This window comes from Bos javanicus, chromosome 2 (assembly GCF_032452875.1).
Source record: "Bos javanicus breed banteng chromosome 2, ARS-OSU_banteng_1.0, whole genome shotgun sequence".
Lineage (NCBI taxonomy): Eukaryota > Metazoa > Chordata > Mammalia > Artiodactyla > Bovidae > Bos > Bos javanicus.
The window spans coordinates 103,448,414-103,592,592 of NC_083869.1; the positions used below are offsets into that span (position 1 = coordinate 103,448,414).

Consider the following 144,179-nt stretch of genomic DNA (forward strand, 5'->3'; position numbering starts at 1 on the left):
GTGGCAGCATAACTCAATCCTCTGACTCCATCTTCACCCGGTCATCCCCCTGTGTAGTGTCCGTGTCTCTTTTCCACTGCTTATCATAAGGACACCAGTCATGTTGGACTAGGCCCCTGTCTCATCTTAATTTGATTACATCCACAAAGATTCTCTTTCAAAACAAGGTCATGTTAACATGTACTGGGAGTTAGGTCCTCAAAATTTATTTTAGGGGGACATAGTTCAACCCATAACAATACTTTAAAATGCTTCCTTTCTGCCATGGTCTTGCCAAAAAGAGTGAGTTTAACTAGAACTCCCTTGCTGATACCAGGGCACCGTAGAAATGATGCCTGGACATGAGGAAAAGAAATCGTCTATGACTCTTCCTTCTGCTTAAACAAAGCAAAATGGAAATGCACCATTCTGTTCTCAGTAACACAGTCACTTCAAAGTTTATTCAGTTCCTTCTATATTAAAAGGTACAAAACAAGGGCAGATGGCCCAAGAGTGCCAGGAAAAAGCAGAGTTTGGGAGAAACTATGATAAAGGGACCAATTACCACTCAGTGTAATAAATATAAGGTGATACATACAAAAAAAAGAGCAAGGATCCTGGAAAATTGTTATATTTAGCTAAACATTTCTCTTCCTCTCTACAAAGTGCTTTTGGCCTTGGGAACCAGGTGTGTCTGTGTGTATTAGATTTGATAATTGGAGGCTTCCAAATAAAGAGTGTTATCTCTATTTAGCACTGGAGGAGGGGTGGGTAAGAGGGAAGGGAGAATGGGGGTTAATTTGGAGTGTAGTGCCCATCTTTGACTGTCATGGTGAAGGCCCGGGGGGATTTTCTTGTTTGAATAACTCAAATATTCAGACAAGTCATGCTGTGGAATGTTATGCCTAGAGATTATATGCTAGAGGAAGATCAGACACGTCCTGGTGATTAAGAGAGAGGGTTTCCCAAAGGGGAATTAGAGGGTCACAGAGTACAGGTATGAAGAAGACAGCGGTTGCCAAGAAAAGTGGAACTGAGAGGAGATCAAGGAAGGAGTTGTGTCCACAAAGGCAACCCTTCACAGAGGTTCAAGACTGGGAGCTTTACCCTGGGGAATGGCAATAAGAACAAGCGGCAGACAGTTTAAGATTTTTCTCTACGTCCTAATTTCCCTTTCCTTCCAACACAGTAGGTGAATCAGATTCATTGGCATAGCCTAGTGTGGCAAGGTATGAAATTAAGGAAAGGAGTTATAAGGAGAAGTACAGTTAGTGCTTATCTATCCCTCTGCATCCAATCATAGGAGGTCTATTTTCCAGAATATAAGCACCCCACTCCAGTACTCTTGCCTGGAAAATCCCATGGAAGGAGGAGCCTGGAAGGCTGCAGTCCATGGGGTCGCTGAGGGTCGGACACGACTGAGCGACTTCACTTTCACTTTTCACTTTCACGCATTGGAGAAGGAAAGGGCAACCCACTCCAGTGTTCTTGCCTGGAGAATCCCAGGGACGGGTGGGCCTGGTGAGCTGCCGTCTATGGGGTCACACAGAGTCGGACACGACTGAAGTGACTTAGCCTAGCCTAGCCTAGCACCAAAAAGAGTAGCGATCAGTCCTGCTGCTGCTGCTGCTAAGTCACTTCAGTCGTGTCCGACTCTATGCGACCCCATAAACGGCAGCCCACCAGGCTCCCCTTCCCTGGGATTCTCCAGGCAAGAACACTGGAGTGGTTGCCATTTCCTTCTCCAATGCGTGAAAGTGAAAAGTGAAAGTGAAGTCGCTCAGTCTTGTCCGACTCTTAGCAACCCCATGGACTGCAGCCCACCAGGCTCCTCCATCTATGGGATTTTCCAGGCAAGAGTACTGGAGTGGGGTGCCATTGCCTTCTCCGGTGATCAGTCCTAAGGCAGAACAAAAGGAGATGGAAAGGACAGTAAGCCAAGAAAGGCCAAGAGTTAAGAAGATTGCTTAGGAATTGGTGTAGGATAAAACAAAATTTTCAAAATATTCCAGGAAAAAGTGATTTGGGAAGATGGATAGGGAAAGGTAGTGTGATACTGAATAATCACTGTAAAGCTTGTCCTCAAAACTTCATCATTTACTATCTGCATCATATACTTGCATTTTTATAACTTGTATTTTTAAAAGTTACCAGAAACTTCGAGAAAACATGGTTCTGTTGTCTTTTAACATCACTACTCATTTGGGTTTAAGTTCTATGAAGTCAGATGTTTAATTTATGGAAACAAATCAATTGCAAATGATTTTTGTCCTGAAGAGAAGCTACCCTGAAGTTTACAGTTTATTGCCATGTAGGACATTAGCCAGATTTACATATAATTTAGCAATCTAATTTCATGATTCCTTATTTACTTTTTTACTTAATATATATATATAAATCTCATATTCTTATTTAGCCTTTTTTTAACCTACTAACTAAATAAAAGTTTGATCCATGCTATCTACTTACATACAAATTATATTCATATTTTGAAATTATACATTAAATCTGCATACATTTGCAGAAAATCATATCAGAAGATGAAAGCTTTCAATTCTGAGCTTGGCTGTTTACAGATAAAACAGACAGAAGAGGAAGAAGAGGAAAGAATGTGTCAGACATTTCAGGAAGTATATTTGTAGCTTGTAGAAGTAAACAATATTATAATATTTTATATCTGACCACAGTAAAGAAAGCTTCATGAATGTATTTTGGCTACTGGGAATATGTAAACATAGCAATGATTTTCAAGTGAAGCACGATAATTTTATGTTTATTAAAAAGGGAGTTATGGTTTTGAAAGAAGTAAAAAAAATTCCTTTACAAAATTGTTCAGTATTATAAACTTTATGTCCTGGATGTATGTTATACTATTCCATTTACTATTGTTCTTACTTTTCAATTTTATAAATAAACTAAAATGTACTTGACAGAAATATACTTTAACATTTTATCTTTGCCATCCATATATAAACTGTTGTAAGTTACTGTGGTGTGTGACCAATTCATGCAACTTGTTAGTTATGCTAATGAGGCCAAGGCCTCTGCTAGGGTCCCCAGATGATTGAACAAGTCTTGCAAATTCATGCTGGGTTATTAGTCACAAGAGGGATTTACTGATGAGTAAGAATCTGGATGAAGCAGCATAAATCCATCAACCCTCAAGTAACTCCAGTTGTACACCCCAAATTTCAGTTTGACAGCATTCTTTATCATGATGTGGGACTCAGAAACATATCAAACCTAGAGCCAACTTTAGCCAATGACTTTTTAACTAATAATATTAATCATAAAATATTGATCATCTTTAGTTTTAATAGTTCATTCTCCAAAATATTAATAGGGCTTCTCTTGTATAGAAAAATTGATTTTGCTTTAACTATCAGTTGTTAATACTGGAGCTTTATTGGAGGCTGACTTATCCTCAGCTTACATTTAGCTCACTCTGACTTATTTGGCTTATTCAGGGAATGTGGATTCCCTTTCGCCAAACCAATTCTAACAGTGATAAAAACCCCTACAGATGTTCTTTCTTTGCCAGAGGCTTTTCATGGTTTTTAAAAAAAGAATGGACTCCTGTCTCTATCTAAGGACTCAATTTTCCTTGGTTTCTGTACGTAAAGAAGAAATTAGTTTTTCTGTTCCATATGACAAAACCTGAGAGAGAAAGATGTGGGGAGGGGAGTCCTTTCATGATGTCATGAAATATTCTTACATCTTATCAAGTATTTTTATTGATTGATTTCCTACACCAGGTCCAACAGGATTTCATATCAAAAGTAGCAGTATTTGACACTTGGTTTTTGACAGTCTATCCATTCTAAAAAGTATGATCTAAAAGATCATATTTTTTCAAGCAACATTTTACACAGATTCAAATGAGGAAGGCTTCTCTCAGAGGTTTCTCAGAAGTCAATTTTATTCCATTATTTAATTATGGAAGATACAATATGTTAATAAAATCATCTTATTTATTTGTAAAGTTTATAGTATATTAGATGGTAATAAGACTATGTATACAGAAAATTGAGAGGGAAAGGAAGTATGGAAGGATGTGAAGGGTTTTGCAAATACCTGAGTAGCTGAGCTATTTCAAATCCTAAAAGATGATGCTGTGAAAGTGCTGCACTCAATATGTCAGCAAATTTGGAACACTCAGCAGTGGCCACAGGACTGGAAAAGGTCAGTTTTCATTCCAATCCCAAAGAAAGCCAATGCCAAAGAATGCTCAAACTACAGCACAATTGCACTCCTCTCACACGCTAATAAAGTAATGCTCAAAATTCTCCAAGCCAGGCTTCAGCAATACATGAACCATGAACTTCCAGATGTTCAAGCTGGTTTTTTTTTTTTTTTTGACTGTATAATTCCTTTTATATGAAGTGTCTAGAATAGGCAAATTCATAGGAACACAGTGTGGTTGCCAGAGGTCTGGGAAATGGTCATGTGGAGTGACTGCAAATGGGTAAGGGCTGTCTTCTGGGGGGTGATGGAAGCAGCTGGAGTCAGTGGCAACACCCGTACAATCTTAGGAATACGCTGCTGCTGCTGCATCACTCAGTCGTGTCCAATTCTTTGCGACCCCATGGACTACAGCCCACCAGGCGCCTCTGTCCATGGGATTTCCCAGGCAAGGATACTGGAGTGGGTTGCCATTTCCTTCTCCACAAGGTGGTTTTAGAAAAGCCAGAGGAACCAGAGATCAAACTGCCAACATCTGCTGGATCATTAAAAAAGCAAGAGAGTTCCAGAAAAACATCTATTTCTGCTTTATTGACTATGCCAAAGCCTTTGCCTGTGTGGATCACAATAAACTGTAGAAAATTCTGAAAGAGATGGGAACACCAGACCACCTGACGTGCGTGTTGAGAAACCTGTATGCAGGTCAGGAAGCAACAGTTAGAACTGGACATGGAACAACAGACTGGTTCCAAATAGGAAAAGGAGTACGTCAAGGCTATATATTGTCACCCTGCTTATTTAACTTATATGCAGAGTACATCATGAGAAATGCTGGACTGGAAGAAGCACAAGCTGGAATCAAGATTGCCGGGAGAAATATCAATAACCTCAGATATGCACATGACACCACCCTTATGGCAGAAAGTGAAAAAGAACTAAGGAGCCTGTTGATGGAAGTGAAAGAGGAGAGTGAAAAAGTTGGCTTAAAGCTCAACACTCAGAAAATAAAGATCATGGCATCTGAATGGGAAATAGATGGGGAAACAGTGAAAACAGTAGCTGACTTTATCTTTTAGGGCTCCAAAATCACTGCAGATGGTAACTGCATCCATGAAATTAAAAGACGCTTACTCCTTGGAAGGAAAGTTGTGACCAACCTAGACAGCATATTAAAAAGCAGAGACATTACTTTGTCAACAAAGGTCCGTCTAGTCAAGGCTATGGTTTTTCCAGTGGTCATGTATGGATGTGAGAGTTGGACTGTGAAGAAAGCAGAGCGCCGAAGAATTGATGCTTTTGAACTGTGGTGTTGGAGAGGACTCTTGAGAGTCCCTTGGACTGCAAGGAGATCCAAGCAGTCCATCCTAAAGGAGATTAGTCCTGAGTGTGCATTGGAAGGACTGATGCTAAAGCTGAAACTCCAATACTTTGGCCACCTAACGCATAGAGCTGACACTGAAAAAGCCCCTGATGCTGGGAAAGATTGAGGGCAAGAGGAGAAAGATTGAGGGATGACAGAAGATGAGATGGTGGGATGGCATCACTGACTCAATGGACACGAGTTTGAGTAAACTCCGGGAGTTGGTGATGGACAGGGAGGCCTGGTGTGCTGCAGAGTCGCAGAGTCGGACATGACTGAGTGAATGAACTGAACTGGAGTAGCTTACTCCCTCTTCTCCTTCAAGCCTTTCCTTAAATATCACCTTCTTAGTGAGGCCTGTCTTGATCACTGAAACATGTCATATTTGATCCTCCATAAAGAATTCTACATTTTCTTTCTTTTTTATAAGATTTAAGGCTGAATTTATGTCTTTATTATGTACATTGCTTATTATCTGCAACCTCTTCCTCCATGAAGGCAGGCATTTTTGTCTATTTGAGTCACTACTGTATCCCAAGATTTTAGAACATTGCATGACACAGAATAGGTGCTCAATAAATACATATGGAATGAATGAAAAGTGTAGTCAGAGATGTTTTCTCCGAAAAGTTAACAATGAGGAAAGGTGTGAGACTGGAGAGGGAGTGAACCCTCAAAGTAGATGCCTGCCTGGAATGTTGAAGCAGCAGCAATTCCACTGCAGTTGCAGTGGAACAGACAAGAATGAGAACAGTGGAAGAGGAAGGGAAGTTAAGAGATAAGATTGTATGGTCTGTGGCTCATTATAAATACCTCTGTTTTTACTGTCAGTGAGAGAAGCCTTTGGAAAGATGAGGGCAGAGCTGAATGACAACTGTACATGCTTTTGAAAGGATTTCTCCAGCTGGTCACACTGTTGAGAACAGGCTACAGGGGGAAGGGCAGAAAGTGGGAAAACCAGTTACCAGGATGCTGAAATAGTCCAGGAAGGAGATGACAGTTACCTAGCCAAATAGGTGGTTGTAAAAAGTGGCTGGATTCTGCACACATTTGAAGACAGAGCTGATGGGATTTACTGACAGATTGCATGTCGGGTATGAGAGAAAGAAATTCACAGCAACTTCAAGGTGTTTGACCACAAAAAGTGGTTGGATACACATGCAGTGATGAGATGTAAAGACTATGTGAGGCATTATTGGTTGGGGAGGGGAGGGTGGAAAAAAGTGCTGAAAACCAGTTCTTTTCTGCTAAATACAGATTCTGATGGTCAAAACAATTCAAATTTCTTGCCCTAATTTATTTTCCCAAGTTCCCCGGTAGTTTATGCTGTGGACTTACCTTAAGTCTTCACAGAGACCCTCAATGACTGCTACTTTTGGGGGCTTCCAATATTACTACCCTGGAACCTTTCCAGAACCCCAGACACTTTCTGGGATGTGCATGTGTGCTAAGTTGCTTCAGTAGTATCTGACTCTATGCAACCCTATGGACTGTAACCTGCCAGGCTCCTCTGTCCATGGAATATTCCAGGCAAGAATACTGGGGTGGGTTGCCCATTTCCTACTCTAGGGAATCTTCTCACTCTTGATCCAGGGATCAAATTCACATCTCTTCCTTCTCCTGCACTGGCAGGTGGGTTCTTTACCTCTGTGCCCCCTGGGAAGCCCCATATATGCATATATATAGTTGTTGTTGTTTGTTTTAAATAAAGTTTGTGTTGGAGATATTCACTCAAGCGATGGAGCTCCAATTTGAGAGTGACTTACCCACAGTCCTTTAAGTATGAGACAGTGACCTCAAAGGGTATAGCATGCGCATCGCCTGTGTCTCGCTGTCCGATAGATCGTTAGCAGTCAGCTTTGGATTTCATTTTCCGTTGCCGAAAATTGTTTTAAAAAATTAAAAAAGAAAGAAGACAACTGAAGTAATATAACACCTTTATTTATCACTTCATGAAGCTGATATTCTCCCCTTAGAGAACTGCAAAATGAGGTGAAAGGCGGGCAGCTTTTCTAGGACAAAGAATAAAGAACTAGAAAGAGACAAATAGAGAATACCTGAATGGGGCCACACAGTCTCGCCAGTGTGAGGTGAGAGGGAATGAGGACGTGAGGACAGAGTCCGGTGGTGGCTTGGGCCTGGGGACTGGCTGACCGCCTAGACTGCATTTCCGGTCAAGCCAGGCATTGACAGAGACCTGAAAGTTTGCATTTGCTTCTGTGGCACCGGGGCTGGTGCGCCTCCATCTGTGGCCTAGAAAGTCACTCCCGCTCTGTTACTGGGTAACAAATTACTCCCAAATTGAGCGGCTTCAAACAACATTCATTACCATTTGTGGGTTCACATCTGGCGATGCCTGCCCTGGGTGGTAAGACATTAGGGTCTCAAACGGAGGCCGCAGTTCCCTGAAGGTGCCACCTCAGCTGGAGAAACCCCAGCCTTGGCTCCCAGCCACTCGGCCTCTCCCAGGGCTGCTCGATGCCCTGCAGCCTGCCCCGCCCAGCTTGCCATTCAAGGAAGAAGCCATACAGTCCCAGTTGAAAGTGGCCCCAACACTTCTGCCACGATGTCCGTCACCAGCCCAACCTTGCTAGTGTGAGAGAGGACCCCACAAAGGTGAGACCAGAAGGTGGGCATCTTCTGGGACTACGTGGGAGGCTGACAACAGCAAGCCAGTTTTATCAATTCCCATGTTTTCTGACACAACACTTTGTATACAGTCAAGAGAATGGATAACGCAGTATTTGTTAAACAGTGTTTTGCTATTATGACCAACCCTCAAATAAACGAGGCGAATTGTTTCCAGAAGGCCCACACACCAAAATCTGCGAATGCTCAATCCGATACGCCGTCCTCTGTATACACGTTTTCACATTCACGGATTCAACCCATTGTGGGTGGGAATTTCGAATCTGCGGATACAAATGCCAACGGGAGAACACTGCGGGCTAGCGAGTCCTTGTAGAAGTGGATCCATGCAAATTAAACCCGGGTTGTTCAACGGTCAACTGTATTTTCTTGCATAAGGAAGGTGGGATAAAGAATTTTTTTCAAAGCTACTCACACACATTTTGCATTTAATGTTGACACTGTCTTGATCTTATTATGTGTCTCTGGAAAGTTTTTTGTTTTTTAATTTTCTTTTGTCTGAAAACTGTTTCTTTACCTTAATGCTCCTGGTGCTAATCTAGTACAAGACATATGTGTGCATGCTCAGTCCTGTCTGACTCTTTTTGTAGCCCGCCAGGCTTCTCTGTCCATGGGATTTTCCAGGCAAGAATACTGGAGTGGGTTGCCATATTCTACACCAGGGGATCTTCCCCATTCAAGGATGGAACCCACCTGTCCTGCACCTGCAGGCAGATTCTTTATCACTGAGCCACCTGTGAATCCCTGTATAAGACCCTCAGGGTTTCCATTCTAGCACTGTGACCTTGAGCTTCTAAGGTCTTTATGTCCTGCATCTGAAAAATGGGGGTCAGAACAGAATGCCCCTTAGTGTGTTATAAAGAAAATGAGATACAGGAGCACTTTTTTAACCTGAAAACGTTATGCAAACATAGCTGATTATCCTTGACTTTGAGATTACACGTTTGTTGTTGATGACCCAGAGAACAACCTTTGCTGCTCCCTAGTGGCAGCAATGTTCTCCTGGGAACACTGTTCTAGAAATAAATCATCTTTGCTTTCATCACTCTTTAAGGCATGCTTTCTTTTGACATGCTTAATATTTTGTGCAGACTGCATGAACTCATTACATAAATAATATGTAGAAAATATTCTAAGCAAGCAATGGTTTAATTATTTTGTGATTGCACTTTCTTGGACTTTTCCATTTCTCAGCCCTTGTTAAGCTTAAATGTCCTAAGTGCCCTCCTTGTGGGCTTCCCAGGTGACACGAGTGGTAAAGAACCTGCCTCCAATGCAGGAGACGCAAGAGACTCTGGTTTGATCCCTGGTTTGGGAATATCCCCTAGAGAAGGGCATGGCAACCTACTCTAGGATTCTTGCTTGGAGAATCCCATGGACAGGGGACCTGGCTAGCTATAGACCATGGGGGAGCAAAGAGTTGCACATGACTGAAGCAACTTGGCACAGCATCCCCGCCCTACTTTTATCCATCCATTACAGTCTCCTTGCCCTTAATGTATTAGCAAACATGAGTTTTTAGTGGGGAGAAGCAAACCTATAAAGTGGTTCAGAGAATAAAGAATCTGCCCGCAATGTGGGAGACCTGGTTTCAACTCCTGTGTTGGGAAGATCATCTGGAGAAGGGAATGATAGCCCACTCCAGCAATCTCACACCTGGAGAATCCCATGGACAGAGGAGCCTGGCAAGCTACAGTCCATGGGGTCGCAAAGCATCACACACGACTGAGAAACTAATGACAAAAAAAGTGGTAATAAATTTTTTTGATGTTATGGTGAAGTAATTCTTGTGCTTGGGAGTTGTTTTGACATTCGGGTTCAATAATAAATAGATGCACTGTGGGGTCTCTTCAGCCCCATATTTAATCTTAATCCTGAACTAGATTCTTTGGGGGGGAAATGAGACATATGACAGATGACAATTGTGTTTCATTTATAATTAAGCATATGGAGTCTTGTTCCTACTTGTGAAGGGTTGCACAATTTTTGCTCCAAGAAAAGCATCCAAGTGTTTTATTATGCTCTTATTTTTCCTAGTGATCCAAAATATTTTTTCTTTTGCTATTGATTTTTATATGGAGCTTTTCCAGATGTTAGATTGAAGATTTTAGTTTAACCTTGTAGACTGACCTTTTCTCTTCAAACACAGGATATTGGTTTCAAGTTCTGAAAATATGATGTAATATTAAAGGTTGACTTTTCTGAATAAATTCTGAGAAGGTACACCTGATAAATGAGTTAATCTACACAAAGTGTAGAGAATAGAGTATATTACCAAACTTAGGTTCAGCGTCTTTACTATTCGAAAGCCAATACTCTAGTGTGGTTGGAAAAGAAAATGTTGCTTTATTCAGGAGGTCAGCCACCTGGAAAGAAGGTGAACTCGGGTCCAGAAACCAACTCCGAAGATTTTGCTAATCATGAAAGTTTTTAAAGGGAGAATAATTTGGGTAGGGAGTCAGAGATAATTAAATTCCACTATATCCAGGCACATTCGGAGAAGGCAATGGCACCCCACTCCAGTACTCTTGCCTAGAAAATCCCATGGGTGGAGGAGCCTGGTGGGCTGCAGTCCATGGGGTCGCTAAGAGTCGGACAGGACTGAGCGACTTCACTTTCACTTTTCACTTTCATGCATTGGAGAAGGAAATGGCAACCCACTGCAGTGTTCTTGCCTGGAGAATCTCAGGGACGGGGGGGCCTGGTGGGCTGCTGTCTATGGGGTCGCACAGAGTCGGACACGACTGAAGCGACTCAGCAGCAGCAGCAGCATATCCAGGCACATTACCATTATTAGTCATTTTATAGTTTGTATGTGCATATGTGCTAAGTCCCTTCTGCTGCTGCTGCTGAGTCACTTCAGTCGTGTCCGACTCTGTGTTTAAGGGGTTTTTTTTTTGTTTTTTTTTTTTTAGTTTAAGGGTTTAGAAAGCCAGCTGCAGCCAACGCCTTTTTCCCTTACAGCCCTGAGGCTCCAATTCTGAAAACTGGTTACAGGCGGGTTGGATCACGTGACGGATCAAGTGCTCACTGCGCCCACCCCGCTTCCTTCCGGTAAAAATTCTGGTCGCACCGTCTCCTTCTGCACGTGGTGTTGCCGCTTTTGTCCCCAACTTGTCTGCGGACCCCGGCCGCCTGCAGCCATGGCACCCGGCCAGCTCGGTGAGCTCCTCGGCGCCCTGGTGGAGCCGCGCCATGACCTCCGTGCCCCGCGGCTCCCTCACCCCGGCAATGGCGGCGGCCAGATGGGAGCTGTGGGGCCCTGGCTGGGTGGGGAGGCGGCGCTGCGGTCAGCAAGGCTCGGGCCCGCCGCGCGCTCGAGTGCGGCTCGCTGGCGGCGGACCCGACCCCGGGTCAAAGTCTGAGTAGTGGGGACCCTAAGATTCGCGAATGCCTTCTCCAAACTGCTCCCCCTCCCCTGGACCCCCTGGGCTTTGAAGCACAGAATGTCTTGTACTGAGAGTGATGCAAAATGTCTTTTGTTTCAGCTTTATTTAGTGTCTCTGACAAAAATGGCCTTGTGGAGTTTGCCAGGAACTTAGCTTCTGTTGGTTTGAATCTGATCGCCTCTGGAGGGACTGCAAAAGCCCTCAGAGATGCTGGTTTGGCAGTCAGGTAAGGAACAACTTGCTTTTTAAGTTAAGTCCAATCCAAACGTAGTTTGGTGACGTTGACCAGAAAGTACTGTATTCCATTTACTGCATGAAATAATGTTATTTACTCCTCCCAACAGTGCTGTGAAATTGGTAAGTTAAACCACCTTTTGCAGGAAGCTTAAACTTATTTTCAGGTTTACAGAGTAAGGAGTTGGGACCTCCAGAGCTCTCATTTCAGAGCCCCTCGCCCCTCAGCCAAACCTTATAACACATTAATGTTATAACACAGTGCATATTAGGGGGATTGTTTTTGTGCAAGAAAGGAGTTGTGATTTTCAGGATGCCTATGATCTTCTTTTTTTTTTTTTTAAGAAATGATTTATTTTTGGCTGTGCTGGCTCTTTGTTGCTGCCAGCAAGCTTTCTCTGGTTGCAGTGAGTGGGGGGCTAATCTCTAGTTATACTGCAGGGGCTTCTCATCGCCCTGTCTTTTCTTGGCCTCACAAGAGAAGCCCTGGACTCTAGGGCTCACAGGCTTCACTGAAAGTTGTGGCTCTGGGTCTTATTTGCCCACATGATCTGTTTTGACTGGCTCTTTAGTGAAACTGTTCACATCATTAAAATTCAACTCTTAAGATTCATCCTCTCTTCCCCGAGTATCTGATAACCGTGTACAACATGTTGATGTCTTTTTCTCCAGGGTTTTTATAAGCGTGGTCTTTATTTCATAAGCGTGGTCTTTATTTCATAGCTCATATAGAAGACAGATAGTTTTGCTTCTTGCTTTTTTCCCCACATGTTGTGGGTTTTCAAAAACTTGGCGGGCTTCACTGGTGGTACAGTGGTGAAGAACCCACCTGCCAGTGCAGGGGACACAGGTTCAATCCCTGCTCCAGGAAGATTCCACCTGGCGTGTAGCAGCTGAGCCCCTGTGCCACAACTACTGAAGCCCAGGTGTCCAAGAGCCTGTGGCTCTGCAACATAAGCCATGGGCAGTGAGAAGCTTACCACAAATGGAGAATAGCCTCCACTTGCTGCAACTAGAGAAAGCTGTGAGCAGTGAGGAAAACCCAGCAAAACAGCCAAAAATAAATGAATAAATTTTTAAGAAAAATAAATAAAAATTTGCTTGTAAATTCAGCCAGAGAAAGTGTTCAGGTCAATTTGGGGATATGGATTGATACTTAAATGCTGTCTTTTATTTGACCCTGGGTCATACTTTGTGAATATCTTTTCTAGCTTACATTTTTACCTTATTTTTTTTCTTTTTTCAATGTAAAGGTTTTTAACTTTTATGTAGGTCAATCCAAAAGGCTAAATCCTTGCTATCCCTTTTAATCTATTACTGGGATAAAGATACTAATAATTTTGTTGTATATTGTCAAATTACTTGTGAGTTTAATTTATTTCTTAATATTTCATTAGTATGGCTTATGATTCATTTTCTGAATTCTGAAAATCCAGGCTCTGAAAAAATGTTGGAAGATGCTTTGAAATGATATAAAATGTAAAATGAAAGCCACAGAAACAGTAGCAATATTCTGTCTGTTTTCAGAGATGTCTCTGAGCTAACTGGATTTCCTGAAATGCTAGGGGGGCGTGTAAAAACCTTGCATCCTGCAGTCCATGCTGGTAAGTGGTTGGATATCTTCAATTTTAAATAGTGGTTTTCAATAAACTTTGCAGTGGTTTGGCCACAAAGTTTGTTGGGGTTTTTCCATATCATCTTATGGTTAATAGAATAAGCAGGAATAAGGAAAAAGGCAGATCATAGCTCAACAAAAAAATCTGTGAGGTTACGGTGGTTTTGTCACATCTGCTGCTAAAGTTCATAATACATAAGAATGTTTAAAACACAATCTAGCTTGCTTTGTTACCTGATGGATTCCTCTGGTAGCTGTTAGTCCTGGCCTGATAAATAATTTAGAGTTTGTTATTTCCTGCTGGAGTTAATGAAAATATTTAGGTTTTAGAGTGTGAAAAAAACTCTTGCTGTGATTCAAGCTTGGAATAAAGCGTCACAGGGTAACTGACTTTCAAAGGAATCTTAAAATACTTTACTACTTATGAGAGTATATGCACTGATGGAACTGACAGCAGGTGAAATTCCGTTTACATTTTGTTGCTCGAGGAAAAGGGAATAGGGAACTGATGCGAACAGTTTTGAAGTATACTCACTAATCCTAATTTTACACTGTCTGGTATTCTTAATTAGGCAGTGCTAGGGGCTTTAACATGATTGATGAAGTCATGTTGGAAAGAAGTGTCTTATTGTGACTTATTTTTTGAACCTAATACTTTAACTTTGTTGAATTAGGAATCTTGGCTCGTGATATCCCAGAAGATAGTGCTGACATGGCCAAACTTGATTTCAATCTTATAAGGTAAAAATTTTCAAAGTTCAACTTTTACTACATTAAGGATCAAAGACAAAGAAGCCAAATCTGGTGTCTCTTTTTAAGTATCAAGGTTAACGTTAGGCTTCACTTCCTGATTACTTACTGTAAACATTTATGAGGACCTTGTTTGTGACATTGTATGTGGGTAAGCGTTTTGATTTTGCCAAATTTATGTTACTGAAACACCTAATTATGCTTAAACAGCCTTTGCTTTTTTAAAATCTATGATCTAAATTGTGATATATATAAGTAACTTAGTTATTTGCATAATGATATTCATAGTTTCTTTTTGTTGCATATGTATAATAGTTTTATTCAGATATAATTCACATACCATATAATTCCTCAATTTAAAGTAGATAATTCAGTAGTTTTTAGTATATTTAGAGTTGCACAGTTACCACCACAGTTAATATTAGAATATATTCATCACTGCCCTTCCCTCTGGCACTCTCCCTCCTGCCCCAAACTCTGCCCATTAACTTTAATCTCCATATTCCCCAACAACCTAGACCACCACCAGTCTATTTTCTGTCTCTGTGGATTTATATGAGCACTGCTCATCAGTGGAATTGTATAATACATAGTCCTTTGTGACTAGCTTCTTAGCATGTTTTCAGAGTTCATCCATGTTACAGCATATACCATTGATGCATTTTTTATTGCTGAAAAGTAATCACTTATATAGATATACTCTCATTTATTCATCAGTTGATAGATATTTGGATTGTTTTCCACTTTTGGATATACTGACTAAAGAAACTGGACATTCGTGTACAAGTTTTTGTGTGGACATATATTTTCATTTCTTTTGGGCATATACCTGGGAATGTTAATTTCATGGTAACTCTAACCTTTGCAGGAGCTGCCAGACTTATTTTCCAGGCCTCATCAGTTTACATTCCCACTGGCAGTATACAAAGGTTCTTCTTTCTCTGCATCATCACCAACATTTGTTATCGTTTTTTTTTTTTTTTTTTTTTTTAACATTTTTAGTGGGTATAATATGGGTTTCTTGTAATTATGATCTTTTCATGTGCATACCTTCAGAGAAATGTCTGTTCAGATGCTTTGCCCATTTTTTAAAAATTGAAATATAGTTGCTTTACAGTGTTGTGTTTTTGCTATATTGAGTTATTTATCTTTTTATTATTGAGTTGTAAGAATCCATTTTATCCCATTCTGTAGATTGTTTTCATAATCTTAATGGTATCATTTGACCATCATAAAAGCTTTAAACTATGGTAATATCCAACTTATGCTTGTGCTTTAGATGTTATTTCTAAGAATCCATTTTAAAGTATAATGAAGATTTATGCCTGTATATATATTTTTTTCTTTTTTTTTTTTAATTTTTAGGGCTTGATAATACAGTGGCTTAGCTAAGGTTACCCAGGCAGCAACATTTCATTATGATTTGGTGGGAATAATGTGTATTGAAAGCATTTGCTGACTCTGGCCCCTTCTATTTCCCTGTGCTCTTGCAACCATGAGAGGTCCTGATGTTTCACTGTAACTTATTAGAACTTTAAAATGTCAAACTCAGAGTTCATATTTTAAATCATTAGGGGTTTTGGTCATGTTAGCAGTTCAGTTCAGTCGCTCAGTCATGTCCTACTCTTTGCAACCCCATGAATCACAGCACACCAGGCCTCTCTGTCCATCACCAACTCCTGGAGTTCACCCAAACTCACGTCCATCGAGTTGGTGATGCCGTCCAGCCATCTCATCCTCTGTCGTCCCCTTCTCCTCCTGCCCCTAATCCCTCCCAGCATCAGAGTCTTTTCCAATGAGTCAACTCTTTGCATCAGGTGGCCAAAGTATTGGAGTTTCAGCTTCAGCATCAGTCCTTCCAATGAACACCCAGGGCTGATGTCCTTCAGAATGGACTGGTTGGATCTCCTTGCAGTCCAAGGGACTCTCAAGAGTCTTCTCCAACACCACAGTTCAAAAGCACTAATTCTTCGGTATTCAGCTTTCTTCACAGTCCAACTCTCACATCCATACATGACCACAGGAAAAACCATAGCCTTGACTAGACAGACCTTTGTTGGCAAAGTAATGTCTCTGCTTTTGAATATGCTATCTAGGTTGGTCATAACTTTCCTTCCAAGGGGTAAGCGTCTTTTAATTTCATGGCTGCAGTCACCATCTGCAGTGATTTTGGAGCCCAAAAAATAAAGTCTGACACTGTTTCCACTGTTTCCCCATCTATTTCCCATGAAATGGTGGGACCAGATGCCATGATCTTCATTTTCTGAATGTTGAGCTTTAAGCCAACTTTTTCACTCTCCTCTTTCATCAAGAGGCTTTTGAGTTCCTCTTCACTTTCTGCCATAAGGGTGGTGTCATCTGCATATCTGAGGTTATTGATATTTCTCCCTGCAATCTTGATTCCAGTTTGTGTTTCTTCCAGCCCAGTGTTTCTCATGATGTACTCTGCATATAAGTTAAATAAGCAGGGTGACAATATACAGTCTTGATGTACTCCTTTTCCTATTTGGAACCAGTCTGTTGTTCCATGTCCAGTTCTAACTGTTGCTTCCTGACCTGCATACAGGTTTCGCAAGAGGCCAGTCAGGTGGTCTGGTATTCCCATCTCTTTCAGAATTTTTCACAGTTTATTGTGGTCCACACAGTCAAGGCTTTGGCATAGTCAATAAAGCAGAAATAGATGTTTTTCTGGAACTCTCTTGCTTTTTCTATGATCCAGCGGATGTTGGCAATTTGATCTCTGGTTCCTCTGCCTTTTCTAAAACCAGCTTGAACATCTGGAAGTTCACGGTTCACATACGGCTGAAGCCTGGCATGGAGAATTTTGACCATTACTTTACTAGCGTGTGAGATGAGTGCAATTGTGTGGTAGTTTGAGCATTGTTTGGCATTGCCTTTCTTTGGAATTGGAATAAAAACTGACCTTTTCCAGTCCTGTGTCCACTGCTGAGTTTTCCAAATTGACTGGGGTATTGAGTGCAGCACTTTCACAGCATCATCTTTCAGGATTTGAAATAATAGCTCAAGTGGAATTCATCACCTCCACTAGCTTTGTTCATAGTGATGCTTTCTAAGGCCCACTTGACTTCACATTCCAGTATGTCCGGCTCTAGGTGAGTGATCACACCATCGTGATTATCTGCGTCATGAAGACCTTTTTTGTACAGTTCTTCTGTGTATTCTTGCCACCTCTTCTTAATATCTTCTGCTTCTGTTAGATCCATACCATTTCTGTCCTTTATTGAGCCCATCTTTGCATGAAATGTTCCCTTGGTATCTCTAATTTTCTTGAAGAGATCTCTAGTCTTTCCCATTCTGTTGTTTTCTTCTATTTCTTTGCATTGATCGCTGAGGAAGCTTTCTTATCTCTCCTTGCTATTCTTTGGAACTCTGCATTCAGATGCTTATATCTTTCTTCTTCTCCTTTGCTTTTCGCTTCTCTTATTTTCTCAGCTATTTGTAAGGCCTCCTCAGACAGCCATTTTGCTTTTTTTGCATTTCTTTTTAATGTTTTAATGTTAGCAGTTACTGATGTGTAAATGGTGGAAGTTTCCACTTTTTCATGATAGCTGAATTCCTCTTTGTTTCAGAGTTGTTGTTTGTAATCTGTATCCCTTTGGGAAGACAGTGGCTTCTCCAGGTGTAACTGTTGAAGAGGCTGTTGAACATATTGATATTGGTAAGTTTGGAAAACCATTTTTGCAGACTGTTTGCACTGTAAATGAAATGACTCTACCGTCTGAGCCACCAGGGAGGTCCCAGTGTTCACTGTTGAAGGGGTAGAAGATAGTCTCTGGGACTGTTGTTGTTTAGGCACTAAGTCGTGTTCATCTCTTTTGTGACCCTGTGGACTGTAGCCCACCAGACTCTTCTGTCCATGGGATTCTCCAAGCAAGAATACTGGAGTGGGTTTGCCATTTCCCCCTCGAGGGATCGTCCCGACCCAGGGATGGAACCGTACCTCCTACAACAGCAGGCAGATTCTTTACCACTGCGCCACCTGCGAAGCCCAAAACAATGTGTGGGTGTGCGTGCATGCCCAGTCACGTCCATCTCTTTGCGACCCCGAAGACTATATCCCTGGGATTTCTTAAGCAAGAATACTAGAGTGGGTTGCCATTTCCTCCTCCAGGGGATCTTACCCACCCAGGGATCAAACCAGCGTCTCCTGTGTCTCTTGTGATTAATTCATTGATATTTTCAGAGCTCTTGGTGTAGAGAGCTTATTTTTTGAATATGACTGAGTACACACATATTATTTTTCTTTATTTTGGGGCTTCCCAGGTGGCTCAGTGGTAAAGAATCCGCCTGCCAAGCAGGAGATGCGGGTTCAGTCCTTGCGTTGGACAGATCCCTTGGAGATGGAAATGACAACCCACTCCAGTATTCTTGCCTGGAAAATCCCACAAGCAGAGGAGCCGAGCAGGCTAAAGTCCTTGGGGTCACAAAGAATCAGAAGTGACTGAGCATGTTTTCATGAACGCACAGCATGTACAGTCACTTGATTTGAAAGAGGTTAAACTGATGAAAATGCAAATCATCTTTTGTTCTTCAAAGGAGGAGTGACTCTGCTGAGAGCAGCAGCCAAAAACCACGCTCGAGTGACAGTAGTATGTGAGCCGGAGGACTATGCAGCCGTAGCCTCAGAGATGCAGGATTCTGACAGCAAAGACACATCCTTGGAGACAAGACGCCTGTTAGCCTTGAAGGTGGGAACACGCTTTTATCTGGTGTGGTGTTTGCAAAACCAGCAGTACTCCGTTCTCACCACATCATATCACCTGCCAGGGCTCTGGTTGGAGCCGTTATCCTTTTATTAGAAATGGAGAGACCAACATTCAGAGAGGTCTTCTGTCTAAAAATTGAAAAAGAAGTGGCAGGGAGTAATTCTTTGTGCTGTTTAGTATTAGTTGGTGTCTTTCCTGCATGGATGGGTGTGTGGGCTTGTGGGTGTAGTTGGATATATAGCACTTGGAAACCATTTTTAACCTCACTTTTGGTTTTAATCTCACTTTGGGAAGTACTATGGGTATTTCACAAACCTTAACTCTTTTTTTAGGCTTTTACTCATACAGCACAGTATGATGAAGCAATTTCAGATTACTTCAGGAAAGAGTACAGTAAAGGAGTATCTCAGATGCCCCTGAGGTATGGAATGAACCCTCATCAGACTCCTGCCCAGCTGTATACCCTGAAGCCCAAGCTCCCTATCACAGGTAAAGGCTGAGTATTATGTGACATGGTTTGCCGTGTCTGGGTGTGTATGTGTCTTTCTTTCTATTGTGTCAGACGTGATTCACTTTTTAGAAAATGAATTGCATGGTACCTCTTATAGTTGCCTGAAATTTGAGTTGCCAGTGGGACTTGTAAACAAAAAATACTGTGATAATCCAGGGTTTTGAAGAGAAGTCAAGTTGAAGATACAGGTTGGAGTATCTTTGTGTGGATATTGGTTTTGAAGATGTTGGGACAGGATGAGACGGTCTGGATTTCATAGTAAGATGGTTAGGACCAAACCTTGAAGTGGCAGTAGAGGAACCATTAGAGGAAACAGGGCTGCTGAGAGCAGTGGCTATTTGATTTGAGAATGTTACAGAAAAGTGATTTCCTTGGAATGATGGATTGGTCTGGCAGCCCGTTTGAAATGGGTCAAAATAGTAATGAGAGGTTAGGAACTAAGAATGGTAAAGATAATTCTTTGAAATTAGTCAGGGCTTAAGGATCTGTAGAGTAATAAGAGAGTTTTACAGTTTTTTGGTCTTGTTTTGTTGTGCTTCATCGCTCAGTCATGTCCGACTCTTTGCAACCCCGTGCACTGTAGCCCACCAGGCTCCTCTGTCCATGGGGAATCCTCAGGCAAGAGTACTGGAGTGGGTTGCCATGCCCTCCTCCAGGGGATCTTCCTGACCCAGGGATCGAACCCAGGTCTCCCACATTGCAGGCAGATTCTTTACCATCTGAGCCATCAGAGAAGCCCTGATTTGTTGCTAAGGTGGGTTGTTTAGTGAGCAAGCACATCCTGCTGCCTGGTACAAGGGAAGGGTGGGTCCAGCGGGCAGAGGAGAGAGTTGTAGGTGTAAAGACTTTGGGGGTGAAGTGTTGCGGGGGACAGCTTCTGTTGTTTACTGTTGCCTATTTTGCTTCTTTGGTGCCTCTCCCATGAGCTCCGTGAAAATAGTCTTTTTTTTTGTTTGTTTAAGGGAACTTTATTTCCAGGTAATTTTATTAAAAAGAGCAGGTTTTTTTTTTTTTTTAATTTTATATTTTGCCCATACCACATATCTAACCTTATAAGATCCATAGTTTAGATTCAAAATGTCTTGTACATTCTATGGGTTTGGGCAAACATAATTTACTCATCTTATGAAAATTATCCTGTTGTTCACTTGCTAAATTGTGTCTAACTCTTTTGGGATCCATGGACTGTAGCCTGACAAGCTCCTCTGTCCATGGGATTTCCCAGGCAAAAATACTGGAGTGGGTTGCCATTTCCTTCCTTCTCCAGGGGATCTTCCCGACCCAGGAATTGAGCCCTAAATGTCTCCTGCATTGACAGGCATGTTCTCTACCACTGAGCCACTAGGGAAACCTGATACTATCTTGCATAATAGTTTCACCACCCTAAAAACTCCTCCCCTTCAGCCTTCTAACTAACCACAGGCAGCCACTGATCTTTTCACTGTATACTTTTGCTGTTTCCAGATATCCTAGAGTTGGAAACAAACAGTATGTAGTCTTTTCAGACTGACTTCTTGCACTTAACAATCTGTATTTAAGGTTCCTCCATGTCTTTTGATAGCTCATTTCCTCTTATTATGGAATAATATTTCATTGTGTGTGAATGTACCAGTTTATTCATTCACCTATTGAAAGACATCAAAAACAGAAGGATGCTGTTTGGCAGTTTATGAATAAAACTGTTATAAAGCTTTTTGTACGTGTTTTTGTATAGACCCAAGCCGTCAATTCATTTGGGTAAATAACTAATTTTCTGTTGTATGATTTTATTACACATTTAGTTTCCTTTCTGGCTCTCCTCATAAGCTTCATGATGACAGTAATTTGGGAGGGACTGTTTTATTCACTGATAACATCCCAAGCTCCTAGAACAGTGCCTAACATTGTAGTAGGCACTCAGTAGATACTTGGCAAGGTTTTGCTTGTGAAAGTATCTGCTATTGAAGATAACACAGAGGAAATGAAATTGTTAAGTTTTTCATTGGTGGCCCATTACTTTGTGTGTGTATGCTAAACTTCTTATAAATATTTACTCATAAGATTTTGGCTTTTAAAAATCCTGCCACTGTTAAGAAAATAGGCAGCAAAAAACTTGTAAGCTCCTTTTTAACTGCATTTCAACTTGAAGCCCAGCCTGCTGAGTCCAGTTAAAAGAAGAGGACCTCCTCCCCTGTCCATCAAATGAGTTTTTTCCCTCCATCTCTCCCACCCACTAAACTCCTGCTTTAGTTTATAACATTATTTCTTAAACTGACACGACTTACAACTTTAAAATATTATGCTCAGTTGCTCAGTCGTGTCCAACTCTGCAACCCCATGGACTGTAGCCCCCCAGGCTCCTCTGTCCATGGGATTCTCCATGCGAGAATAGTGGAGTGGGTTGCCATTTCCTTCTCCAGTACTATATTTTAGATACTCTAAATTGTACACTAAAGTCGCACAATTATTTTATCTTAGTTCTGTACTGAAGTGGATCCCTGATGATTGCTAGTCTAGTTGTACTTTTTCCTGTTCCGGAATTCTCTGCTGATTTATTTATGGGTTGGCTGGCTGTGGTCCTCATGGTGTGTGCTCGTATTTATGTTCATGCATTTCTGTGTGTGTGTGTGTGTGTGTGTGTTTGGTAACGTGGGTTCAGACTCTGGTGCTGTATTCACTCATCTCACTGAGTTCTTACATGTTCATATATATCTGTTCGCCTCTTCATTATACTTCTTTTGAAGAATTTTTGTGCAGTCTTTATATGTTTAAAATGGTTTCTAGGAAATGTACACATCTTATTGACCTTGCTTGTTCATGTGTGTTTTTATATGTAGTTCTGAATGGAGCCCCTGGATTTATAAACTTATGTGATGCTTTGAATGCCTGGCAGCTGGTGAAGGAACTCAAAGAAGCTTTAGGCCTTCCAGCTGCTGCGTCTTTCAAACATGTTAGCCCAGCAGGTAAAGCGTTGCACCCTGGGATTCTCTGGAACTGTTCAAAATGAACTTCTTTTTAAAGTTTTTAGAAATTTGACAAGACTCTAAAGTAAATGTGAACAGTCTGGGATGTGTGAAACCACTTTTGATTAATAATGATATTAATGCAGTAACGGGATAAAATCAGATAACAATAACATGCACACGTATTATTTACATAAAAATAATGTGTGACATTGTTATAAGATAGGAAGGTCAGGAAATAGTTTTATTTGTAGTTGCTGCTACTGCTAAGTCACCTCAGTCGTGTCCGACTCTGTGTGACCCCATAGACGGCAGCCCACCAGGCTCCCCCGTCCCTGGGATTCTCCAGCCAAGAACACTGGAGTGGGTTGCCATTTCCTTCTCCAATGCATGAAAGTGAAAAGTCAAAATGAAGTCACTCAGTCGTGTCCGACTCTTAGCGACCCCATGGACTGCAGCCTTCCAGGCTCCTCCTTCCATGGAATTTTCCAGGCAAGAGTACTGGAGTGGGTTGCCATTGCCTTCTCCCATTATCTGTAGTGGAAGCATGTTTTAGAAAATAAAAGTTATGTTGCCTAATGCAATATGACTAAAATTTTTCCACATGGATGAAAATTTAACTGAGCAGACGTCAAGAATTTGTTACAACACTTTTAACTTTCTATGGCCATTGTCTGAGAGACCTTTTTGCTTCTGTGTCTCAGTCAACTTTACAACTTATTTATAACTCCCACTGACAATTCACCACATAATTAGTTCTCAGATACTGTTTGGATGTTCAAACAATGGGAGCAGCAGGAAAATAGTGTGTGATATCAGGCAGGACAGAGAAAGAGTCAGTAATGAAGTAAAGGAGCTCCATACACATGCCTGGTGCTGGCAGACTCGGTGGCTCTATTTCAGAGGCCAGAGAGGAGAGATACCCCCTGCTTCACCCTCCCCTGCAGTTATATTTTGCCATTTATCTGGCCAAGTAGATTTTTGTTTAATTTGGCATAAGCACTAGAAAGTACCCTGCATGGACTAGATGTTTGGAAAAATGTTGTCCTAATGTAGGAACTGACAAGTGGTAACTGAGATTTTTGACTTATAAACGGGTCTCTATACCAGGTGCTGCTGTTGGAATTCCACTCAGTGAAGACGAAGCCAACGTCTGCATGGTCTATGATCTGTACAAAACCCTCACACCCGTAGCCACTGCATACGCAAGAGCAAGAGGTCAGACGAATAATAGCGTGTAGTTTTTTTTTTTCTTTCTTTTTTTTTTTTTAGAGGAAAGGTAATATCTGATCTTAAATATCCTTTTTGGTATAAGATTTCAAATTATGTTAATTCATTTTTTATTAGTACTACAGAATAACTATATGAGAGCCTTGGAATAAATTTGTTTATAAAAATGTGTATTTTAGTATTTTAATGTAATAAAGGGGAACACAATTTCAGATTAGCCTATTGAATGTATTTGTTTTGCTTAAATTATAGTTATTTAAGTACACTGAATTTGGTTAAAGTTAACATTTTATATAATTCACAAATGTCTAACTGATGAGTTTAATAGCCTATGAATATTGTAATAACATTAATGGGAGATTATTGAGATACTTTATCATAGTTTACCTTCTACATCAAGGGTTCGCCAGCTATTACTCAACAGGCTAAGCCAGCCCACCACGCATCTTTTATCGATGTAGTTCAGGTGGAGTAGGGTGATATGGTATTGTCCGTGACTGTTCCAACCTCAAGAGTTGAAACAGGGATCACAAAGCTTAAAAAATATTTACTATCAGGCCCTTTGCTGAATGTTGCTCTAGAAGGTAAAATTAAAGAATATTTCTTACTGATTATTTCAGTTAAACAAGTTACTAATCTATTGTTTAAATCTCAAGTTAGATTTTATGTGATCACTTTGGGGTTTTTTGAATGTTATTTTTTTCTGTATAAGGATAATCTGTGATAAACACTTTGTTTTAATTTTTATTTACAGGGGCTGATAGGATGTCTTCCTTTGGTGACTTTGTTGCATTATCTGATGTTTGTGATGTCCCTACTGCCAAGATTATCTCCAGAGAGGTTAGTGGAATTCTGCATCTTGATCCGTATATAGCTAAGTAGAGCCAAATTTTACGTAGTGTTTATTGAAACCATAATGTATAATATTTGTATTTGGCTGTTGTGATGTAAAGTTTTACATATTTAATTCTTTTAAATTGTCTAGTCAGTATTTTAATGCCAAAATTATTATTTCTGAAGCTGACTATATACCTTCATTAGGTCTGTAATGAAAGAGACTGTTTAGTGGGGGAAATTATAACCTATTCTGAAAAAGTAACCCCATCAATTGAGTATCAAACAAGCATTCCAGAAGGGTGGGAGGGTGGTGTTGGGGATTGGGGAGACAGAAGAAGAATGAAGTTAGCTCAGGTAGCTTGGAAGGAAACAGATAGCATTAAGGCTAACAGGGCCAGTGGCTTGACGATATTTAGTTTCATCGCAGGGCTTCTTACCATCACCCCTACCATCCCCAGCGACAGTGGAGTTGGCATGTCCCATTACAGGTTACATATAGCATGAGGCTTGGGGTGTGAGCTGTGACTTTTGTACTTTTTGTGTCTTTAGCTATACTGTGTGAATCTCTGATTTCCTCTGAACCCCTTCTCTTGCTTTTGAGGAGCCTGCCTTGCCTCGGATCATTTAGCCAGGTTCTAGCAGAGCCAGAACTGGAAGAACATGCTCTGTCTAATTACTGCAGAACAACCCCTGAACAGAATAGTAAAAAAGTCATGTGTCTTCCTAAGATACATGTATCACAGCAAATCATTCATATATTCTTCATTAAAATTGAAACAGACAACCAAAATGACACTAATGAGATAAGATCAGCTGTAAAAAGATGTCTTCTAGCACAGACTTATCGTTTCCAAGTATAGTGTTTGTATTATCTAGTAGAGGTAGAAACCAGAAACTGCTGCTGCATTATTTATGACACATAAGTATGTCTAGATTGTTTAGGTGGTATTCTCTGATTTTTTAAAATAGAAATTAATATCTAATGTTGATACATGTATAGGTATCTGATGGTATTATTGCCCCGGGATATGAAAATGAAGCTTTGAAAATACTTTCCAAAAAGAAAAATGGTAATTACTGTGTTCTTCAGGTTAGTGCAATTCATATTTATAGTAATAATTGCTCTTTTATTTTTCCCCATATTTAATCTTTTCTTTATACTGATAACCATTCTAATTTATCCTTTTTTACTATGATTTCTTTATCCTTAATCCTACAGGTTTTTTCTTCCTGTTAATTTTTTGAGTTTCAGATCAAGATAGCTTTCTCACCCTTTCTTTTAATTTTTTAAAAAATAATTTATTTAAAATGGTTTCCTATTCAAAAGGTATTAAAGGTTATTTGAAATCTTTCCTTTCCTTCTGCCACTCTATTACCTTTTTTTAAAGTAATATTTTCAATTCTTGCTCATCTTGCCTGAAATACATAGTCTGTGCATATTCAGCAAATACTCGATTGATAGTCAGCACCAGACAGTGTCATGTTTCAGGGTGTCAGAAGAGTATCAGGGCTTCCTCAATATTTTGTTTGGGAATTTGGCTAAGTTTGCACCTAGACACGTAATTACAACCGTGAAAAACGTGTTTCCTTTGCCTGACCAGAGGCAAGTTTTTTGACATCAGTTATAGGTGGGCACATCTCAGTTTTAGAAATTTTATAATAGAAAAAAAAAAGGACCATTTTAGAATTCATGAAAATGCAAATTAAGTAGAATTAATATGAGGGCTTGCTTCTGAGTTACAGGTTATCAGTGCTTTCTGTACTGTTGAAGTATAGAAAAATGTCTGGGGAGAGAGTAGTATTATGACATAGGTTATTCCCATGCCCCATCATTTCAGATCAAAATCTGGAAGAGGTCAAGAGAGCCATGAATGACATACTCCTTTCCAAATGACAAAGACACATACTACAAATGCTGTTCTCCATTGAACTTTTTAATCTTGGCTGAGTATTTGTAGTAAATTGTTAGAAAGAAAAGAAAACTAGTGGCTAATTTTTGTGCCACTGCCTGTTTTGTAGCCAGTCTGTTTTATCTACTGTTTTGTTTTGTTTAAAAAAAAAAACAACTATGTGGGCAGTGCTTTCAGTTACTAAAACCAGAAGTTCTCTGTTAGAATTATTGGTTCTATTATGTTGGTGTAAGTTACAAAATCCTGTGAGGTTATAAAGCCTATAAAGTTTTGGAGTAAAATATTGGTGCCTGGCCATTCTATTACAGCCATCCTGAAATGATCTTGTACCTGCTTAAGTCAGAAAAAAAAAAACAAAAAAAACATGCATATAACCTTACTTGTAATAATATACCTTGAACATAAATTAAGTGAATGATTTTGCGAGATGTGGATTTTTTTACTCTTAACTTTTTAAATTTGTGTTTTATTTAGATGGACCAGTCTTATATTCCAGATGAAAATGAAGTTCGAACTCTCTTTGGTCTTCGTTTAAGCCAGAAGAGAAATAATAGTGTTGTCAACAGGTCACTGTTTAGCAACATTGTTACCAAGAATAAAGATGTAAGTCTGAAAAATAACTGAATACTAGTAATTCCGTAGATCAGTTTTTTAACATTTATATGCTTATGCATTTATGAAGGGCCATATTTTAAAACTGATCAATACGCAAAGAGCTAGTCCTTCTTTGATTTGTCAAGTAAGTTTGAGAACTTAAAAAGTGAGCAAAAGACCAACCATGTTAGAAACTTTTGTCCACCTGTGTGTATGTGGTCAGTTATCTTCAGTTCTACATAAATGGGATCATGTCTTTTATCACTTGGCTTTTTTCCGTGCATTAAGCTACAGCTGTGTTTCTGTATCAATAAGCATAGGTGCACATCTTCATCAGAAAGGCCACATGCAGTCTGTGTACTGTGATGGGTATCTAGGTTGTTTCCACGCTCAGTGCTGTGGTCCATGTTTACATGTAGTAATAAATTTGCTTTTGTCCTGTTGTCATATTTTAGAAGGACATGTTCCTAGGATAATACTGGATTGGGTGGTGTTGTTTTTTTAATTTACATGTTTTATATCATTTAATATGCACAGCTGCCTCTGGGTGGAGCGTAACCACTGTCATCTGTATTGTAAAGATCACAAATTGTGACATAGAGGACAGTTAAGAGATTTGGCTACACAGTAAGGAAATGGTTGAGATGGTACTTGTTTTTCTGAGATCTCCTGATTGGGCCTTCAGTTTTCTCCAGATCTGATGTTGGCTATACTTTTTTTTTTTTTCCATTACTTTGGATGTGTAACTAACTTCATTGTTATCTGGTCTTGTCTGCTGGTATGCCTGGCATTTTTGACTGAATGCTGGTCATGAGAATCAGATGAACTAAAAATTCATATTTTTAAGGCAAGACGGGAAAAATTTAAACATAAAACTTACTCTCTGCCCTTTGGCCTCCTGTCTCCCCTTGAGTGTGCAGTGTGCATCTGTATTATGTACTAACCAGGCCTCCCCAATGATAGAACTATCTGCTCAATCATAATTCAGTCTTAGACTTGTGACAGTGTACGGGAAGAAGCAAAAAGAGGGAACCATTTCTTGTACTGTAACAGACAAGACATGTGGCCCAGAGGCTTTTGGTTACTGTTAAAAGGGACCAGTAATAACACATCAGGTGGCCGATCAACAAAATGCTTGCCTGAACTAAGGGAGCATTCCTAGCACCATGGAACAAATTAGTCAAGAAATGCCTCCCAAACCTTGGTTGAAATTAAGACAGAGAGGGAGCGGATCACAAAATTAACTAGCTCACCTACCATCCACTTCTATAAGAATCAAGTCTTCAGCCACAGCAGTCACTGAAAGGAATTCAGGATGAGGTAACTTTGTGCTCTAGAGAAACTTGACAGAACTGGCCCTCAGATAGTTTGGATATTTTCAGGAGATTTTATGAAACCAGTTTCTTGCATCTTAAAAGATCATCCCATACTTAGAAGAGCACTGAAACCGTTAACTAAGGTGGGTCTTCGAGGACAGCAGTGACCTTCTACTGAGATGTGTGCTTGGTTGCATATGCCCCTTCATCAACATCAAGTACATGCTTGCCACACCCTTACCTGTTTGGAACTGTTCTCCAGGCTCTCTGAGAGGCTTTCTCCTGGGTTTATAATCCTTAGGTTGACTCAGAATTTCCATTTCTTTTGTAGGTTGACTGTTGATCAGTTTTTTTGTCCGTAATATGAAAAAGCCATAAAAATACTTTGAGCATCTGGTTAGTGATATTTTCCTTCCATAGAGCTGAGCCTAGGGCTCAGCTCATTTACCTCTTAGTTACCGCCTTGCAACTAGGAGAAGGCTTGGAGGGGAAAACAGAGTCACACCGTTGCTTCCTTTATCACCAGGGTGTTTGCCTCTTGCCTCTCAGTGCTCGATATTTTATGAGCTCTGTGTTCAGTATTTCTGTTTGTTCTTAGAAAAGGATTAGTCTCTTAACAAGTCATTGTGTAACAGAAGTGGACAATGAGTTAACTATTGTTCTCCGGTGTGAGTTCTGAGGCTTTAAGTAGAATGCTGAAAATAGGCTTTAAAATCTTCATCAGGCTAGTTCTGTTAATAAACATATAGTGATTAAGGCATGATCTTTGTTGATTTACTGGGTATTTCATTTGTATTGTTGAAAGTTAATGGTGCCCTAAAATAAAAGAACATTTTAGGAATCATAAGTAAAGATATCTTGCAGGTTTTTGGAATCCACTCCTTTGGTAAAGACCCTCAGGTCCTGGGTTAGCAGTGTTACTTGAAGCAGCTCACAGTAAAATAGGGCTCTGGATTTTTTTTTTTTTTTTTTCCACTTTTTTTTTTTAACCTGGTTGGCTAACGTATTTTTAAAAATACTGAAAGGGCATTGAGCCAAATTCTGTGGTACCCATGCTGACAACCATGCCTATTTATTGAGAATCTTAATTTTTGTAAGTTTTCCTTGTAGGTTTATAGGTATTGGACTGATTAATAATTTAGTGGAACCTGAGAGGTTTTGTGCTTCTGGCTGTGCTATCTTGGATATTTTTACAAGTCTGTGATTTTAATCATTTATCTAAGTTCTTCTCTACTTGTTCACATGTATTTTTAATAGAAATTTGGAAACCTACGGATGAGAATGGTGGATTTATCTTCCTTTATATTCCTCTCCCTTCTTCATGTGTTCATTTTTATATGTATGTCCTTTTTCTTGAAATGTCTCTCCATGTCTTTTGCCAGTTTTCTAATTAGATTTGTGACTGAGTTTTAAGAGGTTTTTACATGTTTTGAATACTACTTCTTTGCTGGATATGTAGTTTGCAAATATTTTCTTACAGTCTGTAGCTTGTCTTTTTATCCTCAATACCTTTCAAAGAGTAGAAGTATTAATTTTGATGAAGTTGTATCAGTTTTTCAGTTAGCTTAATTTATCAATTAGCTGTGCTTATATATTCTGTCCACTTAGCATACCAACATAGATCATTATCCTTCTTTTCAATTTTATTTGCTCTTTATAGTAAAGATAGTGACATTTTTAGTTATCATAGTTGTTTCATTCTATTTGAACCAGTATTTAGTTCATAATACATTTTTTAATGCCTTCTACATAGAATATTCTAGGCAAACCAAAAAATGATCCTAATATGACTTTGCCTGAAGAGCCTTGGATGTGTGTGCATCACAGTTGATTGTAGTATCTGTACAAATTATTCTCAGTGTAGTTTCTGAACAATAGCATCTCCAGTTATTTGTTGATACTGTGATAGAATACTGTTCATCAGTGTTGGAGTGGATATAGTTTTCATGTCTAGTGCAATATGTAAACAGGCTTAAGCCAAAATTCCTGTAAAAATGGTGTCAGTTTGAGTCTGTGATGCATTAGGCATCACACAGAGTTCCATGACAAATATGTTAGACATGATCCTTTCAGTAAAACATGATAGTGTCTCCTATGAACAGTTACAAAGACATAAAGAAAGCTGAGTGCCGAAGAATTGATGCTTTTGAACTGTGGTGTTGGAGAAGACTCTTGAGAGTCCCTTGCACTGCAAGGAGATCAAACCAGTCCATCCTAAAGGAGATCAGTCCTGACTATGCATTGGAAGGACTGATGCTGAAGCTGAAACTCCAGTACTTTGGCCACCTGATGCGAAGAACTGATTCATTTGTAAAGACCCTGATGCTGGGAAAGATTGAAGGCAGGAGAAGAAGGGTACAACAGAGGATGAGATGGTGGGATGGCATCACCGACTCAATGGACATGAGTTTGAGTAAACTGTGGGAGTTGATGGTGGACAGGGAGGCCTGGTGTGCTGCAGTCCATGGGGTCGCAAAGAGTTGGACACAAAGAGCAGCTGAACTGAATGAACAGTTAATTTCATTCCCTCATCTGAAGGATAGAACTGCATTATAGGCCTGTTATAATAAATGAAGCATAGGATGCTAAAAGTCAAACGAAGTTTAAAAGAAACACCAATTTACTATTTTGTCTTTTTTCTAGTTGCCGGAATCTGCGCTCAGGGACCTCATCGTGGCCACCATTGCTGTCAAGTACACCCAGTCGAACTCCGTGTGCTATGCCAAGAATGGGCAGGTAACCAAGCTGTCAGGCTCACCTTGGGGGAAACTGTTGTTTTACAAAGTGATACTCAAAAATCTGTCTGCCTTGGGAACTAGACTGGCTTGAAAAGGAAGATGTTGCCAAGTTTTTCTCCTTGGGTTTGTCAGTATTTACTCGGTGATGACTACAAAGTATTGTTGGAATTAAGTATTAGAATGGTTCTATTGTTCCTTACCTGGAATGAGTTGGCACATTTTGGAGTAGCAGACTGTTAATAGCTCCTACGGAGCTAGTTTATTCGCTCCCCTCCTCCCTGTCAGTAGTATTTCCAGTGAAGAGGGAGGAGAAAGTACTAGCCCGTTATTTTGCAGCTTGAAGGGTATTTTTATTTATATTTCTGTAAGTCATTTTACTAAGAATCTGCAAGCTGGGAGTTAGCATCATCTTTTAAAATCAACTTTATTGAGGTATAAATTTATATACAATAAAATGCACCCTTTTAAAAAAAGTTTAACACTTTGCACAGATTATATGATTGTTTGACCACTACCACAGTCAAGATGTTGAACATCTCTTCTGATCTGATGTTAAGCTAGAGACCTTTCTTAGTGTACCAGCCCACAGAGTATAGAACCAAGGTGGTTCATCACCACAACTCTACTAGCTCTGGGGTGTACCTGGATTTGCCATAATAACTTTAGCACTGTTTCTTCTCATAGTGTCTTGAGCTCCTCTCTAGACATTTGTTAAATTATTTAGCCCATAAGTGGAAGGGGAGAGTGGGCATTAATTGGAATTAATTAATATTAATAACCTGGAAGACCCTTTCAAATATAGCATTTTAGTGATTGCCTACTGTAGCAAAAGAGCTAGACATGACTTAGTGACTAAAAACTGTTGAAAGATTGCTAACCTGTAGTAACAAAAATCTGGAAGATTGTGGCTGCTGGTCTAATAAGTTCCAGTAAGACCATGCTTTACTGCTGATATCTAGAAGTTCTAGAAACTTCTGTCTAATATTAATAGCCATGCCTCAAATGTCACCGAAGAGTAAAACATGAATAGTATTTATAAAACATGTTACCCTACCTTTTAAAACTATTTATACGTCGTTTGGCCTGATTTTTTCCCCCCACATAAAATTGATAGATTTGAGGGGACTATGCACAAAAAATCCATTGAGAAACATGTTGTTGGAGAAGTATTCATTTTAATGCCCATGTTCTTCAGGTTATTGGCATCGGAGCAGGACAGCAGTCTCGTATACACTGCACACGCCTTGCAGGTGATAAGGCAAACTGTTGGTGGCTTAGACATCACCCCCAAGTGCTTTCCATGAAGTTTAAAACTGGCGTGAAGAGAGCGGAAATCTCCAATGCCATCGATCAGTATGTTACTGGAACTATCGGCGAGGTAAAAGGGCTGTTATTGAGTGGGGTTTACCCTTTCCTGTGTAACTGTCGTCATCACTCCAAAGAGAAAAGGTATCAGGTTGGCCAAAAAGTTTGTTTGGGTTTTTCTGTAAGATCTTATGGAAACATTTGAATGAACTTTTTGGCCATCGTATTTTTCTTGAAGCTTTAGATTGTCTAAAATTACTAATGTAAACAACCTCTGTCTCATTTACCTCTCTTTGGCATTCTTTACCCCTTTCTGACACCACAGATCATGTCTTCTTAGATTATAGCCACTGCTTTAGTTTTGTGTACTTGTATCCCCGCTGGTTCTAAGTTTTGATGGCAGGGACTGTTGTTCACCCATCTTGGATATCTGTCACAGTGCCAGGCATGTTGCTTGCTGTGTGATGGATGTGTATTCAACATTGCATACAGGTTACTTGATAGCAGGTAGCAAATGCCCCTGACATTCTCCAGAAACTCCATTAACAACTCAGTGTACTTGTGTTATGTTTCATGTGCTTTAATGTTTTCTACCTTAAAGAAGGTATGAGGGAGCATTAAAATTGCAGGTATTAGGTAGCCTGCTAAAAAAGTAGGACTTAGCCCAGTTTCTGGAAATACAAGTGCTTAATGGGTAATGATTACAAAATAAAAATTAAGTTCTGGTCTTCTGAGGGGGTGAGTCAGCTCCACTAGGTTGTCCAGCCAGGGATAGGAATCCACAATACAATCAACAAGTGTTGTTGGAGAACATGCCTTGTAACCAGGAGGTGTTTCAAACAGTCTTTTTTAAAAATGACGTTAATACTTGATTTTTCTGCTCGATAATTACATAGCAAATTGTGCTCTAAGTCCTGGAAGAGGACTTACATATATGAATAAGAATAAAAGTAGATTGTAGAGTACATCCCAGCATTCTGATTTGTATCAGATAGTACTGAAAATGGTGTAATACTTGTCTTTCCCCCCTGTCCCCACTTACAGGGTGAAGATTTGATCAAGTGGAAGGCACTGTTTGAGGAGGTCCCTGAGTTGTTAACCGAGACAGAAAAAAAGGAATGGATTGACAAACTTAATGAAGTTTCCATCAGCTCTGATGCCTTCTTTCCTTTCCGGGACAATGTAGACAGAGCTAAAAGGGTAAGTATGAAGTTGGTGTGTGTTTGCATAGATTTGGTTATTATGTACTAATTATTTTAGAAATAGTGCTTCTGGTTTTTTCAGTTCTATGAGTTATATGTAAGTTGTGATGATACGATGTATCAGTATAATAGCTAGAGAATTATTTGCTTTATGGATAGCCCAAATTCCATTATTTTGCCTCTTTGACAATGAATCAGTCTGTAATGTGAATTGTTGTTAGCTTACTCTCTTTACTGGGGCTGGCAGTGGTAGTGGTTGATTCTGGCATGTTTTGGCATGAGGTTGTATTTTGAGAGTTGATCTCTGTCTTCCCCTCCCAGAGTGGCGTGGCCTACATCGCTGCCCCTTCCGGTTCTGCCGCTGACAAAGTTGTGATCGAGGCTTGCGATGAGCTGGGAATAATCCTTGCTCACACGAATCTCCGGCTCTTCCATCACTGACTTCATCAATACATTATTTTATACCCTGACTCTGTGTAGGTGAAAAATCACGTACGGAATTTTGAAAATGACCTTTGTTTAAAACTAAAGCATAAAATTTAATAATCTTCAGTCTATACTGTCTTAGTTATAGGCACTGTCTTGATTATTGTAACTTAATAATAAATTGTGAAATTGGGTAGTGTGAGTCCTTCGCAGTAGTGTTTTGGAAAGATTTCTTGGCTATGTCCAGGTCCTTGGCATTTTCATATAAATTTTAGAATCAGCTAGTCTGTTTTTACAGAAAAAAACCTCTTGAGATTTTAATTGGCATTGCATTGAATCTGTAGATCAATTTGTGGAGAACTGATGTACCATCTTCTCTCCCTTTGAAGATTGATGCCCCTCTGGTTCCCACCAGCTTTTGGTTGCTTTACAGGAGCTTCAAATAGACCTTTTAAATATTTTTGGCCAGTGTTCATAATTATCTGCAGGAGGATTAGTCCAAAAATTTACACCAATAAATATAATAACTTCTAATAATTGGTGTAGCTTAAATAGCTTTTATATTTCTAAGTAATTTCTAGCAAAGTATTTTTTTCCTCTCTAGGAATTTGACTGTTTTAAGTTTTCAAAATTGTTAATTAGCATATGGTTGTAAGTAGTTTTCTGAATTTTTAAAAGATCTTTATTACGGATGTTTTGGGATGAACACAAAATAGTAAAATTCTATGTATCTATAATATTTCATGACTGCTTGAGTTTTATCTACTTTTCCCCCACTTGCAATGCCTAAACACTATTTTGAAGCAAAGTCTATATATTTCATTTGTAAATATTTCAATCAGTTAATATAAAAATAAAGTAGAAAATAGTTTTTAAAAGGAATATACTCACACTTTAGAAAATACACGACTACTTCTATCTACTGAGAGCACCAAGAAGTGTGACACCCCAGGGGCAATGAACATTACTAAAACTAAGGTCGTGGTTTCTAACACCACTGTCTAAAAGGAGCCAGGACCCCGTGAAGAAATAGCTTACTGCAGTCTGTGCAGAAAACCCGTAACAAAACATCTGGATCAGTAAACAGTGTACTTAAGTTGGGGGAGCGCCTAGGGCCCAGGAAGAAAAACATCAGGCCTCACTCATTTATGAACCATCCCTGAGGGCAGCTTGTACCACCCTGATACCTCTAGGGGCACCTTCTTACTAAAGCCCGGTCTTTGTCCCTTCCTGAGAGCATGAGTTCCTGCAGGTCTTAAGTTTCCAGTGCTTCCATTCTTGGACACTCTTAAAGCTCATTTTTGCTAAACACAGTGCTAGGCACAAATTTACTTTAAAAAATAAATGTAATAAACCATGCCTGTGTGGAAAGTGCGTTAAACATCTGTAGCTTGAAGCATCTTTGTTTTTCGGCCATGCTGTGTGGCTTGTAAGATCTTAGTGCCCTGGCCAGGAATTGAATATGGGCTCCAGCAGTGAAGGCGAAAAGTTCTCAACTACTGGATCACCAGGGAATTGCCAAGAATCATTTTTAAATAAACACATACATCACCATCAGTGAGGTGAAAAAGAATTTTGCCAGCGGTTCCCCTGCCAGTCCCCCTCCTCACCACACCTGCTCTTGATCACGTTCCTTGCTTTCCTTCTAGGAAACCACCTTTGGGTCGTTTATGATCATCACTACCTGTTTTGATACTCATCAGTTTGGTGATCTTGGGCACTTGCCTTGTGTTAGTTGCTCAGTCATGTCCGAATCTTTGTGATCCCAAGGACTGTGACCCAGCAGACTTCTGTCCATGGGGTTTTTCAGGCAAGAATACTGGAGTGGGTTGCCATTTCCTCCTGCAGGAGATCTTCCCAACCCAGGGGTCAACCCCATGTCTTCTACATTAGCAGGCAGATTCTTTACCACTAAGTCACCAGCCTCTTGGAATTTTGTTTTCTCAGCTATGAAATGGAGATGGATTTGCTCTCAGAGAGGCTGAATAGCTCCTTATTATTAGCACACAATCCAGGGCTAGTTTATCAGGTTCAAGTTCCAGCTTTGTTACTGACAAGCTGTGTGATGTTAGGTGATTCACCTAGACTTCCCCTAACTTTCTACTTGTAAAGTGATGTTGCAGTACACAACTCTTAGGGTTGCCCTAAGGAGTAAATGGAGCAAAATGTTTAAGAGCACTTAGAACACCACCTGGGGTGTGATAAATACTATTCATAAAAAAAGCTACGTATTGCTTTCATTATGCTTTTGTGTGTATGGGGCATAAAAGTTAATGGAAGATGATATTAATGTATGGAGATTGGATTTTGCCTCAGTTTTTGAACTGGTAGCCAGAAAGTTTCTGAGTTCCTTCAGTCTTTCATCTACTCTATTTTCCCAAACCCCACTTCTTACAGCTACCAAATTGGTTGGCTAGACCTGTACCAGGGTCCTAGCCCAGGCCATGACCCCTCGCCTGGGTCAGAGATGTTCTTTCTCTGATGGGATTCATGCAGCGAGTAGCACAAACTGATGCTGAGATTAAAACAGCACAAACTTTATTCAATGGCCAAAGAATGGAGAAGTAGGAACCTAGTGTGCAGATCAACTTCTTGTTCCAGTTCAGGTAGAGACACCAAATATATAGAAGGTTCAAGGTAAAAGGGAGGGAATTGGAAAGAGGGGGAGGAATATTCATGAGTTATCCAAGGACAACACTGGTTTATGGAATTCTGCAGGCCCAAATACTGGGGTGGATAGCCATTCCATTCCCCAGGGGATCCTCCCAACCCAGGGATCAAACCCAGGTCTCCTGCACTGCAGGCAGATTCTTTACCAGCTGAGCCACCTGACCTCCTGACCTGCCTCTTGAGAAATCTGTATGCAGGTCAGGAAGCGAAGGTTAGAACTGGACACAGAACAGACTGGTTCCAAATAGGGAAAGGAGTATGTCAAGGCTGTATATTATCACTCTGCTTATTTAACTTATATGCAGAGTACATCATGAGAAACGCTGGGCTGGATGAAGCACAAGCTGGAATCAAGATTGCTGGGAGAAATATCAGTAACCTCAGATATGCAGATAATACCGCCTTTAGGGCAAAAAGTGAAGAACTAAAGAGCCGCTTGATGAAAGTGAAAGAGGAGAGTGAAAGAGTTGGCTTAAAGCTCAACATTCAGAAAACCAAGATGATGGACCAGAGGTCCCATCACTTCGTGGCAAATAGATGGGGAAACAGTGGCAGACTTTATTTTGGGGGGCTCCAAAATCACTGCAGATGGTGATTGCAGCCATGAAATTAAAAGATGCTTACTCCTTGGAAGAAAAGTTATGACCAACCTAGATAGCATATTAAAAAGCAGAGACATTACTTTGCCAACAAAGGTCTGTCTAGTCAAAGCTATGGTTTTTCTACTAATCATGTATGGATGTGAGAGTTGGACTATAAAGAAAGCTGAGCCCCGAAGAATTGAGGCTTTTGAACTGCAGTGTTGGAGAAGACTCTTGAGAGTCCCTTGAACTACAAGGAGATCCAACCAGTCCATCCTAAAGGAGATCAATCCTGGATATTCATTGGAAAGACTGATGTTGAAGCTGAAACTCCAATACTTTTGCCACCTGATGCAAAGAACTGACTCATTGGAAAAGACCCTGATGCTGGGAATGATTGAAGGCGATGACAGAGGATGAGATGGTTGAATAGCATCACCAACTCAATGGACATGAGGTTGAGTAAACTCTGGGAGTTGATGGTGGACAGGGAGGCCTGGTGTGCTGCAGTCCACAGGGTCACAAAGAGTTGGACACAACTGAGTGACAGAACTGAACTGATTCAAGGACAAGGCTGTGGTTTGGATCTGGAGACCAATGCAACACCTCTTCTCAATCTATATGGGTGCTAGTGGGTGTGTCAGCATATGCTAATATATTACAATGAGCATATTACAAGACTCCTGGGCTAGTGGAAGTCAGCTATGTCAACATGTTGGGCCTAGGTGATTATCTAAACAGTTCTTGTTTCTTCTCTTTGCAGCTTCCTTCTGAAACTTAGATAAAAGTAATCGGTCTCCATTTGAGAGAGGGGCAGGGATGTGGTTTTGGAGTGACAGCCTTACATTACCAGTAAGCAACAGGATATTATGGAGGCTTTCTGTAACTAAAGTGCCATTTTTTCCATGGAAATAAAATGCACATATAAAATTTATCATCTTTTAAAACTGTGCAAATCAGTGATTTTTAGTACATTCATAAAGTTGTAGAGCCATCAACCACTATTTAATTCTAGAACATTTCCATCACCCCAAAAAGAAGGCACATTCTGATTGCCAGCTATTTTCTGTTCTTCTCTCTGGTAACCATTAGTATATTCTCTGTCTCTATTAGTTTGCCTATTCTGGACATTGTGTATAAATGGAGCCATATACATCGTGTGGTCTTTTGTGCCTGACTTCTTTCATTTAGCATGTTTCTAAGGTTCATGACATAGCATGTATGAGTACTTCATTCCTTTTTATGATCAAATAGTATTCCATTATTTGAATATACCACATGTTTATTCATTTATCAGTTGATAGACATTTGAGTTGTTTCCACTGTTTGGAAGAAAAATGGTGAACATTTGTGTACAAGTTTTTATGTGAACACATGTTTTCAGTTCTCTTGGGTATATACATGGGAGTAGAAACACTGGGTCATGTGATAACCCGAAGGTTAGCTTTTTTTTCTAATTAATTAATTTCTTTTTGGCTGGGTCTTTGTTCCTATGTGAGGGCTTCCTCTAGTTATCGTGCATGAGCTTCTCATTGTGGTGGCTTCTCTTGTTGCAGAGCACAGGCTCTAGGGCCTGGTGGCTCAGTGGTCGTGGTGCATGGTTTTTGTTGCCCCACGGCATTTGGAATCTTTCCAGACCAGGGATCACACTCATGTCCCCTGGATTGGCAGGAGGATTCTTAACCACTGGACCATCAGAAAAGTCCGATGATTAGCCTTTTAAGGAACCACCAGACTGTTTTCCACAGCAGCTGCACCATTTTTACTTTTCTACGAGCAGTGTATGTAAGGGTTCCAATTTCTCCACCAAAGTGACATGATCAGCACTTGGCTCCACATATTACAGTTAATGCAGAATTATACAGCACAGCAGGTTTCATTGTAAAATCCTGTCCAGCAGTCTCCTGGCAGAGACAGTGTTTCTTTCTGGAACTAAACGATGACTTCTGAAGTAATGTGATGCAAAGAGCTACCTGGACACATCCTTGGCCTGTGATGTTTTTTGCCTAAGGGCAGCCTGCTGGGATGGTCAGGCTGCAGGATGGGTGATTCCAGCCCATACAGGGTGCTGACAATCACCCTATGCTGGCCATCTCCAAACAAAGTTAATAACTCAGGCCTTTGGAAGCTCCACACAAGAGCCATTTTAGGATAGATTTGGCTCCTAAGATTGCTAAAACTTTTAATCTCTAAAGAGTAAGTAAAGAGGATTCAAGGAAATGTAAAACATGCTTTAATATCTCATACCTAACTTTACTGAGGAATGTTAAAAAATGAATTTCCCATTTGGGGCTTTCAGCTGAAGCATCATTTCTCTTGCTATTTTATTACTTACAGTATTCTCTTCACTTCCTCTGTAATTTATATAGATTTTTGTTTGCAATTTAAATTGAATCTCTTTTATTTTAATGAGGATACGAAATAGGAAGATATGGCAATGATATAACTTCCATCTCCAATATTACTGCCATATATATTCTTTAAAAATAACTTTCTTAGTCTGAAAAATCTAGGGCAAGGTCATTTTTGTGCTGTACCTGCTTTATCAGTCTACATGGTTATCTTTAAATGTCCCCAAACATGAGAAGTCCCAAGAGTGATCTTTTTTTTAATGGTTGAAATGTATCTACTGAAAATGGGTTTTTTTAATTGGAACTTGCCACTTTTCCTACCACAGTAATGGGAGTTTACTGAATGGGAAGCAATTTCAGCACTTAAATGTGCTGATGTTTTGTTTCTTAATCACTTTAATGAGTTTCATACAACTAGAAATGGAATAGAATTTTCAGTGGAAATATAATTAAACGGAAAAGTCATTTCCTGTACTTGTAATTTCCACCTGATCATTTCTGTATTCACCTCCACAGAATATCTGCCTTATAGGCTTATGTCATCAGTGTTAGTCACTCAGTCATATCTGAATCTTTGTGTCCCCATGGATGTAGCCCACCAGGCTCCTCTGTCCGTGCAATTTCCAGGCAAGAATACTGGAATGGGTTGCCATTTCCTTCTCAAGGCGATCTTCCCAATGCAGGGTTTGAACCCAGGTCTCCTGCATTGCAGGCAGATTATTTCTGTCTGAGCCACCAAGGAATGTAGCGATATTTTAATACCCATTAACTTGCATAGTTCACTCAGGTCATGAAAGCTGAAAACAACAAAAATACGTAGTAAGTTTTCTTACAAATCAAGTGCAGCAAGACAAAGTGTAACTTCAAAACCGCAATTTTTCTTTTTTAAGGCTCATATGTATACAACTTTATCTAATTTTGCTTGAATTGCCAATGTCTTACCTATATCCAGATCGGTGTTTTAATTATGCCTTTTCAATCTGGACTGCTTGAGAAGGCAATGGCAACCCACTCCAGTACTCTTGCCTGGCAAATCCCATGGATGGATAAGCCTGGTAGGCTGCAGTCCATGGGGTCGCTAGGAGTCGGACACGACAGAGCGACTTCACTTTCACTTTTCACTTTTCACTTTTCACTTTCATGTGTTGGAGAAGGAAATGGCAAACCATTCCAGTGTTCTTGCCTGGAGAATCCCAGGGACGGGGGAGCCTGGTGGGCTGCTGTCTCTGGGGTCGCACAGAGTTGGACACGACTGAAGTGACTTAGCAACAGCAGCAGCAGCAATCTGGCCTGCTTAAGACTGTTCTCAAAGACAACAGTAACATGAGTCAGTAAAAACTGAAATGCTCATGTTTGAATGATTTTGCTGAGAAGCAGTAAACAAGAAAGTTTTACCATTTTGCATTGTGATATCAACACATAGAAGGCCACTGATTTTGTTTAATTTGTTCTAATTATCTAAATGTAGTTCAGTTCAGTCGCTCAGTCGTGTCCGACTCTTTGCGACCCCATGAATCGCAGCACGCCAGGCCTCCCTGTCCATCACCAACTCCCGGAGTTCACCCAGACTCACGTCCATCGAGTCAGTGATGCCATTCAGCCATCTCATCCTCTGTCGTCCCCTTCTCCTCCTGCCCCCAATCCCTCCCAGCATCAGAGTCGTTTCCAATGAGTCAACTCTTCGCATGGGTGGCCAAAGTACTTGGAGTTTCAGCTTTAGCATCATTCCTTCCAAAGAAATCTCGGGGCTGATCTCTTCAGAATGGACTGGTTGGATCTCCTTGCAGTCCAAGGGACTCTCAAGAGTCTTCTCCAACACCACAGTTCAAAAGCATCAATTCTTCGGCGCTCAGCCTTCTTCACAGTCCAACTCTCACATCCATACATGACCATTGGAAAAACCATAGCCTTGACTAGACAGACCTTTGTTGGCAAAGTAATGTCTCTGCTTTTGAATATGCTATTTAGGTTGGTCATAACTTTCCTTCCAAGGAGTAAGCGTCTTTTAATTTCATGGCTGCAGTCACCATCTGCCGTGATTTTGGAGCCCCCAAAAATAAAGTCTGACACTGTTTCCACTGTTTCCCCATCTATTTCCACTGTTTTCCCATCTATTTCCCCTGAAGTGATGGGACTGGATGCCATGATCTTCATTTTCTGAATGTTGAGCTTTAAACCAACTTTTTCACTCTGCACTTTCACTTTCATCAAGAGGCTTTTGAGTTCCTCTTCACTTTCTGCCGTAAGGGTGGTGTCATCTGCATATCTGAGGTTATTGATATTTCTTCCAGCAGTCTTGATTCCAGCTTGTGTTTCTTCCAGTCCAACGTTTCTCATGATGTACTCTGCACAGAAGTTAAATAAGCAGGGTGACAATACACAGCCTTGACATACTCCTTTTCCTATTTGGAACCAGTCTGTTGTTCCATGTCCAGTTCTAACTCTTGCTTCTTGACCTGCATACAGATTTCTCAAGAGGCAGGTCAGGTGGTCTGGTATTCCCATCTCTTTCAGAATTTTCCACACTTTATTGTGATCCGCACAGTCAAAGGCTTTGGCATAGTCAATAAAGCAGAAATAGATGTTTTTCTTTTCAGAATGGACTATTGAAATAACTTCATTTGTAAGTTTGGTATATTGCTTTTGAGACTCTAGCAGGCATTTTGGAAAGGTGGTACTTTTTTTTAATCTTAAATGTGAAACTTGCAGGTTTTATATTTCAGTGTGCAAGTTGTTGACAGGCTCACTGTGCATTTAATTAATATAGTCCAGTTGGATTTACCTAAATGCACATTGGGGAAAATAGTTTTAGGCTTGTGATTAGATAAGTAATTTAAAGCCAAGTCAGTCTCAACTCGTTCTTTTTTTTTTTTTTTTACCATGCCAAGTGGCATATCAGATCTTAGTTCCCCGGCCAGGGATTGAACCTGCACCTCCTGCAGTGGGAGTGTGGAGCCTTACCCACTGCACAGGTAGGGAAGTCCATCCTTTTTTTTTTTTTTAAGTAATTTATTTATTTGTCTGCACTCAGTCTTTCTAGTTGCAGAGAGTTGGGGGCTACTCTCTAGTTGAGGTGCTTGGGCTTCTCTCTGGGGTGGCTTTCCTTGTGGAGCACGGACTTTAGGGTACATGGGCTTCAGCAGTTGTAGTTCACAGGCTCAGTAGTTGTGGCGTGAGGACTTCCTTGTTCTGCAGTATGTGGGATCTTCCTGGACCAGGGATGGAACCCATGTACCCTGCTTTGCAAGGCAGATTCTCAACCACTGGACTAGGGAACCCTCCTCCTTATGTTTTTAAATGCAAAATTTTTCAACAGGATGGAGCTGAGGTGCAGACTTTCACTAGTGGGCCTCTTCACCTTAAAGATGGAGGCAACAGCCACTTTCTCTTTAGCAAGTCTACAGTAGGGTTTCCCCTTACACAGTGAGTAGATTTGTTCTGGGTCACATCCTCTCTCCATAAGCACTGATGACTCACATTATGTGGGACAGTCATTTAATATCACTGTAATCTGTTCTTCCTAAATGATTTTTCTTATCTTTCACATGTACAGTATAGCTATCTTGGTAACTACTAGCTTGACAAAGCTGTACATTTAGTGATGCTAACAGAAGTGTGGGGTCTGTGTCCTGCTTAGGACTCATCTGAGCTGTAGTCTCTGTAAAATTAGACCATAAGACCTCTCCCAAATGAGATGCTAAATGGCAAGGAACTTTGTAAACTATACTATAAACCTGTTCCAACATGAGGTTTTGGTTTTTTAAACAAATGAACCCTGAGAAAATCTCTTTCTGTATTTAGTCTTAATATTCATTGCCAGGTGTTTCTTGAAATAGTTTCTTTCATTGCACAATGGTGTATTAAAAAGTATTTTCCATGTCTTGTATATTATGAATTACTAATCTTTTACTATTTACTAATTTATTTCCAGTGCTGCTGTTTTACTATTCTAGGTGCTAGATATAATCTCAAAAGTTTTGTGGTTCCTCAAAGTTAAACTGAAAAGAAACAGCCTTTCCAGACCAGGACTATGCAAACTCTTCATCTGGGCACTTCAGGGTCAGGTAGCAGTAATTAAGGCAAGTTGGATTGAGGTTATTACACCACAGTGCTTCCCTAAGATTAGACTCCTCTAGGCCATATGATTTAAGTAGTTTGAACACCTCACTCATCTTTTTCTTTCCCTTATATTCCCTCTTTGAACAGATGTTTATTTAATGAAGGGAAGAAAGGAAGTGGGAAAGAGGAGAGAATTATAATGGTTAGAAAAGAATAGTGAAAAGGTTATTTCGATTATACTTCTGAGGAGCTAACTAGCAAGTTAAATAAGTATTTGAATCCACCTAAATGTGGTAAAGTGGAAAATATAAAATTATCTGGAAGAGATAAAATGACAAGACCGAATCTGGGTTTAGGGACTGACAGACTTAGCAAATCGTGTATTTAAATCACCAGAATCTATGAGACTGACGCACTACCTACTGTGCTAACGAGGTACCTTGCTGCTGCTGCTGCTAAGTCACTTCAGTTGTGTCCGACTCTTAGCGACCCCATGGACTGCAGCCTACCAGGCTCCTCCGCCCATAGGATTTTCCAGGCAAGAGTACTGGAGTGGGGTGCCATTGCCTTCTCTGATGAGGCACCTTGCTTGCTTGCTTGCTAAGTCGCTTCAGTCGTGTCTGACTCTGTGCAACCCCATAGACGGCAGCCCACCAGGCTCCCCCATCCCTGGGATTCTCCAGGCAAGAACATTGCAGTGGGTTGCCATTTCCTTCTCCAACACACGAAAGTGAAAAGTGAAAGTGAAGTCGCTCTGTCGTGTCCGACTCCTAGCGACCCCATGGACTGCAGCCTACCAGGCTCCTCCATCCATGGGATTTTCCAGGCAAGAGTGCTGGAGTGGGGTGCCATCGCCTTCTCTACGAGGCACCTTAGATCACCAAAATTTAGAGCCATGTACATAAGTTTTCAAATGTTTGCTGAGTAACAAAGAAAAAAAAACATTTAGGAGGAATCTTTATCTTCCCCCTGAAGTTCTTTCTTTTCGGCTGCATCGGGTCTTGGTTGCAGCAGCAGGATCTTTTGTTTCGGCACAGGGGCTTAGTTGCCCCGTGGCACGTGGCCTCTTAGTTTCCCACCCAGGGATCAAACCTGTCTCCCGTGCATTGGAAGGCAGATTCTTGGCCACTAGACCACCAGGGAAATCCGGCCCTCCCACCCCACCTCTCGCCAATTTCTTTATGTAAAAAAGAAGACACAATATTCAAGTGATGGAATGTAAATCTTTTATTAAACAGTTGTCTTTCCACAGTAGTAAAGCTTTGGCACATACAGTATAAAAAATAATCACCAACCATAATTAGACCAGATTCCTCTTATCAACTGCATACTAAGTATCTTCAGTACAATTTTTTTTCCATATAAAAATACTGGGAAAAATTGATAAATAACAGGTAAGAAAAAGATATTTCTAGGCAATTACTAGAATCATTTGGAAAAAGTGAGTACTGTGGCTGTTCTGAATACCACAGTACAAAGGACATGCTGTTCCTACAATATTGCGGGCCAGTCAGTTAAGTGGAAGCAGAAGTGTTCAGGTAACTTTCCTACTTAAAATTTTGGTAATATCATTTCAAGACATTTTGTATCTTGGTTGGTGCATGTGCTTCCCTATGGATCCCAATCCAAATCACAAGTTAGAATCACTTCATTTAAAATAGCGGCATGGAATATTTTGAAGAATAGATAACCTACTGCTCCCATGAATGAGAAAAGTCTTAAAACACTCCCAGGGTGATGCTTGGAGAAGCTGTGAGTTGAGCTGAAGCTGGAGAAGTTACTCCAGAGCAAAGGGCTTAAGAAAGGAACACACTAACATGGGGTCTGCGAACACCACTCCAGTTTGGATGGACCTTGGCAGAGATCCACGCTTGTTTCTCTGGGTTGGAAATATTACTCTCGGGAATCTTCTCTGTCAGCCTGTACATCCAAAGGCATGAAGCACTCAATTGGGCAGTTGACATTCTGTGAAAATAGAAGAGAGAAGAAAAATCAACAGCAAATACTGTAAAGCCTACAGAAGAAAAAAGGGGAAGGGTGGCTTCTCTGACAGTTACTTATAGATGGGAGAATACTTCTAGCTTTAATCACTTGAGCTATACACTGGGCAACAGGAGATGCTCAAGAGAACCCACATTATATTACAGGATACAGTATTCTCCTCTTAGGTCATGTAAAAGAGCTTTTAAAAATGTGGTTCATTAAGAAGAAAGGTACCTATGGAAAGAGACTCCCTACTACATGCCTAATTGCCTATTAAGGAGAAACGTGCAGGGCGCCAATGTACTTACAGTGTTTGTTCTCTGATGGTATCTCTGGGAATACTGGTTGTAGGAGTGGGCAGTGGAGCCTTCGTTACCCGGTTCAGCCCCAGGTCTGCGACAGTTGTCACAGCGCCAGCCCTGAGAGCAGAGGCATTTAGAAGAGGTTTAGGATAACACAAGAAGATTGCAATTTAGTGCTTGTGTCGAAGAAGAATTTCAGTGCTCAAGCTGGCAGAATACACGCAATTTATCACAAAGGAAGTGTTGGTGATGATTTCATGCATTTATAACTCAGAGAATACATTCTGGCTAGCTTCTCACGATTGTACAGCTGCCTTTGTTTATGCTTTTCCTTTTTCTTGAAATGTCCTGTAAACTCCCATGTATGCTAGGTCACTTCAGACTCTTTGTGACCCTATGGACTACAGCCACCAGGCTCCTCTGTCCATGGGATTCTCCAGGCAAGAATACCGGTGTAGACTGCCATTTCCTTCTCCAGGGGATCTTCCCAACCCAGAGATCGAATCCATGTCTCTCATGTCTCCTGCATTGGTAGGTGGGTTCTTTACCATTAGCACCACCTGGGAACCATCTGGTAAGGCTCATTCCACTCCTTTCTTAATAAGCTTTCCACACTAGATGAAGGGAGAGGTTTTCCTAGAGTCCTAGGGCTTTTAAACCCACTCCAGTACTCTTGCCTGGAAAATCCCATGGACAGAGGAGCCTGGTGGGCTGCAGTCCATAGGGTCCTGAAGAGTCGGACACGACTGAGTGACTTCACTTTTCACTTTCGTGCATTGGAGAAGGAAATGGCAACCCACTCCAGTGTTCTTGCCTGGAGAATCCCAGGGATGAGGGAGCCTAGTGGGCTGCCATCTATGGGGTCGCACAGAGTCAGACACGACTGAAGCGACTTAGCAGCAGCAGCAGCAGCAGGGCTTTTAAAAAGGACGTAAGATCACTTGGACAGACACCCTTATTTTACAGGTAAGGGTAAAGAGACCCAGATAAATGACTGGCTGTGAGGAGCCTGAAAATCACACAGTGACTTGCCACCCAGCTGGGTGAATACCAGTCATGTTCTTTCACTGGAAGGTCCTGGGACTTTCCAGTCAAGTGAGCTGCCTTTTGCCTAAATTAACCTGAGTTGGGCTTTTTTTCTTATAACCCAAAGAAACCTAAATAATACGATCACTTTCTTTTTTATATTGCCAGTTAAATATTTCAGAAGTATTTTTCCATTTAAAAGCATATTCCCATAATACATTACCAAGACAATTCAGGTAAATACGTATTATAGAATCAATGAATCTTGCTTTCATATAAATGATGTAATAGTACCCAGTCCTGTCTCTAGTGTTTCATTTAGCACTTTGCTTTAGAACAGGTGTCACACATGAAAGATTTTATGTGCATAAATCAAGAGGCAGAGTCTAAAGTGAGACCAAAACTGCACAACAAATTCACTCACCAGCACCCATTTATACAATGAGCACATGACTAGAAATGACTAGGTTCTGTGATCTTTATACATGTTAATAAGAGACTGAAACTTCCCCTCTACCCAACTACAAGTGGTGGGATAAGATCAGAGTAGCTTCCGGGGCTGCCCTCAGCCAGACTCCTGATGACCCTTCCCTGCTGCCAGTTTAATTTTCCTAAAAAAAAAAAAAAAGAAACCCACCTTCCATCACGTTCCCTTTCTTCCTGGACACCTGCAACTGGCTAATACCAAAGGCATCAACTGGTGAGTCCTACCCAGGAGTGTGAGCATGTTCTTGAGGTACCAGAATTTGAAAAAGCTATTGGGGAGGGTATGTTTTCATTGAAAATAAAGCAATGTTATGTTCCATTGCTTTTATGTGAGTTACAAAGGCATTTTATTTTGAGATTTCGAAGATTAGAGGAAATACAGGACTTTGGATTAGAGGAAAGAACAGGACTTTTTTGTTATACTGAAGTAAGACAGATTAGAAATGGTTGAGAAGTACTGGCATAAATAATGGCCTTGCAAGGCCCTCCGTAAGTGGCCCCCATTTCTTCCCATTCAATGTCTTACCACTGACAACAGGCAGAGGGTGATTTCCCCAGAGCCCACCTGTGCCAGCTCCGTGCCATCCCAGGAGGTGTGCTCTCTCTGCTTCCCTGCTGCCTCAACCACAATTTGCTCATCCTAAACCCCAGCCAGTTCATGATTCTCTTGTCCACCAAACCTTGCCTGCTGACATCAGCCTACCTGGGAGTTGGATTTGTCAGACCCACTTAGAACCTGACTTACTCAGCCTGACTTTCAGTGTATGCTAATTTAATTTAATGCCTCCAACTGTGTTGTTAAGATCCGGGACCATCTTTCACTCTTTTTATTTGTCCCATATTCCTGAGCACAACACCTGACCTATGGTAGGCATCTATTTGGGATTAAGGGAGGATATAAAGAAGTGATATTTTCTAAGATCTGGGTATTATTCAGAATATTTAACAGCAGTGTCACAGGGCACCTGCCCATCAGAATGGAGCAGAAGGCCTAGTGCTCCCCAAACATTTAACACTTTAGTTGCTGAAGAACGGAGGCAGTCTGAGAATAGAAGGTGTGGGGGAGAGGCTGAGGTTGCCAAGAAAGGGGAGAACTGGAAAGGGGTATGCGGTAGTCTTATGTGCCAACAGGAAATGGGCACCCATAGGAAGGGTAACTCTTAATCATTAGCACAGAAACCTCCCCCCTCATCTAAATAGCAAGGAGCCTGGACTATCTGGTCTTACCCGCTGGCCTCCAAAGCATGTGCAGGAGCAAATGGCACCAAGATATTCCTTCTGCCACTGTTCTCCCACGTGGTAAGTCTTCCCATCGTCATAGCACGTGGCCTCATCTACACAGACACACAAGTCAGAAGTGTTTACAGACCGATAACAATAATACAGACTTGATCCTTCTATGAGGGTGGGTTCTGTTTTTTTCCTAAGTTTGTATCATCACAGCCCACATCCCACATGTTAATAGGAATCATCCGTACAAGAGGTACTGCTGTACAGATCTTAGGGCAGTATTTCCAAAGACCAGATATAATGAACTAGAAAAAGTTCAATGCCAAGACAGAGAGCATATTTTAAAAGTTGAATCCAAAGACTTATAAAGCTTTCTTGTAACATTTCACTGCAGATTATAGTCAAAATACTCAGGTCGGAGAAGTGCTAAAGCGCCCTACGATAACATTAAATCATGGCTCATTTTTGAAGCCTATCTCTGCTTTGCCAAATCAAAAGATTAACAAACCCACTGTTCACTCCTCAAGAAGATCTAAAGTCAATCATTTCCAGGGATGAGAGTTACAGCTTAGTAATGAAAAGCAGGAGTATTCAATAGGCACTAAAAATGATCTGTGGCAACGTACGAGGATCACACTTGAATTCTCCTTTTCCATTTCCAAGACACGTGCAGCTCATCATCTGGCCATTCTCTCCCTGACGATCCCACTTCTCTCCAATCTTGTAGTTCACTCCATTGTCATGGCACCATTCTGGGAGGTGGGGAAAATCAGAGGCAAGGAGTTACTGGCATTTCTGACTCATACGACACTGAGTGAAAGGGGACATGCCCCCGAATTTTCAAAGCCCTGTATCTGGAAGGAGTAGTAAGGAAAGTTGAAGGTCACGATTCCTCTGACAAGCCACTTTTTTGGTTAGATTTTAAAATATTATCTTTGCAGCTTAACATTTTCTCAGACATCTTAAGAACCAATTTATTCCATCATAATCATTTCACGAGAATAGTCAACGACCTTCATTTGACTTCTCCCTATTAAGATTTAAAATTGGGAAGGCTAAACTAGGATTTGAGTAGGTTTTTAGGAATAGATCATAGATGAAAAGTCACTTTCGCAGAGATCCTGGGTGCAAAGTTCAATTAACCAAAAAACAAAGATCGGTTGGCTTCTTATAAATATGAAAAGTGAAAGAATAAACCTAAATATCAAAATAAAAACAAAAGTAATGATAAATCAATGGTTGTCATTCCTACAAATAAAACTGGTTCCAAGGAATATCTAAAATTCACAGTTATATATTCTTTAACTTCTATACATAAAAGATGACTTTTTAATCTTCAAAGTTTATACTAAAAACAAACTTCAGAAGTTTGTATAACATACACAACTTCTAGTTTATCAACAAGTCAGTCATTCCTAAAACTTTAAAAATGTTATTCAATAATTATGACATCAAGGAAAAAAATATGTAAGTTGAGCCAAAGAATCACATAAATCAGCTTACAGCTCTACTCTCATAACTGTGCCTAAGTACTTACATAGGTAATAAATACATAGACTTAAAAACAATTCAGTTTCAGAAATTAAAAACCACCTAATTGATACCAAGTGTTAAAGCTTCCAACTCCTAAACAGCAGTACGACACTTATACAGCTCTTTCCATTTTCAAACGGTCAAGCATAGTAGTTCTGCATTGAAAAAATTAGTTGTTTTTATATTTCAGTTTGAATTAAACTGTTTCAAATACATAAGTAAAATACTCTGAAAATCTTTAAAGTCTATTATGTTGTATTTTCCAGAATACAATTTTTGTATGTGTATGTAGGAGGCTTGTTATAAGGCATAATGGTTAAAACCTATAAAAATAAACCAGTTTTCAATAATAATCACATCTCCTAAAAACACAGACATAAATGCTAATACTAAATCTCAAAGCATGATAAGCAATTCCTAGGATTATTTTAACTAAAACATATTTTAAAATATTAAAATCTCTTTTAATTAAAAATCAAATATTTTTCAACTGAAGTTGATTCTTGACTATCTACAAATGGATAATCTTTACTCTCTAGATTACTTGGCAAGGTTCAAGCTATCCAATGTGTGTATGTGTATGTATGATATCTGTGTACAGGAGATGTGAAAGAGTTAAGTGTGTGTATATACTATGATATGTGTGTATTTGGTTTGAACTGAAACAGAGTGTTTGTGAGTATAAATGTTCATCTCTTACCATGCTAAACACTAAAGATTCAGAGATTTGAGGTTTCTTTGTGTCTCTGCTACCCTTCATTAGACTTGACTCATTAAGCCTGACTTTATTCATTTATTTTAACAAGAAAACTTAAAAAATCATATTACCATTGCAAATTAATGTTTAATAGTCATATTGAAATACAACCTTTGAGATGAAGCCATATTCAACAAGTAAAATTTCCCATCATTTTTATATGATGCAAAATGTTACTTTGAGTCAAGCAATGTCCCTTCATTTGCTTCATGTTTGGAAGAGGCTTGTCTGCCAAACATGCTTCCTGGCACTCTGTGCGATTGCGTGGAACTGCAAGAGATGGACAAAGCAAGCTACTCACTAGATGAATCGCATCTGAAATGACCACTGCCAAAGCCTAAGCACTGGCACGAGAGTTTAAAGCCAGAATCAGACAATCGCTCCCACTCCTCTCCAATGGCATAATGGGAGACCGTGTAGGGGTCGAAGCAGGAGTCATCTGTGGGCTGACTCAGGCCCTGGTCAACTACAGGAAGAAAGAGAGAAGGAAAAAAGACATTTTATTATAGCTCTGGACCATAAGAAGAAAACCAAATTATCGTATATGATGACTTATTCTAAACCAAAAATCCCAGCAGCATTAAGAAGCACTCATGTGTTCCATCAGTGCATCAGCTGCTCTAATGAACAATGCTTAGATTTTGCTGGTCAACACTTGCCACAGCCTCTTAAAAGGAGTCCATCTTTCATTTTTGCCCTCAGTTCTAAAAAAAAAAAAACTACATAATTTCTGGTAAATATAATTCATAGAACATGGAACAGATTGTGAGGCAATTAAGAACTTCATGGGGTGCAAACGCTGGAAATTCCTCTCCATCAGTATCTGAGTGACCTTAAGCTAGTAATATAATGTTTCTCTGCCTTTTTTCCTTCCTTGGTAATGTGGGGATAATAATAAAAATACTTCCTCCTGCTGAGGATCTTGTGAAGATCACATGCGATCATGAATTCCAGGTGTTGGCCTATTGCCAACACTTAGAACATGCTCACCAAATAAAGAGTAATTATTAGAGGGCGCCTTTTGCTTTTAATGCAAAAGTCATAGCAATTTTATATACCATTAAAATGTAATCACATAAATGTGATAAGTCACTTTCACTGCATGTTTTGCATAATCGTGCAAAAAGCCTAGATTTTGTACATTATTGTCATAATGGTCAGACTGCTTTACTTTTATCAATAAACCCAACTGTTCCAAGTAAAAGGAAGTAGTGGAATATCAGTGACTTATGAATCACTAATGGAATCTCTTCATGTTGTCTAAGATCCAGTCTTTTATGTTTTGTGAAAGCTGATTTTAAAATAATCTATGCAAATAAAGCATGCTTCAATTCAGTCTCTAAAAATTAAATAAACTAACTTCTGTGACTTTGAATACCACTGCGTACATTTCTTTTCACAGTGCAAAAACAAAAAACTCAAAAGCAATAATATTTGAAGTGCCTAATATTTTGAAAGGGATCAAACTGGAAGAAAATAAGAGTTTTGTTAAAACTAAGACATCTGTAATGTCTCAGAGCTGGGAGAACCTGGCTAGAATGCAGAATATTACTGTTGGTAATGAGTCGGAAGGAAAAATGGAAGGAACTTAAACTAAGAGGTTTTCAATAACCCTCCTAAAAATAACCAGAAGTAAAGTTTTGGAGATGGAATCTTTTTAAAAAACGATGAGGAAAAAGCACAAAGTCCTTTGTGCTCTTGAAAATTCCTTTCATGTGGCATTCTACTTGCAAAACCACACGAAGCAAAAGGTGTGCATTAAATGGATATATAATTCAATAAGCATAAAATGATCCACGACCCCCCCCAAAAAAAATTCAACTGCTAATTCAGAGGAGTTTATATGTAAAAGAACACAGTGATCTATCAAATGAGAAAGAAGGCTGAGGTTAAGTATCTGGCCATAGGAATAAAACCTATCACTGGGCAGATAGAATTTAGGGTTAGGAAATAGAGAACTCTCCGGTGGGAAGATTCATGGTTCTGATTATTTCTCTATTTCATGTTTCTGGTGAATCTTTAGCTGTCGAAGTTTGAAAAGCTAGCTGATACACTACTGGTTTAAAAGGACTTTCTAGGGAATTCCCCAGTAGTCCAGTAGTTAGGCCTTGGCACTTCCACTGCCATGGCCTGGGTTCAATCCCTGGTCAGGGAACTAAGATCTTGCAAGCCACAAGGCATGGCCAAAAAACGAAAACAAACAAATATCCAGGTGCTATAAAGAAGAGTCAATGACCATTTAACCTCTATTGCAGGTTTGGGCCTCTATAATCATGAAATATCAGCTAGAATCTGCCTGCCAACACATGAGATGCAGGTTCAATCTATCCCTGAGTCAGAGCCCCTAGTATTCTTGCCTGGGAAATCCCATGGACAGAGGAGCTTGATGGACTACAGTCCATGGGGTCACAAAGAGTCAGAGACAGGTGAGTAACTGAGCATATACACACAATCATGAAATAATGTGGGAATAAGGGAGCTCTTTGGACAGAAATGGGCTATGTTGGTAGCATTTTACATCAGGAACAAAACCCAGCAGGCACTGATATATATATGCAGATAAGGAATTTCCTTTACAGGTAATCACCAGGACTTCCCTGGTAGCTCAGATGGTAAAGAATCTGCCTGCAATATGGGAGACCTGGGTCCCAGGTTCAATCCCTGGGTTGGGAAGATCCCCTGGAGAAGGGAATGGAAACCCACTCCAGTATGCTTGCCTGGAGAATTCCACGGACAGAGGAGCCAGGCAGGCTACAGCCCATGGACTTGCAAAGAGTCAGACATGACTGAAGTGAGTAACACTTTCACTTTCAATCATTTCAGTACTTAAACATTACTCAGGAGCAGCAACCTAGTAAGATGAAGAGGGTCTGGAAATAGAGATCTGGAGACTTGTGTCCTGTGTCACACCCGGTACTTACAGCTGGAACTCAAGAGTGTTGGACTAAACAATATTTGAAGTCCCTTCCAGGCCTATCACCCAATCATGTTTGAGACTCTTTCTTATTTATTTTACAAACATACCAGGATACTTTGAGGGAAAAAGGATGGAATTTAAAGTTGCTCATTTTCTTCATGGAATTATTTCCCAAAGTCAAAAGACAAAAACAGGAAAAGAACAGTCGCTTGAAGAAGCATCACTGGGCTGGTCCACAGTGTGCCCGAATAACCTGGATATTCACATACCAGAATTGCCCACGGTAACCACCTCCTCGCGAACCTTCTGCCTCTGCTGGTCTTTTACTGCCTCCACTATGATGTTGTAGGTGGCCCCTCTGGTGAGGCCCGTCAAGGTGGCACTAGCAGAGGTTCCAGGAACTCGGAACTGCAATGATTAGCACATCCAAAGCGGGGGAGACAGTGTTACAGTGAGGAATTGACACGACTTCCCCTATTCTTTTCTCAATAACCCCTACTGTGTAAACAAGCAAAGGGAGACAAATAAAAATGGAGAGTGCAAAGGTCCCAACCAATCAGGGAGTGAAATGGAACTTAAGTGAGGGGTCGTTTCTATCTGCCATATTTTCCTGCCCCAAATCTACCCTGTGAGCGCCATAGCTACCAGGAACCCTCACTAATTCTAGAGACAGCCTCCTTTTCGCTCTACTTTAGCTGCAAGTCTGGGCAAGCGGAAGCCCGGGCCATCCCCCCTCACATAAAAGGGGGACACTGTGCTATGTGAGGGACATTCATCCCACCAAGTGGCATCTGACTCCAACATGGGGTCCTTCAAACACTTTGTTTGAGGGGCAAATCCTCAAACTCCTATTTCTAAGCTCATAAGTCTTCAGTTTTTAAAATTCTGCCACTTTCTAAAACTAAGAAAACAGTAAAAACTGATATCAGCAAAACAAATTAAAGAAGAGAAATTTCAGTGAGCGAATCAATCACTTATAGGCACTGCTTCAGCCAAGGTCTTTCTCCTTTGACATATGGTAGATAATGGGATTTGATTCTTCAAGGACAAACCATAATGACAGCATTTGAGCCCTTCCTAAACAAAAGTCAATTCAGGCAAGATCTCTCTCTCTCTTCTAAGATCATTTCTTTGTCTATATTACTGTGGAACCTCAAACAATTGAGAGTAACAGAAGTAATTTTATTCTCTCCACTAAATGAAAGCTAATGACACTGTCTGGTACATCTCTTAAAGTAGAGTCATCTTGAGATTAAAAAAAAAAAAAATCAGGACTTTAAGGGATAAATTTATACATATAGCTGATTCACTTTGCTGTACAGCAAAAACTAATACAACACTGTAAAGCAATTAAACTCCAATCAAAAAAATACCAAGACTTAAGCACATCACATTTCTAAGAGGTCCTAGAAGTAGGGTCACTGGACATCAGAGCTTTGGTCATTTCAGTAGCCTAGCTTACTTCTTCCCCAAGTGTCCCAGAAGTAAAAGGAAACAGGAGTTACCTGTAAGGGTTCTTCATCAATGCCAACTGGATGACATGAAATGATATACTCAGAGCTTTCCTGGAATGGGGTCCATGAGATGGTTGTCTGAGAGAGAGCTTCTTGGCCTGTAGAAGCATTTGGATTGAGTCCCACAACGTGAGGGTAGAGATGATGGTCTACGTCTCCCCTGGGGACATGACCAATTTGGATCTCCTCATTTACATTCGGCGGATACGGTCTTGGCCTATGCCTTACGGGGGTGGCCGTGGTGGGCGGTGTGGTTCGCCTAAAACCATGCTCCTCAAAGATCATTTGTTGCCCAAGACTGGGCTGCTGACCAGAAGTGCCGGGAAGCTGAATACCGTTTCCAGTGTCATACCCAGGGTTGGTGATGAAAGGGGTCTTTTGAACTGTGGAGGGAACATCCAAGATCTCTGGTCCATGAAGATTGGGGTGTGGAAGGGTTACCAGCTGGGGGAGCTCATCTAGCCAAGAGAGGTTAGAGCCAAAAAAGCAAAGCGTGTTAAGCTCCCAGAAGTAGCCTCAGGAAGTCATTATCAATTCAGGCAACAACAACTATTTTACAATCTAATCAAAGCTCCTGAAAAATTAGCAGTTTTTAAATCACAAAACACTTTTTTTCCCCAGAAAGAAATCTTTATGATTTTTCTCAAAGTTTTCTTTATAGTTTAGAAGGAAAAAAAGTGTTAGTATGAATTTATCATACAAAGCTTTGAAACGCTAAGCCACATAAAAGCTGCCTCTGCTCGAATTAAGCCTAATGGAACTGAAATATGCAGGCTTTTTTCCCCTCTTTCTCACTTGAGAATCATGTTATAATTACTAGAATCTAGACTAATTATATCAGCATCTGAAGTATGAGAATATCAGAGGTTTGGTGCAGTAGTTTTTCATCATTTGAAATGTTAAGAATAGGTTAAAACACATAACGTAAAATTCATTTAAAAATTCTATCAGCATAAATAAAGCATTTTATTCAAATTAAACTGAAATTGGATAAAAAGTAAGACATTATTTAGTTCAAGCTTCAGAAACCAAATAGTAAATAAAGACAAATGAGAAAGAGTTTTCTCTTCCCTCCCCTCTTTTTATAAAAACACTTTTAACTCCAAAAGAATATACAGACCAACAGCAATGATCGAAACTTGGCTTTTACATTCTAATATCTGGTTTGAACTTTCTAAAGATGAATAAAAGGTCTTTATAGTGACTGGCTAGGAAAAAAATAAAACTGAACTCTGCAGATGGTCAGGCCATTCTTGCTATCAAAAAGCACAACATACATGCTAGGCTGTTAGAGGAAAAAGAGTTCCATGAGAAATACATCAAAACCCGGAGCATTTTTTCACTGCAAGATAAATCGTCTGTAATTAGTTTTGTCATGGCCGGCTCCCCATTACCCAGAAGGTGCTCGTTACCTGTCTTTTTCCTCCCAATCAAAGGCTCACTCTTCTGATTGTTCTTGAGGGCAATGACTTGGATTGTGTACTCTGTTCCTGGTTCCAGACCTGATGGAAGGACAAATCATTACATTACATCTGTGGGCTCAGCTCATCAAATGGAAGTTGATCTTTGAAGCAAGCATCCTCTCTTCAGCTGGTCGCCAGCCTCTTGAAAGGCAATGGAGACTTTGCTTTGCGTCTGTAAACACTCAAATACTCTGTATACAATGGGCACTTAGCAAATTAATTATCTTCCTATCAAATCTGACACCCGAATAAGCACTTTAACTTCTCTGGGGTATTCTTTTAACATGTTGTCTCATCTGCTCTTTGAATTCAATAAAACCTATCAGCATTGTACACTGCCAGCGAAATACACATTTAGGAGCAATCAATGCAGACTGCATACATGAATCTACTTAGTGCCTAGGCCAGACCACTCCCAGTGGCAGGATCAATGAAAAGTCAGACTACAGAACAGTGCTCTGCAGAAAGAATGTTCACTCTTTGTGTGGTCCTGGTAGGAAGTATCCAAATCAACACCTTCCATATCTGATTCTGTTTTCCTAACTCCAAAGTTTCTAAAAAAGCAGTGTTTCCTGGTACCTGTATGTTCTATAGGATATTTTAAGTCAAGATGATATCCTATATACACAGTTTTAATTTCTTGGACAAAAATGATACCAGAGGCCTATGATCTCTTATTCCCCATCCCAAGCACACTCTCCAGTATGAGTGAGAATCAATTTGCCTCAAGAACTATCCTGAGAAACTGGATAATGAAGGCCATGAGAGGTGGCACTCTGGCAAATCTTCTAGCTTATCTTTCTTTAGGTTGCCGAGTAAGAGAACAGTGTCAGCATTTGGTAGTTTGCTTTGAAAAATGTCTTTTTCTAGGAAGAACTGATAGGTGTTTGGCAAACATACAGCAAATAAAAAGATTCCAGAATACCATTATGACAGTACTGAAGTTATTGCATTTTCATGAATTCATGACTTCTGAGATGTATTGCACTTAACAGCTCCTGTGTAGACAATGCCCTCTGAAGTTATCAGAAATGGGCTTCTTGATCTGATGGTAGAGCACCAAAGACACAGCTGTAGTCTGCTAAGCACTTTGTGTGTCCCAAAGAGTAACAAGGAAAATGGTAGCATGGATGCAGCAATACCAGTAATAGTAGCTTCTGTGACACCAGGGCGGGGCCGAGGGACCACTTCTCTAGGAGGGGACCCAGGCTTCTCGTACTTGATGATGTAACCAGTAATCCTGGCACGGGGTGGCTGCCATGATACCAGCAGGGAGTTGGGTGTGGTGGCCAGGAAACGCAGGTTGGATGGTGCATCAATGGCTAAAAGAAAACAAAATTACATTTATGTAAAAATAAACATTTATGCATTTCCCTAGACTTTAAAAATGGACTTGAATCTAAGAATTCTATAAACTGTAAAAATGATTCACTGTGATCTTAATACAGAAGTATCAACCTCATTTTTGTTGCTCAAGTCCACATGACTGATCATACATACATATAAAGGGGCATTTCTTCAGTAGAAAGTGTAGTTACCAGTGGAGGCATCGATGACCACAGGGGAGCTCCGGGCATTGTCATTCAAGGTGTACAAGTGGATCTTGTAGTCAGTACCAGGTTGTAAACCTGAAATTGGTAAAGAGATGATTTTTATCTGATCTCCATTAACTAGGAAAATTTTCAAACTCATCTGTGATTTTCATGATTCCTCCTATCATTGCCTACTTATACAAACCACTAAAGTGGTTCAAACTGAATAAATTAGAGCGTGGTATGGGTGTTAACTGTCCATGAGAAATATATATATATCAAAAGAAAGGCACTGATGCACACAAAGACAATTCCTAAAATAAATTTTAAAATACAAAAATGCTGTGTTAAAAGTGGCCATTTTGGTGATAAATAGGGGTGAGGACCTATTATCTGTGTTTTAATCTGATGGTCACTGGTTGGTAACTGGGATCAGAACTTTAAACCTCAAAAAGTTCTAAACTGACCCAGATATTAAACATTCTCTGACAACAATTTTGATCTCTGTGAAATAGTACTGTTTCCTTTTTAAATTTAATTTTGCTTTACAATCTACATAAATGTTAAAAACTATACATTCTTTCTGAGTTTCTTTTGGATTTCAAGCATTCGTATAATTTTTTTTTTTCATAAGAAAGGGTTCATTGCTGAAAGATCAAATTTGATGAATGGGACTTTCTCTGGCAAACATTAGCAAAACCAGGCATTTACAGGACAAAATTTTTGATCACAGGATGAAAACAGGTTGTAAACAATAGAGCTGGGTTATCATAAAACACTGAAGATAAATTTAATCAGTGTAAGTGGTAGAAAAACTAATAAGCTAATTTATGTTGTGAATTGCAATTAACAAATGTGGTCAGAAGAGTGGGTTCTCAGACCTGTGATGGTGTAACTTCTGACATCTGGCCTGATGGTTCTCTGAATTGGGGTCTGGCCATTTGCTGGGATAGCATCAACTTGGAAGCCGGTGATCGTCTCAGTCTTAGTTCTCCAGCTAATGGTGATGGTGGTCTCAGTAGCATCTGTCACACGGGCCCTTCTTGGAGGGCTGACATCTGCATGGGGTGATAGCCATAGATTAGTATTAGTGCCTGGCTGGCTCATATAGTTAAGGTTTTGATACTAATTTTTTTTATATACCAAATATATCCATTTTTATATATTACTAATAATGTGTAGATTTTCTCCTGTGGCAACCAGAGAGAAAAGCTGCCAGTAATCAGGAAAAAAGAAAATATTCACCTCGTGTATCTGTTTTTTTGAGAAATGAAAAGCTTTAGAGATATGGCCAGTGTTTTCCAAGGCTGGCTTTAGATATCTATAAATACCTCAGCAAGTGTTAAAATTATTGTTATCACAATATAAAATATATGTAGTAACATAAGGAAGGTATATATATTATACATGTGTATATAATATATATATAATAATACATTGCTAGTATTTTGTCATTCTTATAAGGATTCACATTTTTTCTCAACAGGTATGATGCCATCCCTGCTTTGTAGATCAGAAAACTTTGACACTTTATTTGATTTCTGAAAGAGAATAACTGTGGGTTATTGATATTGCAGAAAACAAGAATCTGGGCCACCATTGTCTAATACTCACGACACTGTTAAGATACAACAGAAGCCGGCATGCCGGCATCCCCAACCTTCACTCTATGAAAACAAATTCTAACCAGTAGAACAGAACCTAAGTGTAAGTCCTAGTTCATTGCACTAACACTATCACACCATGATTCTATGTATGTGCCAGTACACCACTTTCTAGAGAGGGCCACAGAAGTAACTCAAAAAGATAGGTAAGCTAATCAATTTCCAAATCGGGAATCAATCCATTGTTAACTTAGTGATCTAGAAAGCATTTGCCATTCTTTAATTTTTGTTTATAAAGAATGTTAATCAACACTAAAAAGTTTGATTACTCACTCTCCAGAGTTGTAACGACTCCCTGAGCCGGTCTGCTTGTCAAAGTGTCCTTAAGAGCATAGACACTCACTTCATATTTGGTGGCAACCTAGAAAGAAGGGCACGGTAAGCTTCAGCAATGAGATATTCTGAAGCCCGGGAATTTTCACTCCAGCATTCAAAAAAATGCAATGGTTAGAAAAGAAAAAGACAAAGCTAGCGAAAACCACAGACATTCTTAGCTTAATCTGCAGATGATCAACAACATATTTAACTACATGACTTTAAAAATGTATTTAGGGTTAAGCCCAAGTAAGCTATAATTCAGTTATTTCCACTCAGCTGACACAAAATGAGGAAAATGCTATTGGCCTGTTTTCTCCTTTGTGACTTGAAAGGTGCAAACCATGAATTTGTCTGATCATAGAGAGAAAGAGAATAGTCTTATCTCTGAACCCTCTTTCTGTAGTTTCTCCTGAAATTGGCCTTATGTTAAGAAGTACACTAGTTTCCTAGGTACCTGGCTAGCTCTTTGCATGTACCTCTAGAGGTTAAAAATGACTTCAGGAAGGTAGTATTAGGCTGTGTTGGTAAAAATTGGAGAGTATTTCTTGCAAGGGTAATAACATTCAGAAAAGCCAAAAATAAGATGGATTTATGCATTCAGCCTATGGCTATATAAATTGCTCCCCCCACCACACACACACACACACACACACACTATTTTAAAATAAACAGAATACATGTAAGAGCTATGCAACATCCAGTGCTCCTCATAAAATCCTGTCATCTGGAAAAGCTTCATTCTACTTGACACAAAATTATGACAAAATTAATCTGACAGCAAAGAACACAGATTTCTTATGACATTTTTTTCCACCACTGTCAACTGTGTAAGAGATGACCTAATACTTTACTCCAGTGAAAAACACACTTCTTACCATGAGTCCTGACACAACCACGGATGAGCTATCAGGAGCAAGGTTGATTTCTTTCATCGGTCCGGTCTTCTCCTTCGGGGTCACCCGCACTCGATACCCAGTGAGCTGAACATTGGGTGCCGTCCACTGGGCAGTCAGGCTGGTTGGTGTCACCTGAGTAAACTTCAGGTTGGTTGGTGCAGGAATGGCTGTTGGGATGGTTATCGGTTAGAGTTGATCTTATATAAATGGGGGAAAGGGGGAAATAAAGTGAATTCCAACGAGTACATAGGTTGTGCTTGTTTGGTTTGGTAGGTACCCCAGTCAAGCAAAGATTCAGTATAGAAAAGTACAAAAGGGGATGCAAAATGAAGAAAATGCTTGCTGAAAAATAAAGTGCTTTTTAATCCAGCAATGCTCAGGATCACTGGAAACATCTGGGTAAATGCCAACAGTCTAAGAGAATTTAGGTTTTAGTAGTTTGGTTTTTTTTTTTCTTCTTTCCCTTAACAAATTAAAAAAAAAAAAGTCACATTGGTTTATTGACCATTAGGATTGATTTTCCATTTCTAAGGGAAGATGAGCAGCAGCCCCTTTCTGACAAAAATTATCTTTGTACAGAAAACCATTTCACAGAGTATTCCATTCCAAAGATAGAATTATGTTTTTATTGTCTTTATTTGGACCCCATCACTGCTAAATCTGAAGTATTCTCCGTGGTGCAGCATAGGAAGAAAATTGGCTCACAAGAGAAGCAGAAAAGAGAAGCAAAGAGCAATAATACGGATTGTCACCTCCAGGTTTTACGCTGTCACAAGGGGACATCTTTAGCATCCCACGCTGCTTCAGAGACAAAGCACAAGAAGATAAAGCATGGTGGAAAGCATCTGCCCTACCAACTCTTTCCTATGCATCTGATTCTTAGGCCTTTAAGCAAAATTATACACTGAGCATGTGACCTCTAACCAGAGAAGGAAGGGCTTACCCATGTTTTCTCAGAATCCTGCTACTATGAAATGGCTCAGTTTGGGTTCTTTTCTGAGAGTAGGCTCTAAGATGCCAGATTTCTTTCTTTTATACACAGTGAGCATAACCACAGGGAGACAAGGAATAATCCACAATTTTCATGTTAACTTCAAATGTCTTGCTTTATGGCCTTGGAGGTAAGCCAAGCCACTCCAAAATTTCCTATTATTAGAATTTCTCTATGTCACCTACACTTCACTGCTTATTACTGTTCCCCTTTAAAGAGGGGCTTTCCTAATAAAGAGGCTGTGTTTCTGGGTACCCCCTTACATGGGAATCAATAGCCTGATAAAAGTGTGATGCACTCAGCAGGGCATAAAGCCACTGCTCCCATGAGCACCCAGTGGTGCGATGAACGATATACCTGTGGACTGGGTTCCAATCAGGGGCTGGCTCTCCATATCATCGTGCAAGGCAACCACACTGACTGTGTACTCAGAACCCGGCCTGAGGCCTTGCAGCTCTGCAGTCTCTTCTTCACCATCAGGTGCAGGGAATAGCTCATGGATTCCATCCTCAGGGCTCGAGTAGGTCACCCTGTACCTGGAAACTTGCCCCTGTGGGCTTTCCCAAGCAATTTTGATGGAATCGACATCCACATCAGTGAATGCCAGTCCTTTAGGGCGATCAATGTCTGTTAGGCAAATTAATGGTAAGAGGTTATGTGAAAAGCAAGTTGTGAAATAAGCATTTTGATAACATGCAAAGCAGTTCTGCAGATACCATTTTTCCTTTGATGAATTAAATTCCAATTAACCCACTATTAAATAGAAAATTACTTGACCCTTGCTTAAGGCTTTTTGGTTCAGAAAATATTTAATGTCGCATCACTTACTAAAACATAGGTGTACGTGAGATGCATAGATACCCTGCAAAATGTCCCCAAATAAGGATTTATTTATATACATTTTAGGATATTCTACCAAGATTTGTTTTGGCAATGTGATGTTAGTCTCACAGACCTGGATTTTTTTATACTTGGAAGTGGTAAAGTTGATTTTAAATGTTAGATTCAGATTGTTATAATCTTTAACTACCCCCCACCCACCCATTGAGTATTTAAATTAAACATTGGACCAGCCACACAAATGCTCCAAACATAATAGCTTCATGTGGCACGCTTCAATCAACTTTACCATCCAGCTGTCGAAAAGGAGGTGCAAGCACAACATTTTATAGATTTGCTATAGGCTAATAAGATTTTGCTGAGGCCATTTGAGCAAAAGCAATTCAAAGCATAGCACAACTAAGTATGGTAGTTCCCCAACTTCTTTCCCTGTATGTTCATCACTAAGAAGGAAAAGTGTTTGCAATGGGCTCAGCTCAAGATACAAACTAGGTATCCAGACACCTAAGAACAAAGTTTGACTTTGAACATGGGAAACAGACACTAGGTACGTACTGGTTACCGCTGTCTGAACCAGAGGCTGACTCTCTCCGTTTTGATTCTGAGCATAGACACTGACCACATACTCCACTGTGGGCTGCAAGCCTTCAATTGTCATTTCTGTTTGATCTGCAAAGGGAGTGAAAAGCAAATGCAGCTTCCATGTCATTCATTATGACAACCAAGGGACTTTCAGAATTCGTAATACACGTGTGGTGGCCAGGAATTTTCATTTGCAGAATTATCATGAAAACGTTAGAGAACTCACACATGGATTTCCTCCTGGACAAACATGTTCATTGCTAATACAAATTACCATATTGGAGTGAAGTACATCAAAGGCTAAACTCTAAAACTGAATATGATGGTGCCAACAATGAATGATGCTGCTCTTGAAAAAATGAAAACTAACTGGACTTTAAGATATCGCCTAAAGATCTTAATTTCACAATGATTTTATATGAAAACAGAAACAAGAGGTAAAAGAATCTTTAAAAGTCAGCTAGGCCCATCTGTCTTTTCTTAATGTGCATAATAAACAAAAACACAAAGATGAAATCTAATAATTTAAGATGTGCACACCATCAAACACTACTACACATATAAAAACAGAAATGCACTCCTCCTAAAACTTCTACTGTATAGGGAGTTGGTAACAACCTTGAGCCCCAAATTCACAAAAAGGGAAACTTTGACACGGTCCTCCTCTGTTTATCCTGATGTATGTGAGATGTTGGCTCTTCTTACCTGGACCTACAGTTTTCGTTTTCGATGGTCCTGGGCCATTTTTAGGAGCAGTGGTCACTCTGTAACCAGTAACAGGGGAACTTGAAGGCAGCCACCTGACACTAATGCTGTTGTCTTGGACATCAGTCACTTGCATCTGGGATGGTTTGTCAATTTCTACAAATAAAAACCAAGAGAAACCAATGAAGCCCCAGCTCCTAGGGACAAGACTAGACTAGTCTTTGTCTCCAGTTCTGTACAGACAGAATAATCTCTTACTACTACTAATGACTCTCAGATGTTTATTTTGCAGATGCAGAGAGAACTTTTGAGAGCTGGTGCTTGGATCTTGATACATTGCCTATTTTCAATATGACTGTTTCATTCACAAAGAAATTGTATTTCCTATAGAGGCTTGTCTCCTTATCTTATCAGCTCATCCACTCATTCATTAACAAGTATTTACTGAACATCCTCTGTGCCTATCTGTAGTACAGGCACATGAAATACAGCAATCAACAAAACAGACAAAAATACCTGCCCTTAGGGTGCTTCTTATATATCTGGCTCAAAACTCTGTAGCTGCTGCTTCATCTTTTTTACGAAAGAAAATCGGTTCCACAATGAGGAAAATACTTTGGGAGAACACTGTAAAAATTTTTTGAGTAAACAAGCTTGGGTCATCCAAGAGGAAGATAAGTACCTGTTCGGTAATTGATGGAAACGGGCTTGCTGCTTGCCGGGCTGTCCCCACGGCCGGTGACAGCATAGACAGTGATGGTGTAGTCCACTCCAGGTTTAAGACCACTGATGGTAGCTGTAGACTTGCTCCCAGGCACAGTGAACTCCTGGACAGGGCTACTTCCTCCTGTTTGAAACGGGGTTAGTTCGAAGTGTGACAGACACTTGGGGATTGCTGAGTTACTGAATTAACATATTGAGAGCAGCAGGTAAGTTACGCCTTTGCTTATTCACTTTTAAAGAGTGCTATTAACAGATCCTGAACAGAAAAGTATATTTATTTATGTATGTAGTAAGCCTTGAGTGTGTAAAAATTGAGAGAAAAATTGCAGTTAAAATGCTACTTTAACCTTGTAGCTTTAACATGTGGTAGGTTAAAATTAGAAGGGGAAAGAAGGTAAGTCCTCAACTCAAGACTGCCCATATTGGGCTTCCCTGGTGGCTCAGTGGTAAAAAAAAATATCTGCCTGCCAAGGTAGGAGATGTGGGTTTGATCCCTGAACCCACATCCCTGGAAAAATCCCACATGCCATAGACCACATGCCGTGCACCACAACTACTGAGCCTGCGCTCTAGGGCTTGTGCTCTTCAGCAAGAGAAGCCACTGCAATGAGAAGCCCGTGTACCGCAACTAGAAAAAGGCCTGTGCAGCAACAAAGACCCAGCAGAGCCACAAACAAATTTTACATATATATATAAAAGATTTCATATACTGGGGTCCTTTTCCAAAATCTTAATGGAATACATTCATGTTAAATAAAGTCTTGAAAATACAGGAAAGTAAAAGGAAGAGAAATACAAATTACTTATCATTTCACCACTGATAATATAGTTGTGAATTTAAATCCTTCTTCCTCAGCTCTACTGTTCCCCTCTAGTATTATACAAACAACGTTTTATCTTGATTTTGCCAAGTTATATCATACATATTTCCTACACACTCTTAAGAAAAATCAAGGCTCCACTGAATGGACTTGCCAAAGTTTCTTTAATTAGGCATCCAATACTGGGCTTTAAGGTTACCCATGACAGAAGACTTGATCGGGTGTGAAGAAGCCCTTCCCTAACGCACCTGTTTCTCCATAGGTGATCCTGTAGTATCTCACTGTGACGGCAGGAGCATCCCAGCTGATCAGCAGGCTAGTGGGGGTTGCAGCAATGACTTCCAGGTCCCTTGGAACATCAGAAACTAGAAACACAAGGGAAAGTTTTTACATCCGTAACTTTCAAAGGATGCCCCGATCCACCTTTTGTTCACTCTCTGGAACACTGCTTTTGTGTGTCCTCCATATAATAATGTAAATGCTGTACAAAATCAGCAAAATTAAAAATTATGAACAACGCTAGGTTAGGGGTCAAGGAGACAATTCAAATCGTGGCAAGATGATTATTTCAAGTTTATTGAAGAGTTTTCCCCTCAACTTCTTATTTTGAAAAAATTTTGGAACAAAGTAAAAGTTATAAAAATAATATAATGAACACCCATATTTCCTGTCTTTAGGTATTTGCTATTTGGTGATATTTGCCACATTTCCTTGCCTCTGTGACTTTTTGTTAATCCATTTGAGATTGAAGTACAGAAATGATATTTCTTCCCTAAGTCCTTAAGCATCTATAGCCTAAGAACAATTTATAATGTTATATTAAAATGATTTTGTTTTTAAGAGAACTTTGAAACAGAACATTTTCAACTTTTCGAATAAAACTTTAGTTCTTAAAAATGCACATACACCTAATTCAAGTAAGAAATTTCTTGGAATAAAGAAGTTATCTCATAACCGTAATCTATTTTGTTTAAGATATGATGACTTAGACAACACAAAGCTGTGTCACAGAGCTATTGCCTGCATAGGAAAAGTCCTCTGCGTTTCTTTGCAGATGGGAAAACAAGTTACCTGTTGATTGTTGGCCAACCAAGGGCAGACTTTCCTCTTTGCTATTAAGAGCAACAATGCTGACCACATATTCTGTGCCTGGGTTCAGGTTGGTGAGGGTGATGGAATTCCGAGAGGGGGGCACTCGATCTTCCCGAGGTCTTCCACCCATGTGTTCAGGATGATGGCGGATCCTGTAGCCAGTGATGGTGGCTCGTGGAGCAATCCAATGGACAGTGAAAGAGTTGGCAGTGATATCAGAAAAGTCAATGCCACTTGGGGAGTCAAGAGCTGTTTTTCCCATCCAGGGGAAGAAGAGATAAAGAGGAAAGTTATGATATAACTTCTGGCAAAATCAAGATAAAACATTGTTTGTATAATACAAATGGCATTATTATTTCATTGTTTTAAAATGACTGAGTAGTATTCCAATAAATATATGTACCACATCTTCTTTAGCCATTCATCTGTCGATGGTCATTTAGGCTATTTCCATATCTTGGCTATTGTAAACAGTGCCACTATGAACATAGGGTTGTGTGTGTCCTTTTGAATTATAGTTTGGCTGTGTATTTGCTCAGGAGTGGGATTACTGGATCATATGGTAACTTAATTTTCAGTTTTCTAAGGAATCTCCTCACTGTTTTCCACAGTGGCTGTACCCATTTACATCCCCATAAGGTGTCTTAATTTTTAAGACCAGTGGTTAAAGATAATGGCCGCTCCCTCCAAAAATGGAGATGTAGTGTTAGAAGCAGCACCAAATCTTGCTCTTCAAAACTGGTAGGTGAAAGCCACTCTATAAGCGTGTCACCCACGTGACTCACCGGTTTTCTGTCTTCCTCTAAGAGGTATGCTCTCATGCTGCTCGTAAACACTGGAGACGCTGACTAAATACTCGGTGCCGGGCAGGAGATCTGAAAAGACAGATGAGAATTATTTTTATACTGTGCTTGAAAGAATGAAAAACTGAAGCACCCTTGGTACTATTTCAACTAATAAAATATCCAAGAGTCCAGTTCTAGAGCCTATTTACACTGAAGTGAACATTGCTACCTGGAGAGGGGCTGTCGGCAGTGATGAGGAAGGACCGCCCTACCCTGTAGCATCTTCAAGCCTTTCCCTCAACTCCACTTCTGTGGGTGTGACTCAGCTGCATCCAAAATAAGCTGGAGCTTCTGCAGCACAGTAATATTTCTGTCACTCACTTAACAGCGCGTCTGTTGAGGGCATGTGATCATGACTATGGCGCTGCAGATATCATTTATACTCCTCACAACAACACAAGGAGGAGACTGCAACTTTTTAAAACTGGTTTGTTGCCAAACAATAAACTGCCAATATTTAAAATGTCTAATTTGAAGGATTTTGACAATCGTATAGACTTCTGAAACCATCACCACATTCAAGACAATGAACATATCCATTACCTCCAAAAGTTTGGTTTACAATTATCCCCAGCTGACAAATGAGAAAAATAAGGCACAGAGAAGTTATCTTTTCTGATATATGTGCCCAAGATGACGCAGGAGATGACCCAAGCCAAGACCAATGGTCTTAACAATTAACCTTTACTTGAAAAGAGTCATACTTAATATCAAGAGTGATGGATTCTGCCATATTAAGGTAAGAACAGAAAATTTAAGGGGCTTCCCAGGTGGCTCACTGGTAAAGAATCTGCCTGCACTGCAGGAGATGGACAAGACATGGATTTGATCTCTGGGTCAGGAAGATCCCCTGGAGTAGGAAATGGCAACCCACTCCAGAATTCTTGCCTGGGAAAATCCCATGGACAGAGGAGTCTGGAGGGCTATAGTCCATGGAGTTACAAAGCCAAACATAACTGAGCAACTGAAGCACACACACACAGAATATTTGAGTTGAATATACATTCCTGGGTCTCCTTTCATTCTGAGGCACGAAAAAGATACAGAGTAAGGTTTCTAACCTTTGAATTCCTATTCACAAGACCCTTTTCCCGCTACACCATCTCCCCTTCTGCAGGGGACCCTGAAAGTTTTGAAAAATCACGAGACTAGGAAACAGGATGTTTGGACTCCCGTTTCCTCCTTCCTGCTTGGCCAGGGGCAATGGACTTGGCCCCTGGAGACCTCAGTTGCTTCAACTGTATAATCAGGATAATTAAAGGCTTCTCTGGGGGAAAATGGCTACCTTGAGATCTAGAATTGGATCTAGAATAAGACCTTAGAACATTTGAACACATGACAGGTCTGTGGCTAATGTGGGACAGACAGTGCTCCTGAAGCAGAGCCTTGTGTATGGGTAATGCTGTAACTACTGATTCCAGAATGCTCCAGAACAGAATCATAGCCCCACTGAAAGGCAGACATAAGGATTTCTCACCCTCAGCCACAAAATGAGAAACCAGGACTATGGTCATGCTGAGTTGCTTTTTCTTTGTATTTCATTCTCTAAAATACGTCTGAAAGATGGAGGATGTCTTCAGCCCATCATTAGGTAGTGTACCTAAGTGTGAGCTAGTGTTCCCTTATGTAAAAATGTTTGCTGTTCTTATATGTGTATTTTACTATTATAGCAAAAATAATGAGAAGCAATATTTATGTGAAAAGCAACATGTAGCAGTCTCCTTTTATTTTCTTTAATAAAAAATATCAATTTCAAAAGGGTAGGAACTAGAAAGAAACAATTTCCATAAACTGTGGCTGTTTATTTTAGTGTCAGTTATTTTCAAAAGTCCTCCACCTTCAGAGAAATCCTGCTAACAGATTCTTTTTGAAGTACAAATTAAACTTCTGGCTCCTTCTTCAAAATAAAATCCTGATCTACCCTGAGTGACCAGTCACTGTTTCTAAGTTTCAAATACCAAACAGATTACCTGCTGACACTTAAATGAGAATAAAACAGATGCCATGACACTAGCTTCAATCCTCATTTTTTTCTCTCACTAAACACTGAGATTTAGTCATGTAACGTCTCTTGGCACACATTTGTTTTTAATGTGCTTATTTGGAAGCAGAACTTGTTTGAAGTCTTTGAACTTCACAGTTGGTGTTTCTCCACTGATTTTTAAAAAGTTGTAGATATCAAAGATATATTAAAATAACAACAAATGTAACATCTTTCAAAATTACAGAGCTGTGCATTAGATTTGAAATCTAGTTTGTAGTTCTGTTTTATCTGTCTTAATCTCTGTTGCTCCTACCCGAGAACACAAAATTCTTTTCCTTATGCGCTAGCCTAGTATTTATTGAACAAATACACTTGAATGCTTACTTGTTAAGACCACTGCGTTGTCTGAAGGAGAAATGGACAGCTCGGCAACATCCTCCTCATTTTTCACAGGCGAGTAGCGTACCAGGAGGTTGGTCAGTTCAATGGATGAGGGTGGAGCCCAGGTGACACGCATTGTGTCAGGACCAACATTGGTAAATCGCAAATCAGTGGGAGGAGGGACAGCTGGTTTCAAATAAGAGGGAAGATTCAGTTAATGTCACTTAAAAAATAAAGCTTAACAAGGATAGCTGGAAAGGTAAAAACCAGTATTTCATGCATAAAGGAAATGAGTCACCATCATGCAAATAGTCTCATCTAATCTAAAGTCATAGTGAACTACTGTTAAAAATAAAACACTACACCCAGTACTGTTAGGCCCCTTTAACCTTTCTGCCGTCCATATATTTTAAAGAAAACTTTTAATTCACTTTCAAATACATAAAATCAAGGTACATGATTAATATCACTGATGATTATTTGATCCCAGGCTGAAGAGGCTTAAGTTGCCACACAGCAAAGAGAAACATAGCGATACTTTCCAAAGAAACACATGCACACAGACAAGACAGAAGGGCCCTAAATGTCCCCCTGAAGGACTGACTACAGCTACGCCACAGCTACAATTCCATCAGTGAATCTACTCACGAGTGAGAAGGGTTCATGCAAATGGGTTCTCAGCATGTTCTTACCATGCAGGGCAGAGAACCTTTATAATGTTGCATGCTGGTCCCCAGTCTGTGGTTAAAGAGGAGTTTCTTCACCTTATCATGGCATTAAAACCTAGAATGTACCAAAGTCTCTTTTTCTCCTACCACAAAAAAACCCTCCTTCCACTCTAACCTAAATTTCAATTAGTTTTTAGACACTCACAAACAAGATGGTAGAGTTTATGAAAGAGTAGAAGGAAGAGTCTAATGGTACATTTTGGAAGTACATTTCTTCTTATTAACTGGTGCTCTTGATACAATTTGGTATAAATATTAGATTTTTAAAAAAATTCCAGGTCTGCAATTTGATAGATTAGGTATCTATATTTCTCTAGCTTTATACAAATTCATATTCATGGCTTCAGTGAAAATGTACTTAAGACTACGGCATATGTCTTCATCCTATTGGTGAAGCATATGCCTTCCACTCCTTACCCCCTGATCTACCCTCTCTTAATCTTTGGGAAATTGCTGGGTTTTCCCCTGAAACATCCAAATTTAACCAGAGTGACTGGGGACAGCATGCAACACCATCCATGTCTTAAACACAGAAGTTTTCAAAATTCACCCGTTTGTTGTGTCAGTGTAGTAGGGGCACTCTCTCCGCCATTAATGAGAGTGATAACGCTGATGTCATAGTCAATGCCGGGCTCCAGCCCTGTGACTGTGTAGTATCCTACTGAGGAGTCCACAAAATCTTCAAAAATAGGGATACCTTCTCCTGCCGCAACTACTGTGATGCGGTACCCAATAATGGTGGAAGAGTTTAGCGGGGTCCACCTCAGGCCGATGCTTGAATCAGTTATATCAACAAAGCTTAGGTCAGTGAGTTGGGGCACCTCTATTGAGTTACAAAGCAAAGGAGGGCAAAAGGAAAACAGAGGCAAAAAAGAGGAAAAAATAAAGCAGTGTACATCAGGTTACTAGTGGTAAAATAGTGTTAAAGCAATGATGGTAATATGCAATCTGTTCCAAATTATCTGAAAAGACTTTTTAAGCACCATGAATAGTTTGCTTCCCTGGGAGAATAAAACAGGTTACAATATTCTTTTAGGGATTTTTGGTTTGTTTCTTTTTTGAAAATCCCCAAAACAGTAAAGTTTGAACCTCTCAGGGTCTAAAGATTATAGTCCTGTTTGGGATATCAAAACCATTCTTAGAACCTAGATATAATATCTATAGTAAGTAACAGCAAAGTTTAAAAAATAATCTAAAACTTTTTAGTAGGAGAATAAAGCTTGCATGAAAAAGGTCCAAAAAATTAACTGATGAGTTTTTCTTTTTTTTCCCATAGAAAAACTCATGACAACATCAGGGCCATAATGCTAACGCATTATGAATGTATGGTATAAAATGTGCCATTCAAAAGCACATTCAGGTGAAAGACAGGCCTGAGTCCAAGGCCCCTGTTAATATTTTGTTCATTTCATAATCAAAGTTATTTAATTAGTATTAGTAAAAGCATTCTACCAAATTGTGCAAAGAACACAATCTGTCCAACGCTTTCATTCCGTCATGATTCATTTTGGACGAACAATAGACCTATCCCAAGGCAGGTCTCTTCAATGTTGTCATTCAACCACAAGAAAGTACACCCTAAAAGTGTGGCCTTTCTTTTTCCTTTTTCTTTTTCAATTAAAAAAAAGAGGGATTTGAAATAGCAAGATGAAGAACTGAATGTGTGTGTCAACCAAGAGCTATTTCAGTGCTCACATATGGAGACTGTAAGATCAGGCAAAAATGTACAGATGGGATGCATTTACCATATTACTTTTTGCCTGTTGGTACTGAGTACAGACATATGACATCGTTTTAGTAATATTTCCACGTGAGCGGACAGTACAGAGTTAATGCCATGGTTGCCACTCCACTGCATACCCATCGCGACAAAAAGCATCCCAGTGAAGCACAGACAGTCAAGCAAGTGTTAACAGCAAGCATTTGTCCAAATAGTGGCTTTGACGTCATGGTTCTAGAGAGTGTGGTTGGGAGGTCAGAATTAAATCCCAAACGTATTTTGACACACTCAACCATCTGGGGAGGAAGAGGTTAATCCCCACTCTTATTGGAACTGCCTCTCTGAAGATAAGAGCTGATTTTTCCATTACCTGGGATGATGGTATCAGAGATAGGGACACTTTCCTTGTCATCTTTGACAGTGTAAACACTGACATTGTACTCCAGGCCCGGACTCAGGTTTTCAAAGGTGCAGGAACTCTGATCGGCATGGACCACTTCCTCCAGAGAGTATCCCTGCTGGCCGTTTGTGGGAGTGGTGGTGATTCTGTAGCCAGTAATGTCTGCAGAAAACAGAAAGGAGAAAGTTACTGCCCGGAACCTTTGCCACCCAGAGCCAATTACTAGACTGATGCACCCTTGAAGGGGAATGGGGAAAGGACTCAATATTCACATGCTGAAGACTCCACCTACTGTCATTCAGCGCTTACAACAACCCTTTGAGGAAGGTACTAATATCCTCAGTTTAAAGACAATCTTGGAAAGGGAAAATGATTACCAAAGGCTCTTCTGTCTTACATTCCATGTTCCTCCTACCATGTGTGCCATGATTTTCCTTAGTGGGTCATTTGCAGGACAGCTGAAGGATATTCTATTATACCTGCTTAGCACGGAACTGGCTCTCACCCTTAGGCATACTCCCCAAAATAGGTTCTCCTCGTTTATTAAAATAAGGTCTGAACCTAGGGGATTTATAGGTGGGGAAGATCCCCTGGAGAAGGGAATGGCTACCCACTCCAGTATTCTTGCCTGGAGAATTCCATGGACAGAGGAGCCTGGCGGGCTACAGTCTATGAGGTTGCAAAGAGTCAGACATGACTGAGTGACTAATACTATTCAACAATAAGGAAAGGAGAAAAAGTGAAGAACAAAGGTGACTCTATTTATTCTAGGAAAAGTATATTGGGATTTCCCTGGTGGTTCAGTGGTTAAGACTCTGCGCTTTCAATGCAGGGCCTTGGGTTTGATACCTGGTCAGGGAATTAAAATCCCATATGCTACATGGCATGGCCAAATTAAAAAAAATAGTGTATTAACTGCTGAAGACTTCAGAAATCATAGAAGTGGGGCAATGAGAGGGTTGAGGGGAGGAGAGAGACATTCAAATTAAAATAGCAATGACCAGAGAGTCACAGGGACAGACAAAGAGTAAACTGAGAAAGTATGTTTAAGTTAAACTTACTAAAAAGGGAGAAAATGATGGTATATTTTATAATTAGGAATAAGGTGACCACTTTGGAAGGAATGATGCTAAAGCTGAAATTCCAGTACTTTGACCACCTCATGCGAAGAGTTGACTCATTGGAAAAGACTCTGATGCTGGGAGGGATTGGGGGCAGGAGGAGAAGGGGACGACAGAGGATGAGATGGCTAGATGGCATCACTGACTCGATGGATGTGAGTCTGAGTGAACTCCAGGAGTTGGTGATGGACAGGGAGGCCTGGCGTGCTGCGATTCATGGGGTTGCCAAGAGTCAGACACGACTGAGAGACTGAACTGAACTGAACTGAAAGTAGTATATACAAGGAATTCCAACTGGATGGGAAATGAATGTTTGGGTCATTACATGTGCTAATGACCATTCAGATGGACAGACTAAACCATCCATTAAGACTAAATATTAATGATCTAGCTTCTGACAAGCATGAAACTTGCCAACCTAAAAGTTTCAACTTAAGAGTGATTCAACTGGAAATAGTGTAGTTTGGGCTTAAATGATGCTTCTACAGGTAATGAAAACTTCACAAAATCACTTTACTTCAGAGGGAATTAAAAAGGATATTCTGAGCTAGCTTTATTGTGTGTGACAGCACATATTGATCCGATTTAGAGATAATTGCCTCAACTGTGTATCCCAGCAAAGGTAAGAACTATTTTTAAAAAATGAGAGTACAAATCAGAACAGTGAAATAATAAGCAAAATAAAGCCATCTAATAAATACACATAGTAGTTAATGTTAATGCCATCAACATTAGTTGGCATTTGTTTCTAATTTGGAATTTTCCCAATAATGAATATCCTGATATCTCAATAGTAATTCCCCCAATATAACCAATGATAAATATTTTAGTTAACATTTTTCATAGACTTGACAAAGATCAGGAATATCTAAAATTTCTCTTGCCATTGCCCCATTCCATAATGATACTTGAATATTGTCATAGATATCTCTACACATATTAGGATTGTATGGGGCTTCCCTGATGGCTCAGCAGGTAAAGAAACAGACTTAAATGCAGGAGACACCGGTTCAATCCCTGGGTCGGGAAGATCTCCTGGAGGAAATGGCAACCCACTCCAGTATTCTTGCCTGGAAAATTCCATGAACAGAGGAACTTGGCAGGCTACAGAACATGGGTCTAAATATGTGTGAACGAGTTTAGATAAAAGCTTTATGTAAAGCTTTAAAAAAACAATCATGGAATGCATTTAGCCAAATTTCTCAGTATTGAGTATAAGTAAAACTAATAATTAAGATCCAAATACATGACGCTGAATGTGAGAGGTAGTCTGAACACTTAAGTTACAATCCCAGTTCTGTAACATTTGTGACAATGGATGTAAGTTAATTTTTTCCAAGTCTTTTCATTCTGTAAAAGTGAGGTCGTTTCTACCTGTCATCACCCTTAGAATTCTGTCCTGACGCATTGCGGGCTTACCAGGAGTGGTGCTCCTCTCCCAGGAGACAGTAAGCACTCCGGTGTCAGGGTTTGCCTCCAGGTGCAAGTTCGTTGGTGGGGACAGTGCTACACAGAAAAGAATTTTAATTAAAAGTTAAAGTTCGGATGGAGTTTCCCAGCTGGTGCTAGTAGTAAAGACCCTGCCTGCCAATGCAGTTGTTGTAAGAGATGTGGGTTCAACTCCTAGGTCAGGAAGATCCCCTGGAGGAGGGCATGCAAACCCACTCCAGTATTCTTGCCTGGAGAATCGCATGGACAGAGGAGCCTGGAAGGCTACGGTCCATGGGGTCACAAAGAGCTGGACACGACTGAAGTGACTTAGCATGCACACACACATGTACACAAAACTAGCATAAAGTGCTTGAGCTGTAGAACTTCTCTCCCTTCCTCCCCGCCCCTCCCTCTCTCCGTTCCTTCAATTACCAGTAAAAATAAAGAAGTTGTACTGTAAAACCATGATGGATAGCAATTCTCTGAGAGCACTTTTTTTTTTACTATTTTAAATTTTGCAACACTGCTGAAATCTTTTTCTGTGTTGTCAATTCACAGATAACTTTTGATATGGAAAGAACACTTCTGATGTCATGAATTATATGATATCAGTTGAACTTGCTACTCCAGACTTAGAGAATAGCTAATAATATAAGTAGGAATGAAATCTTTCCCTTGTGTCATTATCATAAGTAAAAAGCGATACCTCTATCAGTTACCTTTAAAAAGTGCCAACAGTTTAAAATATGAAAAGAGGCAAGGAACTCTTACGTGTCACCACTTTCTTCACAATTGGCGCATCTCTCTCTTGCCCGTCTCTGAGGACAGAGATGGTGTAAACGTATTCCACACCTGGAGTCAGGCCAGACACCACGATGCTTCCTGACTCTGAAGTCACTTCTCGGGGTGCTTCTCCTCCCTGGCTTGGTCGTACACCCAGCTAGGAGAAAGAAGACAAAATCAACACCAAGGACAAATATTTCCAGAGCTGGGTTACTGCTGAGAATTTGTGGTTACGCTTCGCATAATGTGGACTCCTCAGGAACTGTACTCTGCTTTTAGTTGGGAATAAGTTGGGACCTTACTTTAGCTCTACTAAATAATTTCACTGGAAATTCCCCAGAACTGTGGGGAGGGTGCCAGTTAAGGCAAGTATCTTCCAAAACTAAGTTAAGGTAGTTTATAATGGAAGGTTCCAGAGAAACATCATTACATATTGCTTCGCTTGATAAACAACCTCCTGGTACAAACCAGAAGTACACAAAGGTTTTCAGCTACATGTCCGTTCGTTTCTTATTTTCTTTTTGCTGGAAGAAATCCTCGAGTTCTCTCTTTAATGAGTTACTAACATTCAACTTAGGTACCAGCCCCTGTAACACTTTGTACTTCAAAAACAGTCCTTTTGAAGAAGTATATTCACAGCTTCAAATGCAAGATTGTTATGTTACAAAAGAAGAATTAAGATTACTATGCCCAGAATTTTCAACCCTTTTAGTATTTAATTTAAAAAAACCTAGGTAATATTGTGTCATCAGGGTTCAACTCTGCAGGCAGCCTTAGTAAGGTATAAGGCTTCTGAAAGTCCAAATGACACTACTAAGGGAAATTTAAAAGATACACTGATGATCTTCAAAAAGGGATTCTCTGTATTTAAGTAGTGTAATTATCAATATGCTATTGCATATTTCAAAAAAGAAGTGGTCTTTGGTATATATTTTAAAACAAATAATTACTAGGATTTAGTCTTGATTTTCAAGTATAATAAATATTTCTCTCTCCACACTCTAAATTCCAAAGAAAGGAAATCTTTTAAATACATTCATTTGTATTCCTCACTTCCCTAATACCATTAGTTTAAAAAAACAAGTATCCAGATCTATAGGGAAGAGCTTAATCTTAACTTCTATTAAGAGATTCACCCAAGGGGCTCTGAACAAGTTGAGATGAAACTGATTGAATAAAAATGTGATTTTTGAGCTATTCTGAGTTTAATTGGTCTCCCTAAATTGGTTTTTGTGAACTTGATACCTATTTAGAACAACACAACAAATGCGGTTTCCCTATATATATCTTTAAATGTAATTCCCTGGGGGAAAGGATAGAGAAAATAAGATAACAACAAATAACAGCTTCATACTAATGTTTTCTTCTTTGCAAAACACTTTTACAGCCTCAATTCATCTTTCCAGCAATTCAGGGAGGCAGAAGTATTGTGATGCCCTGACAATGTGGCCAGAGAGGTATGAACAGAAACAGGATAAAACCCAAGTCACCCGATTCTTGAAACATCCTGTTTTAACCACATCCAGAAACACGAGGGCACCTCAGGGCTATATCACTAGAGATTAGGAACATCTGCAATTTACCTTAAAGCCAATCCTTGGGGCAGGTGTCCATGTAATCACAATGGTGGTCTCAGTCACCTCTGTGTTGTAATGTGGGATAGAGCCCAGAGGCTGCACTGTGAAATGGAATCAAAAAAGCATGTGTTCAAACCTCGGAATCACAGAGAATGCAGATAAATGTTTTTTATCTGGTACCTCAGTTCAGCCAACTAACGATCCAAAATGTAACATATAACATACATGAAAATTTGGAGTAGATCAGTGCCTTTCAATCTTTCATGTACCACACAAATCACCTGAGACCTGGCTTAAATGCAGGATCTGATTCTATAGGTGCATACGTGGCTGGGTAGTTTGCCTTTCTGTAACACTAATGCCGTAGGTCCATGAATCACATTTGAATAACGAGGAGCTGGATGACCACAGAGGACACATTCAACTCCTTGGATTCTGTAATCTGTGTATTTTCATTATGTTTGGGATTTGAGTTTGATGACAACAACTTTCCCTATCATCAGTATAAAATCCCATATAAAATGTAAAATTGGTCATCACAAACTGATTATCACTCTGCTTCTTAATCATTATTTTGAGAACAATGGTTAAATTATAGATTATGCTGAGTCATTCCATAATGATGGCCAATTATTATTTTTTATTTCATATAGGAGTAACTAACTAACAATACTGTTAGTTTCAGGTGGAAAGCAAAGGGACTCAGCCATACATATACACGCATCCACTGTCCCCCAAACTCCCTTCCCATTCAAGCTGATGGCCAATTATTTTTGGTTGCAAAAAGAGATGTCATATGAAAGTTAAACAAAATCTGCCACCATGGATGAACTTATAAATTCTAAATAGTCTTTCTTTAAATATATAATTATTCATTCAGATAATCACACTACAGAAATTTAGCATTCTGCCACTGGAATTAGGTATTATAAGAAAAGTTGATTTCAAATCTCCTAGATCCTGACATCACTTTTATTTCTTAGTGAAAATAATACTTAAAAAAAAAAGGAAGAGTATGTGTACACAAAGTTGAAATACACATTTTCAACAGTCTTACAGACTTTATCATAAACTTAAACTCTTTAAAATATAATTGGCAGAACAACTAAACCTTGTAATAAGGGGAACAAGCATTTTGATAACTGGCTGCTATGGGAAAGGTGAGGTCTTAGACGTTAAGGCATTTGTATCAGGTGAGTCAAATTCCAGGTTTTCAAGCATGTGGCCATGGCACATGGCCTTCATAATCTCTTCCTCTTTGCATCCCAACCAAATTTTTGTACCCACCGAGAAAAAACTTAGCAAATGCATTTTTCTTCTAAATTATGAATGGTTGATTTGACAAAGACATCCTGCAGACTTAGACAAATGAATATTAAAAGTCTTTAAGACTACTCTGTTATTACTCAGCTCCAGTCATGGGAAAATTCAGGCCCAGCACTGCAATTGTCTTCCAATCTAGATTTTCATGTGCAACTTTTTAAAAAATTACTTTTAAAATCCTGTTGTCTGAAAAAACAAAATATGTGTGTGGGCTCCTTTGTAATGACTGCTCTAATGGCTGGACTGAAGTTCTACTGGTTTAGAGGCATGTTTCATGAGTATGTTATTATTTTGATGATGTTTTCAGGAGAATTAGGATGGGTGACCCATGATGCCTTTCCAGACTCACTGAAATCATACACTATTTGGTTGCCACTGACTTTGCCAAAATGCCATGGCCATCCCTGAGTGACAATTTAATGACCACAAGAAACAATTCAGGGAGCAGTCAGTTTCCTTCACTGAACATCTGGGAAAGCCACAATTTTTTCAAAAAAAACATTCTCAACTGTCTTGGGCTTTACGATTGGGTGTTTTCTATTGCTTGAGCCAGCCAGCGAAAAGGTTCCCAAGTTTAAGATGATGGTCTCTGCCTGGGAACACCATTACGGGAAACCCTCCAAACCACAAACCCACAAACTGATGGCAAACAAAGAATGTGACTGTAAGTATGAGCTATGGATTCTGGCAGGTCTTGTTAGGTGAAGGACAGCCTGGATGTTAAAAAAATAAAATTTGCCCTATTTATAAAGGAGTAGGCTGGTTTTCCCCCAGAAACAGCTCTCCTACCCCCACCATATGCTCTTAAGAATTTAGTACAAGTTATAAAACCCAGAAAAGTTATTCCAGAATTTAGTTTGGTAACAGTAAAAAAAACTACAGAAACTTAGAGCAATTCCAAAAATATGCAAGTCCAGCTGATGTTCACAACCTCAGAACTCCCTGCTAACAGAAGCTTATTTAAATCTAAAGTATGGGGAGGCTTCCCAGGTGGTCCAGTGGTTAGAAGGCATGGATTCTACCCCTGGTCAGGGAACTAAGATCGTGCATGCTGCACAGTGTAGCCAAAGAAAAAAATGTTAAACCTAACTTTGATTGAGCTGTTTTCACAATCATCTAGTCAACAAATATTTTTTGAAAGCATACTATATGCAAGGCATAACTTTTATCTAATAAAAGAAGTTTTGTCAGTTAACTCAAATAAAATTTTATTTTTATAAATGTACTGTGTACACAATAAAATAACATGTCCAATATATCAAAGTCTCCAAAAGTACTTGAAATAGCCAATAATTGCCCCACCCATGCCACGTATTATTGTTAGTATCATTAAAAATGCTTTTTCTTAGAGAAATGCAAATTAAAACTACAATAAGATACCACCTCACACCAATCCGAATGGCCGTCATTATAAAGTCTACAAATAAAAAACATTGGGATCGCTTCTCGGCCTTTTGGCTAAGATCAAGTGTAAAAAACATTGGAGAGGGTGTGGAGAAAAGGGACCCACTCCTACACTGTTGTGGGAATGTAAATTGGTGCAGTCACTATGGAGAACAGTATGGAAGTTTTTCAAAAGAACTCAAAATAGAGTTGCCATGTGATCCAGCAATTCCACTCCTGGACATATACACAGACAAATTATAATTCTGAAAGATACATGCATCCCTAGATTTATAGCAGCACTATTTACAACAGCCAAGACACAGGAGCAACCTAAATGTCCATCAACATACGAATGAATAAAGATGTGGTACATACATTAAAATAGAATATTACTTAGCCATGAAAAAGAATGAATGCCATTTGTAGTAACATGGGTGGATCTAGAGATTTTCATACTAAATGAAGTCAGAAAGAAGGACAGATGCCATATATCACTTACGTGTGGAATCTAAAATAAAACACAAATGAACATATCTACAAAAAAAAAAGTCTCACAAATGCAGAGAACACCCTTGCAACTGCCAAAGGAAGGGGAGGTGGGGGAGGAAAGATTGGGAGTTTGGGCTTAGAAGGTTCAACTAGTATACATAGGATGGATATACAACAAGGTCCTACTGTACAGCACAGGGACCTATACACAATATCCTGTGACAAATCATAATTGAAAAGGATATGAAAAAGAATATATTTTCATATGTATAACTGAGTCATTTTGCTGTTCAGCAGATATTAACCCAACATTGTAAATCAACTATTTTTCCAATAAAATAAACAAGATGCTTATTCTTTCATAGGCATTTATCCAACAAAAGGAAACTATGTAAAATATGTTTCATGTTAAAAAGTAAAAAAGATAACAGTGGTCAGTAAAAGACTACTAAACTCTCTGTTCTAATGCAATGAATGTCATCTATAAGAAGCAGGTATTTATAAGAAATACAAAGATACTGATCTCATGTTAATAGATTTTAGAGTCTTAGTAACATATAACATAAAATAGCAAAATTCAAAAGTCAGCTTATAGATAAAAAGTACGTTTTACTTGTTTATGACTAGTAGTTACTTAGGAAAAAGCATTTACTGCCAAGCTTTATACATGCAATTTAAATAGAAATACATTTTTAGTAAATTATGAATTCCTACAAAGAAAATTTTATAGACACTTTCTTTGTGTGAAATAAATTCCACAGTAATTTATAAACTAAACTTATATTCACTTTTTGAATGCTTTTTAACATCTATTTTTCAAGTTAGAGTAAGATTTGTGGAAAGCTTTTAGGAAATCGCAAGCTAGTTCACAGTTGCAATATATGCTGAAAAAGTGTTAAGTTAGGTCCTTCTGTAATTCAAAATGAGCTAAAAACAGCAATTAATGCTTATCTAGAAATTATGGGTCTCATATTTCTTTGTAATGTAAATGAGATGCATTAATAGAAATCAATTCATGAATACGAATTTAATAGAAATCAACTCATGAATACAATCCTCTATTGTGATATAGACATGAAAGAGATTTAAGGTCACTTCCTGTAAAGTGTTGAGCACAAGACAGACATGACCAAAAATTACTGTCAATATTTTTCCTTCTGCGGAATTGAGAGTGATTTAAGAAAAGTTAAAAAAAAAAAAGCTATCCTGTTCTGCAGAAGTACTTTAATCTGCTGTTGTCAACACTCATTACTTCCTTAGCTTCTTATCCTGTTGGTTTCTATTCAACTGGTAGATGTTTTTCTTCCACATTTAATGCTGTCGTTCGATGCTCAAAGTATCAGGATGTAGACACAGTGGCTGATTTTTTTCTTGCCTTAACTAGTATTTAGTAAATTCATTTAATTCAGTAGCATTCAATTTTCGAATAACTTGGGTGTCTTAAACCATGCTACTCAAAGTACTGGTCTAGGAGGAAATAAGGATCTTGGTAACATATATCATATAACCCACTGCTTCCTTCATCAAGAAAACTTTGCTTCAAAAAAGTATTAACTGAACAGTGTGCTCCCTGATCCATTCTGGCATAAGCTCATTAGTCCATGTGACAAACAACTCACAGAGCAGCAGTGGATCCATGGATCACACTTTGAGTAGGACCACTTTAAATATCTCTTTCAAATTAAAAATAATTATTTAAAACTTGTACAAAATTTTTAAGTTAACTTTGTTCTTTTTTGGCCACATTGCACAGCTTGTGGGATCTTAGTTCCCTGACCAGGGAACTAGGCAGGGACAGCAGAGAGTCTTAACCACTGGACCGCCATGAAATTCCCTAAGTTAACTTCTTAAAAAATGGATAAAGGAGAGAGAATGTAAATACAGATGAGACATCACCAAGAAAAGACATTTAAATTTTGACTTACGAGTGGTGAAGACTCCGGTGACTCTGGGGCTCTGCTGATTGCCCTTCACGGCTACGAGGCTTACAGCATACTCAGAGCCAGGCTGCAGGTTCCTCAGTGGGTACTGCGAGGCTGCGGGCCCCACGTTGTACTGCTTGGGCTGGCCTCCCCGGGTCAGGCCCACGGTCAGTCGGTACCCAACTATCCGGGCGCGAGGTGGAGTCCAGGTCACTATGACCGTGGTATCAGTTTCATTGATAAACTGGAGGTTGGTGGGAGCATCCAATTCTAGAAAAAGAGATGAAACACGTCAAGAAATAGCTGCACTTCAGAATTATCATACTGAAATCCTAAAGCTTGACTGAATTTTCTAAGTTCTTTCTTCTCAAGGTTGAAACAAAGATCATAACCTTGGAAATACTGAGCCATGAAGAAGAGACTGAGTGCTACAGAGAACCTCCCAAAACTCTTGTCAGTCATGAGAAATCACTCACTGTGTTTGCCTGACTTTGATCCTGTGGAAAGTTTATAATTTTCCAGCATGATTTTCCCATTACCCTCAGAAATTACACTAACATTGCAGAGATGGTATTTAAAAACAAAAGCCAGTACTTGTGAAGCTATAGTTTGTTCTGCTCTGAGCCAAATAGGTGAAGAAAACAGAAATAAACCCATTAAAATGACGGTAAGAAGAAAGTTCCACGTGGAGCACAGTGACGTTTTCTGCATTTATTCAATGACTAATCCTTTGCTTGAATAATAAAAGTAACTTTCACCTGATTCAGATGAGACAAAAATGATAACATATACTCAGAACCTCAGATTCATGGCAAGACCCTGGTGAGTTTGCCCTAGCACAAAGAATCACATAAATTGTTGGTTTTCTTCTTGAGTGTGATAACTGGCAATTTCCCTACAATAATTTAAAACACTTTTCAGAGGGAGGAAATGTTTAAGAGGTAGTCAAGTATAACAACAAAGCATGGGCTTTGGAGTCAAAAAGACATAGGTCTATGTGGATCCCCACTCCATCATTTCTCAGCTCTGTTACTTTACAAGTTGCAGCATTTTTTATAAGCTTCAGTCTCTTCATGTATCCCGTAGGGATAATAATAAGACCTTCCTTATTAACTCAAAATGCGGATTAAATATGAGGATAATAAAGAACTGAGCATATGACCTGGTGCTTAATATACATTGAATGTTTTAGTAATTACTATTTATAAATAATTCTGCTATAAAAGGATTAGGAGACTATACTTGAAGTCTGACTTAGGTATATTTAGTTACACAAATAGTACTCAAATTTTCAATCCATGTCTCCATTAGCAAGGAAAATTAGGCTAAGTTTTGCTCCTTTCGTGTCATGTCCCCATGTATTTGGGAAATGGATTACCATTTAGCCTCTATGGAGGCTATACATTTCCTGTCCTCTGAGTATGTTCCTGTTTCTAATTGTGAACCCAGGAGTGAATGGAGTGCTGCCCATTGATCACAAGTGGAAAGGGAGGGTAGAGATAAAGGACCCCAAACCTACTGGTTGCCTGCTGTGCCGTCAGAGGCTTGCTCTCCCTCCCCTGGTTCACGGCGAAGACTTTGAAGTGATAAGTGACCCCAGGGGACAGCCCGGTGACTTCTGCAAAGGTGTTCCTGCTGACGGGCAGCCTCTGCCCATGCTCCCCGGGCAGGTTGACGGGGATCACATCCACACGGTAACCGGTTACTGGACTCTCTGGGGGTGTCCACATGATGGTGATCTTCACATCTGTCACCTCCACAAACTGCAGGTCCCTGGGAGGGGGAACTTTATCTAACAGACAAGAGCCAAGCGGTCATTCGCAATTCCTGCTGAGGATTATTTTTAAAAAACCAGTTTGCCAAATGTGTATAAGGCAATTCATAGAGCCCCTCTCTTCAGAGCAAAGCTGTTTTCTCTTTAAATCTAAGAACACATTTTGGGGGTTATATTTTCATGGTTTAGTCATCTTGCTTACATTTGACATTTAAAACTATTATGTAAAATGTGAATGTAAGCAGATGAGTTTCCATCAAATGAAGTGTCCTAATGGGGGGTTTAAAATAAACATACCCCCCAAAAGCCCTAAGCAAACTCTTGTGACAACAGAAAAAAATGTAGTTTTTACTTTAATGAATCTTTTTTTAATACTTAAGAGCAACAGATGAACTACACCTTAGGTTTCTTGGGGAAAATATGAAAGCTTTATGCTGTCAATTTTTAATCAGGAAAGCCAATAGCCAGCTTTTATTAGTTACTTTACAGTGAGAACATTTCAGCTAAATTTCATAAGTTCAGGGATAGAGTAATCTATAGGATGACTTGCATATAGGAACCGTAGACAGAGACAAAATAAACCCCCCAAAGAGACAATTATTCTTTGATCTTACACGTCTGGTTGTCCCTAGTAGGCTCATGGAGTGAACACAAGCCAAGGTTGGTTTTGTTCCTCTGGCAAAAGGGAGGTTCAAGATGTGACTTTCTTAAGCCTTAAAAGGTAAGACAGCACAAGAAGCAGCTTTAGGTTACCTGAACGTGGGACTCCAGTGGTTTCTTGCTGGATGAAGACGGGAGTACTTTCTTGATTTTCTTCCACAGCATAGATGGTGATGTTATACTGAACGCCAGGTTGCAAGTCACTGAGAGTGACAGAGTTGGCCGTTTCAGGAAGATTGAGTTCTGTGCTACTACCTTCTACGGATGGGGAATAGACGATTCTGTATCCTGCGGATTCAGGAGAAAAACAGTAAAACACACTGATGAAACACAGGTTTCAAAAGGCATAAATTCCCCTTTCCTAATAGCCCTTAGCATCTTGGTAGATCACTCTTGAAGAGTGAGCAATTCTTCTGGACTCATTCAATAGTGCTACTTCTTATAAGGACTGTTCAGTCCAAAGATTAAATAAGAATAGTCATGCAAAGCTTTTTAATAATAAAAATCATCCTCAAAGACCGAGATCCTTAATAAATGTCTATTAGAGAAGCCAGGAGGTGAAAATATTCATGTTAAATCGATTTCTTTTTCTTTGAGCTCTAGATGATGGGAGCAATCAAGGAACCACTCTGAGCCAGAGTTGTCTAGCCTGTCTATGTCTTTTAAGAACTTCAGAAACAGTTAAATCACCTAATGAGCTAATAAGGCATCTTGGCTGCCTCTAAGAATAAGTCTCAGAGTGAGGTTTTCAGAAGAATTACCCCTCTTCTATCATGGGAATGCCTTGTTTAATAAATCCATGAGCTGGATTTCGAGGTTTGTGCCTGTGTGATTGTGTGTGTGCATGTTTGTGTGAAACAGGCTAATTAAGACATATTTAAGAGGAAATTATTCATAAGAAGGTAAGGCTGTACAGACACACATATATCTCCACTGTGGTCCAGTAATTACAATAGAGATATATAAGTGATTTGCCTGCTCATAGATCAGAATCCACTCCCTCACCTCTTAGGGCAACAAGATTAACATAGGAGCCAAGAAGAGGCAGCTAAGCTGACCTGTGATGGGCGCCCTGGGTCTGCTCCAGCGAACGACAATGGAAGTGTCATCAACTTGGTCCACGGTAGGGTCAGGAGGGGCGTCAGGTGCTAACAAAGAAACGAAGAAATGAGAAAAGCAGGAAATACTGCTACAGGTCTGTTTCACAGGGGGAAAAAAAGTCTTTTCACTCCACACATACCTGTGGTCTGTGAGGTAGACAGGATCAAATTCTGCTCTCCTTCCTCGGATATCTCGTAAACATTCACAGTGTATTTTCGGCCGGGAAGCAGGTCAGGGATGTTCACGGAAGTGGCTGTGCTGGGAAGATCTTTGAAATAAAAGGGAAAGGTTACTATCAGAGGATACCAATCCCTCTAATGACTCCATAACCTTTGAGAAGGATAGTTTTAAAACTATATATTCATGGGGGTGGGGGGAATGAATGAAGAAAACTATAAAGAAATATACTAATGTATAGTCAGTAATTATCAGTGCACTATGAGATAATTTTTTTCCCCCTTTCTCAAATATTTTCTCTAAGGATATATAATTTTAAACCACCCCCAAATTTGTAAACGTTGTCCTCTGTAGTTAGAAGTCTAAGTAGTGGTTATGGGTGAGGGATGATGGGGGAGGAGGGATGTTCTTTTTCTTGATCTGGGTCCTGGTCACGTGGGTGTGTTCTTTTTATAAAAATTCACTGAGTTCTATGTTTATGATTTGTGTACTTTTCAGTGTGTATATTTCTCCACAATAAAGTTTTTAAAAGTCTGTTACACATGAGAATCTGAAAAGCATGAATAAGGGTACTGTGTCTCTCCCAAAGCTAACAGTCCCCATGCTGGCAATTACTTCCAGGAAGAACACACTATTGTTATGTGGACCTGTGCCCAGGCTAACACATAACACAGCTCCCACCAGGGGCCAGGAGAGTGAGCATGGTTTAGGAAACACCCAGGTTGGTTCTAAAAAGGGTCAGTTGTTTTCCATCCTCACACTGGAGGGCCAACTAGTTCCAAACTTCCCAGGCCACCTGCGTGGATGCCCCCCCGCCCAGCCCCACCCCCAGCAGAATCTGCCAGCAGCTGGTCATCAACACATCGAGCTCACCCAGGTACTGTGGTTCATCTCCCTCTTCACTCAGCTCATACTCCACCCGGAATCCAGACACAGTGTCCGAAGCCGAGACCCAGGAAACCACAAAGCTGCTGGCTGTGATTTCAGTCACCGACTCAGAGGTGGCCACAACAGGAGACAAGGGTGTGGTCTCTCCCGTCACAGTGTTGCCTAGAGTCACAGAGAGGACAAAGAGCCTTCAGCCACGGATAAAACTTACTACCACCATCTGTAAAATACCATTTAAAAAAAAAAATGTAGTTGCCGGACCTCCCCATTAGTCCCAGTGGTTAAGAATCCACCTGCTAGTGCAGCGGACACAGGCTTGATCCCTGCGTCCAGGAACTAAGATCCCACATGTTACAGGGCAACTCAGCCCATGCACCACAGCTACTGAAGCCCATGCGCCCATGCTCCACAACAAGAGAAGCCACCAGAATGGAAGCCCACACTGCAACAAAGAGTAGCCCCAGTTCACTGCAACTAGAGAAAGCCAGTGCAGCAGTGAAGACCAGCGCAACGAAAAAAAATAAAATGTGGGTATTCATATTCATCCACGGAAGAAGATGAATCGAGAAGGAAAGCACTTCCTCTGGGCAGCCCAGGTCTGAGAAAGGCAGGCACAGATGGACGGGCCACTGGGGTACATACTGGTCACCGCTGGGCTCGTGCTGGTGGTGGTAAAGTCGAAGCGCGTCACCTCTCTTTGGCCATAGTGCTGGACGCTGATAAGCTGGCCCTCGTATACCACACCTGGCCTCAGGCCTTTGATGGTGTAGGAGTTTAAGTGGCCAGGAATGGTAGCTTCCTTCCAGCGGTTTGGAGAATTTTTCTAAAAATTTAAGTGAAAAAAAAAAAAAAATCACACAAGAATTTACAAAGATGAATGCTGGGAGAGGATGTGGAGCATTTTTCAAAGAAGAACGAGGAGTCTATGAAGCTCCATTTGAGGGGGATATCACGGAAAATTGGGATCAGAATAGAAACCTGCAGCAGAATTTGTTAATGTTAATAATAATGGTTATTACAGCTAATATTTACTGATGGTTTACTATGTTCCATGCTCCGTGCTGTTTTCCTTCCATTCTCTTATTTAAGGTTTATCTCTTACCTCCTCCAAGTTAGTAGTATTATTGTCCTGATTTTACAGATGAAGAAACAGAGTATGTGACATGCCCAAGATTACACAAAGGGAGGCCCTGGGCACCTTCCTTTTTGCCAGATTAACTATTCAGTTTAATAACAGCAACCCAAGTTTTGCCTTTCCCAATTTTTAAATTTCCACAATGAACTGGGATATATTCCTCTTTGAAGTGGGATAAGGCTTTATAGTCTATATTTATTTAGTGGGATACAAACCAAGTTTCTTACAGAGCAAAGGCATAATATTCTTTCATGACTCAGTTCCCGGGACCATCACATACGAGGCTTAACGCTGCTCTGGTTTTATGACTCATTCTTGGATATGAACTACTCCATCAAAAGTGGTTAGCCAACTTTGGGAAAGACTGCAGAAGAATGTGATCTCAGTTTATTTAATCTTTGTCTCCAGTTTATATTTTCACATCCTGTCCGAATTTATTAATATCATGGATCACAAAATTTATGGCAATAAAATGTGTAAAAAAGAAACATCCTTACTTCAAACAAGTTGAGACCATTTTAAGTATAAATATTCTACACTAATATAAGTCAAAATACATTTTTAATAGCCAGTGATTTTACAAAATTATCCAATCAACCAGTTCCTCAATAATTCAGATACTCAAGTGTCCCTTTATAATTTTTAAATAAATGAAAGTGATCCTGGTACTCTCTAAATTTAAACACCTTGTGAAAAACATTAAAATTAGTCATTATAATTAGCTCAGATTTAATAGTAAGCCTTTCGCTCAATGTGTAATTTTTGGTTTGTTATTAGAAGAAAATACTCAAGAATAAACTATCAGGTGACAAATATTAAAGAAAAACCTAAAAGTGTTAAAAAATCTCAAAGAAATAACCTCCACTCTTTGGAGACTTTCTAACTTATACACATTTTATATGTGTGCTAAGTCGCTTCAGTCGTGTCTGACTCTGTGTGACCCTATGAATTGTAGCACACCAGGCATCTGTCCATGGCATTCTTCAGACAAGAATACTGGAGTGGGTTGTCATGCCCTCCTCCAGGGGATCTTCCCGACCCAGGGATCAAACTCACATCTCTTAAGTCTCCTTTATTGGCAGGTGGGTTCTTTACCAGTAGCATCACCTGGGAAGCCCTGATATACATTTTATGCCTATGTGCAATTATCCCTTATTACTGTGGTCTCACAAATACTTCAAAGTTAAGTTTAAATTAAATAAAATCGATGAAGAGAAATGAGAGACAAGAAAGTGTTAGAGGGGAAATATATTCATCCCATCGACTAACATCATTAGACAAAAAGTTCTGCAAATGGCTACTACATATACTGTGGACATTAACAAAAAATGGGTGAGAGAAGAAAAAGAATGATTTCAACAGCTTGAATTTTTCAAAAAGAATTGAATACAATTGCATGAGTTGGTCAAATGTTTTATTTTACTTTGCTTTTTTAGTTCCTAGAAACCAATAGCTGTGATTTAAAATGGGCATTTTTCTCCTGTGCTTAAATAGTTTCTCAAATTAATGTCATACATTTTGGAGAGATATAAGGGCAGGCTTGAGAGGGTAAGAGAAACTACAACATAATAGATCAATATCCTCCCTAGTGAGGCTTAATAGATCAATATCCTCCTTAGTGAGGTTTCTTCAATTTCTAGATGATTAGAGGGGAGTCACAAAGTCATTCATTAAATACACTAACTATCCTTCATCTATACTTTTCTCTCATCATCTCTCCCTTCTATCCAAATAACTGCAAAGATTAGAAAGTAAGGTTTTATGAAATGATCATGGAAATTCCCTGGAGGTCTAGTGGTTAAGACTTGGGGTGTTCACTGTCATGGCCCAGGTTCAACACCTGGTTGGGGAACTACGATCCCTCAGGCCATGCGGCATGGTCAAAAAAAAAGAAGAAACAATCACTTAAAAAGTGAATTAAAAAAGAAAGATATTAATTTAGCTATTTTGTTTTACAAATCATGGAAAATGATGCCAGTAGTTTTCTTTCCCTTTGATGGAGTTGCAAGACTTTTAAAAACTTTAGATTCTCTTCCCGTGCTGGGTAAGAATAATTTTAAGCATTATCATTTCTACTCACAAACAAGATGTTTCTAACATGAAGAGTTAAGTTCTCCTAAATACCAAAAGACAGCTAAGTCTATATGTGAATTAGATTGACCACATATTGTTTGGTCACTAAACAAATATAATGCCAAGTGAATAGTTCGTCAGATCTACTGGCTCAAAAACTGAAACACACTTTCAGAATCTGTTCATTTCCTTCTCCTTTAAAAAAAAATTCAATTATTTACTTTTCTTTATTTCACTGCACCTAGTCTTAGTTGTAGCACGTGGCATCTTTTAGTTGGGCACGCAAACTTAGATATGACATGCAGTATCTAGTTCCCTGCCCAGGGGCTGAACAGGAGTCTCCTGAATTGGGAGCAGGAAGTCTTAGTCACTGGACCACCAGGAAGTCCCCAGAATCTATTAATCAAGAGCTTCAATATCCAAGGTTTCTGAGCAGGATACTCACAGGTTTCCATCTGAGAATGTACTTGGAAATGTGAGATGATTCTGGTGCGCTCCATTGGATGGGGTGAGAGTTGGGTTGACTTGGGGTCTCAGTGATGATTACTTGGACAGGACCACTTGTATCTGAAAATGAAAATATGAGAGTTGGTGATCCTGAGGATTCCCTTACTTCAACTTAAAATTTAGTGCACATGGATGGCCATCAGTAAAGACAGTTTTGCTTATGAGTAAATGGGAGCACAATAAAAATTATCTGGAGTTAATTTTTTACATATTGACATTGGAAATCAATGAGACAAATCATTTTTTTCTTAATTAATCACTGTCAAATAACAATATTGTGTTAATCTCTGCTGTACAGCTATGTGATTCAGTTATACATACACACACACACACATATATATTCTTTTTTATATTCCTTTCCATTATGGTTTATTACAGGATATTGAATATTGTTCTCTGTGCTAAACAGTAGGATCTTGTGGCTCATGCATTTCGTGTATGATAGTTTGCGCCTGCTGACCCTTCACTCCCACTCCATGCCCTCCCTACGCCCTTCCTTTTGTCAACCACAGGTCTGTTCTCTATGAGACAAATTCTTTTTTAGCAGATAGCTTCTTGTCTTTCACATGAAAAATGCAACTCAAACTTATTTATAAGCAAATAAAATGAATTTTTAAATGCCACTTAGTTTGCTTGCTTCTCCTTTTTCAAAGAATTGTGAGAAAACTGTGGAACCACTCTAACACAAATAATGTAATACAGAATACAAACTTCATTTACTTATACTAAACATCTTTGAAGGAAATTCTAGCTTGTGGAGCTTTTCATCAAGGACAAATCTACCATCAAGAAAGAAAAAACATTCCAAAGGCCATATGACATGATGTAAAACAAACACATTTCTAAATGGGGTAGAATCTTAGACAAACAGACAAAGGTAATAATTAAAGACTCAATTTTATTTCTCATCCTCTCAGTCTAATATCCTATCAGTTTCAGAAAATGTTTTATTTTTATTCAATAAGTTTGCTCTAAAATCATTCCATTGATTGGTCAAATTGCTGAGATCAAAATTACATTTTTTCAAAAGTAGTTATCAATAAAATGACATTTTGAAGTGTATACTAAATTTAATATTCCCACATCTTTAATGTGTAAAACTATTATCAACAAATTTAGTGTGTGGTTTTGGTTCTGCTTTTTTTTTAAGGCAAACAAGAGAAGTAGAATCAATTTCTTAATAGGGTAGATTCTATTTAGGATGATTATTAAATAAATGGAAAATTTATGCCTGCAGAAAAGAACACTATTAAATACTGTCTTTTTTATGATGTCACTCAATGTTCAACTTATTAGAAATAAAGTTCCTTGTAATAACGTTTCCAAGAATTTCTAACTGACATTCTGTTAAACAGAGCAAAATTTTGCATGTTAGCTAGAGCAGTTCAGCAGATTATTAACAGATTTAAGTTTTCCATAAGGTCGTAGAAAAAATATTGATTTTCAAACTTAATTATTATCCTCACTATTAAATTTTATTTGAAAATAAAGTTTTATCTAGCAGAACAAATATACAACTTGCATATCTGGACAGACTCAAAAGTTCTACAATAATATACTCACTTCCATGATGAGAATAATTCAGTTTGGCTCAAGACTAATAAACATTCTTTAAATCTTAATTTCATCTAATACACATATTTGTAAGCTGTACAAAAACCAAAATAAATAAAATTCTCAATTTTTAATTCTAAAGTGTATATTTCATAGATCATAGCAGGGTATTTGTTTTAATTAACTGGCAGAAGTCAATTCCACAACCCTCTTTGAATCACTCCTTCACCATTATATATATATGAATATAAATACATTTTTAAAAACAAACATTGAGGTAAAATTTTAGAGATGTGATTATTTACTCCCATAATCAGTAAATATAGAACTATCACATTTTTATATTACAATAATTGGTATAAGGCTATTTAAATATTGATCCTTAAAAGAAATCCTACCATAATTTCCTCATGTAAAGAGATGCCTGATATGTATTTTAGTTTAACAACCATGATTTTGAGAGAAAAAAGTTTATGATGCCATGAATGTACACCACCAAGAGTCATTCCTAAAGCTAACCAAGGACTTCGGATGATTAAATGCCAATAGTAGGTTCATTGATTGTAACAAACGTACCACTCTGGTGGGGATGTTGATATTAGAGGATGTTGTGCTGTGTGGGAGCAGAGGAAACACAGGAAATCTCTGTACCTTCCTTTTGATCTTGCTGTGAACCTAAAACTGCTTAAAAATAGTCTTAAATTTTAAAAAAAGATCATGATGATTATGGCTGATTCATGATGATTATGGCTGATTCATGTTGATGTATAGAAACAATACTATAAAGCAATTATCCTCCAATTAAAAATAAATCTTAAGAAAATTATGATGGTTACATGTTTATCAAAATTAAGTTTTAGATAACATAAGTGACCTTTACTGCCTACCTTTAAGCTTAATCATGCTGCTATGTCCACAAGGAGGAGGATAGTGAAGAAAAGGGGAGGAAAAAGAAACAGGCGACTCAGAGGTTTTTACTCAGTGATGGAGCAAAACAACATAAGGTTTCCTCTAAAATTTCAAGTGCTGGTTTGAAACCCTATGTTTTCAATGTTAGCCTTGTACCATAGCTCACCTTTAAGGGAACTACCCTAAACAGTAATAAGGTATCTTGCATTTAGCACAATTTTGTTCAGAGAGTAAAAAATTATCCATGATTTGTAAGGTCAATTAAATTCCAGCTATCACTCTATGCCACTTTTTCCACATATGATTAGAAGACAAGAAATTTGAAAATTCTGACATCATTTATATTTAGACTTAGCATTTTGATAATCCTTTTGATATTGGTTAATTGGTAAAACTTTGCAAAGTAACCTGAGCAATGACTCACACCATTGTGAAAACTTGACTCCCTCTCTTATTCAATATAATCATACTAATTATGAAATAGTTATGAAGAGATATGACAAAATGTCTATACTTTCAAAACCAGTTTGAAAATAAGGCCCAAATGAATAATTTCCAGTAATAGTGACCCTGGAGAAGTTAAACATTCATGCATTTGCAACTCAGCCCTTTTTTTCTTTATTTAGTTTGCTGAGATCTGTGCTTTCCTGGTTGTTTATTGACAAACCAAATGCCTCTTATCTTCTGTTAGTTTGAACAACTCTACTGAATCCTCTGTAGGAGGAACAAACAGGGCAAGGCTCAGAGACAACAGACTGGTGATCTGTTGTTCCATCATCCTTCCCACACTCTGAAAGCCCCACAAGCCAGGCAGGAACCATTGAGTAAACCAAACACACAGATAAGACCCAGACTGTGTACTGAGGCCAATCTCCTCTCTGCTGAAATCGCCTCTATGCTCAATGGGCTCTTCTGTTATGAAGAGTAGAAACAAGGTCAAAACATAAAAGTCCAACACAGGAGGATTCCCTCCCGTTTAGATTTAATCTCTGGCGTGTCAACCTACAGGCTTCCAGCAAGCTGTTATGTGAACAGGCTTACTTTAAAAGAGAGAGCAAAAAAAGTTCTCTCTAATTCACCAAGAAGGAAATCACTTTCAAGACCACCACACCATATGTGGAACCATAAATAGACAGTAAGAGATTTTTTAGAAATGTCGCTGACTCGATGGACGTGAGTCTGAGTGAACTCCGGGAGTTGGTGATGAACAGGGAGGCCTGGCATGCTGCGATTCATGGGGTCGCAAAGAGTTGGACACGACTGAGCGACTGATCTGATCTGATCTGATCCTTTGGTTGTATCATTAAAAAAAAAAAAAGCTTCAGTTATATACTTTCTGAACTTACAGTAATTCTGCAGAGCTTTAAAAATTATTGAACAAAAAAAATTATTTTAAGTGATTCCTACACACAAATCTACCACAAAATACAGTTTAAGAGCCAGGTCAATCTATGCTGATGAGAACCTGTTAAGCAAAGTCATCTTCAGTAGCCCAGACAGCGCCTGAAGCCAGGGGAGAGGAGGGGCTCTTCTAAGTTCAGAAAGGGTATATATGAACAGTTTTTAGGATCACAGATTATTAGTTTGTTGGTGCTGGAAGGAACTTAAAGGTAATCAGCTAAAATCTTCCTGTCTTACAGCTGAGGAAATAATGAATGAAGCTTGACTTGTATCTACTTAGCAGCATGTACAAACCTGGATCCATGTCTTGGCAAACACTGTTTTTGGCCAAGTTGTTCCATATCTTTTTCTTTATGACAGTAAATCTCTTATCACATTAAAAAAGGATTTAGTTAACTGAATCTTGATTTCTGTCATAGGTAGGTTCCAATGTCCTGACGATCTCTCTATTTCTGAATATAGGCCACATCTTAACTTAGCAGAGAGTCAAGAGACTTTGATCTCAGATATTGCTTAAGTAACTGATGCCTAAAAATTAATTTTATTTTTTGGTCACACCACAAGGCATGTGGAACTTCTCTGTCTAGGGATCAAACCCATGCCCCCTGCAGTGGAAGGGCAGAATCTTAGTCGCTGGGCTATCAGGAAGTCCACGATGCCTAAAAATTAGTTTCAGAATTCAACCCATCTTACTGTTAACTCATCACTCAGCAAAAATTCAATTCAATTTTTTAAAAAATGAATAACACCTCCAGCTAGGCATTATGTCCTGTGACCTGAAAAAAATCTAGTAATAAACATTTTTGAGTATTTGAACAGCCTGGGCAGAGAACTGACCAAGTTACTCAACTCTGGACCCAGGATATTTTGTTCCAGACTCCAAAAGATCAAACACATGAACATTCTGACAAAAAAAGGGCCTGGATGAAACACTGAATGAATACATATCATGTGTATGATACACATGAATGAATGTGTATACATTTCATGCGATTTCTCCATGCAATCTTTCTGTTAAGAAACATAACATAAAATCCTGACCTTTACTCCCAGCATCGGTTACTCCATGGTTTCTACTTACAGGTACAGATGAGAAATGAAATTTAGCCAGTGTTTTAACCTAATGGAATGTTCTACAATGTTAAGAAACAAATTTACATGCAGGCACTTTTTCACAGCCTTCTACTCCTACTTGACTAGGGAGAAAGGAAAACCATTTAAGTAAAAAATATTCGATTAATGACTAGACAGTGAAATGAGAAAAAGATAGGAAAAGGAGGAGATACCAATTTCGGCCTCAGAGTGTTAATAAACACTGATGTTGCCGTGTATTTTATAATACAGTGGCATAAAGCTACTTACCTGGATAGGTCTGTAAGGGCTGGCAGGCCCACTCCCCAATGCCACGGCCATAGCAGTAGCACTGGTACCGGACTCCCTGCAAATACTTCTCCCATGAGTCTCCAATTTGATAAAAGGTGCGGGTTTCTGAATCCTGACATTGATCTGAAACATACACAAGTAGACTATTAAGCAGTCTTTAAAACTTAAAGTGACAAATGTGAATTTGGTGTGCTAGTGCACAGATTCTTAGTTTTAATAAAAACTTGCAACTGTCCTTACAAATATAGCAGTTCAAAAATGTTTTGTTCGTATCTTATACCTTACTGGACACTTAATGGTCAAAAAGTACCCATTGGGAGGAATAATTAGCTTTCTAAAAGAATAACATTTCTAAATAAAAATGTTAAGATTTAGATTTCAGTATATACTGACAACCTGAATCTTAATTTGAGAAAAATAAATTAATTTTATATTTTACCCATCTTAATGCAAACAGTTTACCATTTGAAGAGCAAAGATAAAATACCACTTTATACATGTCTTCAAAATGTGGATGACTTAATTTTACATATAAATGAACTGAGCTAAATTTCAACTAGTGAATAACTTGCTGAGCAGCTTCTAAGAAAGCCTTTCAGGCCTCTCACAGCTTTGACAATCGCAGGTCAAAAAAACTCATCTGATCAGTTTGTTTTCTGGGTGAGCAATATGTCTCTTTGAGTAAAGGAATATTAATGGATTACCTTAAAGCTGGTAACAGAGCTCTTTTAAGGCCCAACCCTCACTATTTGCTTAGATCTATTAAAAGGGCAGCTAAGAAAAATAAGGAATTTGGGAAGGAGATATTTACTGGCATAATCATTTGTCCACATTATTGCACAGTCAGCAAAGGAAAGTTCTCTTTCAGACATGAATTATCTTTATGATTCAGAACCAAAAAACAGATTTGTTTCAACTAAAGGAAACCTTCATGTGTTACCAAATTCAGCAAAAATAAATTGACTACCACTCTCAAGTTTAGATATTGATCCATGATTAGAGAAAAGACTTTGCCAAGCTCTCTGCAGGCCATGATCAAAGTCTAGAGCCAGTTTCAATCAAGTAATATCAAAGAACTCTCCTTATCTGAAACTTGCTAGCTATACTCAGTGTTTAAATCCAGCTAGAGACACAAGGCTACTTACCAACAGGATCGCACTTCCACCGACCCCGGCCCTGACCGAAGCAGGTACAATTCAGCATGTGTCCCTCTTCATGACGTTTGTGGAATGTGTCATTCACATTGTAAGTGATGCCGTCGACGATGCACTGATCTGTTTAGGAAACAGTGGGATGGGTGGAGAACTTTTAAGTTTCACTGATGAAATAAAAGAAGCTACACTTTCGAAGCATACAATTCCCTCCACTTAATTAGCAACATCTTCCACTAAAATAACTTTTCTACTGGCATAGAATAAACATTTTTTTCCAAAGCTTAGTCAGTACTACACTTCTTGCAAAAAAAAAAAAAAATTCTCTCTTATAAACTTGTACAGATTAGAGATACAAGTATATACAACAAATTTTAACTTTCGGAACAAGTTCTTGCTGGGTTCAAAATGACCTTTAGATCTCTGCTTGTTACAATAAATAGGAGGCAGATTAAACATTCTAATATGATACCCAGCATGATGCGATGGTCTCATCTCTGGAATAGCAGGGCTAGGGAGATACTTGGAATGTGTAAATAGAATACCATAAATGACATTTGGAGAGTTAACAACAACAACAAAATCAGGCCAACTCTGTTGTTAACTTGCTGAGATCCTAAGAAATTACTTCCCTCTCTGGGCCTCAGTTCCTTCCTCTGTAAAATGAGGACTTGGTCTGGATGCCTTCCTAGTGTCCTTTTCAGCTCTGCAACATCATATGTATTAGACCTGGATTGTGTCATCCATCGGGCCCCATAAAAGGAGAACAAGTCCAGGCCAATGTCAACACAGAGGCTACATGGACTATTTATCAACCCAGAGCTCTACCTAAGTCTTATTTTTCAAACCAAAGAAATAGAAACACTAAAATAGTTTTAATAGATCAACAACCCTTATATCATACACCAGGGTCCAAAGGGGAAAAACTAGAGTGAACAAAAGAAATTGGTCTTTATGTCTTTGTCTCCTTGAATTAAAGGAGATCTGCCAAGATCTGATTTTAGAATAGCACGGTCTCTTTTCTTTACAAAAATTGACCAGTCTTTTCTAGACAAGAATCCAACAGCATAAAGAAAGAAACGAGTTGCTCAGTCGTGTCTGACTCTTTGTAATCCCATGGACTGTAGCCTACCAGGCTCCTCCGTACATGGGATTTTCCAGGCAATACTACTGGAGTGGGCTGCCATTTCCTTAAGCTAAAAGGATCAAGTGATATCAAGTGATCATGTTCTATTCTCTGAAGTCATCTTTTTGGCTCAGCCTAAGTACTTACATCCTGGGAATGTTTCAGAATCTTAGAAATGCTCTGCCAGATTTTCTTAACTGGCTGTCTAACATGCAAAACCTATCCAACACAGTAGACTAATGGAGTGGCATTGCATACTTCTTCTCCTGCTTTTGGTAAAGCACAAGTTTTCACGAAGAAGTCTGCTTCTCTGTATTCTCTGTCCTCTCAGCTATTTTCATTAACAAGTGCACATACCTCGGAGCTGAGAGTAGGCGACACACGTCCATTCTCCACGACCATTTCCAACACATGTGCATCTCATCATGTGGCCCATATCATGCTGCTTGTCCCACTGGTCTCCAATGCGATACATGACCCCTTCGTTGGTTGTACAGATTTCCTCGTGGGCTGTTTGGAAACAGAAGGGAAATGCATTACTGTATAAATGATCACAAGGGCTAAAATGTATGCAATATTATCAGTCTGGTTTGGTGATCCTAAGAACTCTCTTGGAAGTCTTCTGTGCCTCAAAAATTCACTGAGCTCTGACTACCAGAGAGAGAAAACATAGTCCGAAGATGAGGTTTGTTGTAAGGAAAAATTACAGTATGGTTAAGGGATGTTAACCACAATTATGCCTACCCATTCAAGGGGTTTGCAATGTTCTAGAAATCTGGATTTGACTACTGTCCCATAACATTTTTCTAGTTTCAGTTTATTCTAGATCAAAGGGAAACAATGTGTATGGGTATAGAATTGTAAGTTAATATGTGTTTTCCTTCTAAATCCAAATTTTCTTTTGCTGAAATGAGAGGAATAAAAGTAAGCCTAAGTATTAATAGTTTCCTTCTGATGTTTCATTGCCTCATATTCACACTTGACTGCAGCACATGGATTCTTAATTCTACTATCAGAAAATCAACTGTAGTCTAGTGGCTCTCAAAATTTGAAAACAAAAGGTATTGGTTCTCCTTTCTTCATTCACACAAACTAGAGCATGGCCTTTTAAAACAAGATCCCTACTGATTGGAAAATACAGAGTCTGGGTCCTTTTGGTGTTTAATAAGTGATAGACCTTATTCTAAAGCTGTATGTAAATACTGCAGGTCTGTGACTGCGGCAGTCACTTGAATGTTTTCAGCTACTCAGCCGTGTGCTTTTTACAAAAGACACACCTGTTTAAAAAAAAAAAAGTGTATTTCCAGACTTTTTAAAAGTATTTTTATTGTATTTACATGTTTTTGGACTTTATAATAGTGGGATTTTAAAATCATATAAAGTGAAGTGAAGTCGCTCAGTCATGTCCAACTCTTTGTGACCCCATGGACAGTAGCCTTCCAGGCTCCACCGTCCATGGGATTTTCCAGGCAAGAATACTGGAGTGGGCTGCCATTTCCTTCTCCAGGGCATCTTCCCAACCCACGGATCAAACCCAGGTCTCCTGCATTGCAGACAGACTAAAGCGTCTGTCTTTACAGTCTGAGCCACCAGGGAAGCCAGAAAGTGAAGTCACTCAGTCGTGTCCGACTCTTTGCGACCCCGTGGACTGTAGCCCACCAGGCTCCTCCGTCCATGGGATTCTCCAGGCAAGAATACTGGAGTGGGTTGCCATTTCCTTCTCTAGGGGATCTTCCGGACCCAGGGATCAAACCCAGGTCTCCCAAATTGCAGGCAGAGGCTTTAACCTGAGCCACCAGGGCAGACCCCTATATATATAATAGTGGGATTTTATAACAGTGGGATTTTAAAATCATATAAACAATTATATAATTCTTATACTTTTAAATAATTATATAATTCTTATAAATCACATGAATAATTATATAATTCTTAAATATTTGATTACATTTAGATCATGACGTTTTCTGCTGTCTAAAAATTAAGTCTTAATGCATGAAACAGAAGTAAGCCAAACATTATTCTTCGGTCTTACACCACAAACGACTGCCTACAAGGGCTTCGTCTTACCAGCCATGGGGCAGAATCCAAACTTCTGGTCAGCGTCATAGTTCTGCGTGGTCCCACACCATTTCATGTTGTCCCTCCTGCCCTCAGAAGTACAGTCCGTGTAGTTGTGGTTGTTGTACAGGAAAGGAAAGTGGCACAAGGCACCATTGGAATTTCCACCTCGAGTCTGAACCAAAACTGTCCAAAACAACACACATGTCAGAAGAAAAAGATTGCAACTGAGCTTCCCAATGTACAGTGGGGAATTACTGCGACTAGACTAGCCAAGTTTCTGCAACTAACTCAGAGTGTGTCTCAGAATAAAAGATGTCTAATAATACAGTTCTAAGCCTCCTTAGTGTATTCACCTTCACCTTTCAAGCAGATTTAAATCCAATTTTTGCTCTCATTTTTCCAGCCAGAAAGAAAAAGATTAAATGGTGGCTTTGAATAAATCATGGTTTTAGCCAAAACAAAAGCAAGAGCACTCAGGCCTGCCTTCTGTGTAGTCTTCAGCCTGGGGGAGTGCCTACTGATTTTCCCATACAAGCATCTTTAATCACATAATGATCCCAATGTGTCAAAAATGTGTCAAAGCACTGGAGGGCTTTTCCCTTGGTGTCATTTCCCAAGACGACTGGGAAACTTGGGAGGATCTTTAACTGTAAAGTTAGTTCCATCCATGTCCCTTGGGTCCAGATAACACAAAGGTGGTACTTCTCAAGTGTAGCCTTGAAAGGAACGCCCAGCTTGCTGGCCAATAAAAACAGAGCATGAGAAATGGGGTTTTCTCACTGTTGTGTTTTCCCCTGGGATACTCACCAGTATGGTCTGTACAGAAAGAATATTTCTGGTCTTGCTCATAATTGGAAGTTGTGCTGCACCAGAGGTGTCCGTCCTGCCGCCCTTCGGTCGTGCAGGAGTAGAAAGTCTTGCCGTTGTAGGTGAACGGGAGGACGCACGGCTCTCCGTTGGAATTGCCACCATAAGTCTGGGTTACAGCTATAAGCATAACCAAAAGGGTCTCAGTAAACAGTTGCACTTGTCTCCCACTATTGTTCCTTATTTTCCACTTAACTGAGGCTGACCTTGTGTCCTCAAAGGGGGGAAAAAGTACTATGAATATGACTAGCTATAAGTATTAACCAGATCATAGTGTTATCAAAATACCTTACTCAGAAAGCCACATTTTTTTTGTGGGTAGAACAACACCTGAGTTCTTCTTCTGACATCCATTGTTACCACCTCAGCAGCCATGCCTCAGTTCCCCATTTGCAAAGCTATTGGGTTGGCCAAAAAGTTCATGCGGGTTTTTCTCTAAGGTGTTACTGAAAAACTTGAAAGAACTTTTGGCCAACCCAATATATTACTACAGGTTAATTAAGGATGCTGCTCAAGTGATCCTGCAGGGGTATATATGGCTCTGTTGGTGCTGTAAGAATTAATACAAGAAGCTGTACTAGGGGAAAAGTCAAGTGCACCAATTATTATTGCTACAATTTCTACCACTTTTATAGCCCGGAAGAGTTGCACCAGGTTGTTGAAAGAAGTTTACATCACAAAGGTTCAGAACTTTGGGATTTAGAGTACTAAATAGGGACGGATTAGTTTACTCAGAAAGTAACCACTTGTAACATTTTAGACAGATAAAAAATACACAGTAGCTTAATACTTACTACAGGAAAGAAAACACATAGATTAAAAAGACTGAAAAAATAGATATCAAATGCCAACCATGGTTGTTATCATAGGCTGGTAAGGTTATAAACTTTTCTTGTTTTATTGTTTTACATTTTTTGGTAAATGAATGTATTGCCTTTCAAAGTCTAAATAATAAGAAAGTCATTGGTCCTCTTTTTAAAAAAGATAACACAGACCTGTCTCTTGGCAGCTGACTCCATTGCCTAGGCAAGTGCAAAGCATTTGCTTATTCCCTTGTGTCTTCAGCCACTGCATCCCCACAGAGTAAACCACACCGCTGTCTGTGACACAGTGACCATACGGAGGCGGCTGAGGATGAGGCTGGGGCTGGTAGATGGCCGTTCGGACATCAGTGAAGGAGCCAGATCCTGAGGATATGAGAAAGAAAAGTCACAGAGCTGGTTAAGGGAAAGCTACTTCCTGGAGTACTTTTCCGGGATCTTCAAGGTCTCATCCAGATGACTCTACAATCTGTCTTCTTACTAAGCTGAGATTGGAAAGAAATGCCCCTCCCTCTTTGCATTAGCTTTGGCACTCAGCCTAAGAAATAATCCATAAGAGGCTACCCAGTGTTCTCTACCTTCCAGCTTACCTGGAGCTACCAAGAGTGTATTTCCAAATCACCGACATTATTCTGCCACTCCACAGAGCAGGTACCTCCAACGACTGCTTACTCATTTCAGCGAGCCAAAGCCCATGACTTTACAGTCCTCTACACCTAACCTCTGATCAGCTCACTTCATTCTTTCCATTTCATTCAGTTCAGACCACTTTATCCTTTGTTCTATGCCTCATCTGCACTGAGCTTCTCATTATCCCTTCCTGTACCCTGAGCTGTCCCCAGGCTTTTCCCTTGGCCTGTAATGGTCTGTCTCACCATCTCTTAGCAGCTCCCACTAGCCCAAAATATCTGGGCATCTCTCTTCCTGATATTATTTTGAGAAGTCTCTGCAGCTCTGCAGCAGACCTCTCGCCATCGATGTAACTCTGAGCTCCTCAGACCGTGCCCCGGGCACCCATATTGGATTTCCTATTCACTAGCCCTCCACCTTCCACATTTCGTGTCTCCAAAGATTATTTGGGAATTCTGTTGTGGTTTTTTCCCTAAAATCAGTCAATCCTCTTAAGACAGCTTTCATTTCAGAGTAAGACAACAGAATATGCTGATCTTTTCTTTACACATAGAAATCTGTTCTCTTGGGGGTCAGGCCCAAGGAGGAGCAGAATTAGAACTGAAGCTAGAATGACTGGTAGACTGAATTCAGCATCTCTCTAAGGCAATCCTCTTAAGACATTTTTCCTTTCAGAGTAACAATGGAACCCAAATACTTCATAGGCAATGGTCCCAAGGTCACACATATCAGGGGAATATGGCATCTGTTTTCATACACCCCACTTGGGAGAGTCACAATGCAAAGGAATATTAAGCTCCTATAGAAGAAAGTTTTTATTGGTTTAACCCCATGTCTCTCAGACTTTTTTGAACAGAGCCATTTCAGTATTAATATTAGTAATACTAATAAAAATAGATAGCAATCAATGAATGCTTACTCCCCATTAACCTCTACTCTTTTTAATTTAAACTGTTTCAGTAAGCTGAGATTAGTAATTGTTTCTTTTTTAGGTTAGCAGCAATTTTACTGAAAGTAATCAAATAACAAAAAATGTTATCAAATCCAATCTTGTTCTCCTTCTGAAGTGCTCATGGCAAGATGAACTCATCAAAAGGAGGCAAATCCAAGTAAGTAATTAATACTTTTTGCTAAATGACCTAGATGAAAGACTAAACAATAATGCTAGTGCATTGTATAGTGAAAACTTGACAAAATAGAGCAAGAATAATAACAGAAGTACCCATTCTTGACTGCCCTCTTTCTTTCTTTAGATTCTTACAAAACAAGCTATAATGTAAAGATCCTAGTCTTGTACTAGAAATAATTAAAACTTATTTTTTTAAAAAAGCTTATATTATTATGTCATTCCTTCCCATGTCTAGGACTCCTCTGAATTTTTCAAATGTGAAACCCAACACATGAAGAAAATGACTGTGCATTATTTTATGGAATGCAACAGAGTTTGCTGGAGCATGGAAACCACACATAGAGGATTGTTTTCACAACAAAAAGAATAGAATGTCAGGGTAAGGAGATATATGCCATGCTGAGAAAGAACAAATGTACTTTTCCCCCTCTTCCCAGCAGAAGAATCAAGGGATCATGTAACTCAGCAAAAGTTTCTCATTTCCATTAAAATGTACTTTAGATATTCAACATACATATACAAGGGTATATATATGAATATTCACATGTGTATCGATCTACAGATCTCAGTATATTTATTTATATCTTTGTATATAAATCATGTAGGTTTCATGATATTAGTAATTTTTCTTGCCCACCAGTTTAACCTCTTGGAACTAAAATTAGTTTTTTTCCCCCAAGATCCATTTTAGTTTCATTTTTATTTAAGTTTAAAAAACTTGATAGTAAACAAAGTTTTAACTAACAGTCTGCAAAGGATCTCAGCTTCATAGCCACATCATCCTTCAAGGGCACACCAAGGGAAAGATGGCTTTGCGGAAATGCTTAGTGCAAGGTGCCCCCGTTTGGGTCCCCGGGGCCCCGTGCCTCACCTGCAGATGTGGTCTGCAGGGATGTATGCCTCTCACACTTCCACTCGCCACGGCCATTGCCCGTGCAGATGCACTGGAGCAGGTTCCCCCGGTTGTCCTTCTTGCTCCAGGTATCCCCAATTCTATAGGATGTCCTAGTGTCCTGATCGTTGCATCTGTCTGTGTCAGAAAGGGAGCGTTAAAACATGTAAATCAGCTTGAGCTTGGCAAGTGCTTGATGCAAACCTAAAATAAAAATAGAGTTGCTTCTAATAAGGACCTACTGTATAGCACAGGGAACTCTACTCAATACTCTGTAATAAGTCTGTAATGGTGGTGGTTTAGTTGCTAAGTTGTGTCCAACTCTTATGACCCCAAGGACTGTAGCCTGCCACATTCTTCTGTCCATGGGATTCTCCAGGCAAGAATAATGGAGGGGGTAGCCATACCCTTCTCCAATCTCCCCAACCCAGGAATCGAACCTGCGTCTCCTGCATTGCAGGCAGATTCTTTCAACTGAGCTAAATGATATAAATAAACAATCTAAAACTGATTCACTTTGCTGTACACCCAAAACTAACACAATACTGTCACTGCTACTGCTAAGTCACTTCAGTCGTGTCCGACTCTGTGCGACCCCATAGACGGCAGCCCACCAAGCTCCCCCGTCCCTGGGATTCTCCAGGCAAGAACACTGGAGTGGGTTGCCATTTCCTTCTCCAATGCATGAAAACGAAAAGTGAAAGGGAAGTCGCTCAGTCATGTCCGACTCTTAGCGACCCCATGGACTGCAGCCTACCAGGCTCCTCCATCCATGGGATTTTCCAGGCAAGAGTACTGGAGTGGGGTGCCATTGCCTTTTCCGACAATACTGTTAACTATACTCCAATAAAAAGTTTTTTTAAAAAAAGGAGAATACAGTTGCTTCAAGTTTGGTAAGCTGTTTTTGGGTGATACCTTTATATTCAGCTGTGGTACCATGGGTGGTAAACTTCTGAAAGATGTGATTGCATTTAAATCAGTGTGAAGGAAGCTATACGATGTAGTCTAATTCCACTCATCTGTTTGCCAGAATGCTATTTTTCACTCATCAAATTTTCATTTAGTCATTCAGTTCTTTAAATTTGATAAAAATCTTTCATTCATTACATTTTTTCACATTGTTTATTTGACCAAATTCATCCCCTGGCTTTCTAGTCTTCCCTCTGTATCCTTCTCTGGCTCTCCTGGCTTTGAGTCATGACTATTTACAACCTACCTTATCATAGGGGATTTTCTTTAGAAAACTAGAAACAATAGGGAGGCAAGTAGGTCTCATAGGGTCTCAACTAACTGCCCCAAAGGAGCTATTAAAAGATAGCAGCATCTGTTTTTTCATTTGTTATGTAAAACAATTCAAGGCACCACCAACTTCTCTAACTAAAATATTCTCTCCCCTGGTTCCACCCCACCCGCTACCAAACACAAACCTATTTAACATTACTAACAAAATGGCATCTCTTGAATTGCTCATGGTGTTAACTCTTTGATGGGAAAGTGAGATTATTAATATAAAATAATGTTTGTTTAAGTTCATTTAGTCACGTCTGACTCTTGTGACCCTATGGACTGTAGCCCGCTAGGCTCCTCTGTCCATGGGATTAGACAGACAAGAAAATAAAATGATAATTTGTAACTAAATTACCATCAGTCTATGATTATCTGGCAAATAAACTGTTTCAATTATAATCCAGCTTTGTCCATATGCTGTAATGTGATAGAGAGGATTTGATTGGTTTGTGAAACAGAACTACACTGGGTTAGATAAAAAATAATTAGTTCATGTTAAGTTCAGACAAATACAGACACATATTGATCTCCCACCACAGCAGAAGTCTGCATAAAAGATAGCATTGCTGGTGACACTTTTTCCCAAATCTCCAACCAAGTGTTGTCTTCCCCTGAGCCTCCATAGTACTATTTCAGTATCTGTCTCAAAGTGTTTAATTCTGTGCTTTGTAGAAGATGATATATATAAGCCTTTCTCATCATCCTGACCTACTTACTAAGTTCTCTTTGACAAGTCGGCTAATGTCCAGTTCATTTTTGCATCCCTACACCATCCTGAATAAAGTAGGGACTTAAAAAATTTCATGGAAGAAATGACTTTTCTTTGAGAAGCTTTTCCCAACTTGTTATTAGAAGAGCTTTAAATAATAGATAAGAGTTTGAGTCAAACATCTAACTTGTCTTAAACTAAAACAATGCCACCAAGGTCTTGAAAGTCTGATAATGATAATAAAATGTTAAATGCAAGAGAACTGGCAAGGTGCTCAAAAACATTTAGTTTAAATTGCTACCACTATTTAAGAGAGATTATTTTTTGTTTGAAAGAATTCAAATTTGGATGGTGATCATGATGAGATGGTTAAAACTTCCAGCTAGATAAGACATGTTCAAAATATTTAGATTTGATTTTAAATGTATAACACTGATAGTTGATAGCTGTTTTGCTTCCACAAACTTTATAGTTTGACATTTCAAAAAAGGAGCATTGAATCCCTAAGGCAAAAAGTAAGGCCTCAGGGCAATCTTAGAAGGAGCTACAGAGATACCAGTGTTTCTTTCAGAAACTTTCAAAGTTTAGCTTCTTCACAGCACTAATAAACCTACAGAGACACTGTCCTTAACCCCAGAATAGGGGTTAAACATAGTTTAACCTATGGGATAAGTACCTTTTATTTTTATCAACTTTGCTAATGTATATGCCTTACTTAAATGTCAAGCATAGAAGGAAGCCCAAAACTTTAGAGCTTTGCTCCTCTCTATGTCAAGAGCATTCACATGCCCAAAGATGCATGTGCCTGTTATTTTAAAGATTTCCTTGCTACTTAGAAAATATCTCAGTGATCACTTAGATGAAACATTTGCAACTTATCTTTGGGTCTGCAACACATTTGGCACTGAAATGAACATTAAGGTTCTTTCTCAGTAGCTGATAACCTAAGACCTTATTGAACTAAGCTGTTTTATTTTAATTTAGTCTTCTTTGACAAAGTAGAATAAGTTGGTTACAAAATCTTTCTTGACATCCAAATGTTAGCATGTTGGAGGAATGGATGTTGTATGTGATATCATATGACAATTCTCTCTAGGAATCCAGAAAACAATGCCTGGCCTCATCTTTAACATACAGATCTAAAACGTACTTCTGGAGGTGCAAGTGATACGTCCGCTGCCTTCTCCCAGGCAAGTGCAGTCCACCATCATCCAGCCTTGATAAGGCTTTTCCCAGGTCTCCCCGACAACGTAGGAAGTACCAGCAGCTTGATCAAAACACTTCTCAGCTGTAGGGAAATTGGAAGGAAAAACAGAAAAAAAAAAGGAGTTATTTCAAATTGTGCTGTCTCCCTGTAATTTTAAGTATATTGTGTAAGCAAAAACCCAACCACATTTTTTTAAGTGGTACTCTCTTCAAAAAGAAAGGCACGCCCTGTAACTAAGCACAGAACAAGTAACCGAAGTGAAAGGAGGCTCTAGCCAAGTTGGCAGGCAGAAATTCTGTTCTCTGAGTAAGTACACGGACTGGACATTTTCAGCTAGCACCGTTCTTCACACCAGTATTTTGAGCAAAAAGGATCTATGTGCCTCCTGTGGATCTATGAATCTCTTGCATATTGAGACTAAATATGCAAAATTCCAATCTTAATTAAAAATGACCAATTATGAATGCCTGCATAAAATGACAAGAAAGCTATTTAAAATTTGGATTTCTGTAAATATAGAGGCAACACAAAGAAAAAACCTCTGTATTAGAGAACAATCAGAATAAAATTTATAGCCAGAAACTCTTAGATTTGTATCTATAGAGTTCAGCTGAAGATCGACACCAAAGGAAACAGCAATTTTGACAAAAAATGACCAAGAGATGATAAAACACACACCATATGGTGTTTATATCTGCCACGTTCCAATAAAGAAAGATGTTAAAAGTCTCATTTTTTTTTACCTTTAAAAAATTTACATCTTGACCAAGGAGAAATCTGAGAACAGATCTTAGAGAAAACAAATGACTTCTTCCTAAATCTTTCAACTCTATCTTAAGCTTTGAAAAAAAATTAAGACTTCTATTGATACATGTATGGTCAGTCGTGTCCGACTTTTTTCCAGCCCATGGACTGTATGCAGTCTACCAGCATTCTCTGTCCCCAGAATTTTCCAGGCAAGGATAATGGATACTGTTTGAGTTGCCATTTCCTTCTTCCAGATCCAGGAATCGAACCCAGATCTCTTGCATCTCCTACATTGTCATGCGGATTCTTTACCAGGGCGCCACCTGGGAATCCCTAAGACTTCTATACATGGTTGGGAATTTGAACTGATTCCTTGAAGAAGACTATGGATTACACATTTGATTATTTTAAATAAAATTCTCAGTCTCTTATCTTTTTTATTGGAAGGCAGGTATCCTGTCATGTCAATTTTGACTGAACCCAACATTTTGACTGTGTATCCCACCCCCATGTATCCCCAAGTCACACACCTATGGGCTTGCAGGTCCATTCTCCTTTGCCATTACCCAGACACACACACTCTAACATGTAACCACCAGTTTCGTGTGGTCTCCTCCAGGTGTCACCAATCTTGTAGGACTGCCCCCCTTCATGGCAGCGGTCTGTTCAAGATAAAAAGCAAATGTTACAGACAGTGGGACAGAAAATAGTTTTAAAACAGAAAAAGTCTCATATTCCAACCCCTTTGGTTAGCCAAAGAGAGCAGCTTTCCCATCGGGGACAGGGGAAAAGTTAACAGGTCTGGTCTTTTGGGGTCCTTCAATTGAATGTCTGGTTTAAGCACAATGGTAAACCACAGAGGAAATCTGAATAGCAAAGAAAGGAGTCATAAATCCTGGATCCCCAGAGAGATCACAGGAAATTGAGTTCTAAAGTAGAAAAGAAAGGCTGCCAGGCATGGCCTCCACACACACATAGTGGGTTTAGCCTGAGACTAATTCAATGCAAAAGGCACACTAGACCTAGAATTCCAGCTTTCAGGATGCAGAGAGTCCGTATTTCACCCTAGGATACAAATGTCTTTTTGATGGAAAGCAAATAGATGTATACATAGCAAGTGTGGAAATCTGGTTAAACACAAGGGCACATACAAAGGTTAAACTGTCCACTATGTAAACATTATGTAAACACTACGGAACACTGACTCTTAACATATACCAATAATCTTGGATAAACTCTAACATTAAATGGAGGACAGGCTGATTGGGCTTATTCACAAGAGACTGATTTGTCTTTTCCAGAAGGCTGTACATCATGCTTTTTTGGGGGAGTGCCACTTAGTTCCCTGACCGGACATTGAACCTCCACCCCCGGCAGTGGAAGCGCAGAGTCTTTACCACTAGATCGCCAGGGAAGTCTGATTTGTCTTTTGGACTGAGCCTTTAAGAGACTTATACAGCGATGGATTAAAAAACACTAAATGCTGTGTTAATAGAAGCTATTGGTAACCCAATGAATCATACTGGAAAGTTTGACTTAGCTAAACTAGAATTGCTGAGAGTAAGTCCAGATCCCTAAGTACCTTGGAAAATTCATTCCACATTATTCCTAGGAATACAGAGCTCTGCTTCCTGGTTATAAACTACTGGTTACAAAGAAACCAGACTGTTTCTGTGAGATCCAAGCAGTGTGTACATTGCTAACAAGACTAGCAGAGCACACAACGGCTAATTCTTTCTTCTTGACCATCTTTCCAATCACTGCAGATCACCACATGAGCAGTCTGGCTTGAAGATGCCCAGATAACATAAAATGGGCAACTCCTCTAAGAATGGGATGGAACCCAAGAGATTTGCTTGGTTAGGCTACATACATATGTGTACACACACACACACACACACACACACACTCTCTCTGTCTCTCATAAATGCAAACAGACTGAACACTGCCTCCACCTGTGCTCAGAGCCACCTTTCAGAGGCACAGGAATCAGCTGTGTGGCCATAGAAGGGTGTCTGCTCACCTGGGATAAATCCCCACATTAGGAATATCCGGTCATGGATAACAGAAAGTGACAGTGATGGGAATGGAAAAGTTCACACTGTTATCTCAGGTCCTAGACAGAAGGCCATTCTTACTTGCAATGGTGCAGCTTATTCTTCCTCGCCCAGCGCCGATGCAGGTACAGTCCCAGATCATGGAGTCCTTAGGGCGCTCATAAGTGTCACCCACCCGGTAAGTGTTCCCAGTGTACTTGTCAAAGCAAGTCTCTTCAGCTGAGGGAAGATTGAAAGTCCATGTGAACCTTAATAGGGAAAACCGTTTCTATTCCACTCCTCTCATCCAAGGGAAAACCTTTCTTTTCTATTCTGTGAGTAGCAAGGGACAGTGGAAAGTTTTTAAAACTTGAAGTAGGAGATCTCAATTTTACCCTAGGGTCTAACAAAGCCTCAGTTTTCAACCTTTGACAAGTTTTCTAATTTTCTGGTGACGAATTTCCATTGGAAAGGATTCTCAGGCACTAAGGAAAAAGCTATAAAGCACAACCTTAGGACCAGCTAGATTGTGAAGGAAGGACTTTAGATTCCTCTCTCTGGCAGAAAATCAAACCAAGGTCCACTTGAACAATCTGAGCTCCCACCCCCACCCCAGTACTGGCCCTTGTCAATCCTACTATTTCCATTTTGGCCTCATCAGTGGTTCTCTGCAGGAGTTGCCATAATTTACAAGAAATAGATCAAGAATCATAAAGGAATGAGAACTTTGAAGTAGTCAGTGGTTTTACGTTGAACTGCAGCTGACAAATCGCTTGATAATGTACTGCCCAAAGTGCTTTCTGCCCCACAATCTTACAGTCTAAGATTTGGAATTACTTTCTAATAAATTAGAATTTTATAAGCAATTCTTTTTCTTTGAAGGGAGAAGACACATCATTCATGTTTTTCTTTTTTTTTTCATTCATTTTTTCATCAAACGTTTTGGGAAAGTAAAAGACTTCTTTCTTCTTCAGAAAGAAGACCCTAGAAACTACTTTGGGATATATTTGTTCTTTTGTTTTAAAGGTAAAAAGAACAATATAATTTGAAAAGCAAATATAAGCAGTTATTAAACATTTTTTAAAGATAATTCTATTAGGGAAATGGAATATGTAATTTTACTACTAATCCTAAATTTAATCAACAAGCCCTACTTCTCTATCTATTAGATTCTAATAACTATAATAAGTAGAAGATACTAAGAACTAGGCAGGCTCCCCATCACTTACGTTCAGGCTTGCTCTCACAATTAAAGCCCCGGCTCCCTCCATAACAGGTACAGACCAAGGCGCTGCCCAGGTAGGTGCGCTCCCATTGTTGGTTTATCTGATAGTGCTTTCCATTGTCATAACAACCAGCTGTAAGAAATGAAGAAAAAAGTCATTAAATTTGGATCCTTCCTTTTTCCAAAGTATGGAATTTTCTTGCATGACTAAATTGATGAGCCTAAGCAACAAACGAAGGGGAAAAAAGTTAATCATCAGAGCATCAGAAGAATTAAAAGCAACTAGATATCTAAAGAGTTAACCACACATTTGCACACGTAGATATTTAGGTATTCCTTTTGTTTTTCTTTTGACTGAGTTAAATGTTATACAATGATGTCATTTCCATCTGGCCATGGGTCTGCACCAAAGGAATGGAAACATTTTGAAAAGCAGATAACTGGGAATTACATTTTAAAATGTGCAAGGAATTTCAGCGCTCTTTGGGGGTAATAAGTCAAGAAGGGCAATGCTAAGCAGTTTCCATTAGCCAAGGAAAAGGGAGGGTGTGTCTTTGAGAAACTGGAAGAGGAATTCCAATCTCTGTTCTTGGAGAAGCATCCTGAGAAAGCATTTTGAAGCAATTACATCTCATTCAAAGTAGGCACAGCACAATTATTCAGCTACTCTCCCCTCATCCCCATTTTGAAAGTATTTAACCAATTACTTAGTAACAAAGAAAATAGGCGTAAGGACCACACTAATCCCAAAAATAAAAGTTTAAAGGGGTGCATCATTTTTCTCTTTAAAAACGAGTTTTGGTTAATTCAAAGGAGGATGACCTGAGTCGGTACCAGCACTGCTGGACATCGCTGAGCTCCGCCTTCCAACGCCTTATCTTACCTAAGCCCACAAAACCAGCCTGCTCAAAGCCAGTCTTTAATGCACCCCTCTCATTTAGGAGTATACACACGCCACGCGCGCGCGCGCGCACAAAACTTCAATCACAACTTTGGTTGGTTTTCTGGCCCCGTCCTGAGGCAGCCTGTTCCAGCCCACTGGGGTCAGTACTCACGTTTGCTCTGACTGACAGTCAGCGGGGACTGGGGCTGAACGATCTGCTGCGCCTGTCTCCTGCTCTTCGAGGCTCCCGCGGAGGGTACCGCTGTCCCCAGGGACAGGACGGCCAGCAGCAGCAGCAGCCCGGGCCCCGGACCCCCGAGCATCTTGAGACGGTGAGGCAACTTGCCGCTTAAGTTTGGTTCCCTTCGCAACCTGCGGGCGGAGTCCCCTTCCAGTACCTCCAAGAGAGTCAGGGCTGGATGATGGGGAAGGGGAAGGGTAGAGGGACAGAGGGGAAGGAGAGGACGAAAGAAGTTGTGGCTGCAGGTCCCCTCGTCCCCGCTCGCGACTAGGGCTCCCCCTCCTCCCCTTGCAAAGCGCAGCCGGCGCGAGCGGCCGAGCCCCGAGAACCAGGGTTTATATGGGACGGTCCCTTCCCGCCCCCCGCGAGGCCCCGGGCGCCGGGGAGGAGGGACCGGCAGGACCCCCTCCCACCCTCCTGCGGCCGCGGCCGCCGCCGACCGCGCGCCCATTGGCCCAGGCTCCGGGTGACGTCAGGGGAACTGTGGGTTCGCCTTGAACAAAAGAGATGCTGATCGCCCGCCAGGATTGGGACAAGAGAACTTTTTTCGGTTTCCTTTGCGGTCGTCAAACTTTTGGGGGGCAGAAGGGGAGGGATGGGAAGCGTCTGGAAACGGGTAGTCTGGGAGGAAAGGGAGGGGCTGGAGTCCCGTGTAGCCAAGGGATAGCAAGTCCATCCTCCCTCTCCCCCCCGCCCCCCGCCGCTTCCCTTTTTAAATATTTTATTGGGGTGAGGCGGGGGTGGGGGTAGGGGGGAGTTCAGATTGCGTCATCGCTGGGGGTAGGGGGAAAATCTCCGCTCACTGGAGTGTACTTCGACGGGGAGGAAAAACCATAAAGTAGCCACCACCTTGCAGCTGTAGGAATGTAGACTTTGCCATCCCGGGGAGCGGCTGGCTGGCTTTCCTGCGGTTCCGTCTCTTGGGTCTGTGCAATGACTGGGGACTCACTTTGCCTTCACAGCTTCCTGTTCAAGTCTTCCGCCTTTCTGAACGCAGTATCTGCTGGTTCTGAGGACGTTTTAACTGAGGGTGAGGGGTGGGAAGGGAGGAAGGCAACGGAGGGCGGAAGGGAGAAAGGATCCCTTTAATGAGCTTCTACTATGTACCAGGAATTCCGCGGGGCGGATCTAGACGGAAACTCGGAGAACGAGGTTTCTTTGGAAAGGACAGAGCAGCCGTTTGCCTTTTTTTTTTTTTCTTCCCCAAATATGCAAGAAAGTCTTCTTGTCCTGGGGATGGGATGACTGCTGAAAACTGTAAAGTTGGACCTACCTTGGAGAGAGAAAGATCGTAATGTCCTTGCCCATGTTCACCGTTACACAGAACAGAAATCGTTGAGTCATTAAAAGTTGAGAAAAGACCAGTTCCAGTCTTTCCTTCTTACAGTAGCTTCCTTGCTTTTATTTGGCATTTTCATTTGGTAGACATAGGTTTCATCATAGAATTCCCCTCCCCCAGCCCCGCTGCCAGACTTTTTTTTTTTTCCAAGTGTTACTTAGTCTAAGAAATGTGGAAAGTTCCCATTTAAGATTTCCCAGTCTTTCCCTCTAAAGGCATGAGTAGAAAGGGAATCTGAGAAGTCGCTAGCATTTAGCAACTCATCACATCAGTTCTTTTTACAGAGAAACACAAGTCACACTTGGTTTTTAAAGATCTTCAAAAGGAGTCTTCAACTTTCTTGAGCAACTCCTGAAAGATCTAAACTCAAAGTTTTGCCTCGCTAGTTTTGTTAGTAGTGCAGACCTCCCCTTGGCTTTGAGAATCTATGAAGGGTGCAAGCAGGTTTGTCTTTTTCTGCACATACTTAGAGAAAAAGTTCCGCCTTTGATAACTGCCATGGGTAATTCGAACTCTGGTCTATAAAATGCCGAACATCAAAGGCACAAAACTAACATTTGTTTTCATTAACACAGGGACTTAAAGGGGAAAAAACAGCAAATATCAGTTTCCTACAAGAAGTGTAAAACTTCCTAAGGCAACTTTGTGACCAATTTTGCAAGTTGAAAGAGTGCCACAAATTTCCCCAAATTTAGAGTCCTGTCTGGGTTAGAGTTTTGTTTGTTTGTTTGTTTGTTTTTTCAATTTCTCGTCATCACTTGACAAAGCAGTTTTCTCTTTCACACATAAAAGGGCCCCTGTAAATTTCTGGGAAGCCGATGTTCCTTCCAGAGGGAAGGGTACCTGGAAATCAGGATGTAAATAAGATAAACTTGAAGCTAATGCTTTCTTAAAATATACAGATTCTGGGGGAAGGAAATCGGTGGTTAAAAAGTATTTTGCCAACCAAAACCATAATAGTTTGACATATTTACTGTACTCAAAATACATAAGAATAATATACACAGGAGAGCTTGGAGGAAATAGCCTAAGTGACTTACATTTCAGAAGAAACTGATATTTCAGTCTGTTGAAATATAATCTGCTTAAGGATATGGTATATTTGTAAAGTCTTACAAGCAAAAATACACAATATTCTGACTGCATGTTATAGAAATGGTTGACAGTTTACCCTTTTACTTAAAAGTGGATTTTTTTTTTTTTAACCTTGGAGACAGAAGCATTTTCTTAGTTAAGACAGTAAGGCTTGCTGTAGTATTCTTTCATTATCAGAGTCCCTTATAATTGTGTAAGTCTGTTATCTCTAGCTGGAGAGATAATTAAATCTCTCCATTCTAACCCTGTTCAAACTAGCCACGCCTGGTGTCCAAGGTTCTCTTGCACTCCCGTAAGAATTCTGAAGTTTATTTTGACAAGGACTGTTTCTTCAGCAAACAGTGTCCTCCTATTTATAGAACATATCTTTGGATTTCTTTTTCTCATCTCGAATTGGAGAGGGAAATGTGACAAAAAGAGATAGAAAGTAGATTGATAGGTGGCTGGCACTGGGGCTGGGAATGGGAATCCGCTGTAAATGGGCATAAGGCATCTTGAAGGGGTGATGGAAAGGAATGTTCTAAAATGAGAATGTAGTGATGGCTGCACAACTTGATGAAGTTACTGAAATTCACCACGTTGTAAACTTAAAATGGGTAAATTTTATGATATGTGAGTTGATTATTGTTTAGTTGCTAAGTCGTGTCTGATTCTTTCGTGACCCCATATACTGGCGCCTTCCTGGCTCCTCTGTCCATAGGATTTCCCAGGCAAGAACACTGGAGTGGGTAGCCTTTTCCTTCCTCAGGGATTCTTCCTGACCCAGTGATCAAACCCTCATCTCCTGCCTTGGCAGGTGGACTCTTTACCACTGAGTCATGTGGGAAGCCCTGGTATATAAATTATACCCCAACGAAGTTGTTTTTAAAATATCGATTAAAACATAGGATATCTTTAATCATTTTTACTTGTACCGTCTTCTGATTTTGTTTCAAGGACATTTGCACTCAAGTGGCAACAGCATATACAGGCTAGCCTCATTTCTTCATTTTTCTAATAGGAAATTTGTCATTAATACAGTAGTAGATTCTTTCTTCTACACCAGCAACCTGTTACCAAACCTAGTACTGGTGTGATGTCATGTGTGTGGTAGAGACAGAACGTATATTCATTGACAACTGTGCCTGGCTTCTTCTTGGACTTGCCATAGAGATAAGATTTTCTCAGAACTTAGGTCAAATTACATGTTCAGTAACAAAAAGGAACACAAATATTTGTGTGTTGGGGGTATCATTTGGATATTTTATTATTGAAGAAGGCTAATGAGGAACATGGGCAATTATGGAAATCTGAAGTGAATTGACTTCATTTGAGTTGAACATTATGGTTAAGCACAAAAGGAATTGATCAGAGCCAGTCATTTAGAGAAGACTGAAATTAAACAATTTAAGGAATAGTTTTAAAAGGCAGTTTTTTCCTAAGTGAAAAATGACTTCTTTAACGGGAATACACACAGGACAGACAATACCCATCCTAGTCAAATCCCTTTCCTGTTGAAAAACAAAATCTTATCCCTGATAAGAAATAACTTCTTGACCCCAAGGGTTACATTTAAATGAAGGTAGGCTGTTTTTCCTGAAAACCTTTGGCTTTTATCCTGTTCTTAATCTCTTTCAGTTCTGTTAGAGGGGAGGCCATTGATTAGTAACCTTTGGAATTTTCTGCCTTAAGAGCCTGTAGTGTCTTTTACTGTTTCACAGTCTTCGCTGGGTAGGTTTTGTTTCTTAACTTGATTTTATTTTGGGGGCATAAGTCCTTCACATCTTCTCTTGAAAACAGTTGAGTTTGCAAAACTGCTACTCATTAAGCACAGGTGTGAGAAGGAAAAATAAACTGCCCCATGGGCAGCTCCATGGGTGGAATGTCTGGACAATTTGTCTAGAACTGACAGGGCCTTGCAACTGTGGAGGGGTGGGGGGTGGGTGGGGTGGAAATACTTGATAAGGACATTAATTTATGCCTTGAAAGCTAGTTGGTTTTCACTTACTCAGCATTCTGTTTGTATTTTAAGTTACTTTATTGTTTAATCAGCACTTTTAAGAGCCTTAATCGGTGCCCTTTGTTGCTTAACAGGAGTGCCCTTTTCCTCACTAGAGTGATGTACCTCCCAAAAGGCTTTGCAAAGATGTCTTATTCATTCAGTAGCATGGAGCCAACTACTCGGTGGCTAGACCACTCACCCAGAACTCTATTACAGAACATTTCAGCTTTCTAGGATAGGTAGCAGTTTCTTGGAAAATATTTATTTTTGTGTGCTGTTGCTCCTTTTTTCCAATTCTGCTTTATTTTATGTAGGTGGCTTTAAAGGTTTGTTTTGAAAGGCTGAACAAATTATTAGAAAGATTTTTGGTATTTAACTTATTTTTTATCTTTCTTACATTCCATACTTTAAGTATCTTGCATGCTAAGTCACTTCAGTTGTGTCCAACTCTTTGCACCCCTATGGACTGTAGCCCACCAGGCCCCTCTGTCCATGGGATTCTCCAGACAAGAATACTGCCATGCCCTCCTCCAGGGGATCTTCCCGATCCAGGGATCAACCTGCACCTCTTGTCTACTGCATTGGCAAGTGGGTTCTTTATCACTAGCGCCACCCAGGGAAGTCTCCTAAGCATCTTATATGAAGCTAATTTTATTTATTTATTCATTCATTTATTTGTTTTTTGGCCCTGGTGGGTCTTCGTTGCTGCACATGGGCTTTCTCTAGCTGCGGCGAGCGGGGGCCACTCTTCATGGTGGTGTGTGGGCTTCTCGGTGGGTTGGCTTCTCTTACTGTGGAGCACAGGCTCTAAGTGCACCGGCCTCAGTAGTTGTAGCACGTGGGCTCAGTAGTCGTGGCACACGCCTTAGCTGCTTCATGGCATGTGGTATCTTCCCAGACCAGGGATCAAACCAGCATCCCTTGCCTCACAAGATGTATTCTTAACCACTCTACCACCTCTACCACCAGGGAAGCTTTGTGCAGCTAATTTTGAAAGTTGCCTCAGATGCTTAAAAACAACCATAAACTTTATCTCTTGGATAAATTTTTATACCAACAATAGACTTTTGTGATATAGGTGGTCAATAGACACTTTTTTATGGATTAAATTAGTTATTAAAAATTAAGGACTTATTCACCTGAATTACAGCAATGGAAGGATAATTATTACTATTCCTAAATTTGTGCTGAACCATTTTCTTGATAAATTTAATATATTCTCTCATTAGTTGTGAAAATTTTACTGAGATGAAATGGATATTTCAAATTATTACTATGTTTTCACAGTAATAGTAATGTTTCATAGTAAACATGAAAAACTAAGGTAAGCTTAAGCATGTAGTGAACACGTTCATAATGACATGAGTATCTGAAGAGAATTAAGAGAAATTCATTTAAACTGCCAGACTTTATTAAACACTTTCTCTGAGCCAGACTCAGTACTAAATAGTTTAATGCATTTTTTCATGTGTGGGTCACGACAAACTGTGGAACATTCCTAAAAGAATGAGAAAATCAGACAACCTTACCTGTCCCCAGAGAAACCTGTATGTGGATTAAGAAGCAACAGTAAGAACCTAACATGGAACAACTGACTGGTTCAAAATTGGGAAGGAGGTATGATATGACTGTATATTGTCATCCTGCTTATTTAACTTATGTCCAGAGTACATCATGCGAAATGCCAGACTGGATGAATTACAAGCTGGAATCAGTCCTAAAAGAAATCAACCCTGAATTTGCATTGGAAGGATGATGCTGAAACTGAAGCTCCAATACTTTGGCCACCTGATGCAAAGAGCTGACTCATTGGAAAAGACCCTGATGCCGGGAAAGAGTAAAGGCAAAAGGATCCAAGGGCAGCAGAGGAGGAGATATTTAGATAGCATACTGACTCAATGGGCATGAATTTGAGCAAACTCCAGGATAGAGTGACAGACAGGGAAACCTGGCATGCTGCAGTCCATGGGATCACAAAAGTCAGACATGACTTTGCAAGAAAACAACAACAATGCATTTTTTCATTCAACCATCAACCACCCTCTGGATATGTACTCTTATCCTCTTATTGGTACAGATGAGGATACAAAACTTAGAAACATAACAAATGAAGCTTTCTGAATCACCAGCCTTGTAGAAATTGTGGTATCACTTAATGATCTCCTTCTGGAATAAAAATCTGGGCAAAGCAATTGACTAAAAGATTTTGTGGATGACTTTTTCAACATGAGACTAATGCATTCAGTAGGTGTCACACAGACATGCTAGCAGTTTTCTCTGTTGTATCCAAGGCCATTCTTTCTTTTTCTCTTTTAAGACTTTCATTATGTTTTATGAAGACCAGATTTTTCCAAAGCCAGTACCTCATAACTCTGAATTAAGCAGTTAACAGTTCTTCTTTCATTGTTCATTCCTGAATACTAGCATACGTGCTGTGCTTGCCCAGTTGTGTCCAACTCTACAACCCCATGGACTGTAGCCTGCCAGGCTTCTCTGTCTGTGGGGATTCTCCAGGCAAGAATAATGGAGTGGGATGCCATGCCCTCCTCCAGGGGACCTTCTGGACCCAAGGATCAAACCCAGGTCTCCCACATTGCAGGCAGATTCTTTCCCTTCTGAGCCACCAGAGACACCCATACTAGCATATAGCACAGTCAAAATCCCCTTTCCCTTCAGGTGTGAGTGTCACTGTAAGATTGTTTTGCCACTCTGTTGACTGCTGCAGACAGCCTCAGAGCCCATCATGGCTGTCAATGAGAGGGAAGATGTGCTTCCCTTACCAGTGTGCTAAAAATTTCTTACCAAGTTCAGCGGTATAATCTGATCTATGTTTATTTAAAAGTTCTTCCCATGAATATTCTTGAAGTCCTTTTGCAAAGCATCAGCTTGCTGCTGCTGCTGCTGCTAAGTCGCTTCAGTCGTGTCCGACTCTGTGTGACCCCATAGACGGCAGCCCACCAGGCTCCCCCATCCCTGGGATTCTCCAGGCAAGAACACTGGAGTGGGTTGCCATTTCCTGTCTATTAAAGACTGAAAAGGCAAGGTTAAACATTTGATCACAATGTGTTGACAAAGAAGCTTAATCAAGTTGCTGTGAAATAATCAGAATTATAGCTGATAGGTTATACCAGGAAACATCTATAATTCAGAAACTTTGATTTCTAGAAGATCTATAGTAGTAACATTTACCCATATAGTATAATCTTAGAAAACTTATCACTCCTTTGGCAATACTTCCCATGTAATTCAACATATCAAATAAAACTAATCAAATATTCCTCTTGAGATATCTTAAGGGCTCCCTTAATGAACTCCAAAGTTAGCTGGAGTTCAAAAGAAACTAAATTAAAATTTCATATTTGGGTAGTTTGTCAAAAAGTTTCAAAACACTTGGTCAAATAAGATCATTGGTCACTGTCAGACAATACAAAGATAGTCTAAAGCTTAAATATTATGGCACAAGGTCTGGTACTCAATAAAAAATAAATGGCTGACTAAAGGATACATGCAGCAAGATTAGTTAATGCCAATTTCTCTTTTGTTGCCAGAATAAGCACTGCTTCAGAAATTTACTCTTCTGGAAAGTTTCTGTGAGGCCAGTTCTAGATAAATATGCTATAATTTAAAGGAGATTTAACATCCCAGGTTGAGATAATATCAATATATATATTTTCAGAAGAGGTTCCTTTGAACCTATATTTATGAGCATTTCAGGTTTCTTCCAAAACCTTTGGCCACTAAAGAAAGATCTGCCTTTTGGGAGGAGCAACTTTGGGGAATTTGGGCTTGATTATCTAAGCAGATTGCTAGTGAAGATGTAGGTGATAGCAGTATTAACCAAGGCCATTCTTTTGTGAACCAGTTTCCTTCAAATTGATTTCCCAAGTGGTTCAGTGATAAAGAATCGGCCTGCCCATGCAGGAGATGCAAGAGACACAGATTCAATACCTATATCTGGAAGATCCCCTAGAGGAGGAAATGGCAACCCACTCCAGTATCCTTGCCTGGACAATTCCATGGACAGAGGAGCCTGGAGGGCTATAGTCCTTGGGGTCGCAAAGAGTCAGATATGACTGAGCAACTAAGCATGCAAAAAGCCCTCCTTCAAACAACTTGAATGTGTTTTGGCATTTTGATTAATACCTCTGACCCTTTTATAGACTGCAGGTTTGGTGGGCCAGAGTCTTTGTCTTGGCACTTATGAATGAAAAGAAAGAAGGGCAGATGCAAAACTTTCAAATTCACAGTTAGTGATTATTTATCCAGACGGTCACATTAGTAAGTGCTCTGAGTATGTTATTTTAGTTTATCCTCAAAGCAACTGCCAGAAGTAGATATCCAGAGCCCCAGTTTACTCTCAGAGACTCAGAATGTTTAAAGGTAGTCCTTAAGCCTCTTCAGTGAAAGAGGAACAAAGCTGAAACTTAACATCTTCTTTACACAAAATTCATGTTCTTTCTAAGCCATTCAAGGCTTTCCCCAAACAGATTTTTGCCCCTTAATTATAACTTATAATTAAGTTATAAGAAATCTGGAAAAATTATCTGGGGGTTACTCTTTTTGTTCCCTCAGATCTTCATGCTCTGTTCTTCACTGCCTTGCTCTTCTCCCACAGCTGACACCCTGTCCTGTATGGCAGACTCCTCTGCCTGCTGCAGGGTAGGGAGCCAAAAAGGTCAAGGTGTTTCCTCTGAAGCCAAGCTTTAGGGCCACAGTTCTGGTGGCCGCTGCCTCTCTGTAGAACACCCGTGCTCAGTGGCAGCAACATTGCCCCCAAGAGGGTGAAAATTCCGTCGTTGGTGGGCTAGGGGAGTAGGGAGTAAAAACAAAAAAATAAAGCCAACTCAATCCTACCTGTTTAAATCTTATTCCTTACTTGTTAATATATTTCATCAGGTAGAATTTAAATTAGATTTGATTTTTTTTCATGGGTGTGGGAATAATAACTAAAAAGAAGTGGGGAGGAACATAATTCTGGATCAGTGGCTGTTGCCAGGCTCTTCTCTGAAGCGCCAGCTCTCCCATGCACCCTCCAACAATGGCAGCCCTCAGTTCAGTTCAGTTCAGTCGCTCAGTCGTGTCCAACTCTTTGCGACCCCGTGAACCGTAGCCCGCCAGGCCTCCCTGTCCATCACCAACTCCCGGAGTTCACCCAAACTCATGTGCATCGAGTTGGTGATGTCATCCAGCCATCTCATCCTCTGTGGTCCCCTTCTCCTCCTGCCCCCAATCCCTCCCAGCATCAGGAGGGATTTTCCAATGAGTCAACTCTTCGCATGAGGTGGCCAAAGTATTGGAGTTTCAGCCTCAACATCAGTCCTTCCAATGACCCAGGACTGGTCTCCTTTAGGATGGACTGGTTGGATCTTCTTGCTGTCCAAGGGACTCTCAAGAGTCTTCTCCAGCACCACAGTTCAAAAGCATCAATTCTTCAGTGCTTAGCTTTCTTCACAGTCCAACTCTCACATTCATACATGACCACTGGAAAAACCATAGCCTTCACTAGATGAACCTTTGTTGGCAAAGTAATGTCTCTGCTTTTCAATATGCTATCTAGGTTGGTCATAACTTTTCTTCCAAGGAGTAAGCATCTTTTAATTTCATGGCTGCAGTCACCATCTGCAGTGATTTTGGAGCCCCCCAAAATAAAGTCTAACACTGTTTCCACTGTTTCCCCATCTATTTCCCATGAAGTGATGGGACCAGATACCATGGTCTTAGTTTCCTGAATGGCAGCCCTAGATGCAATAAAACTTCCTACCTTGCTGGTCCCTGGGAGTCTCAACATCCTTCCTTCTCCATCCCTCAACTGTGCCAACACCCTTTTAACCGTGTCTTCACCAAAGGCTTTCCTTGGAAATCATTTGAATTGTTTCCAGTCGAACCCCTGACAGTCTAGATTCTAACAATCTTAACTGTGACATGAACAGTTCACATAAGCTATGATTTTAGTTGTAAATTGTAGCAAAATAGATTTGCGACACATGAATTATTTTCCAGACTTAGCAACTGTCATTACTCAGTGATTTGCCCTTGTATTTCAATGTCTTGAATAGCTCTCTCTCTCTTTTTCTCATTCTCTTTGCTGAATATATGTCCAGCATATATTGAACACTGTAAATTTCTCAGAGTAAAATACTCTGATGACAGGAGAAAATGACCTAGTGATGGTAACATGACAAAAAAAAGAAACCAGGATTTTATTTGTGAGTGTATAATACGGTCTTGGGTTTCCCAAGTGGCCTAGTGGTAAAGAACCCACCTGCCATTGCAGGAGACCTAAGAGATGCGGATTCAATCACTTGGTCAGGACCATCCCCTGAAGGATGGCATGGCAACCCACTCTAGTAGTCTTGCCTGGAGAATCTTACAGACAGAGGACCCTGGTGGGTTACAGTCCATGGGGTCACACAGAGTCTGACATGACCTAAGTGACTAAGCATGCACACATGCAGTGTGTGTTTTAACTACTTTTAAACTCTTAACTACCTTGGAAATAATTTGATTTGTCCACCAAGTATTTGGTTCATGAAAAGAAGTTGGAATCAGGAATCCAAAATATTTTTCAAAGTCCATCATAAATCTACAATGTCATGTAGGTAAAAGTTAAAGATTTTTATATGTTTTTTACATATGTAAAAATACAAGTTTTATTTTTTATTCATTTTAGATACTGAAATATTTAGCTGAGAGCCTGTAAAGTCAAGGAAAGTTTGCTCATTATTTTGAAGTAAAATAATACAGATATTTATAGACCCAAATTTTTAACCATCTCAGTTTAGAAGAACAACACAGAGTTAGTATAGAATTATCATTAGAATATCAAGTTCTGATTTTTTTTAACCTCTCTTAAGAACTGAGTTTTTCAATATAGGTACACAATATATCAAATTCAAAAGTATTTTCCTTTACTCCTGAAAATCCTTGTCCTTTAATTGCTCTTTTTAAAATTTGGTTTTTAATTAAAGACTAATGAAAATTGTTTAAAGTTACAACTTAGAGAATTAATTTGAAAAGTTTAGCAAATTGTGATTCTAGTTGTTCCCAACATAAAAGGCAATTTTAAAAATGTAAAAACATGGATATGGATATATTGTTTTCTTTAAAATGTTCCCTTCCAATTTTTTAAACAGCTTCATTGAGCTATAGTTGACATATAATGAACTGTGCAAACAAGTATACAGTTTGATAAATGTTAATATATATATACACACACTCAAGAAATGATTACCACAGTTAAGACAGTGAGCAATATCCATCACCCCCCAAAGTTTCCTTGCACCCCATGGCAATCTCACCCTCCTGATTTACCTGTTCCTAGGCAACCACTCATCTGTTTTCTGTCACTAAGGATTAATTTGCATTTTCTAGATTTTTATATAATTGGAACCACACAGCATATAATCATTTGAATTTCAAGCCGTGTAATTATTTTGAGATTCACCCACACTGTTACATGTATCAGTAGTTCAGTCTTTTTGTTACTGAGTGGTATTCCATTAGATATGCCACAATATGTTTATCCATTCATCTGCTGATGGGCATTTGAGTAGTTTCTAGTGACTAGAAACAAAAGTACAGTAGAAATTATGTATGAGTCTTTGGACATATACTTTCTTTTCTCTTGGGTAAATGTCTAGGAGTGGAATAGTCGGATCATACCATAAGTGTATTTTTTAACATTTTGAGAATATACAGAATAGTTATCCTAACAAGCTGTCCCATTTCCTCCCTACCTGCAATGTCCGAGGAGTCCAGTTTCGTAACATCCTGTCAACACTTAGTTTAATCAGTGTTTTTCATTTTAGTCATAGTACCAGGTGTGTAATTCCTTCTTCTGTGGTTTTCATTTGCATTTCCTTAATGATGAGTAACGTTGAGCCTCTTTTCATGTGTGTTTTGCCATTTGTGCGTCTCCTCTTGTAAAGTGGCTGTTTGAGTCTTTTGCTTGTTTTTCATTGGGTATTTATTTTGTATTGAGTTTTTTGAAAATGCTGTATATTCTAGATGCAAGTTGTTTATTAGGTAGTTATTTTATATTTCTCACAGTGTGTAGCTTGTCTTTTTTTCCCTAATAATGTCTTTTGTCACACATTTCTGCATGTGTGAGTACTCAGTCATGTCCCACTCTTTGAGACCTCATGGACTGTAGCCAGCCGGGATCTTCTGTCCATGGAATTTTCCAGGCAAGAATACTGGACAGGGTTGCTATTTCCTCCTCCAAGGGATCTTCCTGCCACAGAGATCGAACTCGTGTCTCCTGCTTGGCAGGCGGATTCTTTACCACTGAGCCACCTGGGAAGCTTCTCTGAAATGCAGAGTTTTCTATTTTGGTTAAGTACAGTTTATCAAATTTTTTGTGTGTCTCTAAAAGATAACTGTCCTTTGTTGCCTGATGTTCAGTGCCTTGAAGACCATGGTTTTATATACTTTTTCTAGAGACTTCTCCTTCTTTGTTTCTCTGTCTCTGTTTCTGTGTTTCTCTTTCCTTCCTCCCTCCCTCTCTTTGGTTGTTTCAAGTGAGATAAAAAGTTTAGTCTCTAGTACTCTATCTTGGCTGCCTAGTGGCTCAACAATAAAGAACCCATCTGCGATGCAAGAGACTTGCAGAAGATGGGGGTTTGACCCCTGGGTTGGGAAGATCCCCTGGATGAGAAAATGGCAACCCACTCTAGTATTCTTGCCTGGAAAATCCCCGTGGACAGAAGAGCCTAGTCCAGTCCAGTCCATGGAGTCACAACAGTCAGACACAACTGAGCAACTAAACAGCAACAGCACTCTCTTTTACCTGGAAGTAAGAATTCCATTCAGTTTTCAAGGTTTTAAAGATACTAATCAACAACATGACAAATCCTGTTCTTTGAGATCTTCAGTTCAGTTCAGTCTCTCAGTCGTGTCTGCTTCTTTGCGACCCCATGGACTGCAGCACGTCAGGCCTCCCTGTCCATCACCAACCCCCAGAACTTACTCAAACTCGTGTCCATGCACTTGGTGATGCCATCCAACCATCTCATCCTCTGTCGTCCCCTTTTCTTCACACCTTCAATCTTTCGCAACATCAGGGTCTTTTCCAGTGAGTCAGTTTTTCTCATCAGGTAGCCAAAGGATTGGAGCTTCAGCTTCAGCATCAGTCCTTCCAATGAATATTCAGGATTGATTTCCTTTAGGATGTACTGGTTGGATCTCCTTGCAGTCCAAGGGACTCTCAAGAGTCTCCTCCAATACCACAGTTCAAAGCATCAATTCTTCGTCACTCAGCTTTCTTCATAGTCCAACTCTCACATCCATACATGACCACTGGAAAAACCATAGCTATGACTAGACAGACCTTTTTGGCAAAGTGATGTCTGCTTTTTAATATGCTGTCTAGATTGGTCATCACTTTTCTTCCAAGGAGCAAGCATCTTTTAATTTCATGGCGGCAGTCACCAACTGCAGTGATTTAGGAGCTCAGGAAAATGTCTGCCACTCTTTCTTTTGTTCCACCCTTTATTTGCCATGAAGTGATGGGACTGGACGCCATGATCTTAGTTTTTTGAATGTTGATTTTTAAGCCAACATCTTACTTCAAATATAACTTGAATTTTTAGACAGTTTCCTGTCTCTTATTTTGTGCCCAATAGAAGCATTACTTTTGAGATCTTTTTTATATAACTTTTAACTATTGTTTTAATATTTCCTTTTAGCTTACTATATCCTTTTGTACCAGTCTATTCTTTGAGAACAAATTTTATTTCTCTTGGAAAGTGATATCAAATTATGAAGTTGAAGGAAAGTTTCAGCTTGAATCCACAGGGAGAAAAGATACCACAGGAAACAAATATTATAACCACAGTGTCTCTAGGTATTGAACTAAATGGTTTTTAAACTACTTGGCAGGTAATTATGGGATCTATTATCATTTTATGTAAGTAGTACATAAATAAGATGATATAAATGTGTTCTCTGTGAAGTTGTTACTAATAATGGTGCTTATCTCCACGTGCAAGTGAGAAAACCACCAGGAAAATGATGATTATTACTGACAATTGTAATAATTATAGGTCTCTGAGTATTCTGGGCCAATCTGCTATTTTTCTTCTCCTCATTTTGATTATACGTATACTCTTTTCCATGTGCTGAGTTGCTCAGTTGTGTCCGACTCTTTGCGACCCCATGGACTGTAGCCTGCCAGGCTCCTCTGTCCATAAGGATTTTCCAGGCAAAAATTCTGGAATGGGCAGCCATTGCCTTCTCCAGGGGAGCTTCCTAACCCAGAGATCAAATCTGGGTCTCCTGCACTGCAGGTGGATTGGGAAGCCCACAGAGTGGTTTTGCTCTCAACCCCATGGACCATAGCCCAGCAGGCTCCTCTGTCCATGGGGATTCTCCATGCAAGAATACTGTAGTGGGTAACCATTCCCTTCTCCAGGAGCTTTTCCTGATTTAGGGATTGAACCCGTGTCTCCTGCATTGCATTTTCATATCATGATAGCCCACTGAAAGAAGTTTACACCAATTCTTTTCTGCCCAATAACACTATATACTCTTTGATTTGGGGCACTGACTTTAGCCCCAGCAGAAGCTGTTTTATTTCTATCCTGTGGAGTTCTTGAAGGTGTATGGTGGAGACTGCTGGTTGTCCACCCATATCCATTTTCTTCTTCCACAGTTAGTCCCATTGTGGACAACTAGATCACATTTTACAGCCCCTCTAGGTGCTAGGCATCACAGTGGAAATAGTTCTCACCAGTGGAATGTGAGAAGTGATGTCTCCCTACTCTGGGTCTGGGATTTTATTCATTCAACGTGCCTGTCCCAAATTTTTTTATTCCTTCCCACCAGCTGAAATGCAGGCATGGAAAGCACCCAGATTTTACCAAGAAAATGATAAAAATGTCTTAGTGAATCATAGTGAACATAGTTTTTCCACTGACCTGGGCCTTTGACCTGGAACTATTGCAGGAAAAATACACTCCTTTATTCTTTAATCATCTTTGTAGCAGCAAAATAGTTGTGGCTCGAGGCCTTAGTTGTCCTGTAGCATGTGGGATCTTCCTGGCCTGAGATCGAACCCATGTCTCCTTCATTGGCAGGCGGATTTTTAATTGCTGGACCACCAGGGAAGACTGTCAACTTGCTTTTGTTACTAAGGAAGGCTTCCCAGGTGGTGCTAGTGGTAAAGAATCTGCCTGCCAATGCAGGAGACATAAGAGACCCAGGTTCGATCCCTGGGTTGGGAAGATCCTCTGGAGAAGGGCATGGTAACCCACTCCAATATTCTTGCCTGGAGAATCCAATGGACAGGGGAGCCTGGTGGGCTACAATCCACGGGGTTGCAAAGAGTCAGACATGACTGAAGTGACTTAGCACACACAGGAGCTAAAGCTTTACTTCTTGTAAGAATAAACATATTGTTTTTTCTCTCTGTTTAAGTAATTCAAAGATCTTTGTTGCTCTACTTCATGATGTCCCACATTTGGGATCCCTGGAGGTAGGAAGTGCAGCTCATAAATCCATTTCTTCCCTGCTTGAGTTCTAAATAGATGACTGATAGGGGCAAAGCTGAAGGAAGTGATTCAGCATGAGAGTAAGGTAAGCCTGCTAACGTGCCCTGAATTAGGGAGTCTCATCTGTCTATTATAGGTCCCATTGGACTGGAATGACCCACGCAGGGCATGTGACAGCCTGAGAAAGGCCAACTGCATGGAGGAACAGAGAAGAAACAAAAATTTCCATGGCCAAGCTCCATCCCTAGGGGAGAGAAAAGAGTGCGGGCTTGTCTGGTTATTCTTACATATTTACAAATTCAGTAGGTCATTTTACTTCTCCAGAGGAGAGACAAAATCAGAAAAAGCTCAGAGAGTTACCGGGACTGTGCTTATGGAAACTTATCAGGTACTGAGTAAAGATGTCCCCTTTTTATTTATTTATTTTCGTGTATGTGGGATATAGTTCCCCAGCCAGGGATTGAACTCAGGCCTCCTGCATTGGGATCTCAGAGTCTTGGCCACTGGATCACCAGGGAAGTCCCCAAGATGTCCCCTTTCTTAAACTATTATCATAATCATTAATAGCTATGTTCTCTAGAAATAAACCTTTGAAAAAAATTTTTTAAATCTTAAAGAATGCCAAGATATGGCATGTAAAATAATTTGATACAACTTTTCAAGCAGATTTGTGTATAATGAAATGTTTCATGGTTCTACCTTTGCAGATGCTCTTTGCAAAGAAATGCATGCATGTTTAACATTTACCTTTGATATTAACTGTGTGAGTATTACTATTGCTTCCTTTGACATTTGAGCTTTAACATTTCTATTTAGAGGAATTAAAAAAACACAACCTCAAAGGAGCTTTAATTCATTGTCATAGTATGAGTTCATGTGAGTGTTTTAGAAGACACTTCAGAAATGGCTTTGAGTGAATTTCAGTAATGAAGTGCCCATTGAGACAAAGTTTAAGATCATGCCATTTGAAATTAAAATCCTACTTGTGGAAATTGCTTCAATGGAAATACATATTGAGGTACAATGTAGTTTGATAGAATGAGTATGTTAGCAGAATTTTCATTGTGATCAGATAAAGACCTGTAATTAAATAATAACTAGCAAGATAAGAACAAAACAGCTACAATCTTAAGTACAATTTGACTTTTATGGCAATAGAGAGAAATTATAGAGGTAGATTTTATTTCAACATAAAGACAAACTTCCTAATAGAGCTATCCAAGACTGAAACAGACTGCAGTAATCAAAGACTAGATAATCACTTGATTATGGTACTTGTAGCAGACTCATTGATGGCTGTATTGTACTGGGCTATATTGAACTTGATTTCCAAATTCTCTTTCAGTTCTAATATTCTATGAGAGGTACTGAAACATGCAAGCCCTTTCAAAGTTTTTTTATTAGCTAATAAAATATACGAAGACTATTCAGCACACTTCTGCTAATAATAATAGAAGAGAACCAGAAACATTTAAAATAAGGAAGAAGGGGACCATTTGAAATAATTTCTTTACAAATTAAGATGTTGAGAACCATATCTCTTTTCAAAAATTATTTTAAAAGGACCCTTGTGTATATGAAGGGTCTTAGTCTATTAGTGTTCCTTAGCTAGTTCTGAAAATATTACTCCTTCAACAGTAATGAAGTAATGAAGGATCATTTATTTCACAAATCATCTTTTTGAAATTACTTGCCTGATTCTAAAATTTATAAGAGGAAACTCAATAACAAAAGCTGCCCCCAAAATGGATCGTATTGACTTGGAAATGTGGTCCTAACAATTTGGAAGCGTTCATTCTAGTGAATCAGCCATCATTTATAATTAATCACAGTTTCTTATCTGGATAGATGAAGCAACACTGAGTTACAATCCTTGAGGCAACAATGGTCAGGACACATGACTAAGTTCTTTATTCCATCTTAGAGTTAGCCTTCACTAGAAACATATTTCCTGATATGTTAATAAATGCCACACTCTCAATGACAACTAGGAGGAGCTGTTCAGTCTTTACTCTGTCTCAGCACCCTCTCTGTGGAATCAAAACATTGTACCTACTTACACTGAATTCACTTTTGTGTCTTTTGGGTTACATATATAAATGGTAAAGGAAAATACATGTTTTGTAATGAAAGCATGATCTCTGGGGTCTTTTGTTTTCTTCTTTAAAAAAATTTTTTTTTCTTTTATTGAAGCATAGTTGCTTTACAATGTTGTTTTAGTTTCTCCTGTACAGCAAAAGAAATCAGTTGTATGTATACATATATTCCCTCTTTTTTGGATTTCCTTTCCATTTAGGTCACCATAGAGCACTGAGTAGAGTTCCCTGTACTCTGCAGTCCATTCTCATTAGTTATCTATTTAATACATTGTATCAGTAGTGTATATATGTCAATCCCAGTCTTCCAATTCATCCCCCTCCCCTCTGCCCCTTGGTATCCATACATTTGTTCCCTACATCTTGTCTCTATTTCTGCTTTGCTAACAAGATCATCTATACCATTTTTGTAGGTTCCATATTAATTTGGTAATATATGATATTATTCTTTCTGACTCATCTTACTCCATATGATATTCTCTAAGTCCATCCATGTCTCTGCAAATGGCACAATTTTGTTCTTTTTTATGGCTGAGTAATAGATTGTTGGATTCTTTTATGCCAGTGAAGATTCCTCTACCCATTTTTGTTCTCAAATGCTTTCATGAGCTGTTTTGAAAGGATGACTTGTTGAATTCTCTGGTCAATCATCAGCATCTTGTTTCTGTGCATGGGAACTTCTACACTCCTCTATTGCTCTTTCATTTTGAAGAAAAAAAGGTCAAAAGTCTCAATCTGTGGTCTAAACTGTAAAACAGTTTCTCTCTCCCCAGTGGTCATAGCAAAACAAAGCCCTGTCTATCATTCTTCATAACTGAATCAGATAATATTTACATGTCAAAAGCCATCATTGTCAACCTTAATGTTGTATTGTTTGTTAACAAAGTATGTACAAAAAATTGTATGGGTAATAAAGATATGCTTTCTGACCTCAAACACTTTAAGATCACATTTGAGAACAGACACTAGGTAACAGAAACAACAACGATTAAGCATAGGAGACATTTTCTCTAGTATAGAACTCAAGCAATGATCAACATCTATCCATTTTTTGGTGTGTGCATTTGGGGGAGTAAAGAACAAAGGAGTGAGTAAAGTCTGTGAACATTTGTTTCTGCAGTTTTCCTAAGATGTCAAGGATGTAAGAACTCATCAACCAAATAATATTAAGTGGAACACACCCAAATAATATTAGGCTGAACCAAATGAAATCATTATTTCTATAGAGCAAAAATAGACAATATTGTCAATTTCATGTGGGTCAATCAATAAAAATCTGCGTTAGTTATTTTTAAGTTCTTTTTATGCAGATTTAAAGTCTTTATTTATTGAATTTGTTACAACACTGCTTTTGTTTTACTTTTCAGCTTTTGCCACCCAAGGCTTGTAAGATTTTAGCTCCCTGACCAGTGATCCAACCAGCATCCCCTGCATTGGAAGATGAAATCTTAACCACGGGACTGCCAGGGAAGTCCCTCTAATAGAATTTTTTGACATCAAAAATAAGGAAGTCCCTGCATTAGTTTTCTGTTGGTGGTGATGGTGGTGGTTTAGTCACTTAGTCGTGTCCAGCTCTTCGTGACAGTATGGACTATAGCCCACAAATCTCCTCTGTATATGGGATTTTCCAGGCAAGAATACTGGAGTGGATTGCCATTTCCTCCAGAGGATCTTCCTGACCCATGGATCAAATCTGCGTCTCCTGCATTGGCAAGCATGTTCTTTACCACTGAGCCACTTGGGAAACCCTAATTGCTCAGTGAGTAGCACTTATTGTTACTGCTGAAGGCATGGAAGATGGAAGGAAAAAGAAGTGGAAGGAAACTGAACTAGGCAAAATGATTTAGGGAAGATTTATAAAAGAGATGAAAGCTGACTTGTATTGAATTAAATAGAATTTTTATAATTGATAAAGAGGGTAAATCTATTCATTCTCAATTATTTCAAATTTGCCGATATGAAGCTTTTATTTTGGGAAGTGAGAAACTGATGATATCTGCTTCTTTGGACAGTGACTGAGATTAGAGACAAGCCATACATTCAGGCTTTTGGCAAATACCAGGTCTATGTAATTTTATTTTGTTCAAGGATAAGTGAACTGGTGTCTAGTCCATTAAGGCTGCTATAACAAAATACCACAGCCTGGATGACTTATAAACAAAAGAATTCCTTTCTCACAGTTCTGGAAGCTAGAAGTCTAAGATCAGAGTGGCATCGTGATTGGGTTCTGATGAAGGCCCCTTCTGGAATGCAGACTTGCCTCCTTGTTGTGTCCTTACATGGTGGAAGGGGCTGGCAAGCCCTCTCAGTTTTCTTTTATAAGGGCATTAATGACCTAATCACCTTTCAAAGGCCCCATACCATCACATTTGGCATTAGGATGTCAACATACAAGTTTTGGGGAAATATATAGACATTCAGACCATAGCAATAGGCAAACAAACCAAACAACGCACACTGGACCAATAGGCCCTCAGGCTCCACTGGAGAAGCAGGATTGTTTCTGACGCATTGGGCTCACTCCAGGGAACTTGCTAAACTGAGTTTGAATATTTAGCTTGACTAGGGAGGAACCTGGTATATATTTTTTCATCATCATTTGATTGGCTCAAGTACCTTAGTCATGCCCTTCCAGCATAAACCAAGCTAAGATGAACAACAGCAAATGATTTAAGGTTCAACCTTCAGTCAGAACAATGGGAAAGCATCACAGTCATTGAGATTTAAAAAAAAAGTCTGGGTTTATAACTGCCCAGTCAGTCCATTCTGTGGACAACTTTGCATTTATATACTTCCCATCCAAGAACTGACTAATCCAAGAGTGCTCCTAGATGATCAATCCACAGATCAGTTAACCAGCAACCAATTAACCAATCAATGCTCACCCTTTCCCTCCCCTAATATATGACCCCATAACGTAATAAAGCACCTCAATTTTCCTCTGAAGAAGCATTCCTTCTCCAGTTTCAGCCCCTAATCTTCAGGCATGGCTCACCTCAAGGGTAGGATTTTGACTTGTGTCTGGGTAATGAGAGCATGTCCTAGCTACTTTGCTATTGGTTCAAGGACTCACAATCCAAACTAGGCCAATTAAAGTCTTTCCTAAGAATTTCTGTAGAATTAACTAATAGTTGTTCTTCCTTTGTGCTTAGCCACTCAGTCATGTCCAGCTCTTTGCAATCCCATGTGTAGCCCACCATAATCCTCTGTCCATGGGGATTCTCCAGGCAAGAATACTGGAGTGGGTTGTCATGCTCTCCTCCAGGGGCTCTTCCCAATTCAGAGATGGAACCCAGGTCTCCTGCATTGAAGGTGGATTCTTTACTGTGTGAGCCATTTGGGAAGCTTCTGATGCTTCCTTTAGGGAATTGCTAAAGTGGTGGATTATAGGTGTGAAGCTAATGGTGGATGATTTCCTCTGTAGAGGATGATGCTGCCTCTGAATGAAAACAACCCCAAGAAAATGAACTCAGAAATGGATTGATTCAGCCCTGAAGATGTCATCTGAGCACTTAAAACCAGTCATGTAATAACATCATTCCTCTGAATGATGAATCCAGTGCATCAGGAACAATCCTACTTCTCCATTTTAAATTAATGAGCCCAATAAATTATTTGTATTTTTAAAGCACATTTAAAATTTCATTTCTGGCACTATCAACCAAAAGAGTTCTAACACAGATTTAATATTTCCATATTAACCATCCATATTAATTAATTAATTTTAGTTCCAAATTATAGAATCCTGGTGGAGAGAATCTTTACCTTCTGGTCCAGTCAACTGTGTTGAGCATCAGACAGGCTCATGGTGCACAAACATGCCTGTTGTTGGGGTTCACCCTGGTGGGTGGATAAGGAGAGGTGGTGCTCTCAAAAGAGACAGAGATGCATGTCAAAAAGTCATTTGGTTTAATCTCTAAGGACATTTTGGAAAAGAGTAATTATAAAAGGGAATTTTCTCTAATGACTATAAATTACAACAATTAAAAGGTTTATAACTTTTATAATCAGAATATTTATTAAAGAAAGAAAAAAATAAAATTTCTCTTTTGTTAAAGTCAGTGGCTTCTAGGAGTTTTTAGCCTTCAAATATTAATTTAATAATGGAAATGTGTGAAACAAAAATGTTTCCTCTACGTCATTTGAAATAAGGGGACTAGTGCTCATACGGTATGTGGAAAGCCAGACCAATGTAGTCATCCTTCCTTTTCGTGTCTCATAGTCTCACTCTTTAGCCAAATTCCTACAACCAGTTCTAAGATCTATTCTCAGTCTCTAACTACCCCCTCTTTCTAAGGCACGTTTGCTCCATGTACTCATCTAATCTATTGCTAAGTAGATGGTAGAGATTATTTAGAATAGCTTTCTTTTGGGATCATGTTTCCAAGAAGTCAGGAAGAGTGAAACATACAAAAGGGAAGGAAACCTAATTTAATCAGAATCCCCTCAACAATGTGATCTTGCTGTACTTAAATCTTAACTCAGACTATGTCTGGTGGGGTCCCCTGTTTATAGACTTTGTTCCTAAGTAGATCTTTTTCCTTAGAAGTGAGTGGTCAACCTAGCTCAATAATTATAAGATGGAAGAGACTTTGGAAGTTATCTGGTCCAACCCCACCATTTTACAGAAGAAGGAACTCAGACTCAGAAAATGGAATCCAACAAGTAAAGTTAAGAGAGAAGAGCATTTCAGGAATGAAAAACAGCTTGAATAAAGGCAGTGATTTGAGAAAAGGGAGATGCTCAGGGAAGCTTTCCTTGGAAGCTCAGGGATGGACTTCCCAGGTGTTTCAGTGGGTAAAGAATCCACCTGCAACCCAGAAGATGTAGGAGACTCAGGTTTGATCCCTGGGTCAGGAAGTTCCCCTGGAGAAGAGCATGGCAACCCACCCCAGTATTCTTGCCTGAAGAATCCCACGGACAGAGGAGTGTGGTTGGTCACGACTGAAGTGACTGCGCACACACACAAGCTCAGGGACAACAGTTCAACAATGATTTGATATGGCTTTGGATGCTTGCAAAATTGACTATAAACCTGAAAAGTAAATCACGAGGCCCAATTTATAAGAAGATTTGAAAGTTAATATTGAGTCTCTTTTGTTCAACTTTATAAAATAGAGAAAAATCTGATACTGAACCCCTTGAACCCATCTTCAACAATGATCAACTCATGGCCAATCTGAATCCATCAATGCCTCCACTCCTTCCCTCCCTTCACAGGCCCCTAGGTTATTTTGAAACAAATCAGGTCATAATATCAATTTATCTATATTGATTTCAGTACATATATCTAGAAAAAGTTTTTTTTTTTTTAACTGTTTGAGTGTTTTTAACCTGAGGTGCAATGTGTTCAGACCTATGGTTTTTAGGAAGGTTATTCTGGCAATTACTGGTAGATGGGTTATGGAAGGACAGGCAGCATAGACAATATTTTCCATTGTCACTGTCACATATGCTACTTGAAAATTCTTTCCTCTTCTCAAATTTAAAATAGCTGTATGGTTTCCCATGTTGATATTTAGGGTAGAAATAATTTATACTCTTGGCCGATGAGCTGCTTCCCTTTGGATGTTTTGTCATCTTGACATTTCAGTTTCATGATCTGTAGTTCTTTTATTCATTGAGGTAGATGGCAATGATGTAAGTGTGAATTTTTGTTTCTGCTTATATATTAAATATTCATCTTTTAATTTATTATATTGCTTATAAAGACATTCTGAGTATTATCTTGATGTTTATGGAGGAATACAGCTTTCTAAAAAATTAGCTTCTCAGTTCCTCTTCTCCACGTGTAGCAACATAAATTACACAAATTATTCAGGCGATATGAAAATAAATACAGTTCAAGTGGCCATTTATGAGTCATTTTGGTGAGTCCTGAGTTCTCTTTCATATAGACACAGCAGAACCATGAAAGACTGAAATATTTTCTGAATGAAAAAGCTTTCAAGATGATGCAGGACACAGGGCATTGCAAAAAGAAATGAAAATAAGCCCTGTCTGGCCATAGGATTCATATTGAATATTTAGAGTGGGAAACACCCATTTCAGGGTACATTTTTTTTTATCCCTGTCATCTCAAAGTAGAACAACAACCTTAGGGAAGAGATAAGAGTGTGCGTCTGGCCGGTCGAAAATGCTGTCTTCCATGCTGCTGAAAGATTTACAGAGTATAGTAGAGGTCTTCAGATCCTGAATCCATACAATTCATCTTCTGCTTTTAATTTATGCTTTGAAGATTTACACAAAATGGAAAGACCAAATAACTCACTTTCCAGTTAAAGCACTCACATTTCCATCTGGCATATTGCACTGAATAGCATGTCTGCATTACATAATAGTACATTTTTCATACCAAGGCTCGTTTGTGATCAATTTATAATCACAAATGTCACACGATGTATTGAAAAGAATTCAGAATTACACATGGCTGCTATATTTACCTCCTTATATTTCTTACCAGAAGTGTTTTCCTTCTGTTAGTTACCTCTGCAAATTATGAGGAATTGTTCCAAAAATATCCACTTGAAGAGCCAGAAACTTCACAAAACTGTAAAAAGACTTTGTTTAACCATCACAATAGTAGAGCATCTTTTAAACTTTTCCTTATCTTTATGGGTGTATTTTTTCTTTCTCCCTCTCTTTCTTTCCTTCCTTCCATCTTTTTCTTCTTTCTTTTTTCCAAGGAAGTTTTCTCTCATCACATTTATTTATTTTACATTTCAGCTTCATGATGGCATAGTTGACAATATTTTAAGATATTTAAAGTGTGCATTGTGGTGATTTGATATCTGTATACATTGTGAAAGGACTCCCCCCATCTGGTTATTCAACCCATTTGGGGATATATTTTCAAATCTAAATGCAATGTTGATGACAGATAACCAAGAATTTTTATAACCAAGTCTCTCTTAATGCTTGAAATTTTTGACAGACCAGCAGGAAGAGATATGAGCATGTGGGAATTGTTAAAATGGGTCAGGCTGATACATCATGCTACCACAAACTCTATCTTTGATTGTGGCAGTCATGTATGTTTTCTGCAAATAGAGTTCTAATCACCCTACAGAATTTCAGTCTTAAAAAGTCAGAGATGTGCCCAAAGCTTTCTCAGATGTCTTCTAATCAACACAGAAGAGAGGTGGGAAAGCCAAAATCTCATTCCTGATCTTTCAGAGTGTGTTGGGCTAACTTGAGCATGATATTGATTTTCTTGCTTTAAGTGCTTCACTTTTTAAAATATTTCCAAATAAGAAAAGATTTTAATTATAAAACAGTTTTAAAAGATCCCATACATAAGACAGTGAGTGCTTTTATTTTTATTTACCTAAATTTTATTTACATAAGACAGTAGTTGCTCTTATTTTTATTTACCTAAGATTGCTAACAATCATTCAGCCACAAAAATTTTATTGACTGTCCATTCAATAAATTGTTCAAATAAATTGCTGCTAGGGATCTAGTAGTGAACCAGACTGGGTCTCTGCTCCACTAGACATCAAGTGGGAGAGTCAGACATTGATGAAAGTAATTTTAAGTGCCACAAATATTTCAAAAGGCAGAGTAGAAAGCTCTTTGGCACTGAATGTTAGGGTGTCCTAACCAAATGTGGGCATTCAGGGAAGGCCTAGAAGAACTGATGTAAAAGTTAAATCTCAAAGGCTGAGCTAAGTGAAGAGTTGGTGCATTGTATTCCAGGCAGTGGAAACATCACTAATAAAAGCCCTGAAGGGGAGGAGAAGCTAATGCATTTGTGGGATTGGAAGGGGATCAGCATAGCTGGAGTAGAGCAATGCTTCCTGGTATTTTTCACATTACTGGACATGACAGTCAGTGGACCAGCCTGTGCCTCTGAGACCTCGATATCTTGGTATATGTGCCATCAGTTTGTGGAAGTGCTTTGAGTCTTGGCTAACCAGTTGGGAATCTCAAGCATGGCATTCAAGAGAGAACTTGGCATGAAAGGATGCTGATGAAGTAGACAAGGACCAGATTAGAGGGGATTGGGTGGTGAGTGAGAGGTAGGAAAGGTGGAGTTAGAACAGGCCACACACTTAAGATTAGCTAAGGTGACGGAGGCCTCTCTGAGTGTACTTGATTATACGAAGGACAATGGAGAGTTACAGAAGGAGAGAAGTTCATCTAGAAAGGGGAGGGAGTGATCCTAAAATGTCTTCCTGGAATCTAGTTGTAGGTGTTACAGATCTGGAGCTCAGAGAAGAGTCTGGCCCTAAACCCAGTTGTCTAGTTTCATGCTGATTCTAAGAAACTTTGATACTCTTCCAAAACATTCCTTTTTACCTACAGCAGCCAACTTGATTTATTGCTGCTGCTTGCAGTCAAGAAAGTCTAATATAATCATGTGGAAATAACAATGAAGATGACACTGATTTACACAAGATAGGCACTCAGTTTAATTTATTGAATAAAGAAACAGAACAAAATGTCCAGTGTTTCCTAATACTGCATCCCCCTTAGGAGTATGTTGAGTTGCCTGGCCTGCAAGGCCTTTGTGAGAGTTTATAGCATTGAAAGATTATACAGCATTTTCTTTAGGGAAAAAAGAAATGTAAAGCATTCTCTTTAAAATAGGTCATATTCATTGTAATTAAAAGTAAAAGTTGTAAAAATTATGGACTGTGTAGGAAAAAAAGTCCCAGTGTCAACACTATGCATGAATTTTATGAAAGAAATATCTACTATAACATATCAAGTCACATATGATAGACATATAGTTAAAAAACTAAAAAGCTGTCAAACTTGCTGTCTCATTTTTACAGTCAGTAAAAGCCTTTATTTTTCTGAGTATTTAGGGAAGCCAACTTTTAAAGTTATTTAATATTTAAAATTTTGCCTCAGTAGGTATAAATAGAGCACAAATTAGCTATACTGTTTCCCAAGAGTAAATTATGTCATTTTACTTAGCTTTTTCTTGTTTTACATGAGTTCCATTTTTTTTTTTTTTAGAATAAGGAATAAGAGATATATTTCTTAACTTGTATTACTTCAGTAGATTAATTTTCCATTTCACTTTAAGATTGAGATGGCATCATTTCTATAAAAAGCATCTTACTACACATATTTATGAAGAGGTTTTGCCAAAATTAATGAAGTGAAGTCATTCATTTTTTTAATGCAGATATATTCCACATTTATTAATAGGTACAGCCATTATTTTTAAGATGTTCATTCTTCTCAGTATTGTCCACAGATTCAACACACTGTCATTCAAAACCCTAGTAGGTTATTATTTGGATATAAACAAAATAATTTTAGAATCTAATGCCTTACATTAGACTTTAAATGACAACAAAATATTGAAGAAGAACATAGAGTACAAATACTACTCAACCAAACCGTGTATGAAGCTGCAGTTATCAATAAAGTGTAGTTGTATTTAAATTTATTATTATTATTGCCCATCTGCATGACCTGCAGAATCTTGGTTTCCTGACTAAGGTTTGAACCTGTGCCCTCTGCAGTAGAATCCCAGAGTCTTCTGGACTTCTGGAAGTCCACTGAACTGCCATGGAAGTTCCCATAAAGTGTGTATGGTGCTGATGGACGTCATGGAAACAGTCAGTGAACAAGCAGAATGTAATGGGTAAGCAGGAGACAGGAGTTGTATCCAGAGGGAATGGCATCTGAAGTAGGTGTTGGGAAGGAGGTGTGGGAAGGGGCCTCTGAGGCCTGACAGAGGGGACAACAGGAAACCTGGCATGAGTGAGGCCCACAGGACGTTTGACGGGTCAGTAGATAAAGCACCAGGAGCTGGAATCGAAGGAGGCACCATTCAATTTTGACAGTGATTTTCAGAGGTAGAGTCAACAGTGTGTAAATAACCTAAAGAATTTACTAGACATAAAAGAAAGAAAGCCTATAAAAGCACATAAAAAATTAACTCGAGGGGTTGTTCAATTTACACATGGTTTCTCCTCATAAATTCAGTCATAAGTGTAACCTATTCCTCACCCCCATTTCTTGGTAAATTCTTCCTGTTCTGATGTATGATTGTGTATGGATTCAGTCTAGACATACCAACCATGAAGCAACTGGTTTCACAGTGAACTGAATTGTCTGTTTAGATTTCCTGTTGGTCTCTTAAGCCCTGTTGACTTCTTCCCTTGTGATCAACAAATTATACACCACAGTGAGTATCCCATTTCAGAGATACAACCCAGTGGCTCTCATCCTAGTGAAGAACATTTCTAGTAGAATTCCCACCCTATCCTGTTGGACATGATTTTTTTTTTTTTTGCCCTAGAGCAATTGTCTCAGCTTTACAATTGAGTCTTGATAAGGGAGTCCTGAGGAAATTCTTTTATGATGACAGGCATATTTGTACTCCTAAAATGTTAATAAGACAAACATGAAATGTTTTAAATTCTCTATGCTGTTAATTTCTAATTAATGTGCCTTTACTTCTGACATCTTCTTTAAGGAAGCATATTTAATTTATCACATATCTTTTAATTTCCATTAACATTCCCTGAATGAGAAGTGCCACTCTTTCCAAACTTTCAAATGTGAGCTACTAAAGCTATTGCCACGAGACATTTGAAAATCAAATATATGTTGGAGAAGGAAATGGCAACCCACTCCAGTATTCTTGCCTGGAAGATTCCATGGACAGAGGAGCCTGGCGGGCTACAGTCTATGGAGTGGCAAGAGTCGGACACGACTGAGCAACTAAGTGAAAGGTTGTTGTTGAATCACGCAAATACACCGGGATTCTTGGCCCCCGGAGGAGAAGAATTCAATCCGGGGCCAGAGACGAGGCTTGATCGCTCGGAGCTTTTGTGTAATAAAGTTTTATTAAAGTATAAAGGAGATAGAGAAAGCTTCTGACATAGGCATCAGAAGGGGGTAGAAAGAGTACCCCCTTGCTAGTGTTAACAATGAAGTTATATACTCTCCAGTGAATCTAAAGAATGTCTGGAGGTTGTAAAGACCTCATCAGACCTACTCCCATAATTTACATTTTAAGATAACAGAATTAGCCAGAAGGTTTAATCCAAAGACTGTCCTTAATCCAGAGACTGTCCTCAGGCAGGATATATTATTGTTATATAATCCTAAGGAATGTGGAGAAAGAAAAAAAGTTTGTCCTTTCTTCCACCTTGAGAATTCCAGACCCCTCTCTCCTTGGGGACCCCTAGACTCCCTATCAACCTACCTAGGAACTGACTCTCTCATAAGCACACATATATTCATGTGTGAAGAAAATTAACTTACTACAAAAGCTAAAAATAGCAACAAGAAAACTCAAACAGAAAGTATAACATAATGTAGTTAACCAGCAAGCAGCCCTTTTATTTTGGAAAGTTACATTCTATTCCTCAGTCATACTTGCCACCTGTACGCTCCAGGTACCTGACAAGAGCATCTCTGAAAGGGATAAGGTTGGGAGCAGCTGCTAACTTCGTCTGCCAGCCCAATATTTTCAACTCAAGCTAATGATTTGCAACTTTGAAATTTACATTTTATCCAGTTTAGAAACAGATTAAGAAGCAGATGTTTTCGTGACTAAGATGTAAGAAAAATAGCTCATCCTTAAACAATATTGGTCAGCTTCAGCGCAAGAGTCCAAAATCTAACTGTAACTGGCCTGAGAAAAAGAGGGAATGTGTTGGCTCTTATAACGGCAGAGTTCACAGGCATCAGATACAGCTGGACACAGATGATCAATGTGTGTCATCAGGACATGGTCTCGTTCCAATACCCCTGGCTCTGTATTCTTCTCATTGGCTTGTTTTCAGGAAGGACTGCACCCCGGCCGCCCCCACTGCCCACCCCAAATACAGTGATAAGATGTCTACCAGCGATTACAGTGATAAGATGTCTACCAGCGATTTCAGGCTCCTAATCTAATAATTTGAAACTCTAGCAGAATGGATGCCTCTTTTTGGATTGATATGATCTTTCTGGGGCTTAGTAAATATCATTCATTCTTTATTTTCTGTGGCAATTGAGAAATAAGGCAAATAATGAGGAACCCAGATACCACTTTTATTACCCATGGGGGCTATCAGTTGCATTAGATGTCAGTTGGCATTAGAGCCAGTCGGATTTCCGAATATGAACCCATAGAATTGGGGAGCCTTTCAACCCAGTCCTGGGTCCAGGCAGTGTGCACTGTGAGTAGGTTGGCCAGTGAATGTACCCAATTTATTCTTTTCAAATGTATCCGTTGGGTAAGTCACTTTTCCTCTGTGGGCTAGAGTGAGGAGGGTGAAAGGCCAGGACTGTCACAGCTAGTGGAACAGCTTTCATCTGGAAGGAAATGTCAGGAATGTGGAGAAAGTTCCTACCTCATGTTCTCTGGTTCCTAGGTCTCTTCACCAACTGAATTAACCATTAAACCCATGGGCAGCCGCTGTCCAGCTTTCTCTTTATAGGGCCATCCCCAATACTAGTTTCCCTTCCATTGAAAATCCCTTTGGGACCTTCAGTAGGCAAGGTAGTTTGAGGACCCAGAAAGCTCTGAAGTGAATCAAAGAATGCATTAATTCAGTTAACTATAAAGCCAGTTTGTATCCAAGGTTCAGTGTTCAGTTATTCTCCTTCCCAACCCACATGA

At 39.6% G+C, this 144,179-nt stretch overlaps 2 protein-coding genes across 13 annotated transcripts; one reads left to right on the forward strand and one right to left on the reverse strand.

Moving 5' to 3' along the window:
• The first annotated feature begins 10,815 nt into the window (after positions 1-10,815).
• ATIC (5-aminoimidazole-4-carboxamide ribonucleotide formyltransferase/IMP cyclohydrolase) lies at positions 10,816-34,098 on the forward strand. Its single transcript, XM_061384063.1, has 16 exons — positions 10,816-11,332; positions 11,659-11,785; positions 13,321-13,397; positions 14,083-14,149; positions 17,749-17,837; positions 18,716-18,867; positions 19,218-19,374; positions 22,213-22,338; positions 23,449-23,556; positions 24,323-24,408; positions 25,406-25,495; positions 26,790-26,918; positions 30,869-30,961; positions 32,159-32,341; positions 33,313-33,468; positions 33,792-34,098. Exons 1-16 carry the CDS (start codon positions 11,314-11,316, stop codon positions 33,909-33,911), a joined length of 1,779 nt encoding a protein of 592 aa, XP_061240047.1. The 5' UTR covers positions 10,816-11,313; the 3' UTR covers positions 33,912-34,098.
• A 10,671-nt stretch (positions 34,099-44,769) lies between these two features.
• FN1 (fibronectin 1) lies at positions 44,770-114,037 on the reverse strand. Of its 12 annotated transcripts, none has more exons than XM_061384119.1 (46): positions 113,531-113,904; positions 112,480-112,608; positions 111,353-111,490; positions 109,745-109,876; positions 108,411-108,548; positions 105,244-105,402; positions 102,788-102,979; positions 101,733-101,912; positions 100,932-101,108; positions 99,219-99,371; positions 97,730-97,858; positions 96,564-96,707; positions 91,276-91,397; positions 88,265-88,445; positions 87,608-87,784; positions 86,697-86,825; positions 86,515-86,604; positions 85,550-85,744; positions 84,542-84,814; positions 83,026-83,292; positions 77,909-78,003; positions 76,314-76,482; positions 75,531-75,617; positions 72,961-73,152; positions 71,421-71,693; positions 70,146-70,328; positions 67,718-67,807; positions 66,912-67,181; positions 66,089-66,205; positions 64,979-65,143; positions 64,297-64,452; positions 63,565-63,678; positions 62,527-62,796; positions 61,158-61,345; positions 60,238-60,325; positions 59,182-59,358; positions 58,307-58,396; positions 57,911-58,090; positions 56,718-56,807; positions 55,297-55,403; positions 54,061-54,199; positions 51,176-51,340; positions 49,211-49,336; positions 48,582-48,688; positions 45,849-45,959; positions 44,770-45,522 (listed from the first exon to the last, which is right to left on the reverse strand). In XM_061384119.1, the coding sequence occupies exons 1-46, from the start codon at positions 113,679-113,681 to the stop codon at positions 45,451-45,453; spliced, it is 7,077 nt and encodes a 2,358-aa protein (XP_061240103.1). In that variant the 5' UTR covers positions 113,682-113,904; the 3' UTR covers positions 44,770-45,450. The 12 variants fall into 12 exon arrangements, with proteins under 12 accessions (XP_061240103.1, XP_061240068.1, XP_061240058.1 ...); XM_061384084.1 differs by having other exon boundaries at positions 55,297-55,688; XM_061384074.1 differs by having other exon boundaries at positions 55,297-55,763.
• Positions 114,038-144,179: the final 30,142 nt, after the last annotated feature.

Bases quoted from the DNA above. Each gene is read 5' to 3' on its own strand.
- ATIC (XM_061384063.1), top strand. The intron at 13,398-14,082 runs GTAAGTGGTTGG...TTGTTGAATTAG, and splicing joins GCATCCTGCAGTCCATGCTG to GAATCTTGGCTCGTGATATC. The intron at 26,919-30,868 runs GTAAGTCTGAAA...TCTTTTTTCTAG, and splicing joins TTGTTACCAAGAATAAAGAT to TTGCCGGAATCTGCGCTCAG.
- FN1 (XM_061384074.1), bottom strand. From the start codon at position 113,681: ATGCTCGGGGGTCCGGGGCCCGGGCTGCTGCTGCTGCTGGCCGTCCTG. The intron at 78,004-83,025 runs GTAAGTCAAAAT...TCCATTTCACAG, and splicing joins CACCGGAGTCTTCACCACTC to TGCAGCCTCTGGGCTCTATC. The intron at 75,618-76,313 runs GTAAGAGTTCCT...TTTTCTGTGTAG, and splicing joins TGTGAAGAAAGTGGTGACAC to CACTGTCCCCACCAACGAAC.